The 142,991-nt window shown below is 32.2% G+C and overlaps 16 protein-coding genes, 2 long non-coding RNA genes and 2 pseudogenes across 37 annotated transcripts; 12 read left to right on the top strand and 8 right to left on the bottom strand.

The window, feature by feature from the left end:
- The first annotated feature begins 17,694 nt into the window (after positions 1–17,694).
- Positions 17,695–18,725, top strand: LOC123226428. The gene is made up of 2 exons (XR_006504324.1): positions 17,695–17,821; positions 17,996–18,725. It is a non-coding gene; the product is annotated as an uncharacterized LOC123226428 (long non-coding RNA).
- Positions 18,726–28,284: 9,559 nt separating this feature from the next.
- Positions 28,285–32,744, top strand: LOC123225722. Of its 14 annotated transcripts, none has more exons than XR_006504166.1 (5): positions 28,286–28,597; positions 28,919–29,047; positions 29,514–30,881; positions 31,765–32,010; positions 32,105–32,744. It is a non-coding gene; the product is annotated as an uncharacterized LOC123225722 (long non-coding RNA). The 14 variants fall into 14 exon arrangements; XR_006504170.1 differs by having other exon boundaries at positions 32,097–32,744; XR_006504171.1 differs by having other exon boundaries at positions 32,092–32,744.
- Positions 32,745–37,198: 4,454 nt separating this feature from the next.
- Positions 37,199–40,665, top strand: LOC123225721 (mitogen-activated protein kinase homolog NTF6-like). The gene is made up of 6 exons (XM_044649837.1): positions 37,199–37,500; positions 37,846–37,975; positions 38,131–38,268; positions 39,494–39,826; positions 40,003–40,186; positions 40,281–40,665. Exons 1-6 carry the CDS (start codon positions 37,346–37,348, stop codon positions 40,454–40,456), a joined length of 1,116 nt encoding a protein of 371 aa, XP_044505772.1. The 5' UTR covers positions 37,199–37,345; the 3' UTR covers positions 40,457–40,665.
- A 6,762-nt stretch (positions 40,666–47,427) lies between these two features.
- On the bottom strand, positions 47,428–50,409 carry LOC123225720 (enoyl-[acyl-carrier-protein] reductase, mitochondrial-like). The gene is made up of 10 exons (XM_044649836.1): positions 50,188–50,409; positions 49,990–50,087; positions 49,498–49,629; positions 49,264–49,407; positions 49,092–49,194; positions 48,530–48,629; positions 48,316–48,392; positions 48,152–48,230; positions 47,863–47,981; positions 47,428–47,777 (listed from the first exon to the last, which is right to left on the bottom strand). The coding sequence occupies exons 1-10, from the start codon at positions 50,367–50,369 to the stop codon at positions 47,684–47,686; spliced, it is 1,128 nt and encodes a 375-aa protein (XP_044505771.1). The 5' UTR covers positions 50,370–50,409; the 3' UTR covers positions 47,428–47,683.
- Positions 50,410–53,212: 2,803 nt separating this feature from the next.
- On the top strand, positions 53,213–60,191 carry LOC123225527 (two-component response regulator-like APRR3). The gene is made up of 11 exons (XM_044649523.1): positions 53,213–53,369; positions 54,201–54,527; positions 55,399–55,560; positions 55,682–55,815; positions 56,115–56,276; positions 57,015–57,198; positions 57,325–57,742; positions 57,865–57,892; positions 58,207–58,965; positions 59,691–59,764; positions 59,836–60,191. Exons 2-11 carry the CDS (start codon positions 54,230–54,232, stop codon positions 59,912–59,914), a joined length of 2,298 nt encoding a protein of 765 aa, XP_044505458.1. The 5' UTR covers positions 53,213–53,369; positions 54,201–54,229; the 3' UTR covers positions 59,915–60,191.
- A 4,460-nt stretch (positions 60,192–64,651) lies between these two features.
- On the top strand, positions 64,652–68,241 carry LOC123226055 (probable serine/threonine-protein kinase PBL5). The gene is made up of 5 exons (XM_044650519.1): positions 64,652–65,003; positions 65,594–65,832; positions 65,983–66,172; positions 66,308–66,699; positions 67,675–68,241. Exons 1-5 carry the CDS (start codon positions 64,892–64,894, stop codon positions 67,981–67,983), a joined length of 1,242 nt encoding a protein of 413 aa, XP_044506454.1. The 5' UTR covers positions 64,652–64,891; the 3' UTR covers positions 67,984–68,241.
- A 212-nt stretch (positions 68,242–68,453) lies between these two features.
- On the top strand, positions 68,454–71,291 carry LOC123226056. 2 transcript variants are annotated; one of them, XM_044650521.1, is made up of 3 exons: positions 68,454–68,892; positions 69,128–69,291; positions 71,209–71,291. In XM_044650521.1, exons 1-3 carry the CDS (start codon positions 68,715–68,717, stop codon positions 71,215–71,217), a joined length of 351 nt encoding a protein of 116 aa, XP_044506456.1. In that variant the 5' UTR covers positions 68,454–68,714; the 3' UTR covers positions 71,218–71,291. The 2 variants fall into 2 exon arrangements, with proteins under 2 accessions (XP_044506456.1, XP_044506455.1); XM_044650520.1 differs by lacking the exon at positions 71,209–71,291 and having other exon boundaries at positions 68,456–68,892; positions 69,128–69,517.
- Positions 69,628–71,459, bottom strand: LOC123226054. The gene is made up of 3 exons (XM_044650518.1): positions 70,477–71,459; positions 69,857–70,399; positions 69,628–69,761 (listed from the first exon to the last, which is right to left on the bottom strand). The coding sequence occupies exons 1-3, from the start codon at positions 71,311–71,313 to the stop codon at positions 69,642–69,644; spliced, it is 1,500 nt and encodes a 499-aa protein (XP_044506453.1). The 5' UTR covers positions 71,314–71,459; the 3' UTR covers positions 69,628–69,641.
- A 6,426-nt stretch (positions 71,460–77,885) lies between these two features.
- LOC123224998 (phototropin-1) lies at positions 77,886–88,059 on the top strand. Of its 4 annotated transcripts, none has more exons than XM_044648815.1 (24): positions 77,886–78,515; positions 78,657–78,832; positions 79,249–79,976; positions 80,072–80,254; positions 80,677–80,768; positions 82,098–82,380; positions 82,494–82,710; positions 82,795–82,865; positions 83,576–83,682; positions 83,820–83,869; positions 84,005–84,109; positions 84,326–84,385; positions 84,476–84,565; positions 84,654–84,730; positions 84,841–84,925; positions 85,405–85,485; positions 85,831–85,934; positions 86,098–86,147; positions 86,345–86,451; positions 86,557–86,679; positions 86,943–86,994; positions 87,084–87,196; positions 87,410–87,550; positions 87,672–88,059. In XM_044648815.1, the coding sequence occupies exons 3-24, from the start codon at positions 79,252–79,254 to the stop codon at positions 87,771–87,773; spliced, it is 3,018 nt and encodes a 1,005-aa protein (XP_044504750.1). In that variant the 5' UTR covers positions 77,886–78,515; positions 78,657–78,832; positions 79,249–79,251; the 3' UTR covers positions 87,774–88,059. The 4 variants fall into 4 exon arrangements, with proteins under 4 accessions (XP_044504750.1, XP_044504748.1, XP_044504749.1 ...); XM_044648813.1 differs by having other exon boundaries at positions 78,612–78,832; XM_044648814.1 differs by having other exon boundaries at positions 78,612–78,841.
- A 4,167-nt stretch (positions 88,060–92,226) lies between these two features.
- LOC123224997 lies at positions 92,227–94,615 on the top strand (annotated as a pseudogene).
- A 982-nt stretch (positions 94,616–95,597) lies between these two features.
- On the top strand, positions 95,598–96,400 carry LOC123224996 (protein PXR1-like). The gene has a single exon (XM_044648811.1). The coding sequence runs from the start codon at positions 95,713–95,715 to the stop codon at positions 96,223–96,225; it is 513 nt and encodes a 170-aa protein (XP_044504746.1). The 5' UTR covers positions 95,598–95,712; the 3' UTR covers positions 96,226–96,400.
- Positions 96,401–97,657: 1,257 nt separating this feature from the next.
- Positions 97,658–98,604, bottom strand: LOC123224995 (chitinase 2-like). The gene has a single exon (XM_044648809.1). The coding sequence runs from the start codon at positions 98,602–98,604 to the stop codon at positions 97,729–97,731; it is 876 nt and encodes a 291-aa protein (XP_044504744.1). The 3' UTR covers positions 97,658–97,728.
- A 3,760-nt stretch (positions 98,605–102,364) lies between these two features.
- Positions 102,365–104,874, bottom strand: LOC123224994 (laccase-17-like). The gene is made up of 6 exons (XM_044648808.1): positions 104,772–104,874; positions 104,525–104,676; positions 104,165–104,409; positions 103,937–104,065; positions 102,875–103,843; positions 102,365–102,760 (listed from the first exon to the last, which is right to left on the bottom strand). Exons 1-6 carry the CDS (start codon positions 104,862–104,864, stop codon positions 102,630–102,632), a joined length of 1,719 nt encoding a protein of 572 aa, XP_044504743.1. The 5' UTR covers positions 104,865–104,874; the 3' UTR covers positions 102,365–102,629.
- Positions 104,875–107,935: 3,061 nt separating this feature from the next.
- On the bottom strand, positions 107,936–109,236 carry LOC123226289 (WUSCHEL-related homeobox 3-like). The gene is given in 3 exon segments (XM_044650808.1): positions 107,936–108,193; positions 108,899–109,080; positions 109,083–109,236. Coding segments are annotated over 3 exon segments (594 nt in total).
- A 1,521-nt stretch (positions 109,237–110,757) lies between these two features.
- LOC123224993 (embryo-specific protein ATS3A-like) lies at positions 110,758–111,874 on the bottom strand. The gene is made up of 2 exons (XM_044648807.1): positions 111,689–111,874; positions 110,758–111,456 (listed from the first exon to the last, which is right to left on the bottom strand). Exons 1-2 carry the CDS (start codon positions 111,785–111,787, stop codon positions 110,998–111,000), a joined length of 558 nt encoding a protein of 185 aa, XP_044504742.1. The 5' UTR covers positions 111,788–111,874; the 3' UTR covers positions 110,758–110,997.
- A 2,115-nt stretch (positions 111,875–113,989) lies between these two features.
- Positions 113,990–118,413, bottom strand: LOC123226288 (putative respiratory burst oxidase homolog protein H). The gene is made up of 14 exons (XM_044650807.1): positions 118,041–118,413; positions 117,782–117,944; positions 117,651–117,699; positions 117,428–117,541; positions 116,058–116,864; positions 115,769–115,864; positions 115,567–115,682; positions 115,376–115,478; positions 115,171–115,292; positions 114,926–115,082; positions 114,716–114,817; positions 114,370–114,498; positions 114,214–114,292; positions 113,990–114,099 (listed from the first exon to the last, which is right to left on the bottom strand). The coding sequence occupies exons 1-14, from the start codon at positions 118,411–118,413 to the stop codon at positions 113,990–113,992; spliced, it is 2,520 nt and encodes an 839-aa protein (XP_044506742.1).
- A 3,503-nt stretch (positions 118,414–121,916) lies between these two features.
- Positions 121,917–127,584, top strand: LOC123225566. Of its 3 annotated transcripts, none has more exons than XM_044649617.1 (3): positions 121,917–122,299; positions 122,542–126,562; positions 127,358–127,584. In XM_044649617.1, the coding sequence occupies exons 1-2, from the start codon at positions 122,295–122,297 to the stop codon at positions 126,548–126,550; spliced, it is 4,014 nt and encodes a 1,337-aa protein (XP_044505552.1). In that variant the 5' UTR covers positions 121,917–122,294; the 3' UTR covers positions 126,551–126,562; positions 127,358–127,584. The 3 variants fall into 3 exon arrangements, with proteins under 3 accessions (XP_044505552.1, XP_044505551.1, XP_044505553.1); XM_044649616.1 differs by having other exon boundaries at positions 122,407–126,562; XM_044649618.1 differs by having other exon boundaries at positions 121,918–122,299; positions 122,490–126,562.
- A 1,649-nt stretch (positions 127,585–129,233) lies between these two features.
- Positions 129,234–136,436, bottom strand: LOC123225065 (annotated as a pseudogene).
- A 1,747-nt stretch (positions 136,437–138,183) lies between these two features.
- LOC123225252 (chitinase 2-like) lies at positions 138,184–139,382 on the top strand. Its single transcript, XM_044649171.1, has one exon. The coding sequence runs from the start codon at positions 138,242–138,244 to the stop codon at positions 139,268–139,270; it is 1,029 nt and encodes a 342-aa protein (XP_044505106.1). The 5' UTR covers positions 138,184–138,241; the 3' UTR covers positions 139,271–139,382.
- An 826-nt stretch (positions 139,383–140,208) lies between these two features.
- Positions 140,209–141,649, top strand: LOC123226530 (chitinase 2-like). The gene has a single exon (XM_044651056.1). It carries the CDS (start codon positions 140,723–140,725, stop codon positions 141,632–141,634), a length of 912 nt encoding a protein of 303 aa, XP_044506991.1. The 5' UTR covers positions 140,209–140,722; the 3' UTR covers positions 141,635–141,649.
- The last annotated feature ends 1,342 nt before the right edge of the window (positions 141,650–142,991 follow it).

Here is a 142,991-nt window from a genome sequence, read left to right as displayed (position 1 = left end):
GGTCCACCACCATCATCATTTCCTTATTTATTTTTCACTTTGTTCACCGGCTATAACCGGTTTCCCCCGATCGCCAGACCTATCCTTAAAATCTCTCATCTTTCCAATCACCACGCGCCACCTCATCACCCTGGCCCACCGCTACCGAATTTTCCACTTCAATCTCAATCCGACGGCTCAAGTTTCTTGACGTTTCCTTTGAGGATGGAAATTGTGGGATATTTTTAAGACCCACAACCAAATGATAATATATTTTATTGTATTCTTTTATCTTCTCTAATAATTGAATGGAAAAAGGTATACTCCACCAAATAATAATTTAAAATACAATTTTCCTACTTTCATAAATTTTCTTCCATCAACTTATAAATAAATAAAATAAAATAAAATAAAATAATTATAATTCAATAAAAACTTTAAAAAATAATTGTCATTTGGGTGGGCATGCCAAAAAACTCATTTTGTATGTGCATGGTTAATGATAGCCAATAGAAAAACTTAGGAGGAGTGCTGTTGAAATTTAACCACAAAATTTGAATGTAAAATGGAATTAATATTTTAAATCTTTTTTTTCTTATTTTGTGTGTGTGTAAAGAAGAGAACTGACTACACTCATTTTATACATGAATCAAAATTCTTTTTACAAATTTGCCCTAAAAAATTTTAAAAAAAAGAACTAAGCGTTTTAATCTGGCCACAAACTAGCATAGTTGAGAAAATGTTTGTCTCGATCTCGATTCGATTATACAAACACGTATACACACATATATATATATATGGGGAGAGAGAGAGAGAGAGAGAATTTAAGCTTAAACTTATTAAAGTAGTCAAATCTTAGGTTAAGACTAACTCGAGATAGAAATCGATGAGTCAAACTTAACTCAAATTTAATTCAAAAAATTATATTTTAACTTTTTAATTTTAAAAATTATATTTAAACCTTATAATCTATATATTTACAAATTATCTCTATATTCAAATATAATAATTAATAAATAAAATTTTAAGAAGGCAAATGCAAGATTTGAAAATTTTAGGATTTTACTGATATATTACTTGAATCAAATTGTGAGCTTATGAGTTTGCAAAGCTAGCCAGCATTAAGGGTAAGCTCGATTGAAAAACTAAACTTGAGCGGCATCCAAAATATAATGTAAAATATCCAAAAGTTCGAATTTTAATTTAAAATAACCACACACCTAAAGTTTTATGTAAGTAATCAGACCGTTGGATTTTGAATCAATACAATTAGCTAATCAATAAAACAGTATATATAAATAATGATATGTCATTATGTGATTAACTGATACTTTATTTCCAAGTTAAAACTAACCAATCATATAAGAGCATATTATTATATGTATATAAAATTAAATACATAGCACTACTCTCAACTAATTCAATCAGATACAATTTTGCCCTCGTACCTAATCACTTGGCTTTATTACCAACCTTATTAATTTCTAAATCATATTAGCAAAATTTTAGACCTAAAACACGAAATCAAGTTAGATTAATGAATGGGAAATTATAATAAATACCCAAAATTAAGGGGGTTTAAGCGAAATTGCCCAAAAAATTCATGTTAAAGCAAAAATGTCCAACTTTTGTGAAATGATGAAACTGCCCCTATATATAGGCACAGTAAAATTTCCTCACTTCCCACGGTAATCTTTGGGCAATTCATTGTGCAAAGACAGTGGAAAATTCAAAATTTTCCACTGTCCCACAATCTACCAGATTTCTGGCGATTTTCGTATTTTCTAGCAACCGAAAATGGCCAAGAAGGTTAATATATCTTTCGTAATCTTGTTTGAATCAAGTTATTATTCATATTATTGAGATTTGAGTGAGATTTTGCGGTTTGAAACTTTAGGGTTTCGATTTTGAACAATGTTTGAAATGTTTTGATTCTTGGTTGTTTTCGTTGAATTGGTTGAGGGGTTTTGTATTATAGCCTATGTAGATTTGTTTTGTGTTGAGGGGTCAAGGGATAAATATTGGACATGTTTGTAATAGGAATTTCTTTAGGGAGTAAATTGAAAATTTTCTTATCTAAGGTTTCTCAACGTGTAGTTTTCGAATTTTATATCCATTTTTTCTGTTTTAGGATTTTTCCATATGTAGTTTTCTAATTTGAGATTCAGTTTTTTGAATTTTGTGCTTTTTTGACATATTTTATGATGTAATAACGTAATTTCAGCTCAATATTTTGATTTTTTCATTTATAGGATATATTGATTCATATTTTTTAATTTCAGTTTCGTTTTTTCGAATTTTGCCTTTTTATGATATATCGATTCGTATTTTTTAGATTTTCGAACGATTTTTCGATTAGTGACATTTGTACGTATTTCAACTGATAAACTTCAAATTTCAATTCCGTTTTTTCGATTTTTCTTGTTTTAGGATAAATCGAGTCTTATTTTCAGATTATTTAACATTTTTCAATTATTCACATTCTGTGGTATTTCAACGTATAGAATTTGAATTTCATTTTCGTTTTTTCAAATTTCACTGTTTTATGACATATCGACTCGTGTTTTTCAGATTTTCGAACAATTTTTCGATTGTTGACATTTCAAGGTATTTCAATGTTTAGAATTCGAATTTCAGTTCCATTTTTTTGAATTTCACCGTTTTAGGATATATCGATTCTTATTTTAAAGATTTTCAAACGATTTTTTGATTATTGACATTATAAGATATTTCAAAGTATAGAATTTGAATTTGAATTCCATTTTTTCGATTTTCATCTTTTCAGGATATATCGATTCATATTTTCATATTTTCGACTGATTTTTTTATTGTTAATATTATATGGTATTTCAACGTGTAGAATTCGAATTTCATTTTCGTTTTTTTCGAATTTCACCGTTTTAGAATATATCAACTCGTATTTTCTAGATTTTTGAACGATTATTTGAATATTGATAATCTAAGGTATTTCAACATATAAAATTCGAATTTCAACTCTGTTTTTTCGATTTTCACCGTTTTAAGATACGCCGACTCGTATTTTTCAGATTTTTCATCGATTTTTTGATTATTGATATTCTAAGGTATTTCAACGTATAGAATTCGAATTTTATTTTTGTTTTTTCGATTTTCAGTTTCGTTTTTTATTATTTTCACCGTTTCATCATAACGAAATCCTATTTTTAAATTTTATCTTTTTTTTTTACATTACTATATTTGTTTACATGTTTGTTTTTTATGAATTTCTTACAAATTTTTAAAATTTTTGCAGGATATTTCTCGTAAAAGAAAACGCGTTGAAGGTGAGTTGCGCATTGCCAATGAGTCCAGACACTTCCGTGCAGATGTGATATGTCGTGCACAACGCACCACATTATCTATGATGGCTCTAGTGACTGTGACATTTTTATGTTACGTTTTTTTGAGTGTTTGGCGTTGTGTACGATGTACTTTATCTGTCATTATGTATGAATATATATTTGATTTCATTTTATATGTGATTTGAGTGATGTTATTATCAAACATGAGTCGATATATCCTAAAACAGTGAAATTCAAAAAAATGAAAATAAAATTCGAATCTATACGTTGAAATATCCTAGAATGTTAACAATAGAAAAATCAGTCGAAAATCTGAAAATACGAATCGATGTATCCTGAAAGGAAGAAAATCAAAAAAATAGAACTGAAATTCGAATTTTATACTTTCAAATACCAGAAAATGTTAATAATCAAAAAATCTTTCGAAAATCTTCAAAATACGAGTCGATATATCCTAAAACAGAGAAATTTGAAAAAATAGAATTGAAATTCGAATTCTAAATGTTGAAGTACCCTAGAATGTCAACAATCGAAAAATCATTCAAAACTCCGAAAAATACGAGTCAATATATCTTAAAAAAGTGAAATTCGAAAAAACGGAAATGAAATTCAAATTCTATACGTTGAAATACCCTAGAATATTAATAACGAAAAAATCAGCCAAAAATATGAAAATACGAATCGATATATCCTGAAATGATGAAAATCGAAAAAACAAAAATGAAATTCGAATTATATACTTTAAAATAGCATAAAATGTCAATAATCGAAAAATCTTCAAAATACGAGTCGATATATCCTAAAACGGTAAAATTCAGAAAAACGAAATTCAAATTCAAATTCTAAACGTTGAAATACCCTAGAATATCAACAATTAAAAAATCATTCGAAATTTGAAAAAACGAAAATGAAATTCAAATTTTATACGTTGAAATGTTTTAGAATGTGAATAATCGAAAAATCGTTAGAAAATCTGAAAAAAAAAACTCAATTTATCCTAAAACGACGAAAATCAAAAAAACAGAATTGAAATTCGAACTCTATCAGTTGAAATACGTAAGAATGTCACTAATCGAAAAATCATTCAGAAATCTGAAAAATACGAATCAATATATCCTATAAACGAAAAAACTGAAATATTGAGCTGAAATTACATCATTACATTGTAAAATATGTCAAAAAGCACAAAAATCGAAAAAACAAATCTTAATTTCGAAAACTACATATTGAAAAACCCTAAAACAGAAAAAATAGATATAAAATTCGAAAACGACACGTCGAGAAACCCTAGGTATGAAAAATATCAATTTACTCCTTGAAAAAATTTCTACTACAAACAGGTTTAATATTTTTCCCTTGCCCCTTCAGTAATTTTCTAATCTATTAGCGCCCCTGCAATTTTAAAAAGGTAACTTTTCCCCCGAACTCAATATTTATTTTTCATGAATAGTCTTTTTCGAGTCGAATTTAGTGAGTGAAGGGGTTTATATATATGAGGGAAGAGTAATTTTGATATTTTAGAAAAAGCTATGGGCATTTTACTTAGGAATAGGAAATTTGGGTATTTTTACTTAAAATTAGTAAATTTAGATATTTTTGCTTAATAAAGGGGTATTTTGGCCATTTTTTATAATTTCCCTTAATGAATATATCCAAGTATATAGCTCGTTTTAGACTTTATATTCGTAAATCATTTTTTTAAAGATTTAATGTAACACATTTCTTGAGAAGTACTACCCACAAAGAGAGATGCTACCAAAGTTTACTATTAATGCATGATTGATTACTTAAACATAAAATTGTGGGAATAATTATTCAAACACCAAAACAACCTCAAATTATTAAAAGTCCATAATGTTAAAAGCCTACAAAAAAAAATGTCTTTATATAAAAACAACTTAATGTGTGTAGTACATAAATATAAGGGTGTAATTTTCTAAAAGTGAAATAAATAGAGATATAATGTTAGTCTATTTTCTGAGTCGTGTCCTTTGTTAATAAAATTTGGTTTGAATAAAAAATATATTATTTATGCATTTAACGAGTGAAAAAGTGTTTTTAAGCTAGATCTTGGGTTATTTTTTTATCGTAAATTAATTCCCGTTAGAGAGAAAATATAATACGTTAAACATTATCACCAACAAATGGTTGTACTGTGATTACAGGAACTCTAGCAGTGATTATAGCCTTGCCTTTGTCGTTGGGGGGGAACTTGTGGCCTTTGTGGTTGAACAGGAGGCTTCACATGCGGTGGAGTGGAAGCTTTTGTCCTACAATGGTGTTTGAGGGAACAACATTACACATTTTAAATTAATATTTTAATGTTTCCTTCTATACTAGCATGCTTTCGAAAGTCAAATATGTATTAAGAGGATCATTGAATTTAAATTCACTAGAGTGTTACTTGGAAAGAACTTCTAATGGCCTAATTTCATTATTCACATGTTAAATGTGAAGATTGAACCTAACTCTAGAATTCGTGAAGATTTGAAAATCAAAGTAATTTTTTCAAAATAAAATAAAAAAATTACGGCAATTGAGATATTGTCTTTTGGTAAGCTTGTTGTGGGGAAAATATACACGATTTTCAGTTTTAGGAAAATATAGATGTTTAAATGTGTTCAATTCAATCTGAGTTGAGTTCGAATAAAATTTAATTTATGATTGATTTAAATTTAAATGAATTAATTAAAAATGAATTAGAAAATGATAAAATGAATTCAAATTTAGTTTAAAAATAATTTAATTTGAATTAGTTTAATATGAAAGTTTGGATTAATACGAGTTATTTATGAAAACAAGAATCATCCTTAGATTAAAACTTGATTGTTTCTTCTAAACTCGAATTTAAACCTGAAAATTCAAATTGATTTTTAGTCTAATTGTTAATTTCCATCAAGAAAAACAATATTTACTATTCGACCAATTCAACCGAATAATTAATATGTTTAATCTATTATTAAATTATTATATATTTCTTAAATAGTATAAATATTTATCATTTTTTTAAATATAAAACAAATAAAATATATATAATTTAAATTTAAATACATTAATTAAATAATTCACCCTCTATTACATAAATAAAAAAAACCAATTATAAATTTTTGATTTTAAATAGTTTTTTCGGTTTAATAAATTTATCAAATTTAACTAAATTTTAAATAAATTAATATTATATATAAATTAAATCAAATTATAAAATCAAATCAAAGTTTAAATTGATTTATTGTTCAATTAATCAAATCAAATTATCCAATCCAATTTAAAAAAAAGTGAATAAAATTCTTTTGCCAGATAAACGAATCCAAAGCGTTGGTCAAACAATATATTTTTTCGAAATAAAATCATTATTAATTGAATTTTATGTTTAATTTAATATTTATAACTCCTCTCCAACTGGCAATTATTATTGCTTGTTTGAAAGGAACGATGGCAAACTAAATTCTTCCATGTTAAAATCTCAAAAACACCCCTAGGCCCCTCCACTGTCGTGGACCACGTGGGCAGTGCAGGGGACCACTTCCCGTTTAGAGGCCGGCTAAGGTGCCAACTTTTCCTATGAACTTCTACATTCCAGTTCGTTCCAAATTGTAATTTTATGTTCATAGTCTCAAGAAAATAGAATTATGTTTATTTATATATATTAAAATAATAATTTATGATTAAATAATATAATTTTTTTATTTTAAAATTATTATTATATTAAATTATATGAATAAATTTGTATAACTTAATATTAGAAATTAACAAAATTGATAAATTATTTAAATTTTCAGAGGGAAAACTTGGGCTCACAAATGGCACAATTTTGCGTTAGGAGGAAATTAGCATTAATCATTTGAAAGAAAACATTTTGAGACAAGTCATAAATCACACCAAACTTGCAACAACATTATCACTATTAATGATAGAGATCTTCTACCTAAAACTAAAATTAATCAACATAAGTTTAAGGAAACAAAAGGAAAATTTTATTTCTTTGTTTTTAATTTCTTGAAAAATGATGTTTCAGGTCACTTGAAAACTATGTTTTACCGTTCAAATAGCTAAATTAAACCTGATAAAAAGCTTGGTTTGACTTATTTATTGGTAAAAAAAATTATTATTAATAGAACTCATTACCTCATTTATCAATTTTAAACATGAGTAATATCAGAATAAATTTATTTTAATAATAAATTATATAAAATTATTTTAAGTATAAATTTTAAATTGTTAGTTAGTCTAATCATTAATCAATTGTTTTGATTACTGATTAGATCAAACTATCCTTTGTATTAGATCAATATTCAATTTGATTATAAAAACATTAGATAAAATATACGAAAATGGGCAAATATTGTCTTTTAAATATACAAAATAAGAATAAAATTTTCGAGGAGATTAAGGTGTCAAAATGATCTATTAAAAAAAGGGCATGCCAATTCACTTGCAGCTGAATCAGAACATAATCTAGATTAGTGTATTTTATTAATGGTTAATTAAAATAATCAGGGTGCTGATGCAATGGATGATTCACATTTCAAACAACCATGTATTTCTATAATTTATATATACAGCATAATCACAGACAAACTTATTATATGTGTCTAAAGAAATCATATCATATGTAAAACAAAGTAACCTTAAAATCCTGTCCAAACTTTGGCCTTTTCTCCCACCATTTTCTCTTGTTTGTGAAATCAGCGCCAAAAACATAGTAGGCTACTTCATATCGTCTTTAGCTAAAGACAAGCAATATGATTTAGAAAATTCTGTCTCCTCGGTCGCTGCGAAAACAATAGACAAAGAACAAGTTTTCAATCTCGGTGTGAAGTACATGCTAAAGGTATTCTTGTTGGGCATCATACTCTTGTTGGGAAATTTCTTTGTGTGAACATTAATATTAATTTAATTTAATAAAATTTGAATAAATATATAGTCTAATGAAATAAGTTTTTATGAATGTATTATGATCAATTTTGTTGAATGTCTTATGCATTTTATAAAAAAATTTGGGTTATGATGATACAAGTGTGGGTTATTAAGTTTATTGAGTTTCTAATTGACGAATTTAATAAACTGATATAAAAGAGATTAGGTCTCTTTTCCTAATATACGTATGATAAATCATCTATCAAAATATCGTCATTTGGGAAGCACATGAGAAAAAAAGACTAGTTTCACCATTTTCATAATCGATTAGACTAATTTCAATATTCTATAACATATATGTATAAGGATTTATTGTGATTCAATTAATTAATTGCACGAATATAGTGTATGAATTTGTATAATTAATCCTACAACTCAATCTAGAAAATGTAAACAAATATTCATGTAAAAGCAAGGGCATTGCTGTTATAAATGTGCAAAGATACCTTGAGACTTTGATTTGGCTGCCAGCCACATGCATTCTACCGACTATTTTCTCACAAACTTAAAAGGGTTAATGCATTGCAAGTCTTTCGGGTAAAGAGTAAACAAGTGCTTTATGCTCTATGGTTTTGGGCTTCATAATAATGACATGAGCACCATGTTAAGCATAATTCATCTATGATATCTAGAACAAATAATAGCACTCTTTGGTTTATTTCAAAACCATTAGCTACGACTCTAAGAGCTAATAAAACTGATGAGATATTAAAATTTTTAAGATAAAGGTTTGAGTTAGAGTCTTTATTACGTTTATAAAATCTTAATTTACTTGATGTAATGGTTATAATTTCAGTCACTATATCTCAGGTTTATCTATCTAATAAATACGAACAGCTCTCTAGTTATTAAAAAAAAAACCCATTAGCTACAACTTTGTGGCTCTTTGTGTTTGGAACAATTAATAATGCCTAAGCTTTCCACTATCCTATAATTTGTTTATACATATATCTTTTCTACTTTGTTTCTTCCTTGGAACATAATCAACAATGCACTCTACTTTTCATCCCTTTGTCTTATGTTTCGGAAAGTTGCCACCATCTCTTTTTCTTTTTGTAAATTAACAAGGATGGGCTGATTGTGATCTCACCAGCTAAGCCTATTACCCAATGTATTGGGCTCAACTGCTAAGCACCAAAACAATAAAAATATTTTGACATTTACGGCCCAAGTGGCTGCGTGCCCAAACCACTGAGAAAGTCTTCAAGTCTGATAATGAAGTACTTATTCCGCCTGTTAATTGTAAAAATTTAAAACGAATCAGTCTGTCCAAAAAAATTACCTTTGTATTTGCATTATCCTTTCACTGAAAATCTTCTTCTACATAAGTTTTTAGGGAGGAATTTAAGATTCTTAAAACTATGTCGTATTTTGAGAGCTACAGTTAGAAATTCCATCTTTATATAATAAAAATAATATTATATGTATTTATTTTGACTATATAAACGAGTATATACTTATATATATTATCATGTGATTAGATATTATTTTATTTTTAAATTAACATCATTTAATCATAAAATGACATATATCAAATATATGTTTATTTATGTTATTAAAATAAGGTATACAACAAAGATTATATTAAATAACTAATTAATATATATGTAGGTCCCATTTTGAAAATTATTAAAAAAATATCCTAAGACGGTGGGTGAATGTTCCGAAGAATCATTCAATTTAGATTTAGAATCTAGAAACTGTATTGAATTCACAGACACTGACTCAATTTAAACCTGTTAATTTATTAAGGAGAAATTGAAATTTTTATCATTTTTTTAACCGTGTGTATATATATATAGTATCAATCTCAAAGCCTAAATAAAAATATTACAATAATATTTTATTTTTCTAAAATACTCCCGTTGATGTAACTCCTACATGTAGAATGAGAGAATTTTTTTCTTTAGCGTTTCCCATGTGCTACAGCATGAGAAAAACACTTATTCAACAGATAATACATATGATTGAACAATAAAACTCGTGAGAAAGTCATTATAAATTATTCAAATTAGACATAAGGGAAGAGAGACGAAAATTGATAGATTCATATGAAATTTAATTTTATTATGAGTTCATATTATTATATTGTTTAATGTTGTTATTTCATGTTGTTTTTATTGTTTAAAGTTATTGTAATATTGTATTGATGGTCAAAAAATACAAAAATTATGATCTGAAAAATTTTTAGACAAAGAACGGATTGGCGACACCAACCTAAGGCTTGGGTTCATCAACACTCAAATTGATATTTTTCGTACATTCTTCTATTCTATTCAATCAAATAATATTTACTCTAATTAAATAAAAATATATATATTTATTTATATATCATAATTTATATGTCAAATATTTATTTTAACAAAAATATATATATTTATTTATATAAAAACTAAATAAAGTCAAAAGAAAAAACTTATTTAAATAAAAAATAAAGGGGTTGGCGCCAACCCCTTAATCTTAATTTTTTTTAATACAGGGGTTGGCGTATTTAAGGGGTTGGGGCCCTTCAATTTACATTAAGGGGTTGGCGCCAACCCTTTTAATTCATCAACCCCTTTGAGCAAATTTCAGGTCAACTTTTAAATTTATGCCACCAATCCCCCTCCCAAAATAACATTTTCAATCAAAATCAGTTTTTTGATATTTTTTTTTATTTTTAAAATTACAATAATTAGGATATATATATTGATGTATTATTTGTATATTCAATATTAAGTATTTCAATGTATGCTTTTTATGGGTGATTTCTTGGATAATCTTTTCATATGCTGCTTTAATATGAGATTAATATCAACCAAAATTTTGACAGATAAGATCAACTGAGTTTACAATTTTTATACATTTAATCTAAAAAATTTAAACCCAACAATTTTAAATTCACTTGATCTTATCTAACACATATATATAAATCTTGTTTCAAATACTGATACTAAATATTTATACATATTTTCTCTCTATAGTGCATTAAAAGTAAATAATATTGTAAACTTTGTTTTGATTTTTCAAGATTGAAGATAAAGATAATTTAGTAATCCTATCATATAAAATGATAAAAATATTTATAATGTAAAAAATATAATATAAATATATACATAGAGGGTAAAATTTTTAATTTCCCTTTATTCTGTGTCATGGATAGGGCTGGATAGCCGAGCCAGCTCGGCTCGACTCGGTTCGAGCCCGAAACAAGCCGGGCTCAGCTCGGCTCGATCGAGCTCGAGCCGAGCCCCAGCTGGCTCGGGTTGGCTCGGTATATTTGTTTAAAAAAAATTTTATACAAAACGATGTCGTTTTGATCTATATATATATACAAAACGGTGTCATTTTGATATAAAAACGAGCCGAGCCGAGCCGTTACCGAGCCGAGCTGAAAATGAGTCGAACTCGAATCGAGCCGAATTCAGCTTGAGTCGAGCTCGAGCCGGCCATTAAAAAGCCGAGCCGAGCCCGAGCTGGCTGCGAGCCGAGCTCAGCTCAGTTCGAATCCAGCCCTAGTCATGGACTTCTACATGTTAAAAAAACGAAGTCTGGTCTGAAGGAGCAGTCAAAAGGGAAAAGGTGGTGGGATTAAAATTAATTTATAATTTAATTTGAACTCTATTTTATTCCCTGTCCCTAATTTTGATAGCTTTTTTAAGATAATATTTATTTTGAATATATAAATAAATAATATTTATATTTATTATTATATAATTAAGTGTTGTTTTATCACTAATTCAAAATTATTCAATTACATGATGATATATATTATTGTTTACTCATTTGTATACTTAAAGTGGGTATATATAATTTTATTAATTAAGATAAGTGAGAAATACTTAAATTTAAAAAAAAAAAAAACACTTTACTTCCTCAAAACATTATTTCTGTATTCATTATATAAACTTTATGGTAACATTTTTTTCATAGCCAAATAATATAATCGTAGGTGTATATTCCTGAGTAATAGATCAAACTATATTAAAAGTCTGTCTTATCTTTATGACTCTCTTTTATTCTCATATAATGGACGTAAGATTACTTAACTAATATTTTAATCTTATGCGAGATGTTAAATTACTCATAAGATATATACACAACCAACCTACATTACTTCAATTTAAATAAACCATTTTATAAACTATGTCTAAACACTTTTCTTTGAGTTAAATAATAAAGGTATGGATGTAGATTTACAAACAACATGATGGATGACGTAAAAAATCTAGTTGATTTTTATGAATCTTGTCCTTATTATAATAATAAACACTAGAATATTTACTTAATTCTAACCCTTTACTGTTGTAGGGTATATTTTATAAGCTTGAACTTTCTTTTGTTAATACGGGAAACTTAACATGGGTTGTCGGAGTGATAAACTTTAGTGTATAATAATCGAACCTAAAATTTCTATATCAAATCTGTTAGGGATTGGCCTTGCATCATACATCATATACAGTTATTCGATCCTAAATTAATTGCTCTAAATTTTCTGGGTAAGGATGTTTTCTTTCATTTATACTATTTCAACCCTAATCTTTGACATCTTTTACAATGGGTCTTTCGCTTTCACGAAGCTTCAACCTTGCCTTGCCCAGGAAAAGTTAATCAAGCGAAAAAAACAAAACCCCATCAAAGTAGCATGACATAAGCTCTGGTGTCACATACAGGAGCTGGTGAATCTGATGGTTTGGATGGTGAGGAGCTTTTCTTATCTGTATTGTAATCCTAACCATGGTTCGTGAACCGACGGTTTCAGTTTGAAACCACCGGTTCACGAATTAAAAAAATAAAGATCCTGAATCGAAACCATAATAGGACGGTTTAGAACTGACGGTTTCGGTTCATGAACCCGATTCTAAACCGATATTTTCGATTTGAAACTAACATTAAACTGTTAATTCTAATACATGACATTGATTTAATTTTTAAATTATTAATTATAATAATTGAAATTGTAAATTTGCCTACAATAATTGCAAGCAACATCAAAATTACCATCTTCCTTTTGTATTTTTTTAAAATGAATCTTGAAAATATCAGATGTAGGAATTTTTTGAGAGTGTTGTTCGTGTTGTTCCATCTCTATCTGTTGTTGATGTTGTTGTTTTTGCTCCACCTCTTCATATTGGTTTTCACTTTCTTGTGTTAAAAAATTATCGATAAGTTGATTTTCATTCACATTTGATATATGTGAATATTGACCAAATCTTTTATTACCGGAAGAATTTTCACTACTTGCAATTTTTTGATAATAAATAAAATTAATTATATAAATAAATTATATGATTAATTATAAAAGATAATAAATAAAATTAATTATATAAATAAATTATGTGAGTAATGATGAGAGATAATAAAATAATAATAAATAAATTTAATTATAGAAATAAATTCTATAATTAATTATGAATTGTATAATAAAAATAGAAATTGGAATTAATAAAAAATTAAGAAAGAATTTAATTAAATTTAAGAGAATTTGATTGAATTGAAAGATTGAGAGAATATTAAGAGTTGAAAGAATGAGAATGAGAGTTTAAAGGATTGAGTGAGTTATATATATATATAGGAAAAAATTTAAAAAAAAAATTAAAAAATTGGGGGGTGAATTGAGATTTAAAAAATTGCAGGGGCAATTTCTTCCTCTGCAAACTAACGGTTCCCTGTGCAGGGAACCGTTGGTTGTTTAAATAAATTTAAAAAAATTCAAAAAAAATTCAAAATTTTTTAGTTCAATACAGTAAACCGTCAGTTTACATATCGATTCATAAACCGGATATAAACCGATGATTTTATCATTCAAATTTAGATAAACCAGAATCGAACCTCTAAAATCTGATTTTGATTCTAGTTCAGTCCAATTCTAATTTCATTTAGACTAATTTCAATCTAATTCATGTATCAAACCGACCCATAACCAGGTCTACTGTATTGTATTGTAATGTCATTTTTTAATACTTACCATATCCTACGACACCCGAACACTTTTTCCTTTCCCCAACACAAAAAAAATATATATATATATATATATTTCACATCGCCACCACATTCAGAGACTACAAAAATGAGCTGTTGTGCTTCACTGCAAAGTCTCTGTAGCTTCTGTGTTGTTTGCTGTTGTTAAAGGGGACATCAAGACGTGTGGTTTTGGAAAAACCAAAAGACTGAAACTCTACAAGTTTTGGCATGGCAAAGATGGCGGCCAACAGGCAGCCCCACAGCCGGCCACGCTTAGTGAATTATGTGGAAAATGACTAATTTCTCAGTTTAATTAATTAATTAATTAGATGAAATGATTAAATTAAAGTGTTATTTATTTGATTTTTCATTGGTTTCGAAAGCAGACTCTGAAATCTCAACCTTTCCAGCTGTTATCCTCTTCCAAATGCGTTCGTTATTTTGGGATAAGACCAATGGAAAATTACATAAACTCCCATATATCATTTACCAGAGTAATATGGTATATATAAATAAGTTTGAATACATAAATTGATATTATTATTATTATAATAATTAAAATTTATATTATATTATATATTAAAATTTTAATTTTTTATATTATATATAAAATATTATATGATATAATCTTTAAAATATAAAAAAAAATTAATTATACATTATTATTTTAGAAAATATAACAAAAATCTTTGAAAATTTAAAATTTTTTCATATATACTTATATTATATAATTTTTTTTTTAAAAGTGTATTAATTCATATAGATAATATATATCATATCGTATGATACATTCATTATATCATATTAATTTGATACACCTCATAATACGTATCATTTTTTATGTGTACATGTGTATTATGTATTGTAGGATGCTAACAACTATGATCATTATATAATTTAGTATTATTTTATTTTTAATTTAAAATTATCAAATCACATATATTTATTTATATAATTAAATTTTTATATACATAATTTTATTATATTTTTCTCATACAAAAAATAAACAATAAAACAATATGTATCTACTTTCGATACACAAATATGTATGTACTTATATATATCATCATATGAGTGAATGATTTTAAATTAAAGATAAAACAATACTTAAACATATATTAATATGTATATATTGATATTTTTAAAATAGATATTTATAATATTATTTAAAAATAAATAAATAAATAAAAATGTGCTTCCACCATAATTCGGTTGTGGCCTAACATATGAACAAGGTAAAAATCATCTCGTTACAAATTCAACTTTGAGTTTTCCTCTTTAATATTATGTTAATATCTTAATTATATAATGGGATAATAATCAGAAAACATAACTTGATGGTATTGATCTACAACTTAGACATCATTAGAGACGACTTGAAAATTCTTATCCTCTATTGGGCGCCTATTGGTTATTGACTCTATATTATATGTTGACATTTGAAAATAATCTTCCTGCTGAGCTGGATTTTTAGGTCCAGTGTAAAAGTATTCACTTGAACAAAGCGACCTTCCAACAAACTTCAGATAATGCTAGCTTGGAGATAAAGAAAAGGCCAAAGGACTATTTCCCACTTAAAAGAATCATTTTCATCTCAAATTTTTACACTTTAATTCTAAAAATATTATTTAATAAAATTGTAACTCTTTAAAAATCTCTCTCCCCCCCCCCCCCCCCCCCCCCCCCCCCTCATCTCATAAATCTTAAAAATTAATAATTTCTCTTATATATCAAGTTTTATAAAAATGATTTTTTCCCCCTTAGAGTTTATTTTCAAACTTCAACGCATCTCTAGCAGTGACATCTCTTTTCTTCTTTTCTGATGGTTGCTCCCTCATCATTTGTCTCTCTTGCCAGTTGTCCTAAACCTACCATCTTCGTCTCTCCAACAAAGAGATCCAACAAAGATGAAAGATCTTATCTTTGTCTTCTCCAACAAAGATGAGACTCATCTTTTCAACGAAATTAAAATTTATATTTGATGTTAATCATTGCTGTCCAAGCTTCCAAACGAGAGAATCTTAGTTGTTGGAGGAAGAGGAGACATTAAAAGATATTCATCATTGGTGATGATATTCGATTTGATGCCAAAAATCTGAAAACTAAACCCTAAGAGAGAATAATCATTTTTTAAAATTTAGTTTACGGGAAAATTTTTAACTTTTAAGATTTAAGAGAGGAAAAAGAGATTAAATTTTAGTTTATTTTTAATATTACAGATAAAATAACGATTTTATTTTTAAAACAGTTAACTTTAATCATTCATGAGTGGGTGTTTAAAAATTTTCAAATTTAAAGAGTAAAAACTTGAAATAAGAAAATATTTTGAATGAAAATAAATCCTTTACCTATAAAGAAAATATAAGATTACATGCATAAATAATATAAATAATTTTATATATAAATAATAACATTTTACTATAACATTAAACTAATTTATTTAAATATAAAACAATACCCCTACAATTTAAAAAGATGGTCTCGTTATTTAATTAAAAATATATGTAAAATCATTATTTTATCCATAAACTCTAAAACCTAAAAAATTTATATTATTTTCTTTCTTTAGTTTAGAAAACTCATATTTATCCTCCATAATTAAACTTTAAAAAATTCACTTTCCTCTCTTTTTCAAGTTTTATCTCCGATGACTTGGAAACTGACTGGTGATAAAAAAAAAGTAAAAGTCAAGGATGACGAAAAATGATTTTTCATCATCCAAATCTAGACGACAAAGTATCATCCAAATCGACAAAAAGAAACTAATAATGATACTTCATTGTCCTTTGTCATGTCATCCATATGTGAATGAAACAAGCCTTAATTGAAAGCAAATTTTAAGGGTAAAATCTAAACTTTTTAAACTTTGAGAATGAGTTGAAGTATTATTTTTTAAAATTTAAAAGGGGAAATATCATAAATTTCAAAGTTTTATGTTTTTGGATAAAATTATTATTTTATCCTTACTTCAAATTAAAAATTTAGATAATAGTTAGTTTATGAATAAATATTTAAATCTTTTATCTATCGTAAATATGATTTTAAGATTAGGGTAAAATTTAAGTGGGACATAGTCCATTCCCCTAAATTCTTTTATGTATTTGTTCTTATTCCATTAACGGTATGTCTTCATCTAAGCCAATTTGTTTATCCTGGGTTATAAAATTGTTTGTTCCAAAAACGAAGACGTTTAGACTAGTGTTTGGGTTATACTTGTTTGGCCATATCACATTACAAGCCATCAAGATTAACGTAACTCTGTTTGTTTTTTCTTTTCCCTCTAATTGAGACTTTGGAAACTTGGAATACTTCTCCCCCAGTAAAAATTTATTTTTCTTCCCAAAAAAAAAAAAACCAACGCAACCCATCCGACTCTTTTATAAATAGAATTATTTAAATTATAATAATAATTTATGATTGAATACTATAATTGTTTTTTTTTTTAATTTTAAAATTTTTTAAATAAATATTATCATCTCATTTTATATAAATAAATTTATATAATTACTTATCTCCGTTTTGTCTCTATATAAAGCCCTCTTTTCCTCAATTCATCCCAAAAAGTTCTTATAAAGTTCTCTCTTTCCCCTTCCCCTCTATACCCCCTGTGTGCATCGTTTTGGTTCTTGTGTTGCTGATTCTCTTCTCTCCTTCAATACAGCGTAACCATCTCAACTCCTTGCTCATGCTTTCTTTTGTTTACCTTCATTAAGTTATTCTATATTTATAATCCTTCGTCTCAACTCCTTGATCATCTTCATAACTTTCATTTTTTGTTTTTTTTTTTTTGTCTGTTTTGCTTTGCTTTTAACTCTGTTTTCTTGTGTATATTTAAGCTTCACAACGATGTCAGCCGCTCCTTCAACTTCCATGAACACTCGAAGGGAAACATGTATTCCACCAAGGAGAGGAAAAATAAAAGCTCGGATTTTTAAGAGGTTCTGCAAGGCTATTGCTTCCGCGGCGTCAAAAGCATTTGGCGGAAGCAGAGAAGATGGCAATGACTCAACCATTCCACCTTCGAGTGCCTATAACTCTGATGCAAATTTCGACCTTTCCTGAAGAATTCCAAATGGGTTGATAACAAATTTCACCTATTATTTCCTTAATCACTCAATTCTTGAAATTGAGCTCGTTTCATTGCCATGAAAACGCTCTTCTCCATGGTACTTATTATAACCAGAGAAGGTAATATCTATACAATAAGAAAAGATCTGTGGATTCTGATGTTTTTGATTCAGATCACAGCTTCTTTTATATTAAGATGGGTTGTGATAGAAATTGGGGTTATCTGCTGCATAACTCAGGTTTTTAGTGAGTTACAGCAGGAGTTTTATGCTTTGTTTTTCAAGTCAGTTTGTTGTTTAAATTTTAATTTCTGCTGTAGAAAAAAGACCTGCTTCACTGTTGTTTCTGTAAGTTTTTGCGTGCAGATGATAGTGTAGAGGAAGGTCCATGGCTGTATTATGTGAAGGTGTCTTGGTTTTGCATTTCAGTTATGTCTTGTAAAATAGTAGTTTGAAATTAATGAAATGGCAATGAATATGATGTTTTTCTTTTTGGTTCTCTGTGTTTTGAGGTTGATGCAAGATCGTGAATTTCTTTTTCTTTTATTTATGAGCAAATTGTTGTTTTTTTGGGATAGTTGTTTGAAATTTATAGGGAATGAATGGAGATACAAGGAATATATGTTCATACTTTGAGGTCCGTGATTTTTTTTCTTTAAATTGATTTTTTTTTAATGAAAACAAACCTAATAAAAGCTTGAATTCGAATTTTCTTTTTGAAAATTTTGAAATTCTTATCAATTTAGCTAATCTCTAGGATCTAATGGTATACCCATTTTGAAGTCTATAATAATCGATTTGGGTTAAATCAATCCAAGTATTAAGTGTTAATCCCTATTTAACATCCATTTTACTTCAGTTAATTTAATATCTTTAACTCAATTTCAGCTGGTTATTACCATTACAAGCCACCAATTTATTCATCGGCTTCATAAATGATTGAAAAGGCAAGATTGGCAGGACTTATTAAGCTAATTTAATTAATGTAGATGGAGACAGGTACTTCAATCTGGTCCGGTAGACTTTACAATGTATTGGATTTGTGTTCCGACTGCGAAAACGGTCGGAAACAGATAGAATTGGAAACATGCGTTGCATTAAAATGACATTTCATTTAGTTGAGTTGGAGCCCCACTCTCAACCACATAGAAAGATACAGCAATACTTGTATTAGCTGTTTACAGTAGATTAAATGACAAAAAAAATAAGATTTTATATATAAAAATAATCATTTGAATTTTTTTTTTGAGTAATATTTCAAAATTAAATTTTTAACTGAAGTCAATTACTAAACCTAAATTTCATCAATTTGGTGTATTTAGTTTAGTCTTAAAAAGACAATATGACTCAAATAAGATTTTCATGTCACCGTAAAAATAAATAATTGCATTGCTTTTGCATTTTGTTGGATATGATATTAGTGTATGTGATGTTACTCAAGTTGAGGCGCGTGAAGATTTTGTTTTCTGTGTTATATCAAGTTTTTCCTTGTCAATTTGGTGATTCATGTGGCAATTGGGGAATATCATATTGCATCTTTTTTAGTTTAGTATGTTTTAATTTTAAGAGAAGATGATAATGTTAAATTTGTTGATTAAAAGCTAGGATGATCCTAGAATTAATAATTTTCAATACGACTCGTTAATTTGATATAACACGATACAAAAAATATCACGTTAGAATTGAGTTTTATTATACAAAATTTATTTTGAATCACTCTGATATTATTAAAAATTAAATTAAGTAGTATTAGAGTTTATATGAAAATAACCCGACACAACTCAAATCGATTCAAATATTTTAAAGAAGTGTTACTTTAATAGAATTTATTAGAAATAAATCATCAAATGTTGAAAAAACAATATCAATAATAATTGAAATCTTTATAAATTGTATATAGTTATATTTTTATATAATTATAATTAATCATATTATTGTTTATTTTTATTTAAATATTTTATTTTATTATTAAATAATAAAAATTTGATTTGATTCGTTAGAGTATATACATGTTTTAAAAATCTTAGTACATAAATTTTTAAATCATTTGTCAATATAATAAAATGTTATATTATATATTTTATTAATAGTATGTTAGGGTAATTTAATAAATAAACTAAAATGATAAAAAAACTTTGTAGAGAATAAAAAAGATAAATAATTTTAAATTAATTTAGATTAAATTAAATTAATTCAGATATTAAAATATTAAATTAAAATTAAAAATTTCTAACATAAAATTTAAACTAATATAATATAAATGCAATTCGGTAAGATAATCTATCAAGTCAAGAATATTCCTATCAAGTCTAGAATATCCCTATTGAATACAATCATATTAGACATTAAAGATCATTCTCTCTCTTTAACCCAAAAGGGGTCAGTGGTCAGTCTCTCTCTTTAACCCAAAAGGGGTCAGTGGTCATTTCAAAAGACTTTTTCCTTTTTAAATTTGAAGACAAGAGAAATGAGCACCACTCATGAGTCACAAGAATTCACACCCTAGCGGTCTAGCCGCTAATCAAATTGTAATTTTATAATGAAACAATCGAAAGGGTTTGCAAGGTGGTGATGTAGTGGTCAGAAACCGTTAATATTAAATACACGTAGCTGTGAAGTTTAAAATTCTATCAAACTTCACTCTTTGGCCAACGCCATCAAATATAATTGAAGAAGAAATTCTTTTAGAGACACAAAATTTAATACCTGGAAGGAGAAGAAGCCTAATTTCGTGAGTTATGATTCATGAATACAACGCCAGGAGTCCCATCAGCTTGTTCATACTATTCCAAAATCAGCTTAAATGGTCGGTGTATTCAGAGAATTCTCTGTACTCCGTTTCCCATTAAGTCAAGAGTCAACCTGAATTAAAAGACTTTATACTTTTATCCTCCCAATTTTTCTTCCCAACCAACGTCACCTCTAATTGATATAACGAATATTTTTCATCTAAAATCCATCAAAAAATTAGTAATATAAGAGTAAATTAATAATTTTATTATAAATTAATTTAAAAAATATAAAAAAAATCATTTATATTATATCTAATTATTTTAAATATGATATTTTAATTTTTAAAAATGTTGAAAAGCTTAAATATTAATCTCAAAAAATTTTTAATTCTTTTGTATATTTTAAATTATTATGTAACCTTAATAGGTGTAATATGATATTTATATTCATAATTTATTGTATTATATTAAATTCTTTGAGGGTATAAATGTTATTTATACCTATTTTATATATGTTAATGATCTACGTGTCGTAACTTATTCTCTCTCAAGCACTTTTTGGTATTTAAATATATCACAAACATCGCTAATTATCATTCGGGATAATTTTACAAATAGTTAGGAATAAACTTTGATCATTCATTTAAGTTCAATTTGAGTATACAGTTGTACATCATAGTTTAACAAATGTGCATCTTTTATTACTTAATGAACAAAACAAGACACTCACGTAAATAAAATATGTTTTATCAAAATAATTTTTTATTTCCTTAAACCAAATACCCTCAATATTATGGGAAATGATCACACAATGAGATAAATCCAACTCTGCATAAAAAATGTTAATATTTAATTGGAAAAAGGGTATAGATATAAATAAAACTTAATTAAGAAGTTAAAAAATATAGAAAAATTCTAATTAAGTGTAAAAATTAAGAAAAAATAGTAAAAATAGAAACTTTAATTATAGTTAATCAGTGATATTTCTATATTAAATGAATATAAAAATTATTTTAAAATATAAAAAAATTATATTTAGTAACAAATAATAGGAATCAATTGATCAATCTAAAAATCACAAATGTGATTTGAAGTGTGAACGGGTGCTTTTACACAGGAGATAGTCTAGCTGTAGTCTAGTAATCCACTGAGACAGGTGGACTCGCCGTCCAGGCGACCTTTTTGGTGGTCCCGTAAAGCCAGGTGTCATCGTCAATTTCCCTTTTTAGATTCACTACATTAGAGACCACGCCAAGAGTCTGATCTACCAAGCCACATTTAATGATCAGCATCAATTTTACTCAGACTCATCAGTCCCTCCCTGCCTCTAGATGAAGTGCTTGCTCACTAAGTTACTTGCTCTATAAATACACGCTCTTACTTCCCTTTCTTTTTGAGTGTTTTCCTTTCTAAGCTCAGAAGTTCAGTTTTCAAACAAACTCCTTCGAAAAAAAATGGATCACGAAGGCATTAAAAGGAAGTCACAGAGCCGGTTTCCCCCAAAAAGAGGTCGAATTCTCATCGGCATATTGAAGGATTTGGCCGGACTAAAAGGTGAAAGGAAAGGTGCTAGTGGTGAGCTTAGCTCGAGCTCATCGACTCCAGCTTCAATTCCTAGTAGTGGCTACAACTCCGATGCTCCGTCTGAGTCTTGATCACTAATCACGCTTTTAAGGTCTAATCATGGGTGATTTAGATTTTATTTTTTTATATACACAAACTTTAGTACATTTTTCTTCGTTTTTTGAACTTGTTGATTAAATTAAAGAGAAGGAAGGGGAAGAGGATGGGAATTTGTGGAATTGGAACCCATGTTTAGATCTGTGTATTATTAATTTTGTCTTATGCATTAGAAGTTGATGAGATTATTAAATTCCTCATCGTGATGTTTAAATTTTATATTTGACAGAAAATGTGTGCATTTTTTTATGTTTAGTGGTGACATTTGTTGGACATGGCTGTGAAATTCTTTGATCACCGGTCATGCTTTTTAGTTTAGGGTCTAATCATGGCTGATAATTGTAAATTCTGTTGATTTTCTGGTTTTTAGATTATAGAACAATTGCAAACCTAGGCCCAAGTGAAGACGATGATGGAAGATTCTTCATTGAATGATCAACACAAAAAACTATGGATTTCGCTTTTTAAATCAATAATCTATCGCATTAAATCACCATATGTGATCGACTAAAATGAAGAAAAACAATTGGACATCAATGAATTTTAAAAAATTTTGTTACGATCTCGGTATCCCCACAAGTTTTGATGTAGACGAACCGGTCGATATGACCATAAAACTAAGCTTGTTGATTTAAAAAGAGTTTTGGTAGATGCGCATCTTCTGGGCATGTATACCAAGCCAATGCTCTGGCACCCACCGAAGAAACTCCCTTCTTGTTAGAATAAGGTTGAGAAACAATGCTTCCCATCGCCTTTAACAAGAAACAATAAACTAAAATACTTATTTATTTAAATTAGGACAAATTTATTATTAAAATTTGTTTGTTTTTAACTATATTTTTAATGAAATTATGAATTACCTTAACAGTTTACTCAATGAAGTTTAATTTGAGGAATGTTTTATTATTAAAATTAGATGATTATTTTAAAGATAAATTATTTTAAGGATTATTAGTATAAATTATTATCATATTTAATAAAATTTGATAGATATAAATAATTACTGTATTTAATTAAAAATAATAAAAATATTAATATATTATTTTATTTAAATTTTTTGGATATAATTATTCTAAAATATTTTTATGCTATTTGTTGTATTAATTGAAAATGAAATTATTTTTTCTCTAAAAAAATTAAAACATAAACATATAATTATAATAAAATTAAAATTACTTTGTTAATTTTTTGATACTTAAAATAATTGTAATAATTAAATTATCATTTATATTATTATTGATAATAAAAATTTATCGAGATAAAATAATATAAATAATAAATAATAAATTATTAAAATAATTTTTAATTTCTTTTATTCAAACTACATTAAAGTTAAAATAGAGTAAAACAAGTATTATTTTTGTTTTTTCCTTATAATTTTATAATCCTCCAAATATTTACTAACATGATATAAACTTTTTTTTATAGACTATTTTAATTAATTTTTTATTATTATATACTTCAGTTAGACGAAAATAAAAAAGCGTTAGACACCTGGCAAGGAACGGCGGCTATTGGCTGCCTCAAGAATGACCAAACAAGGGCCTGGACAAAACTTGTATTGCCCTTCATTAAAAAATGTTTTTTTTGCTTTTTTTTGTTAGACCATTAGGCACTTTTTGATGAGGACTCAAATATACTTTTCTTGTCTTTTAAATTATTATTTCTTTTTGTTGTTATTGGCACAAACAGGTGAATCTTACTTCCCAGTTGTTGCCGAGCATTAGAAAATTGAATGGGCAAGTGATCTCGGTAAAAACAATTGATGATTTAATGGCGAAATAGTCATATTACCCTTTATGGTGAAAAAAAAAACAACTATGATACAAACCATATTCATATGTTTTAAATATAATAATCAAATTATATATTAAACATTATATTATATTATATAATTTTAAAATAATAAAAATATATAATTAATACATCATCATTTTAAAAAATATCATAAATACTTTTAAAATTTTAAAAATTTTCATATACATAGTTATTATTCATCATTTAAAAAAATATATATATATTGATCTTTATCAATAAAATATATCGTATAATACAATACGTTCAGTGTATTATATTAATTTAATACACCTTATGATACGTATCATTTTTCTCTTATATTATATCACAATTTTACCATTTTTATAAGTATGAAAGTGTGAATTTACACCCTAGAAACCCTAATCATCAGTCAATTGTAATCTTACCATAATTGGTGATAAAGTCAATGTTGAATGGAGTGGGAAAGATTGATATCGATGAGATAAGTTACTAAAAGTTGTAATGGGCATTAGAGAGAGCTGAAAATGAGGAGATTAACATATGAGATACGTTGTCAGATTAACACATTGTTGGTGGCTGGAGAGGGTAAGAAAATAAGTCTTAGGTTTTGGGAGAAAATGGAGGTGGGAAATATTACTTTTCAAAGTTATAAAACTTTAGATATGGATAAAATTATTAGTTTTTAAAACATATAAGACAAAATTTAATTAAATTTATATTTTTTTAATATTATCGATAAAATGATGATTTTATCTTTAGTTCTGATAGAAAATTTTAAAATAAATTAGTTTATAAATGAGACTTTAGAATTTTCAAACCTCGTAGGTATGTATTTGTATTGACATCAAAACTTGGGTGGGAAATAGTCCTTTAGCCTTATCAATGCATGCAATTCGTGATATCCTTTTCCACATGTAGGCTTTGGAACTTCAAGATTGTGAGGAGGACAATTTTGAATCCTGTGTTGGACTAAGAGACTATAAACGATTCCCTTTGATAATGAAATAAAGTGTTTTTGTCAACCATTTACAAGAGTATGGCCGTTTTGTTCTTCATTTCTTTTGTGCGTGGTGATACCTAATTGCCGGTTCATTTGTCAAACTCAGAAAATTATAAACGAAAGCTGTTCCGGTATTAAAATGATTGCTAGGTTCAACGCATTATTTTTTGTGTGTTATAATGGGAGATATTTCTAAGTCTTTACCATCAGATGAAATTAATGGGTTAAAATTGAACTTTAAATGGTTGATTGACAAATGTTTTGGTTTCGGGGGAAAGTTGAAGTGTGGGATTGGACTGGAGTTTCAATTAAGGTGGGGAATTATGATATCTCAAGCCTATCTTCTGGTTGTCATATTTCTACTCAAGGCCGAAGCCCACGAAACGTAGGTTTTATGGGTTTCCATTTTGAGAAATTCAAGTGGCCTTTTGGTTTCATTTAGAAATTAAAAGTTGGCCTACAGACTTGTTCCCAACCTAGGTTTGGTGTACACTCAAACTCTTATTATTTAATTTTTAAAAATTTAAAGTCTCATTTATAAGTAATATTTTGTTAAAATTATCTATTAAAGTTAAAGATAAAATTATCATTTAATAGAATAATTTTAAAAATTAAAATTTTATCATATTTTTCTCTTTCAGTTTGAAAATCAAACTATTTTTTTTAATCTAAAATTTGAAAAATAGTAATTTTACCTCTAGGGATTTAAAACCATCGTCAGAGATAGTACAATTCACCGTCTTCACCACGTTCATCCTCCCACCCAGGTTTTTTCTCTTTGTCGAGTTGTTCTCACTCACCGATTAAAGTGATTAACTTCGACGAAAACAAAATTCTTTTCATCAGAGGAGATTTCTATCATTGTTGAGTGGGAACAAATCGGTAGGAGGAGATAAGTTGAGAGGGATGGTTTCAAAACCTTAGGGGTGAAATTACTACTTCTTAGACTTTGAATAAAGAAAATTATTATATTTTCAAATTAAGGGAAAGAAATAAAATAAAATTTTAGTTTTTAAATTTTTTTTGTTAAATAACTATTTTACCCTTAATATTAACTGAGTTTTTTAATAAAATTTTATTTTTGAGTAGGAGTTTAAGTTTTTGAAAATTAGGGCACATGAATGGGATTATACTTAACTTTGGATGTGAGCAAGTCTTTTGGCCTTAAAAGTTTTTAGATGTATAAATAATTTCTAATAGTTTCGAATAGTTCAGAATGACCTAACCAATTACCACCCCAAGTTTAATGAATTAATAATTTCTAAATTTTTAAGTTTGAAAGTTTATTTGCTCACATGTTATGTGGAAGGATACAAAGATCATTTTTCTTAAAAGACCCTTTAATTTCTTCCATATTTGTCCAATAATTCCTCGCTTGTCGAGTTCAACAGGCTGTTAAGTTTAGGGGTCGTTTGGTGTGAAAAATATTTTATTATCAAAATTAAAAAATTATATTAAAAATTATTGAGTATAAATTATTATTAGTTTGATGAAATTTAATAAAAATAGGTAAATATAAATAATTATTATGTTTGATTAGAACTAATAAAATAAACATATTATTTTATTTAAATATTTTTTAAGTATAATTACTTTAAAATATATTTTTTATGTTATTTATCATATTAATTAAAAATAAGATTATTTTTGTTTTAAAAAATTAATAAATAAAAGTATAATTACAATAAAAATTAAGATTATCTTGATAATTATTTAATACGATGATAATTTATCACATCACTATTAATTAATAATAAAATATTATTGAAATCTTTTATTATTTATAAATTAAATAAAATAATATAAATAATAAAAAATAAATTATTAAAATAATCTTTTAATCTCTTCAATCAAACTTTGGATATGGTTATTTTGCTTGTGATCCAACTTCACTCTAGTAAAAGACTTAATATTAGATTTTATCGATCCCATTACAATCAAGGAATGCCGAGCCTATTGAGAAAGGCATAACATGTTCGTTGGGCATATTGACACACCATTTTAGAAGTTATTGTCATGAAGGTAACGACAACAAATTCAACACATTTGTTGCTGCTTCATTCTTTCGGCTTTTCTTAAATCCTCTTGACTAGCCGGATCTCAGCTTCCAGCCTCTCTTGGTCGATGGGATGCTTCCCTTCGTATCTCCAACTTCGACTACTTACTTGACACGTAATTCATGATTTCCAACTTTGAAGAAGGCCAATCCAGAATCAGTTTATTGATTGGAAGATTAGTGCATAACATAAGTTAATTGATTTTTTATAATATAAATTTTAATATTTATATTTATAGGTATAATATATTTGGATATAATATTAAAATCAAGTGACAATCTAACAGTTTAATATGATTCTGAATATCAAGTGATAATACATTGAATATCCTATAGTAATTGTATTTAAAAAAAAGTGATAATATAAGTGAGTAATATATAAATATAATATATTAAACTTTAATATAAACTAATTAATTTTATATAATATGAGTTTTGATTACTATATTTATAAATCCAATATATTTTAATATAGAATCAAAGTTTAAAAATCAAATGAATAAATGTAATAATCTAAAGTGATTATAAATATATCGATAGTTATATTTAAGGGAGGGTGACAATATAAATATGAATGATATAAAAATATAATAAATTGAATTTTAATATAAATTAATTAATTTTATATAATATGAATTTTGATGTTTATATTTATAGACGGAATACATTTAAACGTATTTCATTGTGTTGAAGGTAAAAGTTTTTATAGTCCTGGTCCTTGTCAATTGTTTCACAAGCTTTAAAAATAAAAATAAAAACACTTTCATTGGTCAGCTTAAAATAAAAAAAGGCCTTTTGATTTCAAATTATTCAAATTTCAAAACCAAAAACATAAGCGGCCCCCTTCTCTTTTCCCTTTTTGTTTTATCACCTCTGTTTCAAAGCAAAGACTTCACTTACAACGGCCTATCTTTCATTTTGACCCTTGTTTTCACTCTTATCTACTTCTCAAAAAAAAAAAAAAAAAAAATGGAGAACGTTTTTGCTGCAAAAGGAGAGAGAGAAATCTCAATGTGTGGAAGCAGATACGTACAGTACAGCATCCTTGGAAACCTTTTCCAAGTCTCTTCTAAGTACGTTCCTCCAATTCAGCCCGTCGGTCGCTGCGCATACGGCATCATTTGGTATTTTTCCTTTTTCCTTTCTTTCAACTTTTGGAAGTAAAAAATCTGTTTTAGTTTTAAGCTGTGGAGCTTGTAAAAGGTAAATCAATGTATAGAGATTCAAATTTTATATCCTAGTAAATTTTGTACTGTTTGGATATGATAAGGTTATGATTTTTTAGTTATTTTAGTTATTAATTTTATATTGTTTTGATTGCGTTTTTAATGATGATATTCTGTCGGTTCTTTCTATTTTAATCATCCATTCAATGTATGTTTAAAATTGAGTCTAATTTTGAGATAGTAACATATTCATGTGTTAAACATTGTTCTGTGATGCAGTAGTGCAACAAATTCTGAGACAAAAGAACCGGTTGTTGTAAAAAGATTACGAATGCATTTGATAACATAATTGATGCTAAGAGAACTCTCCGCCAGATCAAACTCCTAGGCCACATGGATCATGACAATGTACTTTGCTAAACTTTCACTCTTTCGATGTGTTTTATTGTGTGTATGATTGTTGTTTTGAATTAATTGTGCATGATTTGCAGAACAGATTATTTGTTTTTGATTTTCTTGTGCTGTGAAGTAGAGATATTAAGGCAGTTGTATGTTGTAGATTATCAAGATCAAGGACATAATTCCGCCGATGGATAAGGAAAAGTTCAATGATGTTTATATTGTTTGTGAACTGATGGATACTGATCTGTTGGACATAAATGAATGTTTCTATCTATGCACAGTCACAAATATACAAGATAAAAACCAAAATATTTATGATTGCAGAATATAAACACTAACCTCCTGTCATTGTTAGATGATTTGTTGCAGAATATACCATTGGAACGTGCTTGTATGCTATGTAGTCTAGGTGATTTGATTTTTACAAAATATGATGTATGTATGCTTTTCTTTTTAAAATCATTCACCCAAGGACCTTGAAGATGACTTAATATACATCCTAACACAAAGGATGTAAACTGAAGAATGTGAAGGGGAAGGAGTTACGAATCACTCAGCCATTAATTGCTTTAGGCAGTTACCAAGAAGAAGAAACTGACATGATCTACATCCGATAATTCGCTCTAGCCAAGTTTTAACTGATGATCCCTGTCAGGTAAATTGCTTTGTTATCTTTCCTACTCATAAACTAGTGGTTTATCTAATTGAATGAGCTCTTTACATCACATTTTTGCTCCATGGAGAAAAAAATTATCCACATGGTGGGTCTGTAAGATTGTTTCAAACATCAACTTGTGAGATGGCTTGCAATATTTTTGTGAGTAGTTTCATATCAAATGACAAAGCTTAGTAATGTTTTCATATACCGAATGTATATTTGATTTACGGGTTTATCACATCATTTAAAGGAGACATAGTTTCATCCTTCATTAACATGACAAATAATTATTTTTCATGATTGATCCATTTAGGCTGAGAAGAAGTAAAATTTGTTGTAGAAAAGATTAAAAAACTTGATGCTCTTTCCTTACTCATTCCAAGTGGAAGTTCTAAACAAACCTTAAGAGATAACTCAAGCGACAGTGTTGCCTTCTATGAGTTATGTTTATTTTAGTTTAATGCACTATTTCACCATGCAATTTCACTTATGATATACACATTCTGCTATCAAAACCATGTACATATGAAGCTTTTACTTCCGGCATGTCAACAAGATGTTTTGCATCAAATATAGAATTTTGGTCTAGTTAAATTTAGCATCTTCATTTTGTTATAAAAAATGTCTAACTAGATATTATGTTCTAAAGCAAATCATTTACACAAGTATGCAGTTTTAATGATTTCCCTATGCCAGTAGATAAAACTGATGGTAATCTATTTTCTAAGTGGGGAGGTTAAGTTCTTCTGAACAGATATATGTTATGTGTGTATTATAGTGTTTCAACACCACTTAGAGTTGGAAACAGATTTTCACATGCTGAATTGCTCAACCAACTATATTAAGGTGGTTAATACTGTTATGTTGGAAAGAGAAGCCAGGTTTCGCACTAGAGGCTAATAGTTCATCCTTTCTTATCCTTAAATATGATCAAGGAGCGAAAATTATGTCTCGTTTTTCATTCTTATTGTCAATTGTCATTGCATGAATATTGCATTGCCAAAATTATGTCCATTTGATTCATTGTTTATTATCTAGTTCAAAATTCATTGGAATGGCTAATTTCGTGAGTTATGATTCATGAATACAAAGCCAGGAGTCCATCAGCTTAATGGTCGGTGTATGCGGATAATGCTCTGAAGACTCCCTGTTACATTAGTCAACAGTCAACCCAGATGAAAGGTTTGGTCTAAGAGTATTTTTTTCATCTCTATTTGGTATAAATAATATTTTTTAATCTAAAATTAAATTCTATTAAAAAACTAATGATATAAAGACAAAATAATAATTTTATTATAAATTATTTTTAAAAAAAACATAAAAAATAGTTTTTATCATATCCAAACATTTTGAATATGTTAATTTAACTCTTAAAAAAAAAATTAAAGCTCAAATATTAATCTCTTAAGATTTTTTTAAATCCTTTATATTTTTTGAAAGTACTATATGACCTTAATAGATGTAATATAACATCTACATCCATAATTTATTGTATTATATTAAATTCTTTTGGGGGTACAAATGTTGTTTACACTCAATTTATACATGCTCATGTTCCCTGTGCCATAACTTATTCTCTCTCTCTCTCTCTCGGGCATTTCTTGGTAATTAAAATCTACTGCATATGTTCCTAAATATCTCTCAAGATAGTTTTACAAACAATTAGGAATAACAATTGATCATTCATTCATCTTCTGTTTGGATGTACAGTTGTAAAAACATTAACAGTAATAAAATATGTTTTATTAAAATAATTTTTTATTACCTTAAACTAAACAAACCCTGATATTATGGGAAATGATAAATCCAACCCTGGATAAAAATGTTAATATTTAATTGGAAAAAAGGTATAGATATAAATAAAAGTTAATTAAGAGGTTAAAAAATTTATAAAAATTCTAATTAAATTTAAAAATTAACAAAATTAGTAAAAATAAAAACTTTAATTATAGTTAATCAGTGATATTTGTATATTAAATGAATATACAAATTATTATAAAATATAAAAAAGTTATATTTAGTAACAAAGATTAGGTTTTAATTGATAAATCTAAAAATGACAAAGGTGGGTTGAAGTGTGAACGGGGGTTTTACACCGGAGTTAGTCCATCAGTAGTTTGAGTAATCCACTGAGACTCGTGGACTATCCGACCACGCTACCTCTTTCCTGGCCCAGTTAAGCCAGCTGTTTTCCTCTTCTTAGATTCAGTAGACTGGAGACCGCCCTGAGGAGTAAGATCTATCAACATAGATGACATCATCAACCTTACGTAGTCGACCCGATTGTCTCGCTCAATACTTCGTCGCTAAGGTACTGCTCCTATGAATACGAACTCTTTCTATTGCACACCACCGTTGCTTCTCTCACTTGTCTAGTGTTTCCCTCACAAAGCTCAGAACTGCAGTTTTCAAAACAGACTCTTTTGAGAAAAAATGGAACACGACGGCTGTAAAAAGAGGTCACAGAGCCGGTTTCCACCAAAAAGAGGTGGAATTCTCATCGGCATATTGAAGTATTTGGCCGGACTAAAAGGTGAAAGGAAAAAGGAAAGGTGTTGGTGAGCTTAGCTCAAGCTCATCGACTCCAGCTTCAATTCCTAGTTGTGGCTGGCTACAACTCCGAATCTGATGCTCCGTCTGAGTCTTGATCACTAATCACGCTTTTAAGGTAAAATCATAGCTGATTTTGATTTGGTTTTTATATATACATTTTAATAATTTTTTCTTCATTTTTTGAACTTGTTGATTAAATTCAAGAGAAGGAAGGGGAAGAGGATGGGATTTTCTGGGATTGGAACCCATGTTTAGACCTGTAATTAAAAAGTTGATGAGATGATTAGATTCCTCATTGTGATGTCTAAATCTTATAGCTGACAGAAAATCTGTGCGTTTCTTTTTTAGGGTCTAATCATGGCTGAGCTGAATGATTTTGTTTTGATTTATATTCATAGTTGAATAATTTTTCTTCGTCTTCTTTATATGTTGATTAATGAAAGAGAAGGGAACTTGTTTATTAATGGCAATGGATTGTTTTTCTTTTTTAGATCTATGGAGGTAACATTGTTGCAGATATTTGTAAGTTTTGTTGATTTTCTGGTTTTTAGATTCTCTTGTTTAGTTTTTGGATTAGAATAAATTTGTTATTAATTTTTTTTTATTTTTAATTAAATTTTAGATAAAATAATGAATAAAAAATACTGTAAAATTTTACTTAAAATTTAAAATAAAGTAAAACAAGTATTATTTTCATCTTTCCGTTATATTTTTATAAACCACGAAATATTAATTAATATACCTCGGATGAAAATTAAAAAGTGTTAGACACGTGGCACAGAGCGGCGGATACTGATTGCCTGGAGAACGTCCCTCTGTGTCGCTCTTCATTAAAAAATGTTCTTTTATTATTATTATTATTTTTTGACTTTTATGCCTTTAATGATAAGTCATCTTCTAGAACTAAATATTCTTTTCTTGTCTTTTAGCTGATGTATGTCTTTTTGTGTTTTTTCGGTAACAAGGAATCTTACTTCCAAGTCATTATGAAGCATTAGAAAATTAAAGGTACACGTGATATGGATTTTGGAGTGAATTTATTGACAAAAAAAAATTGATAATTACTTCATATATTCATTAACACGTGTGCAAATATAACACGTATTAATAAAACCTAGTTAATAAGAAAAATTAATGATCTAAAGGCAAAATAATAATATTATCATCCATTGATTAGAAAATATATACATAAAAAACAATTATGATACATATCATACCCATGTGTTTTAAATATTATAGTTTAACCCTTTGATAAGTATAAAAATGTGTTTTTACACTTATGTAACCTTAGTCATTATTTGATTATAATCTCATTATAATCGGTAATAAAGTTAATATCGGATGGAGTGGAAAAAGTTGATATTGATGGAATAGACTAATAAAAGTTACAATAGGTGTTAGAGGAAATTGAAATGGAGGAGATTGACACGTGAAATTTGTTGTCAGATTTTGTTTATGTGAAATGAGATTAAAATGATGAGATTGTCATGAAAATTAGCCAAAGATGGTTAGATAGGTGTCGAAAGTATCTTTGAAAATCAAATTAGTGCCAAAGATGAATTGTTGGAAGTGAGATTATCGATTGGGTTTCAAGGAAGAAAAGGACGTGGGTGAAAGAAATTGAAAGGAATAGGATTTCACTATACATTTAATATTAAAATGACTTTTCTTTTGGTTAATTTGGGTTAAATGTAAATTTTTAAAAGTTAAATTGTTATAAATGATATGGTTATTTCATATAGGATTGGACCTAATTTAAATTGGCTCAAGCTTGAAAGTTGGTTTAGTTTAGTTCAAATTTGTTTAATTCAAACTTAAACTAAATTCAAGTTAAGAGGTTTGAGTGGTTTTAAAAATAACTCAATTCGCGTTAGAGTAAGTTCGATTTGTGAGTTGGGTAAATGATTAGTTTGAAAAAATTGTTTTTCCTCTCCCACATTTAAGAGTTTTTCATGTTAAAAATTGTTTGTGTCTTGTATTGCTTGTGTTTGTTTACTTTTATATTATTTTTGTATTATTCTAAGCAAGATCTATTTGTTTAGTTTTTATAGATTAATACAAATTGGGGGAAAAATTTATGTTATTACGTATCGATTAATTCGGTGAATTTTGAGTTGTATTGTCCTTTTTGTCTGGTTTCTCCCAACAACAACCACTAAGCATAACAGTCAAATAAATTAAATTGTGATACTCAAAGCCTAAGAAAAAGCCAAAAATCATATTAAAGAACCATTTCAACCACTGCAATTACCCCTAATTCAAAGTTTGAATATTGGGTACCGAGGAGAAGACCGAGTATTACTGCTGATGAAATGTATATCGGTAATTTCCATAAAAAACAAAAGAAGAAAAGAAAACAAATTAGTAATTTATTATGAAATTAATGATATTTTTATGGTGGATAAATAGATTTTTTAAATTCAAAGGGCGGAAAATTGGCTCCGAGTTAGACTCATTTGGCCCAAAATATATATATATATATTGAATAAACTTAATGTTTGACATGAATAAATCATCTATATATCATGTGATTAGAAATTAATCTAAGCACGAGTTTAATTGTTATAATTAAAATTTGTTGATGTAAATTTTGTACTTATTTAAGAGACTAATTTTTAACTGATGTAAAGATAATAATGTAAAAAATAAAATAATTATCCTAAATTCAACTGAAACAATTCGATTATCTATAAATAATCTCATCAATCGTCACTCATAATATTATTGGTTAAAACACATCAATTCAATTCGATTGAACTACTTCCCTCCAACCCATTGCACACCAACATAGCTTATCACTCAATACTCATCTCTCAATTCTCTGGTCAAGTCATTTACCAATTCAACACACTCAATTGACATGGTTAATCAATTTTCCATCAATCCAATTTTCAATATGTGGAAAATTAAGAAGTTATTGACCCCAAATTGGCATGGTGGAAGGTTTTCTCTGGTCAAGTCATTTATCAATTCAACATACTCAATTCACATGGTTAATCAATTTTCCATCAATCCAATTTTCAACATGTAGAAAATTAAGAAGTCATTTACCCCAAATTGGCATGGTGGAGGGTTGTCATATCGTCATCCCCAAGTTGACAAATATGTGGAATATTGTGAAATAAAAAGAAAAATGGTGGTTACGTGGGATAGTGACGGTTTGTCAGCGTGAGAAGGTTAATGGTGTTAGTGATTTGATAGTGTGGGGAGGTTAAAGGTGATGGTAGTGGGACGACATCATGGTGATAAGATGAGGAAACGATGGTGATGATCGTGGTGAAAAATAAAGATTATGGAATTGAGTTGGAGAAGATGAAGTATAAAGACTAAAAAAAAGAAAATAATATATTCATAATTAATACTTAAAATTGGTTTATATTTTTTCATTTAAAAAATAAAATTATATTGATAATTGAGAATGAAACCAAATGATTTATACTAATAAAATTGACGAACGAATAAAAAATATACTTTTCGAGGGTGTTTGATTGAAAGTAATAAAAAATTATTCTTATAATCTATCTTTTATTATTGATATTATATTGTCTGATTTATAGGTAACAAAACACTGTAACAATATTTTATTACAAATATTAAATTATGGTATAATAAATAATATAAAAAATAATTATATCAACATTTTTATATTAAAAATAATTAAAATAATTTTGATTTTATTATAATTATAATTTTATTTATTATTTTTTTAAAAAATAAAAAATATTTTTTTAATTAATATAATAAATTATATAAATAATATTTTAAAATAATTATACTAGATAATAATTTGATAGAATTGTTACAGGGTTAAACTGGCAGAACAAAATCTTTGGGAAGCGCGTGGACTATTGTGCCTATCTTCTCTTACTTGACACGTAATTAATTATTGGCCAATGGACTTTGTCCCATCTAAGGTTTTATTTTAATCCCGAAAGAATAATATGTTAATTAAAAAATCTAAATATTTATTTATAAACTAATTTTTATTAAAATTGTTATTTTTAACATTTATAACATTTTTTTTTAAGATAAAGTTTTAAAAATTGATATTTTTCCTTATTTTCAAATTTTTTGATAAATAATAATTGTTCTCTCCCTCTCAACAATAGCTCACCTTTTGATGCCTTTTCTCCATCTAAAATCCTCTCCTTTCAACTGGATTTCATCGGATTTAAAGAATTCAAACAAAACCCTTTGTTTAGATGATGAAAGTGTCATCCAAACAAATGTTTCTCGTCTAGAAGATGACGATGTGCTCAGACCAAGGGTTTGTCATCTTCGATGTCTACTCTTGGTTTAGACGTATCATTGTTGTCTAAATAACGTCTTTATTATCTAAACGAAATTTAACTGAAGAAAGAGAGTTTTAGACAAAGAGAAGACACTAAGAGGGAGAGAGAGGTCATTATTCGTTGGGAAATTTGAAAAGAAAGAAGATGTTATTTTTCAAAACTTAATTATAAGTGAAAAAATGTTAATTTTTTAAACTAAAAGAAAAAATAATGTAAATTTTTTGGGTATTAAAGTTTAGATAAAGAATAATAATTTTATCCTTTTTTAATAAAATTTTTTAATAAAAATTAATTCATAAATAAATATTTAAAATTTTTAATTATTATAAATATATTTTTAAGATTAGATAAAAATTTACATGAATAATAGCGGATGAGCCTTAATTATTTTCAACTTTGAAAAAGGCCAATCCACTTCATCGTGTGGATAGTGAAAGTCTTTATAGTCTTGGTCCAAGCCCAATTGTTTCATGGGAAAAAAATAAAAATAATAAATTATTTGTGTAATTTTATATATAAATAATAATATATTATTATATAATTAAATATTATTTTATTTTTAATTTTTAATTATTTGTAATATAACACTGTTATAACAAAAATATACACACGTTCATTGGTCAGCTTAAAAAAAAACACCTTTGATTTCATATCATTCTCAAATTTCAAAACCCAAAAATAAACGGCCCCTTCGCTTTCCCGTCTCTCTTTTCTCATCCGTCTCTCCAAAGCAAAGACTTGACTTAAAACACTCCAGCTTCCATTTTGTTTTGTTGTTTTTTTTTCTCCACTTCTTAAAAAATGGAGAACGAATTTGCTGTAAAAGGAGAGAGAGAAATGTCAATGTGTGGAAGCAGATATGTGCAGTACAACATCCTCGGAAACCTTTTCCAAGTCTCTTCTAAGTATGTTCCTCCAATTCAGCCCGTCGGTCGCGGCGCATACGGCATCATTTGGTATATTTTTTCTTTTTCCTTTCGAACTTTCTGTTTCTGTCTTTCAACTTTTGGAAGTAAAAAATCTGTTTTAGTTTTAAGCTGTGGAGCTTGTAAAAAGTAAATCGATTTTATAGAGATTCAAAATTTATATCCTAGTAAATTTTGTACTGTTTGGATATGATAAGGTTATGATTCTTTTTTTAATTATTTTAGTTTTTAATTTTACATTGTTTTGATTGCGTTTTTAATGATGATATTCTGTCGGTTCTTTCTATTTTAATCATCCATTAAGGTATGTTTAAAATTGAATTTAATTTTGAGATAGTAACATATTCATGTGTTAAACATTGTTCTGTGATGCAGTAGTGCAACAAATTCTGAGACAAAAGAACCGGTTGCTATAAAAAAGATTACGAATGCATTTGATAACATAATTGATGCTAAGAGAACTCTGCGCGAGATCAAACTCCTAGGCCACATGGATCATGACAATGTATATACTTTACTAAACTTTCACGTTTTCGATGTGTTTTATTGTGTGTATGATTGTTGTTTTGAATTAATTGTGCATGATTTGCAGAACAGATTATTTGTTTTTGATTTTCTTGTGCTGTGAAGTAGAGATATTAAGGCGGTTGTATGTTGTAGATTATCAAGATCAAGGACATAATTCCGCCGATGGATAAGGAAAAGTTCAATGATGTTTATATTGTTTGTGAACTGATGGATACTGACCTACATCAGATAATTCGCTCTAGCCAAGTTTTAACTGATGATCACTGTCAGGTAAATTGCTTGTTATCTTTCCTACTCATAAACTAGTGGTTTATCTAATTGAATGAACTCTTTGCATCACATATTTGCTCCATGGAGAAAAAAATTATCCACATGGTGGGTCTGTAAGATTGTTTCAAACATCAACTTGTGAGATGGTTTGCAATATTTTTGTGATCAGGCAGTTTTTTTTTTGATTAGTTTCATATCAAATGACAAAGCTTACTAATGTTTTCATATACCGAATGTATATTTGATTTACAAGTTTATAACATCATTTAAAGGAGACATAGTTTCATCCTTCTTTAACATGCCAAATAATTATTTTTCATGATTGATCCATTTAGGCTGAGAAGTAAAATTTGTTGTAGAGAAGATTAAAAAACTTGATGCTCTTTCCTTACTCATTCCACGTGGAAGTTCTAAACAAACCTTAAGAGATAACTCAACCTACAGTGTTGCCTTCTATACTATGTAACTTCTTACTTGATGATGCAATTATTCTATGAGTTATGTTTATTTTAGTTTAATGCAATATTTCATCATGCAATTTCACTTATTATATATACATTCTGCTATCAAAACCATGTAAATATGAAGCTTTTACTTCTGGCATGTCAACAAGATGTTTTGCATCAAATATAGAATTTTGGTCTAGTTAAATTTAGCATCTTCATTTTGTTATAAAGAATGTGTAACTAGATATTATCGCTGTTCTAAAGCAAATAATTTTCACAAATATGCAGTTTTAATGATTTCCCTATGCCAGTAGATAAACTGATGGTAGTCTATTTTCTAAGTGGGGAGGTTAAGTTCTTCTGAACATAATAAGTGTGTACTATAGTGTTTCAACAATACTTACTTAGAGTTGGAAACAGATTTTCAGATGCTGAATTGCTCAACCAGCTATACTAAGGTGGTTAATACTGTTATGTTGGAAAGAGAAGCCGCATTTCGCACTAGAGGCTAATAGTTCACTCTTTCTTATCCTTATATATGATCAAGGAGCGAAAATTATGTCTCATCTTTCATTCTTATTGTCAATTGTCATTACATGAGTATTACATTGCCAAAATTATGTCTGTTTGATTCAATGTTTATTATCTAGTTCAAAATTCAATGGAATGGCTATATATGAGCTTAAAGGCTTCTGAAATCAGTTATATGTTTAACAAATGAGCTTGTGTCAAGCAATAAATGGAAATAACTAATATAGCTTGTTTAATGTCTTTGGCAGTATTTCCTGTACCAACTATTGCGGGGACTGAAATACATACACTCTGCAAATGTATTGCATCGGGATTTAAAGCCAAGCAACCTGCTTCTTGATGCAGACTGTGATCTCAAAATTTGTGACTTTGGGCTTGCAAGGACCACTTCAGAGACAGATTTCATGACTGAGTATGTAGTCACCAGATGGTATCGAGCCCCTGAATTGCTGCTGAACTGTCCCGCGTATACTGCAGCAATTGATATTTGGTCTGTTGGTTGCATTCTCATGGAGATTATAAGGAGGGAGCCTCTTTTTCCTGGTAAAGATTATGTTCAGCAGTTGAAACTTATAACTGAGGTACTCATCCTTGTTATGTAGTTACCAACTTTTAAAACTGTCAAAGTAGCATAATCATGGTAAAGATGTAGTATAGGTGTTTCGAGAATTAAGTTATGAACTAGTTGCATATCTTGGTCAGTAAGGTATTATTTCTGATGTTAATTGCAATAAATTTCTTTATTTTTCCAAAACAGCTGCTAGGTTCACCAGATGATTCAGATCTTGGATTCGTAAGAAGTGATAATGCTCGGAAGTATGTCAAGCAGCTTCCACATGTACCCAAGCAACCCTTTTCTCAGAAGTTCCCAAGCGTGTCTCCACTGGCAATTGATCTTGCTGAGAAAATGCTAGTTTTTGATCCAGCCAAACGGATAACTGGTATGCCCCTTGGCACAATATATCTGCAACAAACCTATTAAGTTTTCTCATTCTCATATTGATACGAACATCTCTTCTTTTGATGCATGTAAAGTTGAGGAAGCATTGAATCATGCGTATCTATCAAGTCTTCATGAGATCAACGAAGAGCCCACTTGCCCGTATCCTTTCATGTTTGACTTTGAACAGACAACCTTGAATGAAAGAGATATAAAAGAACTCGTATTTAGAGAGTGTATGAAGTTCAACCCTGATATGATGCTTGAGTGATCTGACTGACACCTGTCCTTTGTTTACGTTGTTTGCTACGATAGAGTGATCGAAAGAGTTGATTATGGTTTGTAATGCTTGCATGTATATCGTATGTGTAGAAATTCTGTACTACCAGAAAAATTTGGTAGATGGGTTCTCCCTCCTTGTATTGATAGGGTGGAGTTGCAGTATGGAATTTATATAAATAACTGGATATTTTTAAGATACAACTAGTATTAGAGCTTAATCTTAGTTGATTGCGTACAAACAGAACTAGGTTTGTTGGTATTTTTTTTAGATCCCTCCAAATGTAACAATTTTATTAACAGTAACTGTCATTTGATCAAAGATCGATTGCCAGAAAAACAAGATGAGATTTGCAAACTTAAGAAAAAGCTCTACAGAGCCGAAACTGACCTAATATATCATCACTATTCAACTCCTCTCGTCCATGCTCATAACTCTGCTCACAATCCCAACGTTTTGCCTTCTAAGCTTATATTTGATTCTTTTCTCAAACACATTTATTGACTTATCGCTCAATTCCTTCATTTGGTATCGCCTTTGATATCGACGGTGTCGTTCTGTTAGGAAATACACCTATTGGTGGTTCTCAAAATGCTCTACGTGTTGACCCACCTCAACTATTTTTTTTTTTAAATATTCTCGGCAGGTGATCTGAAGGTTCCTTATATTTTCTTGACTAAAGGTAAGTCGTTAGTTTCTCTGTGGGTTATTCTATGTTGGGGTTCTGCCGATGATTAATGTTGTATTAATTATGTAAAAATATTTGGCATTGAATTTACACATTGGATATTGGAGTAGTAAAGAATGCATTTTAGTAAGTTCATTAGCCACGATTCTTAATCTACAGGAGGTGGTTTTCGTGAATCTGAAAGAGCCTCTGAGTTGAGTGAACTTCTGGGTGTAATTGTTCTACCTTCACAGTTTCTGCTACTTTCTGATTTTGGAAACTGATGGAGGCCTAATTATCAAGGTTTACTTTCGCAGGCCCAAGGGAACAAAAAAGGAAAGAAGCTCAGAGAATCCAGCAGCTGTTTCAAACCAGAGCCATATAGTTGGGGACAGTTTGGGAAATTCATCAGCTGAATTGGTGTTGAGTGAAATACTGCATCCAGAATAGACGAGCAGCAACTTTTGAAGGAGTGGGACCACCATTCTCTTAGGATATTTCACCAGTGTACATTTTGTAATGAGAGGAGAGGGAAGGTAGAGAGGAATGGTAATATTTTGTTGAGAAAGCTTTTGTGTGCTTTTGTTGGAGAGGGCTGGCTCTCAAAACCCTGTTGCTACTGTTCTTTTTTTCATTATTCTCGTTTCTATTTGCTTGCAATACGGACTTGATGCTATGGTAATGCTTTCTTTTCTTAAGCAGTAATGAATACAACGTGGAAGTTGTTTGCTCTTTCTTCATCTCTGTTTCTTGAATGCTATTGTGAAATTGCTGAGGATTGAAGTGAACACAATTGCATCTGCTCATTTATTTCTCTTTCTTTTTGCTGTGAGAATTGCTGCGGCATTATTGGGAAGTTGCTGAGTGTGATTTTAACCTGGAATTGGAGAATAGCAGAGTCTGGAACCAACTGAGGGAGCTGTGTTGCTGCTGGAACCTGACAGATTTTGAGACTGCTAGACACCATAAACAGGTTCCCATCAGAAACTAATATCTTACTCCAAACTCTGCTTTCTTTTATTGATAAATATGGTGCATAGTTCTTTTGCATTGATCAACTCTTTATATTGCGATTTCAATGCAGGTTGTACAATGCCATTCACCTTTTAAACAGCAGGCCAATAGGTATGTTTTACACCGAGTATGATTTATGGCTAATTACCAAATTTCAAGGAATTTATATTGATGCTGACATTGAGGATCCCTTGTAATATTAATTAGATTTAAATGTATATCACGTGTTACAGCATTGTATGGGAGACTGGTTATATATATGGTAGCATCTGAAAAAGGAATTGATTTGTTTTCTAAGTAGAGGGTTGGAGGATTGGTATCCGTTAGGATCAAATAAATAATAATTATAATTAATTAATTAATTAATGATATATATTTAAATTAGAATAATATATTAGGTTTAATTATAGAATATTTATGATAGGATATTTGATTTGATTTAGATAATATTTGGATTTGAACTTTAAAAAATTGGAATTATAAATATGAGTGATTGGCATTGAGGAGGGGGAGGAAAAATATTTGTTATTTGGGTATTTGGATAGCCATTGGCTGATAAGGAGGCTACGGTTTTAGAGAAAAGTTAACATCTCTTATTTGTTGTTAACATTATTTATTTACTATAATATTTTTTATTGGGTTTCTATCAAAGTGGTATCAGAGCAATATGATTTTGAGAATAAGGATAGTTAATATGATATAAGATGAAAATGGAAGATAGAGATTTGTCGGATGATTGACGCAATTGGAGATTTGAATTATGTGGGTTAACAAAATTTGTCTTCGTTATGAAAGACTAGAAAAGCTCAATCAAAATTGTGAATGTAATTATACAAGTCATGGGTGGTTCTTATGGTGGAAGAGGACAAATTAGATGAAGATGACATTGTAATCGCATTTGACGAGAAACAAGAAGAAAGAGAAACTCATTTGGTTGAAATGGAAGGTTCCGACAATAAAATTGAGGAAGACAATAAAATTGAAGTACAACCACCATCGCCATTGTCTGAGGAGGAAGGTGAGAAAGTTATGAAAAAAATCTTTTCAACCACCATTGCCCATATCTGAAGAGAGAATCATAAGAAAACTTGTGATTAACTACAAAGACCATGGTCATTGCCCTTATCTGAAGAGGAAATCATAAAAAACTTGTGATTGACAATGGAGATAACGAGATCAAGGCTGGACTAAGAATTCTTACGGTGGATGATATTGGATTTGGCAAAAAAAAAGTTCTAAGGTTGGGATTTGAAATTTACGTGACCATACTTAAGATGAAAAATATTTGTTATTTGTGTATTTGGACAACCATTGGTTGATAGGGAGATTACAACTTGATGAGAAGAGCTAATACCTTTTATTTGTTGTTAATATTATTTATTTAATATAATATTTTTTATTGGGTTTCTATAAGTACCACATGTTTGGCCACCAGGCATGGCGACCTCTTGATATGCCCTTTGATTTTGTTAACACTGTGAACTGTTTAATGAGACAAACTTAAGTTGTATCCCTTGGCTCACCATGTGATGGTAAATATCAAATATCAAATATCAAATCCTAATTGTTTGTGAGTGGTTAAGAATTTTGGTTCAAGAGCTCTGGGTTCAATTCCCCAGGGGCATCTGACTTGGTATATATTTATATCCCGCTAGTTCTTGTGAGTGGTCGTAAGGCCTACTGTGGCTGTAAGGCTGCAAGTAGCTCTTGCTTCTCAGTTTAAAACTCAGATATATGGCAACAGTCTAGGGACTTTTGGGGGCAAGGATAAAAAAAGATTTAAAGTATTGATTTTGTCCACATGTAGCAGGTCCAATTATTGCAGTTTACATCTCCAATGAATTATGATAATTGATAGGTAAAATATAACTGAATAGCTAAATGCCTGATAATTAATATTAGTAGCCAGCCAGTGAATAAACATGCAAGCATGCTTGCCAGAGTTGAAGAAAGAAATCTAAAATGAGTCACATATTCGTCTGTGTTTGGTGATTTTTATATCTCGGTATGTTTGTCTCTATGTTGATTACATGTTATCATGGTACAGATTCGAGAATGGTTGATTGTTGCTGTTGGTAAAGGTGAACCGCTGCAGTGATGACCAGATATGGGTTTAAGTAAGCTTTTGTGACTAGTCTGATTGCTTGGATTATCTTCTTCTTTCACCATAAGCTTTGGAAATGTTCTAGCCTGAGTTTTTACTCCTAACTCATGATGTGTTTATTGATTTTATCTGCAGAAATGTGCTTTCAATGGATGACAATGCACCCTACTTTGACAACTTGACCCACTAGCACACCATAAGAAATGGACAATTGGACATGATGCTAATGAAACTAAAACGGTTACAGAGATAGCTTCAAGAATCTACTCTCAGAGAGTTCAGACAGCATTTATTGTTAGTGATTCTGTTGACTGAAGCAGAGACATTCTGGTTGCCTTATGTTTTTCCAATTTTATGTGATTATGTTACATATCTTATTTGAATGATGTTATATACATTTATAATAAGTACCAATTTGGGTACTGATGATGATGTATCATCGTGTGATTAAATAATTTTGAATTAAGATTAAAACAATATTCAATTATATAGTGATACAATATTATTAGTATCTAAATTAGTACTAATTATAAATACCCATGGTTTTTTTGATCTTATTTGCATCAATGAGAAGGCTTCTGATTAAATTGCAAACTATAGCTGTTATGAGATGCAAAGCTCTATGGCTCGATACACCTAGAAGAACAGTTAAGAATTTACCATAGGTCTTTTCTTTGGTAATGCTTTTATATCACTGTCCAAAAGTGACTATGCTCTATTCCAATGGACAATAAATACTGAGACAAGTTTTCTTAAGAATGACATAGTTAGTGCAAAGAGGCCTGAACAATCCAATCTCTAAGTCTTTCCTACTTGCGGATCTTACTGTTCCTGACAAGAGATATAATTGTAGCTGAACTGGATCATTGAATTAAAATGTCCAGGAAATGCCTTGACTGATCCCCTATATTACAGGCTTGATGAGGCCTTTAATATGGTCATTTTCTAGTGGTTTTAAACTCGTTCTTTCCCCAGTTTATGAATCTTTTAGATCTTCTATATACTGCCTTCTTGTTTTGTTTCAATTATAAAATCTAATGTTGTTGAAATTTGATGCTTTGGCTCTGAATTAACTGGTGATAGATGTTGCTGTTAGGTTCATTGTGGCATTTTAGGAACTGGAAACCCATTAGTATATTCCAGAATGCTGATACCGTGGTAAGCAACTAGTGTTATCTCTTCATCCTAATGCTTATTGTCACAGGCCGAATTTTCTCGACTTGCCTGTGCGACATCCTCAATGGGCCGTCTCGAGGATCAGTCTTGCATGCGCTCACATTTTGACTTTGATCACTGGTTTTGTCCTACCTTGAACTCATCAGGAGAGTGGCTCCAGCTCCCGACCAGTTTGTACAGGGTTGGCCTAGTCCCCTCTTCAATGCGCTACCATAGCAACATTGTGCACGTCTCGTGGCTAGAGCACTCCCAACTACAGTTATTGCATCACGAACCTAATGACCAAGCACACTTGCTCTTAAACTCCCCATCACTCGTAGCTGCCCAAAGCTCTGTTAGGGCTCCCAACCTGAGCCCGTGACATACTCCTCCACTCAAAATGGAGCACGCCCTCGTGCTCCACTCAACTCGCAATATACCCCTAATCCTCCACTGGCCGCATCAAATGACCACACGATGAGTGTCCCCCATATTGGCTAAAGGGACGCCCGACCACTTGTCAAGCGCGACATACCCCGTCATGTCACTCTCCACATGACACCCCGAAAGACCCCCGTCCTCCACCTGGTGCACCTCCTCGTTATGACATGATGTATTCTTGGCATTTGCTTTTTAACTTCAGGATTCTCACATGTCCTGCATATAATGGTCAATCTGTTGCCCCTTGCAATTTGCTTGGAGGGTCTCTTTTTACTACCGCAGTATTGGTGATGGTTTGACTCTGATACCAAGTGTCACAGGCCGAATTTTCTTGACTTGCCTTGCGGCATCCTCGATGGGCTGTCTCGAGGATCAATCTTGCATGCGCCCACATTTTGGCTTAAGATCACTAGTTTCGTCTTGTCTTGGACTCATCAGGAGAGCGGCTCTAACTCCCAACCAGTTTGTGCAGGGTTGGCTTAGTCCTCTCTTCAATGCGCTACCATAGCAACATTGTGCAGACCCTGTGGCTGGAACACTCCCAATTACAGTTTTGCATCACAAACCCAATGACCACGCACACTCGCTCTTAAACTCCCCATCACTCATAGTTGTCCAAAACCCAACCTGAGCCTGTGACATTATGATGTGAACCATGCAACTGCTGTAAGTCATCATTTAAAAACCATACGTATGGTAGGAGATAAAGCCTCGGTTGACATCAAAGGTGCAAACGAGGTCTTTTTCACTAATATTGCAAATGTAGATTCATATTTTTGTATGTCAGTAATATGAACAACACATTTTATTTCAGATATTTAGAGTAGAACCTGGATTTTGTCTTACATTTCAGGCTGGACCGCCCTGGTTTTCAATTTTGAATAGGTTGGGGGTTTTCAAGTGAAAGGAAAACTATGCCAAGTTTCCGGCAGATCTGGTAAGCAGTAGATGAGTTCCTCTAAAGTGTCTGTACAAATGTTCATTCTTTGTTATATGTATTAAGAGACAGAATCGAAACAAGGCAAAAAGCATACATTCATTGTCACAGCACACCTTTTCTTTTATTTTTTACGCCTACTCTTAGTTTCCTTCCCTTGTCAAATTCCTGGGCCATCATTCAGTTACCAAAAGATGCCATCCGCTCTACCCTTACGTGTTACCCTGGCCTCTAGATGACTAGATATATACCTGAGTTAGTGGAAAGCGTCGTTTCATTAATTTGGTGTTGAATTGCTATTCAACCATATTTTTGTTCGATGTAGAACAAATCAAATCATCATCTATGCCGTAACTTGCGGGTTGTTGACACTGTGGAAGAGGCTGTGGACCAGGGAGAGTTCACCAAGTAAAGTCAATGTGTTGTATCATGTACAAGTCAATTCAGTTTAATAACATCATTTTCGTCAAGAATTAAGATGACCTAGAGGTTCTTTGTATGGTTGTACTGTATAATAAGAGATTGCGTTCTCTTGCCGCACCAACTCTTTTTCTTGTATCATATTTTCACTCCCATCTTGAATTCTATAATCAAAGTACTGTCCCCATCACAATTGTTCAACCAACGAAATGACTCTTGTTGAGTTGCATAAATGGCGCTCAATTTATAATTGACGTTATTCAATGATATCTTACAATCAGCTAATAGCACAATTGCAAAGGAATAAAATAAAACACAAATTTTTTTTTATTCAATTTGACTGTGAAACTAAGATCTTTTTCAACATAACTACGCTAGAGTGGATGGTTCAGAAACACACCAGAGGGGAACAACTTTGTCCAGTTGTAATGTTTGGGTAGATTTCTAGAGTGCTATTAAATCCCGATCCGATTGTAAGCTCTAAAACTTGAGTACTTGTTTAGGTTGGCTACCCTGTGATCCGAGTGATTTGTCCAAAGCAATCTGAAACTTTTCAAAAGGAACCAATTCCATCCTGCAAAGTGGAGCACCTCAACTGATAAAACAGTTCATGCTACTGAGATATTAACTGGTGAGTTTGTCTATGATGGAGAACATACTCATATTTTAACTTCCCTTCCCGTACGAGGCACAGTAAATAATCTATCATATTTCTGCACTCTGTCGCTTTATCTGAACTCAGCCATTTCTGCAACCAGAAGCCCTTCAAGGAAATATCCTGCATAACAGACATGTTAGGACAATGAACTCAAGGATGATATCATGAACAAAGACCTTATTGTGATTTTAGAAACAAATAATTGTTCTGCCCAGGCTTGTACAAACAGAAGCCGAAAAGAAATCAACACAATGCAACAGTCCAACAAGAATTGGAAAATCATGGCTTACCTTAAAAATGAAGGATGATGTTGATACGGTGACAGGTTTCTTTGACATTCCACCATAAGTTACCATACTTCCTCCCTGTCTGCAAACAAGAAGTTATTGCTTTCCTAAGACAAATCAAATTTAAACCCAACAAATACTCAACAATTCAGTACTGAGGGTTACACCTCAAGAATTTGAGAACCAAAGAAGCAGAATTGCCCCCAACACAGTTGAATCCCAATGCAGGTTCAGGTAAATTAGCCTGGCATGCAGAAATGGAAAATGGTAAGCTTAAGTTATCTAAGAACAAATACACACTAAAAAACGGAATCCTTTAATAAACCAGGCACACCAAAAGATCAAAACCTTCCATTAAGGTGAGTAAATAGATTATTATACCAGGAGACTCTTGACATTCTTCACTTCCAGTTGGCTCTCGGTAAAAACTTCATCTGCCCCAAGTTTTTTAAGCTTTTCCTTCGCTTCATCTGATCCTGGCCTAAAGCAAGCTGAAGATAGTAAGTGAAGTTATGCAGGCATCATTCATCAGATTACAAAACTTCAGAAAGTAGAAAGATGAATAAAAAACACAGTTCCTGTCACATTGTAAACTTCTATAAATTTTGCATGTGCCTAGCCATAGGACCTTTTCTACCTTAGAAGAATGTTATCTGCATCCATTGTTTAACCGTAAATATATCAGCTTCTTTTTCCTTGAAACAACAGAATTTTTAAGTCTTTTCTTCAAGCATATATGAGCATTTCTAAGGTGATGTCTACAGGATCATAAAGAGGTAATGAATACCATAATTTTCTTGTTGAAAGCGATTACCATTAACAAGTTTAAAAACATAAATAACCTAAATAGAACCTTCTGAGAAATATATTGCGCCGAATTAAGAATTTTCAAAGATGCACCAAATTCAAAAAATAAATACATTAATACTTCACTTCAAGGTACCTGTCCCTAATGATATTAATGCTATGGATGCCACGAAATTTTGCAATCTGAATTATGCACTGCCCCACAACGCTTGTAGCACCATTTTGCACAATAGAATCTCCTGCTTATTGCCAGAATAATCAGCAAAAACAGTCAAGAATAGATTATCAAAATGAACTTATGGAAGTACCAGAATTTAGAGTTGTGAAGTCTTCAAGCATCCTTAATGCAGTCAAGGGATTAACAGTAATTGTCGCAGCATATTCCGTAGGTGAATCCTTATTAATTTTGTGCCAGATACTCTGGTCTTTGACAACGTAAGTCTGCCATGTCCCTTCATTGAACAAATATCATCATCACCAAACATGCTCAAGCAACCCATTATATCTTTCACCTTCAAAGTTAAGCCAAAAATAAAATGTACCAGAAGACGGTGGTGATGGAATGACCCAATCACCAGTAGATAAACCTGCAACTGCAGAGCCTACTGCATACACTTCTCCAACACCCTCATATCCTCCCACAGCTGGTACTTGTGGTCTCAGTGGGTACACTCCTAAATAACACCACCATTTCTACTCAATCAAGGTGTCTTAAAACATACACTTAAGAGGCACACAATAAGATACAACAAACACAAATTTTGATTATATCAATTAACTTAATCTAGAAGAATAAAAAGAAAAGACAGTTCGTGAATTGATAACATTAAAATATTGTATTAGTGTAGTCTTAATCTGTGCAATTACAACTCGATAAATAAGAATGATCGTGAAAATCTGATTATAACAATTCACTTACGGATGTTTTTATATGAATCATTCACAATTTAACAAAAGATAAGCACTCCCCTAATTTTCAATTGCAACAACAAATCATAGAAAGTAAACAAAAAAAAAAAAAAAAACCTTTTGACCTTGTATGCGGTTGATATCAGAAGGATTTATTGGAGCAGCCAACATTTTAACGCACACGTCATTCTGTTTCAGTTCAACCGGCGGTAACTCTACAACTCTGCAATATTCCAATTATAGTCATTCACTCACTGCTAAACTTAAAAAATATATATGCGTATCGTAGTATACATAAACAGAAAATCTGTGAATAGGTGTACTTTGTGACGGTGTCGGGTGGGCCCTCGCGCTCGTACACAACGGCCTTGGACGGCGGCGACATAAGAGCCGAGAAGGCTCGAATACGATGGGCTTGGGCACCGCGACAAAACGCCCATTTGAGACCGAAACTTTCTGCCGATTTGCTGAAAGCTTTCATAGCAATTGATTTTGCCAACGCCATCTCTCCCCGACTATGCAATAGTCACAGTGTGCTGTCCTGCTCAAGCTTTAATAAGTTATCTCTACACGATGCCGTTTTATCTTGACATACGTTCGTGAATGATGTTGTTACGAAGTGTCCCGACATACAATAATACAAATACGAAAAATGGTAACAAAATTGTTCTATATTGTATTTGCATGAAAAAAAAAAAATCCTCCAATCATACATTATATTTATATTTACTTTTATGTATAATTGTAGTTATTTATATTATATTTAATAAATAATAATAAGTTATATATAATAATATTGTTAATTAAAAAATAATTTGATGCACTAGTATTAGAGGCGTCTAAAGTTTAAGAATGCCTCATAGCATTTCTCGTCAAACATTATCTTTTACTTGTTATTTAATTTCTTTCAAATATTCTATCACATCTTTATATTATATGAAGAGTTAATTGTGCTTTAAATAGGTGTTTGGGTAGAGGTTTATAAATATTATTTTAATAATTTATTTTTTATTATTTATATTACTTTATTTAGTTTATAAATAATAAAAATTTTTAATAATCATCGATTATCAATAGTGATATGATATGTAATATAAGAGATAATTTAAAAAGTTATCAGATCATTACCTCCATTTTACATATTAAAATATTATTAAAATAATATTGATTTTATTATAATTATATCCTTATTTATTAATTTTTTTAAGTAAAAATAATATCATTTTTAATTAATATAACAAATAATATAAAAAATATTTTAGAATAATTAAACCCAGAAGTATTTAAATAAAATAATATGTTAATATTTTGTTTACCTCTAACTAAATACAATAATTATTTATATATATATATATATATATTAATTTTTATCAAATTTTATTAAATATAATAATAATTTATATAAATAATTCTCAAAATAATATATTTTTAAGATAATCTTTTTATTTTGATAATAAAATACTCTTCAAACTAAATACCTCATAAATAGTTGAAAGTCGAGCACATTTCAAACATTTTACTATGTTATATCGTTGACCTCTCCACTTCCCTAATTTTTTTTCTCTAACGATATGATGTACAATCAGAAGTTACAAATGTATACAAACATATATCCAAAATGAATATTTAAAATATAATATAAAAATATTAAATAAAATGTTGAAATAAAAGAGTTAGTGTGAAAAAATATACGCTAATAGCTTGGAATTTCACTATTAGCATAATTTCTTAGGGAAGACACAAAGAGATAGTTTTGTTTGTGATAGACAAAGGCGACATGGTTCTCTGAGACTTCCAACGATCATCTTCATTTCAAACAAAAATAAAATCGTCTTTGTTTAAGACGAAGATACTTTGATAAAGATGATTTAATCTTCATTAGAGAAAATCAAATTTTTCGATACTTGAGATTTGATCGATAAGTAGAGATAAATCGAGAGGAAGGGTCAATACGATCATAGATGACAAATTTCACAGTCTCTAATAACAATTTAGGGTGAAGAAAAAATATTTTTTTTAATATTAAGTCGGGAGAGAGAGATTTACTTTAGATCACTTCTTCTGTGTTGGCCACTGGTTTAGGGTGGAGAGAAGAGGTCGTCGACGTTAGAGGGATGAAAAAAATTAAGAGAGAAATGTGACTTTTTAAAGTTAGAAAACTTTATACATGAGTAAAGTTGTTAGTTTTAAAATTTACGAGAAAAATATAATGAATTTTATTTTTTTTATATTATTAGTAAAATATTAGGTTCAGGTCTACTCATGACAGGTTAACCGAATTTGGTTTAATTTAATTGGCAAAGACAATTATAAAAGGGAGTTGGAGGACAATTAGATATATATATAAATTGCCCAAATTGCCTCTTTATGAGATGAGACTATTTTTTTTATTAGAAGAGAAGAATACTCATTCTTCTCCTGTAAAAACCAAAGCATAGTAACTTGGTCTCCCAAATGAAAGCAATACATGGTGCAAATTGGGTCATAAAAATCTTACTAACGTCAGTACCTTGTATCGTATTTAAATGGAGTTCATCAAAATACGAATCTGGATACGTAAATTTAATATTTACAGAAATTCACAAAACTTAATTTTTGGCATAATTGTTCATAATACAAAATAATAATTTTACCTATACTTCTAACAATAAATTTTAACAGTAGTTGGATTATGAGTAAGATTTTAAATTTTTTAAATTATATAAGTGTGACTTTGAGAACATATTAAAATTTGGGTAAAAAATAGTCATTTGGTCGAAAGAAAACTATATATATAAGAATGTATAAGGTTAAGTTTCTTTTATCGATATTTTTAATTTATCTGATTTAATAATTATAAGATTAATAATTAGTCCTAATATGATTGATTCTCTCCCAACAAAAGAGGACCCCATTCGAGTGGGGGCTTCCGTTGCCCAAAAAAAAAAAAAAAAAAAACTTCTTTGTGGATAAGCTCTGTCGGTTCCGAGAAAAAGAAAATGTTGAGATAAAGGGTAATGTGGGCATTATATTTTCTGTGTCTCACTCGCATCTCCATACTACGTCGTTTTTATGAAATTAGGGGTTTTCCATGCGTCCCCGGGACTGTTTACAGAAGACTTTTACCCGCATGAGAGGCGAGCCACATGTCCATTTTCAGATCTTGAAGATCACTTAAGATTCGCGGTTGAATCTCCACTCCTAGCTTTTGATTTTGTCCATGTCACCTTTACATCAATGGTTGAGTAATCGTCCACGTCTATGAATATGTGGGCACCATATCTCACGCGGCCTCCTGAGCCTCTCCACACCTCCATTTGTTACACGTCAGCAAAATAATATCTTCGCTCCCTTGAAACTTTTGCTCCATTTCTTTAACAGTCAAGCTTTCTCTGCAAGGAGCTCCATTAAAAAAAAAAAAAAAAAAAAAAAAAAACACAAAAAATCATCGATTTAAACTTAACGATTCTGTATTTGAAGCTAGTGGCTGTTTGGTTTTATACTGTACTATATATAAGCTCTGCAGGTTCGTTTTCTAATTTCTGTCTTTCTCTCCTCTTTCTTTTTTGAATAAAATCAGGTTCGTTTTCTTTTTCTTTTTCTTTTTTTAATATTAACTATTATGGCTGTCGTTTCTCGATCTACTGTCGTTTCATATTTAATGCTCTGTTTGGAAGCTGAGAAAAAGGTAAGGAAAGAACAAATTTTGAGGTGGTGGATCTTAGTTCAAATTTTTTTGACTAGTTTTATTTTCGTTTCCTCTGTATTCTGATTAGAAAAAATGGTGCTTTATTAACATTTAACTTGTAGATAATTATGCTTTACATAGAATACAACATATTAGATTGTTTTTCGCTGGTTGATTGGCTTATTATAATTTGTATCTTAGTTTCCCTTGTTTTGTTCCTCCTGACACAGGAGTATTGTAAATTCAGAATCAAAGCTATTTTTGAGTTAATAGTGATATATTGGTTTTGATTTTCACGCAGGCTTTTTTACTTGAGAATTTGTAGATGAAAGTTTTTTGCTTTTGGTTATGTATCTGATTTTCTAATGCATTTGTCATAAGTTGATAATCATGGAGCATGATAAATATTTATAATTTTTGGTCTGGATATATTCGGTGTGACTGTATGAGTGGATATATGATTATATTGCTATTTTATGGTAGATTTAAGATGAGTTTTGCAATTTTTTTTATGGTGTCTGCTTACTAGAAATTTTCTGGGAGAAAGATTGTTCTGATTGTTTGTATTTGTAGAGCTCAATTTTGAGGAGAGATAAGTCTGCAAGTTTTATAATATATAACACAGGGTATCTCATGCATGCATTTTTTTGTGCTAATGAATGTTGTTAGGATAAAAGGTTAGTGACCTAAACAGCCATATGTGTTACGAGCAAAAAGATGTCAGGAATGGTGTGGCCGGTGAAGGCCAAGGTTTGGGCTCATCTGAAGAAGATGAGTCGAGGGTTGATGATGCAGCTACAAACACAAATAATGGACCTGTAGGGACAATTCAGGTCCATGATGGGTTCCAGATATCACAACAACAACCTCCTCAAGTTTCTGTGATTTGTTGGGAGAGGTTCTTGCCTATTAGGTCCTTGAAGGTTCTTCTAGTGGAAAGTGATGATTCAACTCGTCATGTTGTCAGTGCTTTGTTGCGGAATTGTAGTTATGAAGGTTAGTACTTGGCATTCTGTTCGACACATGTTTTTGTATCTCATGTATCATTTTGGCTTTTAGTTTAAAACTTGAATTCCCTATGGATCTTATCTTCATATAATTTTTAGTTCAAGGTAGTTTTATCATAATCTTGTAGACCCAAAAGAATCTAATTGGCTAATTGTTATATATTATGTACAGACTGGCATTACATTGAAAACGGCATCCTTCAATGCTTGCTTAGATTCCTAGGGAAGCAAATGTGTTATCAGTTGGTTTTTTTTTTTTTTTTGGAGTGTTTGAGATGTAGTCATCCTATTTTATTTTTCACTTCAATTGAGTTAGACTTTTGCATATATATGGAGAATCAATTGTGAAGAAATTTTTTATGGTCTTGATATCTGTATTAGGATTGAATTTCATGGATTCATTTCTTCTAATTTATATTTTCTAAGCTCTAACACATCTTAGACTCTATCTAAATAACTTTAAGCATGATGAATCATTGCCCATCGGTGCTGAATATGTTCTTCCATAGATGATTATGGAACTCTTGAGCTTGTTTGGTATGGTATGGTATAGTTATCATGATGAATAATGTGGGTTGAGTTATGCTTGGACTTAGATAGCATCTTATGTCTTTTTCACAGAAACAAAAATAAATATATTTTCTTCTAATTATAATCTTGAATCTCCTAATATTTTAGTAAATGAACAAATTTAAAATTGTAGACTCTTGAATTGCTAGCTTAGGTCTATGAGATTTATCATCTGTGGCTTATTCTGTGGATGTGTGTGTCTGGGTGGATGAAGCTGTGTCAAATTTAACTTTTATGTTATTAGTTATATTTCTCTATGGAAGCTTATATCCTTGATCTGGTATTGGCAGTTACTCCTGTTGCAAACGGCCTTCAAGCATGGAAGATTCTTGAAGATCTTTCTAATCAGATTGACATTGTTCTAACAGAGGTCGTCATGCCCATTTTATCAGGAATTGGTCTTCTTTCCAAAATTATGATGCACAAAACAAGAAAGAACATTCCAGTAATAAGTAAGAATCATGTCAATGCTCTTTTCCATATAGATTATCATGAAATGTAAGCTTCATTCTCTCTTGAATATTTCTGATTACTGCATTGATTACAATGACATTTGATGAGCTTTTTTTGCAGTGATGTCATCTCAAGATTCTATGGGCATAGTATTTAAGTGTTTGTCAAAAGGTGCAGTTGACTTTCTTGTGAAACCGATTAGGAAGAATGAACTTAAGAACCTCTGGCAACATGTTTGGAGGAGATGCCATAGTGTGAGTGTTATTCTTTTTTTGCTTTATACATGCAATTATCTGGTGGACTTGTGTGGACTTTTGCCTCAGGTTAAGGTTAGAGTTAAGTGGGAAATAAAACTATTCCCTAGCTGATGCACTGGATTTTGCTTGTAAGGTTGATATCTTGTTGTATATATAGATTAAAGTTAGAAATTTATTTGGTTTTTAAGGGTGTTTGGTTTGGTAGTGAATTTATTTATATTACCTTTGCCTTAGTTTTATCACCATTAATCTTGATGTTCGACTCATGTTTGGACTAATTTCTCATCCTCTATCAGTCTAGTGATAGCGGGAGTGAAAGTGGGACGCAGACCAGAAAATCAGAAAAATCGAAAAGTAATGAGGAGTCTGAAAACAATAACAGCAGTGGTGATGAGCAAGATAATGGGTATAATGGTCTGAATATTCGGGATGGAAGTGATAATGGGAGTGGCACTCAGGTTATTGTTTATGGTTCTTTAAAACTATGTGGCTTCATGTTTCTTTGTGTGCTGTTAGGCAATATACATATTTTTTTTATTTTGGAAGTTTGATTTGATGGAGTGGCGCATCAGATTAATCTAAGCTTACAGACAGATAGACAGGCACACGAACAGGGTGGTGCATCAATCAGTATTAATATTTTTCTCATTGCAATAAATTTTTATTTAGATGTTCATATGCATATGGTTTAATCAGAGCATTCCATTAAATTGGCAAGAAATGTTTCATCTTGAATCAGTTCTTCCCTTTCCTTTGCTATCTCTGCATGTATTCTTTTTAAGCCTAAACGTCATCAATCAAAAGCATATAGTGATGTTAATAAAAGATTAATCTACTCTATGCCCCCTTGAATTAAGGGTTTTTATTATTGGTTAATTGGTATTATATTCAAGTTTAATTAAGAAAAACTGTTGAATTTAGATGTTTTCAAGCATAATAGTGGACCATCTATTTAAACTGCATAAGAAAAATGTTGAGCCATTTGTAACAGATAGAGCATATAATAATGCTTTAAGACTTTGGGACTTGTTTGGGTGCCTACCCCTTAGATGAAGACTTAATAGATATGTATCTTTTTTATCCACATCTCCTTCTGTTTGGTTATGTACTTAATGAATTTTACATTTATAATTTATGTCATCTAATAGATTACCAAAGGTCAAAAAACAGACATGATAGTTCTTTTACTTTAACAGAGTTCTTGGACGAAAAAGGCAGCTGAAGTTAATAGCCCTCAATCACTATCACCTTCATATCAGTTGGCTGATGCTCCTGATAGCATTTGTGCCCAGGTGATCCATACTAAGCCTGAATCATTTAGCAACGGATGGGTGCATGTTAGTGAAACAAAAGATGGCCATGAACAGGATGAACAACTTGGTATGTATCTATTTTTGCATATCTGTGGTCCTCTTTGCTGAACCTTTTTTCTTGTTTCCTTTTTCTCTTTTGCATCCCCTAATATCACTTTCTAGTGATGTAATGTGCATTTTTGTTTTCTGTAAGATGATGTTGCAATTGGCAAAGACTTTGAAATAGGAGAATCTAAAATCCCAGAGAAGTTATTCACCAATGAAACTAGCAAAAGACACAGTAAATTTTCTGAAGTAGATAATAGACTATTTGACAACGGACAACTGGAGCATGACAATGAAAGTATATATGGAAAATGGAAGGACCAAGCTGCTGCTGTCATTAGTACAAATGCCAATCATACGAATCCACAGGCCGAAGGAAGCGGCTTTGATGCTGTAAACGGCACTTCTGACATCTCATGTGTCAAAGACAAAGTAACTGGTGATTGTGGAGAACTGCCATCTCTTGAACTAACTCTGAAAAGGGTGCGAGGAGTGGAAGACGGTCGAAGTGCTGCAAATGATGACTGCAATGTTCTGAGACATTCAGATTTTTCAGCTTTCTCAAAGTATGATGTAAACTTGAATGCTCTAATATATTCATGTTTAGTGCTTTTATCAAGTAACAATGGATCTAAACTTCTTTTCCATATTTATTTTTTGCCTGGGCTTGTTGAACTTGAATATGCAGATACAATACCGCATCTTCTGCAAATCAGGTAATTATTTAGCACTCTAGACTGTATAAACCAATGAACTTTTTCTGTCATAGCTATTCTTTGATTTACTCAAAATCATTACTTATTCCATTAGCCATGTAAATAATCATATGTGGATGGTGCTGCTGTCAAATTTTGAGAAGGAAACCATGGAAATAGTAAAGCACGCTTATATATTCTTCAGTTGTATAATTACAGCACCTCCTATCTCATAATGTGGCTTGCAGCTTGTAGCAAGCTTCTGATGGTAACAGTCACTTTAGGATGGCAAAATGTTCTTTTACCAGTCTAATGTTAATTCTGCTGCTATTCAGGCCCCCACAGGGAATGCAGGAAGCTGTTCTCCACTAGATAATGTTTCTGTTGCAATGAAGTTGGAAACAATGCAAAATTTTCCACCCCATTCAACTGGCACTCCTCTAAATCAACAGTCCAACGGAAGTAATAACAAGAATGACATGGCCTCTACTGCTAAATATGATACCTCCAAACCAGAAGCTTTGAACGATAATTCAGAGTCTATTTCAGCATTCAAACCTTTTCACTCCTCTGCCTTCCCATCTTTGCAGAATGGTGGGATTTATTCCTCTCAACAAGTGTTATCTGAGAAAGCAGATGATATGGGAGTTAGTATGATTCGAGCTCAACTGAGAGGGACTCACCATTTGGTCCACGTTCAGAATCACCAGCACCACCACCGTCATTATCATCCGCGTGATCATAAAGTGCAGCACCATCAATCACAGCAAGATCAGGACGATCTATCAATCAAGAATATGGCAGCTGCAGCTCTGCAGTGTGGTTCATCAAATGTATTCGGAGGTACCACCGAAACTAATGTAGGAAACTATAGTGTGAATGGCAGTGCCTCAGGAAGTAACCATGGCAGCAATGTTCAAAATGGAAGCAGCACTGCATTGATTGCTGGAACAACAAACTTGGAGAGTGACAATGGGGCAGCTGGAAAAAGTGGAGTCAGTGGGAATGTTGTCGATGAGGAACGAGTTGCTCAGAGAGAGGCTGCCTTGACTAAATTTCGTCTGAAAAGAAAAGAAAGATGTTTCGGGAAGAGGGTAATTCAATTTCTTGTCCTTTTGCATTGTAGCTATAGATGTTCTGCCTAGGAACTTATTTTGCTAGATTTTTTATTGGCCTAGGTTTTTCATTATATCTCATTATACCCAAAAATTCCTTAGACTCTATGTAAATTTTTGCCCAAGTTCTATATTTAGTGGTACTTTTAGATCCTCAAACCTTGACCTCTTAGTTGAAACCAAGGGGTTTTACCACTAAGCCTGCCTCTGCGTTTTTCAGTTGTGTTAATCAACCAAAGAGCTTGGTGTTGATTACTTTTACTCATTTGTTATTCAAATGAAAATACTATATAATTCTGTGGGTTAGAATCAAGTGAAAAAATAAAAAGATGAAGCATATTGAATTGTCATTGTGGTGAAGTAACTTTCCTTCAGTGTCCAGCTACTGAGGAGTATAGGATAAACTAATATGTGATTACTTTTAACCTCTAACGGGCTGTTTTCTTTGGCATTTGATTGTCATGTCTCTAAGATTCACTTTTAAGACCCATGTCTGCACTTGGAATTAACTCAAATTGTTTTCTCTTTTTCTTTGTTTCATTTCAATTTGATGATATTGACAAAACCAACAGTATGATACGTTGAACTACAGAGGTTTTCTCCGCCGGTGATTTCAAACTTAGTGCTTTCTGGTAGACCCATTATATTGCCTTATTTTAAAAGAAAGAAAAAAAACTTAATCTTCCTTTGGTATTGTTTTTCAGGTCCGATATCATAGTAGGAAAAAATTAGCAGAACAACGGCCTCGTGTCAGGGGACAATTTGTTCGGCAAACAGCGTATGATACCAAGTTACACATGGTTAATAATAGCTTATGCGAAGTAGGTACTGACTGTTTTATTGTTTCAGGTCTGATACCAAAGGAGGAAAAGATTGTTCGAGCAATGACGTCACCTCAGAAGACTATTCTGGAGATAACCTTAGATGACACAAGCATTGATGCAGACTCGTAAATGAACTCATATCCCTTATGGTGCTGGTGAAATAGTGTACCTCAGACAAGCATTGAATATTCATGTCTAGGGAAGGGGTTTGTCTCAGTATTATTTGCTAGAGAGAATGTAGGTAGGGGCTAAAAGAGACATTCGATTCGAAACCTCTGTGAAGATACTTGACATTTAATGTTTTTTTAATAAATGTTTCATGAACTTGTAGTGAATGATGTTACCTCTGTCACTATGGAATAAATCTGTTTCTTGAACGTACAATATAGTCACTCAGTTTAATGAACACCATCTTTGGGCTCATGTTTCAACTGAGAAAATTTTGTTTAATGAATTTCAAATCTCAAATGGGGAAATTGCTACCTCATTTCAACTTTAGTCAAATTAAGCTAATTGGCTTTTTGTTTTTGCTTGTTGCAATTTCAAGATTACCCTTTTGTTATGATTGTCGTGGGCTAACTTTTGTACTGACAATAAATGAAATGAATGGCTAGATTAAAACAAATGAAGAATAATCTAAAGGGCATTTGGCTTTATTACTCTTTTTCTAAAAGTTGGGAGACACCGTCCAACTCCATTTTTATGCTCCTGTTTTTAGTCCTCCTTTCTTGTGCATTTTTGCCTGATTTTAGACTTTTTGTGTTGTATTGTGTTGTGTGTTATTGACTGTTGTGGTCTGTGGAGGAGCAAGAAAATATGCACTTGAGTCAAATTACTAATAAACACACAACCACTCAGTAATTGTCGCTGTCGGTGGCAAAAATGAAGTTTTAGTGGATTCTTCAGTATACCCGGTCGGTTCATTTTTCTCTGAAAATTCAACACTGTTCTAGAATTACATAGGTCATGTTCATATAACATTAATTATTGGATAAGATTTTTTTTTTGGGGATAATAACCATTTAATCCCTGGGTTTGGTCTTAGTTACACTTTAGTTATAGAATATTTTAGTGATGTTTTGATTCCTGTTCCACATTTTGGTCCTTGAAATTTGCTCATGAGTCAAAGACACTAAAATATGCTGCAAGACAAATTTAGGCCAAAATTCAAGGACCAAATTGACAGTTTCCTTTTTTTTTTTTTTCTAATTTCAATGAATTATTTTATCCATTTTATTAAGGATGTGTGTTAATTGTTTTTAGGGTTCCGCATTGAAAATATCTACGTGTTAACACACAAGTCAATCCCATGAGTGTGCAACCATTTTGAACAGAAATGTCATCAATCAAATTAAATTAATAAGAGGGAAATTAATTAAATTAGTTTTTTAAATCATGATTTACATTTTTAATTTTTTTTTTCATCTTACAATCCTTGTCAACAAATAACATTTTACCAAAATTGCCCTTATGTATAAAAAGAGAGTACCTCATTTTCATCCCCTCGCCAGCCGATTCCCCTTACCTCTCACAATCTTCTCTGGTTTTTAGATGATTTCGACTCTAAATCTCCGTTTTCGTTCACTTTTTAAGTCATTCATCTTCAAAATGACTTCACAGATTAGCCATTTGTTTCTTTTGTATTTGTTTTTTTTTTTTTTGGTTTATACTCGATTAAGTTTTGTAATTTTCATATTGAAATTTTTGGACTTTGAGTTTGGAAATGGTTATTAGTTGATGTAAAATGCTTATATGTTAGCTATTGAAGTGATTTAAGTATTGAAACTGACATTGTTCCCAAAAAATATCATTTTTTAATTTAAATTTTTATTTTTGATTGGTAAATCTTTAGGTTTTTAGTTTAAATTAATGGTTAGATTTTAAATAATTGTTTCAAGTCAATGTTTTGATTGGTTAATGGATTGAAATGACAAAAATTACTGAAAAGTGGATGAATTATCTTGTTCCCAACATCAAAATCGGGATAAATATGACACGCTTATCTTATACTTACCATCGTTTAAGGTCAAAATTGATACACCAAATGCTTATGAAGGGCTTATTGATATTTGGTCGAAAGACTTATTTTCACCCAAAGTTTAGTGCAAACTCAAACTCATATTTATTAATTTTTAAAAATCTAAAAATCGATTTGTTTAATAAATTTTGTTTTACTGTTAAGGATAAAATTGTTATTTAATAAAAATATTTAAAAAACTAAAATTTATCATATTTTTTCTCCAATAGAGAAGTCGAGAAGGAGAGAGAATGCTTCTATGACTGAAAAAATCTCAAAGAAAAATATTTATTTTTTAAACTTTAAAAGAAAAATTTATTAAATTTTTAAATATGAGAAAAAAAGATGATAAATTTTTAATTTTTTAAATATTTTTATTAAATAAAATTTTTATTTTTAATAATTATAATAAAATTAAAAAATATTTAAATAGATAAATTTTTAAAAATTAGTAAAGATAAATGGGTTTACACTCAATCTTGGGTGAGAATAAGTCTTTTGGCCTTGATAATTGCTGCAACTTGTATTCCATTGTTGACGGTACTGCAACTGCTCACGTTAATTTTGACTAGAAAAGTAATAGAAGTTATCGTCCATGCCATTGTCAATGGCATTTATTACCGTATATTTGACAAAAAAACTTAATGGCATTTATTGTTCATGGTACCACTTTTTTATAATATTTTTTATATTTTATTTAATTTAATTTCTTGGTTTATATTTTATTTAGTTTAATTTTTAATTTTCTTTTTTGTATTGATATTAAACAATGGTGGACATCATAGTCCAACTAGATCTTTCTTCATATTATCACAACCAAACTTATAAAAAACTCTAAATTTCTTATGTTCGGTATTGATAAAAATTTTAAAATTATAAATTTTTTTTTATATATTTATATATATATATATATCATTATGTAATTAGATGATTTTAAATTGATTATAAAAATAATAATTAATTATATTATAATATATTATCTATAAATCTAAATTATATATAAAAAACAAATACATATATTATTGCTCTAAAAAATTACATCATCACAGCTCATAGTTATGATCTTCATTCATCATTTCTGAAAATTTTTGGAATTGCAGCAAGGAAACTAATTAGTAAGATTTTATGAGTGACATCAAACCGAGATGGCAAAATCTTTTGGCGCAGAGATCAAACTGGCTTTCTGAAAATTAGAATCAGCTTATTCGCCCAGGCCGACAACGTGTACAGATTTCTTTAGGCAACATCATTTTCATACCATAGAAAAAAACTACTACGGACATGATTCAACCTTCATTTTTCTTTCTTTCTGAGTCAAATAAAACTGTATGAGGGAGACCATGCATCAAGTTATGAAATTCTTCCAAGTTCTAGTCAAGAACTTCCACTCGCCTTCGTTACCGGGTCAATTTCACCCCTTCAATAGTGTCGTTATTGGAGTGGTGATTAAACTGGTGTTGTTCCAGCCAATAGGTTGTCACCGTTGTTGGGTTAATGTTATCATCTGAGTTAGGATTTACAAAAGAGAGAAGAAGATGAAAAGTATTTTAAGAGAAAGATGAAGGTATGTTAGAGTGATTTAACATATTTATTGAATTATCTTGCTGTAAAATTATTTTTTATAATAGTTTTTATTAATATAAATGAATTATTGATTTAAAAAGTTAGTAAAATTAGTAATATATTAAAAATTTTTAAGTAAAAAAATATATATATGTAAAAACTTTTTTAAGCTTTATCAGCAGGAAAAATCAACAGAGTTCTGGTGAGTCCCACTGAAATAAAACTTTCACCGCATTGTCCTTTTTACGAGAAAAAACGTCGGTAAATGGAGTTTGGCAGCTCCTACGTCACCGGTGGACGATTAAACGATAAGCAGAAGAAATAAATGGAAATGTCACATCAATAGCTCACTCAACCAATCCCTGCTCGCCACTTGTTTAGACAGTTGTGGTTCATCAGGCGAACACAGAACCTGATCTCACTAAATTACCCTTAAAATCTTGGTTGGTAGGACTTAATTGGTTAAAACATCCGCCGCGTGGCTAAGTGACATGAAAACATATTGTTAAAGCCTAAAACACTTATTCCCACCCAAGATATAGTGAAACGCCAACTCTCAACTGCAAGTTCTGAAAACTCAAATTTTTATTTATTATCTAACTTTTATTAGAAGTAGGAGTGAAATTATCATTCTATTAATAATATAAAAAGGAATATAATTTTATTTTATTTTTCTTTAAATTTTAAAAATTAATAATTTTATCTAAATATCAAAATTTCTAATTTTAAAAAGTAACTTTTTCCACTTCTATTCTTAAGATTTTTTTTCTCTTTAACCATCATTTTCGATGACAATAACTATCTAACAGAAATGAATATGCGTTTCTATCAACAAAGAGACAAAAATATTTCTTTGTCTTTTAGTCAATGAAGACGAAGATTCGTCTACTAGAGATTGTGGTCGTCTCTTCATCTTCTATTAGATGGTTGTCGTTGTTAAAAATGATAGTAAGAGAGAGAAGAAAAAAAATTTAAAAATGTAAAGAGAAAAATATCATTTTTCAAAACTAAAAAATTGAAATTGAGATGAAATATCAGTTTTTAAAATATAAAGAGAATGAGATAAAATTATAACTTTTTTAATAATACTTATAAAATGACAATTTTACCCTTATCTTGTTAGATAATTTTAATAAAAGTTGGATGATGGGTGGATATTTGAGTTTTGAAACCTTGTAGGAAATTTCACTAAACCTTGGGTGGGATATTTTAGTTGGTGTAATTTAATCAGTTTCATTCAGCGAAATAGGGGAACAATACCCACAAATATAGAAAGGAAAGATGGTCCAAAATAGTGTGTATGTTGAGATTGCAATCTTTGTTTCTCTCTTTCTCTTCCTTCTTTCTGATCATATATAGTGCTTAATGCTTGTTGACTTGGTTTATGAAGCGGGTTGTATTTTTTTTTTCCTTCTTTAGGCTGCTAAAAAGCAGAAAAAGCGAGAATTTTTTGTTGTTGTTTCCGTGAAGAAAAACAGAAGAGAGAAAATTTTGTAGTATTATGGGTTGTTTTCGTTGCACTGCGAAATCAATCAAGGATGATAGTATCACCATCAACTATAATAAGAAGGATCGTAACAGCAAAATAGGTGATCGAAGGCAAACCACTTCAGGTATGAAGCTGCTTCATTTTTTTACTTTCTTTTGATTAAAAGTTTTGTTTTTGAAATAAATGAAACGCATTGTCTTTCTTTGATCATGACTGTTTTTGTCCTTTCTCTACTTTTTTTCAAAAATAAATTTCTAGTGGGCTTGTTTTATGAGCATTGTGTTTGCTATTGAATTTGGTTTTGGCTGAGGTAAGGTTGGTTCTTGAATTTAGTTTTCGTTTTCAATTTTATGTCTGCATGCTTAATTTTTATGTGATCATGAAATGGTTTTCTTTGTCTTTTCAAATCTTGATAAAATAGGTTTTAAAAATATCTGCCTTTGCATCCTAGGCATTGGTCAGGCAAAAAATGTTTAATTTTGTTATCAAATGTGTGAGTATTTACCTATGTTATTATTATCGTTATTATTTGTTGTTTTGCTAGTTTGCATGAGATGGGGAAAATCCAATACATAATCCAAAATCTTTGCTTGTTCTTTATCTGCTTTCAATTTTATTTCTATTTTGTTTGAACTCAACACATCCCTTATCTGGCGTCTTTTTCTTTGTTGTCTCTCATGACTTTTGTTGTGTTTTTCTGTGTATGTATTTTAGATACATCAAGAGTTGCTTCACACGATATTGAAAAGAAAGGGGAGGTTTCGGAGGATGACCAATTATCTAGGGATGTAAAGAACTTAAATTTCAAGGATGGTACAAACGGTGGCAAGAGGGCAGAGACATTTACATTTGATGAACTGGCGGCTGCAACTGATAATTTTAGGTCAGGCTGTTTTTTGGGTGAAGGAGGTTTTGGCAAAGTCTATAAGGGCCACTTGGATAAAATTAACCAGGTTGGTTAAATACACTTGACTTTTAACATTGTGTGAAGATGAACTATATGTGTTCTATGTAGTTTAACTTAGGAAATTTGCAGCAGGTGTAGAAGAGTATTGTGCTTTCAAATGTTGGATTTTTGTTTAGGTGTTTTTATTTTGTTGTAGGTTGTTGCTATCAAGCAGCTTGATCGAAATGGAACACAAGGAATTAGAGAATTTGTTGTTGAGGTGTTGACACTAAGCTTAGCAGACCACCCAAATCTTGTAAAATTGATTGGCTTTTGTGCTGAAGGTCATCAGAGACTATTGGTTTATGAGTTCATGCCCTTAGGATCTTTGGAAAGCCATTTATTTGGTATGTAATTTCTTCAACCAGTACTTATGCTGTTCCATTAATCAGCTCATAGTACAGTATCTGTTTACTTTTTATATCAGCTCTATTAATTATTTCATCAGCTTCTTTAACAACAATTTTTTTTTTTTAAATCAGATATTAAATTTGATAGAAAACCACTTGATTGGAATACAAGGATGAAAATAGCAGCTGGTGCAGCTAGGGGCCTGGAATATTTGCATGAGAAGATGATGCCCCCTATTATATACCGTGATCTGAAATGTTCTAACATATTGCTTGGTGAGGGGTATCACCCCAAGTTATCTGATTTTGGCTTAGCTAAAGTTGGTCCTAGTGGGGACAAGACACATGTATCCACAAGGGTTATGGGCACGTATGGGTACTGTGCACCGGATTATGCAATGACTGGTCAGCTGACATTTAAATCAGATATTTACAGCTTTGGTGTTCTCCTTTTGGAGCTCATCACTGGTCGGAGAGCAGTTGATCAAACAAGTGATAGAAAGGAGCTATATCTGGTTACATGGGTAAGATGACTATTATTACACTCTTTTTAGTTTATTCTGCATACTTGTTCAAATTAATTCTGAGGTTCTAGTTGTCCTTAATAAACTCCACGTGTTATGAATCAAAACTTATGGAAATTTGTTTGAACTATGCTCAGTAGGCATTGCTTATTTTCAAATAATTTCCTTGTATGTGAGTTTCTCAATAAACAATGGCAATTGGTTTGAAACAGAGACGAGATTCAGAACTTTGATCATAATTTTGTAGAGATCATTATCTGTTGATACCAACACAAAAAGGATCAACAAGTAATAAGGATGGTGGAAGTGTCGGTTCAAGTTCTTTCTTCATATTAAATGAATATTTATTTGTAAATCTAGTATGTAATATTCTTCCATCGTTGAAAAATAGTTTTAGAGGGGTTTTATAGCTGACAAGTGAACTTTTGCCTATATTTTCCAAGTTGGCTTTTACTGGGGGTTTTCCCCAAATTTTTAATGAGGAAGTTAGCTTCCTTTTGCAGCTGATCACTACTGGTTTTGTTCCAGTTTTTAGAAACACCGAATTCTTCTTCTACCATGCTCCCATGTTCACTCCAGCCTGTCTATTCTCCTGCCATAGTAGGCAACCCTCTCAGTTGTACTTTCTGTCAGCAGTTTTTGCATTGCCTTTGGTTGTTTCTTTTACCCCATCACTTTATGTTAAATCAGTATACTACATTGAATTGTAGTTGTTATGGAAGTGGATCTTTTAATCTTGTTGGAAGCATAGTCCAGTTTTTTGCTAGTTTTTTGGCAGGTTGTTGTATTCAAGTTATGAGCACCATGCTTATGCCAGCTTACTCTAAATTACTTTTCCAATAATTGAAATCATTGGCAACTGAAGAATGCATCGAATCGACTTCTGACCATGAAGAATTTATTAGTAAAAGTAGCATGTGCAGTTTGTTTGTTAATGTTTTTTTTCTTTTTCAATAATCTGTGATTTATGTGCAGGCTCGACCCATGTTCAAAGACCGGAGGAACTTTTCCAAAATGGTTGATCCATTGCTTAGAGGCCATTATCCTGCAAGAGGTTTGTACCAAGCTCTTGCTATTGCTGCTATGTGCATTCAGGAGCAGCCTAACATGCGGCCTGCCATATCTGATGTTGTAATGGCTCTGAGTTATCTTTCGTCCCAGATATGTGATCCCCAAAACCGTCCAGCTAGAAGCACACAAAGGAACCCACCTCTTCTTGTTCAAGAAATCGGTGAAAATGCTGATCAAAGAAATGATGGCAATGCATCTCCTAGCTGCAACTAGGCCCCAAAAAAGATGAAATCGGGAATAAAATGGTCCATACTTTTCTCCATTGTTTATATGTACACAGTAGGGCCTTGTAATCAAGTTTTGTTGCGTCAGAAGATAAGAGGTGTTACTGGCATACAGGAAATTTACCCTCCTCACTACCATCTCTGTTGTACATGTCAGCTAGCTGAGATTCTTCATCTACAGATGCCTATTTGCTGAACCTTTTTTTTTTCCCCATAAATAATAGTTTAACTCCACTTTTTACTGTAATGGGTTCTCTTCTCTGATCTTTCAAATCTTACTTCAGTCATATTCACCTCTTCTTAAACTCTACTGGCACAAAATTATTATAGCCATGAAGAATTGAAGGTTGTTGCAGGAACCTAAATTATTATAATATGAATGCTTGATAAAAGAATAATTTTTAACCATCATTGACTTATATTGGAAATGTTTTTCATGTATAACAGAGAATTTCTCAAATATGTCTGTTTTCTTTCCTATAAATCATTGGATCGAACATCGGAAACACAGAAACCCAAGGGGGTAAAAATGACCTAAATGACTCAAATTAGTTCTTGTTAACAGCCAAAGTCATGTGCGTATTAACCTTCAATGTATTTCCCGCCTGAAGTCGTTAGGAGGCCTAACTGAATGAAACCCAGATGTCAAACCTCACAGAATCTTGATACGCTCTCTGCAAAGCTCATCTTGAGCGCTTGAAATTCTCTTCAAGAAGAGTCATGGAAAACTCGAGCTCCCTTCCCCTCTACTTTCGCCGTTCCGGCGCCCGTCAATCACGCTTGGAAACTCCCGTTTCGCAGCTCCGATCATCTTCTTTATCACCGCACAAGTTTGTCCATACCATTCCTTTGATTGTTTTGATGAGTTTTTTCATCCTATGGTGGTTCTCTCATCCTGGTAATTCTCTAAGAAAGCAACTAATAATGCATCAACTCTTTTCAAGTTTAGGTTTTTAAATATGCTGCTGGGTTTTCATTACTTTGGCTTGAAGTTTGGTTTCTATTATCACGGTTCAGAATGTTGATAACTAATTCATTTCATTTTCCGATTAAGAAAAACAAGTCTTTTTATTCTTTTCATTATTCAATTGTTCCCTTTTTAGAATTTTTGTGTTTACTTTATGGAAAAGCAGTGAATTTGGTGTTCAAGGATGGCAGAATTAAAGAAATTCATCAAACTGCGACACTGTCTCTGAATGGTACATATGTTGAACTGGCCATCCTGGCATCTGCAGAATCTCCTGTTAACTCAACTCCTTTGAATCTTACAAGGAACAATGAAACTCTAGCCCATTCGGTGAGTGAAAATTATTAAAGAATCATATTTCCTGATCATCTCTATGATTAGTCAATTCTATGAAATCATGTTCTTGTTAATATTGAGTAGAAAAGCCATTGAAAGATGGGCGGTGTTCGTTTTTGTAGAGCAACTATAGTCTTTGATATACTTGTATCAGATTTACATAGCCAATGAAGCAAGAAATGAAAGTTGTGGCTGATCAATCAGAGATGTGGGTTGAAAATTTGGCCTTTTTCTTGTGACGAAGCTGATAAAAATTACTCATCTGAAATCTGTTTCCTTAACTTTCTTGACAACAAATGATAAGTGATATAAGATTCTGAGAAACAAAACAAAAAGAGACCTATCTATATGATCCGTGGCTTCTGCACTTCAATAATCTCATCTTCAAGGCAACTGTCTACCCATATGTACATTGTTGAGCTATTCTTCCATGGCAGAACTCTACAACAATCCCGTCTAGGTGACTGCCAAAAAAGACATTAAGCATGTATAAATAATATGTATACTCATTAACCATGTATCAAGTTGATTTCTGCAATATCATGTTTTTTCTCCTTACCTTCTGCCAACGTTGAGGATCTGGCTTTTTGAAGACAACAATGGTGTTGACTGTCTCCGGTGACTCCATTTTCCACCTGCAATACTGGCGGCGAGATTCACGGCGATTGTAAAAGCCAACTGTTTGGTTCCTAGCCTTATGATACCTAACCTTGTGCATATAAAAACTAAAGGGGTGTTGACAGGGGCTCTTGGGAATAGGCCTAGTATTGAATGCATAGGCTGTGTAATCAGCTCTCTTGTACCAATTCAAAAATGTTCTCGATGGCCTTTCGAGCTGTCTTGGAGAAATAATTCCCCTGAAGATTTGAACCACAAAACCCCACGATACAGAGATCGACCAGGATCGTGATTGATCATAGCAGATAGATTGTTGTATTATACTAGCAGAATCAATGTTGACAGATTGAAATAAGTGTTGCATTGCTTTGGTTCGGCTCATGCCTGGAAATATTGGCTCCACTACATCTAGATGATGCATTGACACCAATGGAGTCACTGGATGAGCCGCTAGAAGGCCTAAAAGGTTTCCATATAGATCATACTGCAAATTCAATTTAAATTTATATATGAAAATCATTTCCCACATAAATGAAAAACAAATTCAATGGCCTATTTTACCTGATGAAAGCCAATTTCCTTAGTGAGTGGCACACCAAGTTCAGCCATACAAGCTTGAATCCTGTCGTCACTGCCATACAATCCGGGGTATCTCTGTATGCATCTATCCTGCATTTTCTGCAATTCCTTTGCCAAGGGATAGCTTATTGCAAATCCACCGCCACCATATGCCATAGAATATGAAAAAATTATATTCTGAATATGGCTCTCTGATGAACTCCCAACGTAATAAAATTGTGTGTGGTCATATTTGGAAAGTATTCTCACCACATTATCCACCACAAAAACTGTGTCATCATCTCCCATCACGAACCACCTCACATCCTCCATTCCAAGCCTGGACATCTCTGATACAACTCTTGATATTCTTAATGCTGATCTATGTCCCTGAATGTTTGTATAGCTAAAATGTGATGTTTCTCCTGAAACTCTTGTCTCAGGCAACCCTTCGCTTGCACTACTTCTCACTTGTCTATCCACCCAAACTACCCCTCTTGTCTCCTTAGGCCTCCACCATACTTTTATGTACTCTTTTCTTCTCTCCCACAAATTTGCCGAAGCTGCTATCCCAAACACAATGTGCTTAAGCTCTGTATCGTATGTTTCCGGTTTGTTGGGGTTGATTGTGTCTTCTCCTTGTTCTTCCTTGTTGAGTTTGAAAGAAGTAGGTAAGGATGAGTTTTTACTAAAAAGATGGGCATCTTTACAGACTTGGACATATTTGTTTAACAGGAAGTTTGAAGAGTAGAGAATGTAAAGAGTGGAGATGAGGATGAACAACCAAACAATTGTGCCTCTAATTCCTGTAGGTGGAATGCAGAATCGGGTGGAATTCATTTGTTCATGAGGGTTGTCTTGTTTGTTTTTCTTGTTTTAGGTGTAATAATTCCCATGTTTTAAGTTCTAAATCCTTGGGAAATGGGGCAAAAAAGATGTGGAAAAAGAACTTGGACTGAGCATTCTTCGGATCAAGAAGAAACAAGTTCATTCATTTGTTGTTACTATATTTATATATATATATATATATATATGTTTCCTACTCTTTCAATATTTTGTTTTGGGATTTCTAAGGTTTTAAGTTAGACAAATCCTATGACGGCCAGTAATAACGATTGAATCTTTCTTATATTTATGGTCATTTCTTCGAGCGTGGATTAAATATGGGCATTTGAAAGTAGTTTGTCTGAAAAAGTGGAAATATGGTAGGGGCTTTTCTTTTTATATGTCTATTTTATATCCCAATCCTCTTTCCACTTTCGTATTATAAAAAATGGGCTTAAACTCATAAAAGGGGCACTAAGGCTCTTGGGCTTTTCAACTAAGGACTAGGTCATTGTACATTTGTGTAGTGGGTTCTTATTAAATTCCGTAGTATAATACTGAAAACAACCAATCATAAATATTACAAATTGATGAGTGTGTTGAATGGAATGAGAAACACGCAATAGATTTGTGGTATTTTTGGACTTGTAATGGCTTTTGAAAGACGAATAGGAAGGACTAGTGTGGATAAACAGATGCCACTGTATAAGAAAGAGCTGCATCAAATGGTCCAAAAATAGAGAAAGCAGAAAGCAACTTAACGAGAAGCTTGGTGTAGATTCTTGTTCTTATTTCCTTGATGAATTGACGATAGACCTGGAATACTCTTTAAAACTTCCACCATAATTGGACCACCAAGCCCATTGATTCTTACTTGTCAGCTTGATGCAAAAAGTTGAATGTGGTGGTGGTAAAGCCTTTTGCTTACATAAGATATCAACTGATGTATAAGTTATAGAAATCTTTCTGGTAAATGGTCAATTACATGGATGATCCAAAATTTAAAGAAGACTGTAAAAAAGAAAGGCAGTATGAGCGTGAGTGAGAAAAAGCAAATAAAGAAAACAGGGAATCGCATGGAAGAAGAAGGGTGAGGTGAGGTAGTTGATTCGATCTGAAAGTGGGTGGGGACTGATAAGAGAAGGAAAAGGGCAGAACCTGGGCTACTCGGTGTGTGTGATGAGCGTGAGTGAGAAAAAGCAAATAAAGAAAACAGGGAATCGCATGGAAGAAGAAGGGTGAGGTGAGGTAGTTGATTCGATCTGAAAGTGGGTGGGGACTGATAAGAGAAGGAAAAGGGCAGAACCTGGGCTACTCGGTGTGTGTGATGTGACCGGGTTGCCACAAAAGAAGAAGAAACAACAACAGTGAACGTGAATAGATAAGATCGGACAAAAAATTAGACTGATTTAAAGTTTGTTCACGTGCCTTTTGGACCTACCATTCATTCATTTCCTTCCATACTTCAAATCATTCTATAAAGGATATTAATTAAAATAGATACTCACTTTCTCGTTTAAATTTTTTTCAGTAATAAATTTGGCGTTTTACTTTTTTAAGTAAATTATAATTTTCAATCCAAAAATATTTCTCGTTTAATTTCTCAATTTTATTATAGCATTTCGTCGATTAATTATCTACTTTCTGTGAAAAATATTAAAATTAAATTATCTGTCATGAATAAAATTTATAAATTAAAAAACAAATTAATTTTTTATAAAATAATTGATTGTTATATATCCAAAATAATGCATATATCGAGAACGGTAGATTTTTCTTGAAACGATGCGTTTTCTTCTCAAACAGGTTGTTTGAATTTGGAAAAGGGATATGGAAAGGGAATGAGTGCATTAAGAGCTACGAAAATTTGAAAAAGGGTGCGAAAATCTTGTAAAGGGGTGCAGATGCGGGTGCGGGAATTTGGAAAAGGGTGCGGGAAGAGGTGCTGGTGCGTGGAAGTGTGCGGCAAGCATTCTGGGTGCGTGGAAGGGTGCGACAAGCATTACGGGTGCGTGAAAGGGTGCAACAATTACCGAAAGGGTGCGTGGAAGGGGTGCACAGGCAACAGCGAGCAGCGCCCGCACATAGGCGCCAACACTAGCGCGACAAGCATTGCGGGTATGTGGAAGGGTGTGACAGGAATTGCGGGTGTGTGGAAGGATAAGACAATTGCTGAAAGGGTGCGGGAATATATTATATATTAATACATATTATATTATAATATTATAATATATAATATTATATATTAATATAATATAATATATTAATATATAATATTTATATAATATATAATATATTTATATAATATAACAAAAGGGGTGCGGGAGATTCCCCGCCTCTCGAACTCTTTTATAATCCCTCGCCCCTCGCACCTCTTTTGTTTCTCTCGCACTCATTTATATTTTTACGCATCCCTTCATAATTTCGCACACTCGTTTGTATTTTTACGCATCCATTTTGTATTTTCACGTACCCCTTCACATTTTCACGTATCCGTTTCTATAATATAATAAAAGGGGTGTGTAAAAATACAAATGAGTACGTAAAATATAAAAAAGAGTACGGGAATTATAAAAGAGGTGCGTGAAAATAATGAATAAAAAACAGGTGCGTGAAAATAATGAATAAAAAACAGGTGCGTGAAAATACAAACGGGTGCGTGAAAATGTGAATGGATGCGTGAAAATACAAAATGGGTACGTGAAAATGTGAAGGGGTGTGTGAAAATACAAAATGGGTGCGTAAAAATACAAACGGGTGCGTGAAAATGTGAAAGAGTGCGTGAAAATGTGAAAGGGATACGTAAAAATACAAACAGGTGTGTGAAAATGTGAAAGGGTGTGTGAAAATGTGAAAGAGTACGTGAAAATATAAAACGGATACGTAAAAATACAAACAGGTGTATGAAAATGTGAAAGGGTGTGTGAAAATACAAAACAGATGCGTAAAAATATAAACAAATGCGTGAAATTATGAATAGATACATGAAAATATAAATGAGTGCGAGAAAAACAAAAGAGGTGCGCAGGGGGGGGGGGTGCGGGGAATCTCCTACACCCCTTTATAATTATAAAAGGGGTGTGAGGGATTATAAAAAGTGGGGTGGGCAAAGGGAATCTCCCGCACCCCTTTATAATTATAAAAGGAGTTAAGGAGAATGTTATATGATATAAATATAGATTATATTATATTAATATATAATATAATATTAATACATTATATATTATATAATATATTATATTATATATTAATACATATTATAATTCTCCTACACCATTTTTATAATTTCCCCGTACCCCTTCTGTTTTTCCCACACCCTTTTGTAAATTGTCGCACTCTTTCAGTAATTGTCGTATCTTTTCACGTACTCGCAATTCCTGTCGCACCCTTCCGCGCACCCGCAATGCTTGTTGCGTGCGTGCTAGTGCCTGCGTGTGGGCGTTGCTTGCTGTTGCCTACGCACCCCTTCCACGCATCATTTCGGCAATTGCTACACCCTTTCAGAAATTCTCGCACCCGGAATGCTTGTCGAACACTTTCACGCACCAGCACCTCTTCCCGCACCCCTTTCCAATTTCCTGCACCCCTTACCAAATTCCTGCACCCGTATCCGCACCTCTTTACAAGATTTCCGCACCCTTTTTCAAATTTCCGCAGCTCTTAACGCACCCATTCCCTTCCCGCATCCCTTTCCAAATTTAGACAACCTGTTTGAGAAGAAAACGCGCCGTTTCAAGAAAAACCTACCGTTCTTGATATATCGATTATTTTGGATATATAATAATCAATTATTTTATAAAAAAATTAATTTTTTTTTTCAATTTATAAATTTTATTCATGACAGATAATTTAATCTTAATGTTTTTCGCGGAAGGTAGATAATTAATCGGCGAAATGCTACGGTAAAATTGAGAAATTAAACGAAGGGTATTTTTGGATTGAAAAATATAATTTGCTTAAAAAGATAAAACATCAAATTTGTTGTCGAAAAAGGTTTAAACGGGAAAACAATTGTCTATTTTAATTAATATCCCTTCTATAAACGTCTTTTCATTATTAAAAAGTTTCCTGAAGTTGGTAGATATTAATTATAATTTGGCTTAATAAAATAGAATAATTGGATAATTTAATATCAGTTTTTAAATAAATTTAAAAAATTAAATAATCATTTTATTTGATTTCGAAAATTAATAAAATTAGTAAAAATTAAAAATTTTAAAATAAAAATCTGGGCTCAAATATCAATCATATTTGTAAAATTTTATTTTAACTTATTTGGTATAATGATATAGATCTAATTATTATATTTTGGGTTTATTTGTCTATAAATATGAGTAAGATCTCTAATTAGAAAAAAAAACTTAATATACTTTACAGATTTAAGTAATTGATTTAGTATGAATTTTTGAGTTATAGGATTTTTTATGGAAGAGTCCAGTAATCTCACAACATTTTCTATAGAAAGTCGATATAATGGAGGTTTTTAGAATAGAAAACTAACCATAATATATCTTCAATTTTAAATGATTCTCAAAGGTTTTACGAATTTAAATTATATGATATTTTAAGTATTTTTATAACCTTCAAAAATTTAATTAAGTATTTTATAATCTGTATATAAATCCTGTAAAATTAGAATTACATAATTTTATATTTGCTCATATAAAATAAATCTTTCATTTACCAGACTCAGTTGAGGAATGATTTTGAATTACTTGTTTTACAACTGCTTTTCGGCAAACAAAAAAAAAAAAAAAAAAAAAAAAAAAAAAAAAATATATATATATATATATATATATATATATATATATATATATATATATATATATATATATATATAAAGAAACGTTATAATTATAAGAAGAAAAAAAAAAACCATATTAGATTAGATATGGCGGATGAAGGGGAGAGAGGAGAAAATAATAGACAGAGCAAGAAGGAAAAATTAAATGTAATTTTCATTAAAATTAATTGGATAAATATTATTGTAAATACATTTTTTTTATTTATACTGATAAAATAAATACAGGTGATGTTAAACAAGATAGAGGACTAACTAAACAGGTGATTAAAATTTGTGTCCAATTTAACCAAACCTGTTGCCACCCAAGGTTTGATACAATGACAATTCCTATATTTAAGTTTGAAAAAGTTGATTTTTTACACATTTATTAAATTTGTTACAAAACTTGATTAACTTTTTTATAAAATTATTGAAAAAACAAAAAATTCCTCAAACTAAGTAACATTTTGCCCTTAAAATTTTATTAAACAATTATATATCTTAAATTTGTATTAATTTGAATTGAAAATAAAAAAAAAAAATTATAAATACAAATATCAATAAAGGTGTTAATGATATATAGCCATATGTTTGAGGTTGAATTATAACTTTTAAAAATTTTAGGGTGTTAATAAAGTTTAAAGGGTTATTGTAAACTCAAAAAAGTTAGAGATTGTTGAAATTTTAAAATGTCTTTTAAATAGTTTAAAAAATAATAATTACATTCCCAAAAATCTAAATAATATAATAAATTATTAGCGTAAATATTATATTACAAAATATTGACACTATAATATATTATCAAAATATGCGGGGGTTAAAAAAAAAGTATATATCCATTTGCTTCTAGTATTTTAAAAAAAAATATATTTATACCTTTATAATATTATTCACAGTTCAGTTTGATAAATGTGTTATTATAATATTTTAAACTTAAAAGATAAAATGATAGTTAATTATATTTATATTATAATATTTGAACAAAATAATATAAATATAATTTAATTAGATGATTTTTAAGTATAAATTATTTTTATATTTGATAAAAATTAATTGGTATAACAATTATTGTGTTTGATTGGATATAATAAAAAAAATAATAATATATTGTTTTACTAAAATATCCTCAGATAAAATTGTTTTAAAATATTTTTTATGTTATTTGTTATATTAATTAAAAATGATAATATTTTTGTCTTAAAAAATGAATAAGGATAAAATTGTAATAAAATAAAAATTACTTTAATAATATTTTAATATCTTCTGTAGCGATGATAATCAAATTACTCTATGTATATATTTTTTGGTAACGAGAAACTCCACTCGAACATCACATTGGATTGAAACCAACTAACTATATCGAGTATGATAAACTAACAAACTCTATATTTAGTGCCCAATCCTACAATTATTATATTTTGATAATGAGGAACTCCATTCAAATGTCACATTAAACTGAAACTAACTATATCAAGAAAGACAAACTGACAAACTCCAGATTTAGTGACCGATTTCATAATCATCGTATTAGATAGGAATTAACTACACTAGGTAAGACAAATTGACAAACTCCAGATTTAGTGACCGATCTCATAATCATTAAAAAAATGTGTTAAAAGTTTAATCTTGATATATCGTAAATGAAAATTTGAGTTTATATTTTCTTATATATAAAAACTCTTTTTTACTGTTTAAATAATGAAATTATTTATTACATCATTATAAAAAATAAAAAATTACATGGAATAAATTTATCCGTTAAGTACTAGGACCAATCGCCTCTTAAAGATCAGGACATGTCGCATCAAACCGCGGGTGGGATATGTCATTTGGCCGTCTGATTATTATCTCAAGATTTCGTTCTTGCCCCTGGTGAGACATGGAGACACAATAAGTATCGTCCAGCAAGGGCTTGGTCGGTAGAAGCTGCAACTCTCAACGTGCCGCTCAAAACACTCTTATTTCTTTCTCGTTTTGCTTCTGCATCTGTTTTTGTTGCTTTTCTAGTTGCCAACGCATTTTCAGTCTTTAAAACTGTCTCCTTACCAAATCACATACATATTTTCGGTATGGCGAGTGATTATTTGCAAAACAGATAACACTAGTTTTTGTTTTCTTTGAAAATATTTTTAATGTTGATGAGGCGTATAGGGATCCGAGCATAAGCCATGTGGAATTTCGGTTTACAGGGATGGGAAGCCAAACCTTTTCGACAATCATTCTTTCATCTTTTCTCAGTCTTTTCGCCATTAAAAAGTCCTTTCTGTTCAATTTTCTACTCGTCTTTTCTCCTTCTCTGAGTAATCTCTCCCTCTTTCTCTTCAACTGATATACTTTTCCTCATAATCATCTTTTCAATAAAGTTTAGCAGTTTACTTACTTGCTCAATTCGGAAGAGCCAAAGCCGATCCAACCCAGTCTGCTTTTCGCTCAGGTATATTTTCTTTCTCTTTGTTCCTCAACTGTTTGATTTTAGTTTTGCTAAATACAAGGTTACTCAATGTAACCAAATCGATCATTTTGGTTTCAGTGTGATGATCATATTCATGTTCATGTTCACACTGAGTTTTTGCAGTTGTCTTTCATTCTCAAGCACAGATAGGAAAAAGCTGTCTCGGTACCTTTCTTCAATTAATGAGCGAAAGGCCCTTATCTTAATTACTGTTTTGAATAGATTGCCACGTTCTCAGTCTCAGCAGTCAAAACTACAAGGCTGTCGCTCATGACCGAATTACCCAGAAAATATCTGAGGTTCTCAAAGTCTGTTCTTCAACCCACCTAATCGTTACTATCAGAAATTTGTGGTGTAAATCCATTCAAAGCGATCCATTCTAACATAAATAAAATTATACATAAAAATAAATTATATAAATTTATTTATATAAATTGATATAGTAATTTATGATTAATTGATGTTATTATTTATTTTTTCTTTTATTTTCAAATCATTCAATCATTTATATGAATAAGTTTGTGTGGTTTGATTATTAGTGTCAATTCTATCATGTTTTTCTCCCACCTCGGGTCAAAAACATCAGGTCATTTATGTAGTGAAGGAGAAAATTACATTTCAACTCAAAAGTTCCTAGAAATGGCAAATTTTGTGAATTACAGTGACCAATAGGCCTCATATTTAACTTTATGTTGGTCCATTATTTTTTTGGCAGCAAATGGACCCATCCGGAAAATCATCCAATCAATCGTCTAAGGGGCCACCTCTAGGTAGAGATTCACGTGGCTCACTAGAGGTTTTTAATCCTTCCTCAACTTACTCTACCCGGCCCACCAATCCAGCATTTCGCCCAAATCAGAATCCGCTCACATGGCAGAGTTGGATAGAGCAACGGAGCAGCCCGGAGATAGACCCGAATATGCTCAACTCCAAATCGGGTCGAACCGAAGAGATTACCACTACTTGGATGGCCCTCAAGGATTCTGCCACAGGGCAGTCATCTCCACTATCCTCACCGTTGACACCAAAGATCACCAATGATGATGAAAAATCAACGGTTATCAAGCAACTCTCTGGGGAAGTCGACATGGCAGCTCAGAGGGCCGCGGAATGGGGCCTAGTATTGAAAACAGACAATGAAACGGGAAAACTACAAGGGGTGGGGGTTCGAACTTCGGGCGGGGAGGAACCGAGTAACAAACCGGGTACTTCGCAACGAACTTCTCATAATTCGGTTCGAAGCTCTGACGAAATGTCGAATGAGGGAGGCAAAGAAAGAGGGTTTCCAAGAGTGTCGGAGGACTTGAAAGATGCCTTATCAACATTTCAACAAACGTTCGTTGTGTCGGATGCTACCAAACCAGACTACCCGATTATGTACGCAAGCGCCGGATTCTTTAAAATGACCGGATATACCTCTAAAGAGGTCATCGGAAGGAATTGGTAGATATAATTATTAAACTGTTATTATTATTTTTTAATCAGTAACTGTAATAACGGTTGTGAAGGGTAATATTGTCATTTTGTGTTGGGTGAAGTCGGTTTTTACAGGGTGCGGGTACGGACCCGGAAGATGTGGCGAAGATGAGAGAGACATTAGAGGCGGGTCAGTCCTACTGTGGGAGGCTACTGAATTATAAGAAAGATGGTACACCATTTTGGAACCTTCTAACTATTGCCCCAATTAAAGATGAAGATGGAAAAGTCCTCAAATTTATTGGGTTAGTTTCGCAGTCACTTTTTGTTGAATGTATTTCAGAATTCGATGTGCGATAAAAAATACAACTTGTTTAGGCAGAGTTGGAGAATGATGATGTTCCCGACTTATTAGATGGTTGATGAGTCTAAAAGAAGAAACAAAATGGTTTTATTTTTTTCCATTATTCCCCCCAATCATTGAAGCTTTTCTGCTAGCCAAGGACGCCCACTCATGATCTTTTGTCTCAGAACGTGACTTGTGAGGGCTGGCATGTTTTGGGATAGTTACGTGTATACATAATCGAATATTATTTTATTTTTAATTTAAAATTATATAAATAGATAATAATATAATATTTATATATCTAATTATATATTTAAAAATATGTACATATAATTTTATTGTTTCAAATATATGTTATGATTTATTGTTGTAAAATGGCAGTATGCAAGTGGAGGTGAGTAAGCACACAGAAGGCGCCAAGGATAAGTCGCTGCGTCCAAATGGGTTGCCTGAGTCTTTAATTCGATATGATGGTACGTTATGTTTTCATTTTTCTAAATTAAAAATAAAAAACAAAAAGGGGTGAATTTGATGCAAGAAGCATTTGGTTCAACAAAATCAGAACCGTAGACCCAGAATACGCCTCAAAGATAATGAGGTTTTAGCCTCATTCATGGCATTAAAGAAAAGTTGTTGCGTTTAGTCGTCGGCCCTGAAATCTTTGATTGTCAAAGCCAAAACTCACTTGGGAGTTGGGACTGTCGGCAAACACTTTAGTGCAGCCACTCCTCCTTCACCTAACCCCATGGCTACACTTGACAACGCGACAAACAACAATTTTGACAGCCACCCATTGTGGAACATTCTCCTAGAGTTGCGGTTGCGGGAGTTTGCAAAAAAACTCTTTAACTTTTCATTTCCCAAGTCTTGAGGTCTTTTTCTCCTTTCAGATAAATCTTACAGGTTGGTTAAGGTCAGACCCAAGCTTAAGTCAACTAAACTTGAACTTTATGGTTAAATATTTTTTAATTTAAATTTAAATTTTAAAAATACCGATTTATTAAATTCATAATCATACAATTTTTTATATAAATTGAATAAAATAATATAATTTTAATAATTTTTATTTAAATATAATATCGATATAAACTCAAACTCAATTTGAGTTCAAACTCAAGTTTGATTCCTTTTAAACAAATCAAATTTAAATATATTTAAGATAAACTTGGCGAGCCAAACATAGACTTGAGTCCGATTTTATTTAAATCAAACCGAATTTAAACTCAGTTCATTTTAATCTAACCTTATGTGTAAGGGTTTGTTTGGTACCTTCAAATAAAAAAATTGATGGGGTTGTTCTTAGTAAGAGTGGTAGCAATTAAGGATTGTTTGAGCCGCCTCAATTTATATAAAAATATATAAAAAGTTTGTACAATTTATTTATACTTATAATATTACTTATAAAAAATTGTCAACTTTATCTCCTATACAGAGAGAATGCATATTTTAAAATTAACAGTAAAAGTATGTATTTTTTTCACTTTGAAAAAGACATATTTTCATTTAAAGCATATACTGCATAAAATATGCTTTAATATAAGTATTTGTCTATTAATATAAAATGTTGAAAAGATTATTTACAGACAAGAGTCCGTTTAATTATAAAGTATATATTTATTGATAAAAATAAAGTTCGTGTAATTTATCTTCAAAAAACATTAATATAAAACATAAAAATTATGACATACCGTGGGATGAATTTATTATATCCGTGGGTTGGCGCCAAAATGTATAGTTATATAACTGAAATAACAGAAAGTACTAGTGATTATTGAGGAAGACTAAGAAGAAAAATTTTTCAGCCCGGCAAAAGGAAGTCGCAACAAGTTCAGTGACTGAACTTGTACAAGCCGTGAGGAAACCTCGGTCACTAAGCGAATCAACAAATCGTCCATTGTTTGTAAAATCAGATGGTGAAGCAGAAGAGGAAAGATCAGGAGCCCTGGGATCAGGTGGAAGAAGAAACTCAGAAAATATTCCTCCTTACAGAAGGAATTCACTTGGTGGTCATAGAGTCTCCATGCAACGTATTGTTGAGCTCCCTGAAATGAAACCCAGAAAATCTGGTCGTCTGTCTTTAATGGGGTAATTAATTATAATTGCTGTAATCCTTAACTAGTTTCTAATTATGAGTAATTAGTATCATGCGTTTGATATCTGCATTTCTTGTTTTTGTGGGTATATGTACGAACTTTCAGGATTATCAATCGGAAAAGTACTCAATCATCTTGCGATGATAGCTTTGACAATGGAGTTCTTATGGATGTTGATGAGAGCGATGATGAGAGACCTGATGCAGTTGATAACAAAGTAAGAAAGAAGGAAATGAGAAAGGGTATTGATCTGGCTACCACACTTGAACGTATAGAGAAGAACTTTGTCATCACTGATCCAAGGCTGCCTGATAATCCCATCGTAAGAATATTTCTTCTACTATTGCTGGTCTTTCTTTACTTATGACTTTATCATCCTATGAATCTTTTTCTCTTGAAATGTCAGATTTTTGCCTCTGATAGCTTCCTGGAGCTGACAGAGTACAGCCGTGAAGAAATCCTGGGGAGAAATTGCAGGTATTTATATATACATGCTTCGAATTCCGGTACTTGTGTATACAACTTTTTTAGGAGTGATTTTTATGGTGTTTAATTAAAAAATAGTTGCATATTCAATGTTTTCTGTGAGTATTGGGAGACTGAGAATTGGACATAGAACTGGCTCTAGAGTCACCATAATTTAATTGCACCAAATCAAAGCAGGCATGTGTATGGCATTATGTGTGTCTGCAATCTGATGTGTCTTTGTACGCGTGTAAATCCTCACTTGGACGGAGGAAACAGGATGAGCGGGCTCGTCTCCCGCAGCCATACATGCAGCTCAAAGGGCGGTTGCATGAACCAACAGGAGAGCACTCGGCCCTATGTACCCTTTACAAGGCCATCTGGAAGAGAAATATATATATAACTTTCGGGATTTGTGAATTTGTTACTTTTCATCGAAACAAAGGCAAACGGCACCCAAAAAAACCCTTTAAAAATTTTGTATATAGTACACATTTTTTCTGATCACTTTTCATGAAAATCTGTTTAGTTGGTGAAAAGTTGTATATAAAATTGCATATTGATGCATGATTTAAAATGGGAAATTAGTTAAATTTTCAGGAACATGCTGAATTAATTCTGACTGGAATGCATGTGAAAACAGGCAGGTCTCTTGATTTGAATAACATGATCCACACAGATACAATTTATTATAAGATTTCTGTAATTTACAATTATCACAGGTTTCTCCAAGGCCCTGAAACTGATCCAGCCACTGTGAGGAAGATAAGAAACGCAATTGATAACCAGACTGAAGTTACTGTGCAGCTCATTAACTACACCAAGAGTGGTATGTTCGTAATTGCTGCTCTTTTCAGTTACTACATTGTGCTTCAGAATGAGCGTCGATTTGTTATATTTATAGAACACAATGTTTTACTTTTCATTTACATTGAGTTAATTATTTTCCTTTCGTATCGAATACAGGCAAGAAGTTCTGGAACTTGTTCCATCTGCAGCCTATGCGTGACCAAAAGGTGCAGTCTAAAATTTAGATGAGAAATTTATGTTTTACCATGCAAACCAAAGCAGTCAGATTCCAGTTACCTGTAACATTTTTCCCATCAATAGAAGGAAAATTTGGTTAACTTTCTACTTGTGTGTATGAACAGGGGGAAGTGCAGTACTTTATTGGAGTACAACTAGACGGAAGCCAGCATGTTGAGCCACTTCGCAACAGTATTCCAGAGGACACTGCAAAAGAGAGTGAAAAAATGGTATCAACTCTCTGCAAGTATTTTTGCTTAAATTTTCTTTTTTCCCTCTCTTCAAATTCTTTTGGATTGTTATCCTCATAAATGTATATAGTGTTCTTTTTCTTCTTCTCTGAGTCAATACATTTCAAATAGCTACTGAATAGAAATATGTATTTCACTTTTGGCTTACCTGTGAGTACCTAGAATAAGTCTGTTGTGGTTGATGCAAATTTATAGGTGAGACAAACGGCGGAGAATGTTGATGATGCAGTGAAAGAACTTCCAGATGCCAATTTGGTAATGACCAGTTTCAACTTTACTAATTAACAAAAAAGTTTTTTGGGTTCAATCGTGAGTTTGTGACAAGAAGTTTTACTATCTACTCAGAAACCAGAAGATTTATGGATAAATCACTCAAAATTGGTTCACCCAAAGCCTCATAGGAAGGGTAGTCCCTCTTGGAAAGCTATTCAAAAGGTAAAACCATTCATTATCCTTTTATGTTGTATGGATTCTTTAATGTTCATTTGTTTGTCTCTAATTGTTCAATTACATAATATGGCAGATTCAAGATAGTGGAGAACGGATAGGCCTAAAACATTTCAGGCCAATAAAGCCATTAGGGTCTGGTGATACTGGCAGGTTCTATGTTTCTCTAGTTTTCTTGCGTTTCACCTCAACTTTGTAGTAGGTCGGATTTTGATACCCTTGTGGTTCTAATTAACTAATCGGGCTATTGAATGGCATGACAGCGTGCATCTGGTTGAATTGTGTGGAACTGGTCAGTTATTTGCTATGAAAGCTATGGATAAGGGTGTTATGCTCAATCGCAACAAGGTATTTAAACTGACTTCTATGCTCTTCTTTTTCACTTGCAGCTAGAAAAGCACCAACTGGTAGTTTCATTTTTAAATCGGGCGTAGCTTTAATGCTATAATCATTATCGTCTTTGGCTATCAAAATTATTGCTAATAGTTGGTTGAATAAACTCAATTATGGCTTCTCTATTTCTACGTGGTGCTGAACCATTTTTTATTTCCTTTCAAATGAAATTAGGTGTCCATTGGTATTCTTGTTCTGCAATACCATAGTGGGAATATTTTTAGGATAATATTATTACACCACCAGGGGCAAAAATATTATTCTTTTATCAATCAATACCTTTGGAATATAAGGAGGAGATAACTTTGATTATGGTGAATAACCTAAATGTTTGGAACTTTATCAACAACTAATTATTTTCACTATTGTCCCTTATAGATTGTCTACAGAATTGTCCCTTGTTCATGTCTGTTTATAAGACTTCTTTGTTACAGGTGCATAGGGCTTGTGCGGAGAGAGAAATTCTCGACATGTTGGACCACCCATTCCTTCCTGCATTATATGCCTCGTTTCAGGTTGGTCAATTTATAAGACTGTCATGAATTTATGATAACTCAGGGGCTTGTTATGACTTTAGCAGGTTCATTTGTGAACCGATAGTTGAAAATATTAACTAAGGAAGCTGATGAGTTTTAGGTGAATATGGGGCACATTTCTCACAGTATTCAGTTTTAAAATATTTTTGTCTCTGTAATCCATGACATTCCCTAACTGTTCTTTTGATATATCCAACTTGTTACTCATTGCAATTATATCACATCTAGTTCTGAAGTTAGAATGGAGCACACGAAGACAAACTTATGTAGACTTACATCAATATGTTGATGTTGGATTAATTATAATATTTGTCAACTTTGCAGACCAAAACACATATTTGTCTGATAACTGATTACTGCCCGGGTGGGGAGCTTTTCTTGCTTTTGGATAGACAACCCACTAAGGTCCTGAAGGAGGATGCAGTGAGGTAATTCAGACCAGGTCATCACAAGTAAAAGCAAACAACACATTTTGAGGCTCGATTTCTGAATGTGGACGTCTTGATTGCCACATTAATTGACCATACTCTACTTTCGAATATTTCCCAAGTCTTTATTTCTTAACTTATATAATATTTTTGGCAACTGTAGATTCTATGCTGCAGAGGTTGTCGTGGCATTGGAATATCTACACTGTCAAGGTAGAGTTTGGTTGATCAATTAAAAAAAATATGTTCGCATACTCAGGCTCTTGGTAACATTATGCAGGTCCCATAAAATCTGCAGCTGCCAAATTATATCTCCAAAATGAATCAAAGAACTTATAGTTCTGCTATAATGTGTGTTATTAGCTCCTGGCACAGTTCCATCTCTTTACTGAGTCATTTTGTTAATGCAGGGATTATATACAGAGACTTAAAGCCTGAAAATGTTTTACTCCAGAGCAATGGGCATGTGTCATTGACAGATTTTGATTTATCATGTTTAACAACCTGTAAACCACAGGTTTTTTGGCTATCTTATTTATATTTACCTTTTAACAATCTTATTTCGTCTGTGGACAAAGATTTTTGATGCAGAAACCTGATATGCTTGTTCTGATATTTGAAGCTTTTAATTCCAACTGCAAATGAAAAGAAGAAACACCACAGAAATCAGCAGCATCCAATCTTTATGGCTGAACCTATGCGAGCATCCAATTCTTTTGTTGGCACAGAAGAGTATATAGCTCCGGTACGTTCTTGTTTTTAGTAAATCGGCACAAATTTGGGGACCTTTAGATACGCCTGTTGTATCTATTTTGTTAAATTAACAACAGATGATGTTGAGGATCATACGCATATGAAGATATGCTTGTAGTTGCACATATATAGTTCTTCATTGTAGATTTGTTTAATTTTTTCCTCGCCACAGCCTCCAAATCATAATTTCATTCCCTATATACATTTTTCTAGACATCCTAATAACAGTGCATTTGTTTCTGCAACTCTTTGCAGGAAATTATAACTGGGGCAGGCCATACCAGTTCAGTGGACTGGTGGGCTCTTGGTAATTCCATGTCAAGAAGCTGCAATATTTTTAGTGCATATCCTTTCTTGGGAACAATGCTTCATTCTACTGCTTTTATTATTTTTCAGGAATTCTTCTCTATGAGATGCTTTATGGATATACACCATTTAGGGGAAAGACAAGACAAAAAACATTTGCAAATATTCTTCACAAAGATCTTAAATTTCCAGGAAGTACACCAGTGAGATATTCTATATTCATGTTTCTTTCCTCATCTAATACTCCATATGAAAATTGGCATGAAATATTTTCCTATTAAGAAGTAGAACATTTCCTTTCATACTGAATTCAGAGAAAAACCAATACAAACTGTCTGTGTAAGCCACTTAAAAACACATTTAGCATCATATAGAAGTGCCTGGTGTACACTGATTCACATTTTGTCTTGGTGCAGGTAAGTCTCCATGCAAAGCAACTGATGTACAGGTTGTTGCACAGAGATCCCAAAAACAGATTATGTTCACGCGAAGGAGCAAATGGAGTTAAGAAGCATCCATTTTTCAAGGGTGTGAACTGGGCTCTTGTTCGCTGCATGGTAAGATCAATAAGTCGTCCTTCTAAATCTATAAGTAGAAATATATATAAGAACTTTGCATTATGAACAAGCTTTAGCAGTCATTCAATTTGAAACTCATAATTACTTCACTCATTTCCAGAACCCCCCTAAACTTGATGCTCCTCTCTTCGCAACTGATGCTGAGAAAGAAGATAAAGTTGTGGATCCAGAGCTAGAAGATCTTCAAGTAAACGTTTTCTGAGAGGTCCCTGTCCATGTTATTTCCGCAATAAATGTGTTTCTGATTTCTGTTATGAATTACTACCACAAATTCTCTACTGCGAAAGTTGAGCATATGTGCATGACATCGAGTAGAACACCGACGGAGGCTATGAAGAGCTCCTCAACTTGCTAGCAAGAGCAGTTCCACTGATTATGCATATATTTGTCTCTGAGCAATGTTGTCTATATTAAGCCTGGATGCAAATTGTAGAAGGAACTTGAGAATTTTGCTTCTGCCTTACGTAATGTGTGAGTTGTTTGTAATCCGTCTTGCTGGTGCTTACTTATCTCATCCTCAATAATGAATCATGTTAAGGAAAGATTTAATACATATAAACAAACATAAAATCATGCGATTCTAATTCTACAGTATTTACGTATGGATTAAAAATTCTGATTTAAAAGTTTAAGATTCTAGAAATACCAAGTGCACTGGCCTAGTTCAACAACACCCTTATTGACCAATTTTAATCTTCTTATAGTAACCAAATATTTTTTTGGACAAAATCATGAATTTTTGGTTAAAATTGTGGGCTTCAACCAACAAATGTAGTTTTGAAGAACCCTAATTTTGTTTGCCACAACCATGATCCAGCACAATTCCATCTTTATACAATGTGAATGAAGAGATTTGAAAAAGAATTTGAGCTTTAACGAAGAACTTGAGATTGGGCGAAGTGTTGAGTGAAAATGGAGAGGTGTGAAGATGAAACGAATATATGAAAAGAGTATTTACTATAATTGTTGTAGTAACATAATTTAATAATGATGTTTCAAATTATATCAACTGAAAATACTGAAATTTGGGGGGATATTAATTAAAATAGGCAGTCGCATTTCCGCCTAAACCTTTTTCGGTAACAATTTTTACATTTTACCTTTTTAAGCAAACCGTTGTTTTCATTCCAAAAATACCCTTCTTCTAATTTCTCACTTTACCGTAGCATTTCCCCGATTATCTGCTTACCTTTCACGAAAAGCATTAAAATTAAACTACCGTAATATTTATAAATTAAAAAACAAATTAATATTTTATAAAATAATTTATTCTTATATATAAAAAATATTATGTTTTTCTCTAAATTATCTGTAATGAATAAAATTTATAAATTAAAAAATACATTAATATTTTATAAAATAATTGATTGTTATATATCGAAAATGTTAAGTTTTTTTTTAAATTATCTGTAGTGAATAAAATTTATAAATTGAAAAACATATTAATTTTTATAAAATAATTGATTCTTTTAGATAGAAAATAATGCATATATCGAAAACAGTATGTTTTCCTTGAAACGGTGCATTTTCTTGTGGAAAGGGGTGTGGGTGCGGGAATTTCGGAAAGGGTGCGTGGACGGTGCGGTAGCTTCTAAAAGGGTGCGACAATTGCGGAAGGGTGCAACAGCTTTTGAAAGGGTGCGAGAATTGCTGAAAAGGTGCGACAGTTTCTGAAAGGGTGCGACAATTGCAGAAAGAGTGCGACAATTTCTGAAAGGGTACGGGAATTGCTGAAAGGGTGCACCAACCGTGAAGGGTGTGTGAAAATTGCAGAAAGGGTGCGACAGCTTCTGAAAGGGTACGAAAAGGGTGCGACAGTTTCTGAAAGGGTGCAGCAGTTTCTGAAAGAGTGCGGCAATTGCGAAAAAGGTACGACAACTTCTGAAAGGGTGCGACAGCTTCTAAAAGGGTGTGAAAGCTTTTGAAAGGGTGCGGCAAGCGTGGCGGGTGCGTGAAAGGGTGCGGCATTTGTTGAAAGGGTGCGTGGAACTGTGTGGCAACTAACTGCGTGGAATATATATTAATATAATATATTATATATTAATACATATTATATTATATTAATATATAATATTATATTATTATATAATATTATATAATAATATAATATAATATGTATTAATATATAATATATTATATATTATATTAATATATAATATAATATTAATATTAATATTAATATTAAAAGGGTGCGGGTGCGTGCGTGCGAGCGGGTGTGCGCGCGCTGGTGCGTGCGCGTGTGGGTGGCGCTGCGTGCGTGCGCGCGCACTGGCGTTGCGTGCGTGCATGCGCGCTAGCGCTGCGTGCGGGTGCGGGAACGGGGTGCGGGATTTTAGTAAGGGGTGCGGGGGCGCTAGCGCGCGCGCGCCCGCATGCACGCACGCACCAGCGTGCCACCGCGCCCGCAAGCACGCACGCACCAGCGTGCCGCCTCGCCCGCACCCCCATTCCCGCACCCGCATGCAGCTCCAGCATGCGCATGCCCGCTCGAACTCACACGCACCCCTTACCAAAGTCCCGCACCCTTTTAATATTAATATTAATATTAATATTATAATATTATATTATATATTAATACATATTATATTATATTAATATATAATATAATATTATTATATAATATTATATATTAATATAATATATTATAATATGTATTAATATATAATATATTAATATATATTTCATGTAGTGAGTTGCCGCACAGTTCCACGCACCCTTTCAGCAAATGCCGCACCCTTTCAGTAAATGCCGCACCCTTTCAGAAAATGCCCCACTCTTTCAGAAATACTCGCACCCTTTCATAAATACTCGCACCCTTTCAGCAAATCCCGCACCCTTTTAGAAGCTTCCGCACCCTTTTAGAAGTTGCCGCACCCTTTTCGCAATTGCAACACTTTTTCAAAAACAGCCGCACCCACACCCCTTTCCATATTCCCGCACCCACACCCCTTTCCACAAGAAAACGCACCATTTCAAGGAAAACATACCGTTTTTGATATATGCATTGTTTTCTATATAAAAGAATCAATTATTTTATAAAAATTAATATGTTTTTCAATTTATAAATTTTATTCATTACAGATAATTTAGAAAAAAAACTTAACATTTTCGATATATAACAATCAATTATTTTATAAAATATTAATCTATTTTTTAATTTATAAATTTTATTCATTACAGATAATTTAGAGAAAAACGTAATATTTTTTATATATAAGAATAAATTATTTTATAAAATATTAATCTGTTTTTTAATTTATAAATATTACGATAGTTTAATTTTAATGTTTTTCATGAAAGGTAAGCAGATAATTGGGAAAATGCTACGGTAAAGTGAGAAATTAGACGAAGGGTATTTTTGGAATAAAAACAATGGTTTGCTTAAAAAAGTAAAATATAAAAATTATTACCGAAAAAGATTTTGACGGGAATGCGACTGCCTATTTTAATTAATATCCCAAATTTGGGTGAGTGAAAATTTCGAGTATATTGTGAAACCGTGAGTGAAGCTGAAAGAAGGGAGCACGTGCGAGCAATTATCATTGCCTATCTTCTTTAATACAGAAAAGGCTAGGGCTTATTCCTGCCATGGTTGGTTGTACTGTTAAATTAGTATTCAAAACATATATTTATAGGTAGTAAAAATTAATATAATTAATTAATATTATTTATTTTTCTTATAAATTTAAAAAATTAATAATTTTTTTTATAATTAAACTTTAAAATGTTATATTTTCTTTTATAATATTTTTTTTTGATAATATCATTAGTCGATTTCTCTCTCATATTTTTTGATGTCATCTCTATCAAAAAAGAAGAAAGAGATAAGTCAATCGATAATAATATTAAACTAAGAGAGAAAAAAAAATTTTTAAAAATAATATTTTAAAATTTAATTTTACATAAACTATTAGTTTGTAAATCTATAAAAAAAATTAATAATATTTTACTGCTTTTAATATATTATTAATTAAATAATAATTTAAGTTTTAAAATTTATCAAATTTCACTAATTTAAATGAAAAATTAATTAAGTGCCTAAAATTAAAAGGGTTAATGAAATTGTCCAAAACTACCGAGAAAAAGTAGAAATGCCCTAATTTTATAAAATAACAAAATTACCCCTATATATAAGTTAAGAATTTTTATTGATTTTTTCCAAAATTTTCCACACGTTCCACTATTGAAATAAAAAAAAATTTCTCTCCCACACGTTTTCCATAGGGCTTTAATAGGTGAAAAACTTCTATCAACATTTCATGTTTTTCGACAATCAAAAATAATAAAAAAGATTAGTATATCTTTCTTTTTTTTGTTTGAATCAATTTATTATTAATTTTTTAATTTTAGTTGATTTATATGCGGGTTTTTAAATTTTTAATAATTAACCGAATTAATATTCGGGGAAGCAAGAAATCTCGGTGGGAGTGAGCCATTTCGCCTAAATAAAATAGCAGCAGTTTTTGTCAGGCTATTGCAGCCTTTTCCTTTCTCCTAGTGTTGAACTAGTTACCACTTCAGCCTACTACTTTACATTTCCGTTTAAACTACATTCTTAGATCCACTCTTAGATACTCCCTCTCTCAGTCTCTCCGATGCTTCACAAGTTGGATTCCTTTTACTTTCCTGGAAAGTCTTCTCGATAATATACCACAGGGTTTCATTTTTTCTTTTTATTGCTTTTTGTTAAATGTTCAACTTACCCAGAAAATTTTAGTTCTTGTTAGATAACAAGAAATATCCACTTCTTTCCAGTCTGTTTCTGCATTAAAAATTTCTACTCTCCCGGAAGTCTTTTTCATTTTCCTGCTGGTTTACTATAATATCAAAAGACTGAATGTCGACAAGAGAGGTCTCAGCTATGATCAAACAAGGCTTTATTTCAGACCAAACAGTTTCATTTTCACCATCAAGAACTACCGCAACACTATCAACACTCTACTTTCCTTCCTCTTCGCCCCCGCCATCATCAACGCAACAATCCCATCCCCAGCTCACTGAGCCAATGCGATAGAGTCATGCTCAGCCAACCAACCACCCAACTCTCTTCGAAATGATGTCCCAGGATCAGCTACAGTACAGGAGGCCAACAGATCCACTCCCAATTAAGTATTGTTAAACTTTTACGGACCTTAAAAACCCTAAAGGCCCTGGTAATGGTTTGACGTATGTTGAACTGGGACCAGGTGATGTGAGGCTTACAGTGGTTGGTAAAGATGGGTTTAGAGTGTGTGTGGATGTGCACAAGAGGGTTTTGGCCCAGAAGAGTAATTTTTTTGCTGAGAAATTGGCGAGAAAAAATAAAGAAAACAGAGAGCTTTTGCACACTGTGGAGATAAGTGAGTCTGATGACGTTGCGGTGTATGTGGAAACTGTGGTGTTGATGTGCTCTTAAGACTTGAAGAAGAGATTGCCTGGTGAGGATCTTGGCTTTGCTCAAGGTAAAGGCATATGTTTCTATTATTGCTGCATGGTTTTTCAGAGTCATTTATTCTTTTTATCCTTTAAATTTATTATTATTATTATTTTTTTATATTGAAATGGCTGTTTAGGAAATTGGTTTTAGGATTGGCTTATGGTTTGAGTGTATGTTTTGGATGTTTTATGTTGATTTTCCATAGAATTTTGCTGTTGTTGTTTTTCTTGTAGTTTCTATGCAATTACATAATTTGTCTATTATTTTGGTTTATTCAATCTTTTCTTCCTTTGATTCTGTTACTCTGGTGGTGGTAGATGATTTGATATTTTATTTATAAGGAACTGCATATAGGTTTAGTCATGTTCGGCACTGGAAATTTCTGCTGTTAGTTTTCTACAAATCGGCTGTAGCTTTGTGGTTCTGGGGAACAGACCTCATCGGATCAAATTATCTACTAGCAGAAATGTTATCGATCAGCTGCTGCATACCTGAACTGAAACTTTAACTTTTCATTTATTTGTGACAGTTAACTGATTGGAATTCAATTTTTACTTTTTGTATTTGTTGGATTGAGCCCCTATGTTTTCGACCAACCAATCAGTGTTAAATTTAAATTCATGTTGGCAAGTAGACAACAACTAGTGAAAACATGAATGCTCAATTTCCGGTATGGTGAATTTTTTCTATTAATAGTGTTCCATTGTAGGTCGCTGCTGCTGTCATTTTTGATACGGGAATTTTTTCTTGTTTGGAGCATTTGGAAACTGTTCATGGTCTGAGGATGATGAAAAGAAAGTCATATCTGTTATCAGTGAGCTTGAGCTTCAAGACTCAGCAGCTGAAGTTCTGCAGCGAGTAACACCTGGGGCATCAACATCTTCTCAAGCTGATGACAACTTCTTGAAACTGCTGAGTGGTGTTCTACAAGCGAAAGATGATAAAGCCTCTTCGATAGATGAAAACTGTGATTTCTCTGTTACTTAAAGAAGAGGCATTTGATTATGACAATAGGCTTGATGTTTCTAAGGACACCCTTTATAGTCTCTGCCATAGATGTCTTAGTTCTCTGATCCTCTGCTTATCAGAAGCTACAGGTATGGATGATTGTTGACAGGATCGAGGGGTGTTAATGGTGGAAATAGCTCAAGTAGCTGATAATCTGCAGTGAATTGTTGATATCCTATTTGACAAGAAAGTACGTGATGAATTTGTAGAAGGATGGGCAGATCAAAAGGAGCTTGGCATTCTCCATTCTAAGATTCCTACCATGTATCGACATGAAATTAGCAGAATCGCTGCCCAACTATGTATTTCAATTGGCAGAGGACTTGTCTTGGTGCCAAAAGAGTCCCGGTTTTCTTTGCTATCCACATGGTTGGAAGCTCTATATGAAGATTTTGGATGGATGAAAAGGGCTTGTGATTATCCAAAATAAACGGCATGTCAATCTATCTCAGAAGGTTAAAAGCATATTTGTACATATTTAGTGACATTCTTTTTATCATAGATCTCTCTTTTTATTAAATTCTCCATTTTGTTCAATAAATCCTTGTGTTCTGTAGACAGAGAACAATCCCGTCAAAGAATTAGCCATGCGGTTGATAATTTTTTGTTTGCTTGTTCGATATTATATGAATGGAATTGTTTAGCATTGAATGTGTGCCATCCTCATTGAATAGCTCACTAGCCCAGCCCCTCTTGCAGCATCAGACTCGACCACATTCCCAGACACCACCGAAGTTGTCGCATTGGCCTTAAACCCTTCATTCTTCACCAGCCCTGTAAAGTTCACCAAAGTCTAAAGGCACAACGCCACAATGGCATACGTGTTCACTATCACATAATGTTAATCAATTTTGATTTATTAATAAAACTGTCTTCAAGAACTCTAAAAATCTCTTTGGAAAAGATTCTAGCCTCCTTTTAAAAATGACTTTTTAACTATTTTGAAAAAACGATAAGAACTCTTTTATAACATTTACAATTTCAACATTTCTTTTAAAGATTTAATCTTTTTTATGCAACAAAAATTCAAAATGGATTTAGAAAACGACACTGATTACTTAATAAAAAAGTCTAACTCATTTGTTAAAACAAAATAATATGTGACACCAAAATCATATCAATTGAAGGTCACAATTTTATTGTAAAATGGTGGCCTTTAATAATCCTTCTTAGAATTATCTTGAGGGTCAATGAAGAAGAAAGAAAATAATGAAAAAGGAAGAAGAAAAGGAATGAAAAAAGAAAAAGAATTTCTTCCTTTTAAATTTTAATAAATTAAAATAACTATTATATATATTTTTTTATAATTCATTATTTATTCACAAAATCAGACGAAAAAAATGTTATTGACACATTTATACGATAAAAAAGTATTTTAAAATTAAATATTGGGTAGAAAAATATTAATCACTCTAATTTATATTATTATGAATTCATAAATATTATTAAAATTATTTTTTCATATTTATTTTAACAGTTTTATTTTATCCTATTTTAAGAAGATTAATATATTCACTTTAAAATTAATGTGTATTTAAAAAAAAAAAAATCTATGTTTTCATTTGAACTATTGGATTTTTTGGAAGTGAATCCGAAGGCTGCAGTTTGCCTAGGTAAGTTAAGCCACGCGTAAACTGTGTACCTTCCAACAAAAGGCCCGTTGTTTCTCTGTTACGGAGGAAAATGAAAAAACCCTAAATAACCCTAACCACGAAGGATGAAGACAATCACTGGACAGGTCCTCTCGACGAGCCAGATATCCCTCTCCAAAGCCGCCTCCACTCTCTCGAAATTCGTCAATGCCGACACCAATGCCTCACCGGCGCTTTGCGCTTACCTTCGACGTGCTTCTGTTTCTTTTATCGAGCTGTCTCAGCTTCACAAGGAGCTCAAATCCGGTCGCAAACACAAAACTTCCAAGTCAGATATTATTGCCGAAGAGGAAAAGCCGACCCGAAGCGTTCTATCTAATCAACTACCTAGTCATCCCGAGTTGAGAGAATCGAGTCACGGCGTCAGTAATGGAATAGAGAGCAAGATAAAGAAGGAGAAGAAGGAGAAGAGGGAGAGGAGTGAGTTTGTTAACGTGAATGGAGTTTTGGAAGTCGAGGAGAAGACGGCAAAGAAGAAAAAGAGAAAGATTGGGGAGATTGAAGAGGGACAGGCAATACATTCAGAAGAATCACCAATAAAGAAGAAAAAGAAAAGAAAAACTGAAGAGCACAGTTAAATTTGGTAAATTTTGTTTTGGGGGAAAATGTAGGTGTGACAGCTAAATGAGAAATTTTATGGGATTGCAGTATCGCTTAAAGATTAGGAAGTTGCATTTCCTGGGTAGTTTTCAACATGATTTTCATATCGCAATGTGATCTATTGATATTTAATTCGATGTTAATTTGATTTAATTGCTTGTTTTGTTTTTGTTCATATGTTCAAGGTGTTCAATTTATTCAACAAAGAATTTTTAGAATATATTGCTATTGAAGTGAGGGTGGTGATTTCCATTGTTGAGGAAAAATGCTAAAAACTGAATGAAACTAACACTGTATGAGAGAGGAAAAACTTCTTAAACACTTCTTTGTTGTCTCTTGAAACTTAATGTTGGATGCCTGAGGCAGTACAACAGTTGATAGTCGCTGGAAGTTTGTAACTTCAATCCGGCTGTTGGGAAGTGAAACCTGTCTTAAAATAGTTGTTTAATCATTCGCTTATGACTGAAAGAACGCTTGACATGTGTGGTTATCATGAAATCACATCTGACCTTTACAGTAAAATGTGTCTGATTTATCTATATAGCAAATGTTTCAGCACTTATTGTTCTCAGCTTTTACATTATTGGAGGTTTTATGTTACAATTTCTGTGATGGCTGATTAAAACAGCATAATAATTTTGCAATACAATTTTAGAGGAGGTCAGACTTCTATACGTCTTTTCTATTATTCTACTTTTTTCTTTTCATCAAATGAAAAATTTCCCTCAAAAGTTGACTTGCCCTTCCTTAAGTTGTGTTACTGCAAATTCTGTTTATTGGTGGTTGTCTGTAAACTAAAATTATTTGCTCATTAAATTCAAAATGGTCACCTCCCTTCCAGATTTTTTAATCCTTGATCTCTCAGATCGCTGTTTGCTCCTGTAACACATCCCAACATTTCTTGAATGTTTCAATTATTATAAGAGTTATATCAAAGCAATTAGTAGAGAATTCTGGAGACCTACAGACTCTTTGATGCTGGCCTCTTTCTTGAATTTGAAAGTCCTGTGCCTGTTGAAAAGTTAATATAACTTATATTGTACATTATGCATAACTATTACTCATGAGCAATGACATTTGTGTTCCTTCTGCTTTACTGAATTGCTGTAAATTGTAACAAGCAGTTTTATTGAAATATGGTTTTTTTCTTCAACGAAAATTATCTTTTGTTCTAGACTATTAGACTTCAGATCCCTTGGAATAGTATTGCAAGCAATTTTGATGCAAGACAGTATTGAACAGATGTGTTAAAATGTTGAGCTCATACACTTTGAGAGACTAAAATAATCCGGAATTTGTGATGTTATCATATGCCCAGTCCGTTTCCATTAATTAGTTTTCGGTAAATAACTTTGTAACAATTCTATTCAGCTGTGTATGCATCTGGTTTTATTTAATCGATAGCTGAGAAGGGCCTTAATACGTTGCATCAGAGAGACACATCATTTCTTGGAGGCCAAGAATTTTTGTGTTTGTTTCTCCTAGCGGAAACCATCCTTCTTTGAGTCATCTGCTGACCAAATAAATATGCCATGAAGTTTGCCCCGACTTTTCAGCTTACTACAGGCATGAAAGAAGCCATTTTCAGGAGACAAACCGCCACTTCCGTCGGTACCAAAGCTCAATAAGACCTTACCTCCATGGTAATTAGAGCTCTGGGCATTAAAGTGCTGCAGAAACTCAGAAATAGTTGTCCCCTTATCATAGGCATAAAACTGAAAGTTAACGTAGTCTATGAGGTGCCCGTATTTCCTCCAAAGAGCCATGTAATGTGACTGCACGGAATCATCATCATATGGTGCTATTGATGTGAATGAGACAACTTGTTGTTGTTTGAGGTAGAACAGAAGCCGGCCAATGCACTCAGCAAATGTTTCAGGATCTGTTTTAAAGTGCTCATAGTCAATATCTATTCCATCAAAATTATAAAGTTTTACTATCTCTGTTATTGAATGAATAGCATTTCTGACCCAAGAGTTGATTGATGCAGGGCTGAAGAATACAGGTTTGTCATTAATGGTAGCACCACCAAGACTCATAGCCACCTTGACATTTGGATGCTTAGCTTTGAGGGAGGAAACATGAGAAGGGCTAAGGTTTTCTGTGTCCCAGTATTCTCTAAAGTGGCCATTGGTAGGGGATGGATGAGATGCTGAGGTGTAGTCTATAGCAAAGGAGAGAATAAAGTGAAATTCAACTTTAGAGCTAACTGGTACATCTGAAAACTGAACGCCCTTGCCCTCAGCTCCTATGTATTCTCTAAAGAGTTTTGAGTTTCCGGGGGCTGCCTGGATTGATGTAACTATGGTTAGGAGAATATTTAGAAGAAGAGGGACAAAGAGCTTGTACAACTTCATGGCTATTCTTAGTTGAGTCGATGTTAGGTTTCCAGAAAGCTATTTATTTACGTGAAGGATAGCTAGACTGTTATCTACTTATAAGCTTTTTGTTTTTTATTCAGTCCCAAGTTTCATGATGCATTTAGATTCCTAGATCCCTTTATAGTATCAAGGGATTTGTCTGCGTCCAAATGTTTCCGGGCATTCACAACACCCCCTCCATGATTGTTTGTATAGGATCCTTTTTTGAATCAAAGTTCATGGTATCTTAGTGCATATAATGAGTCAGTGAGTTCCTATGGATGAAGCCATGACCAATAACAAAAATTCTTTCTGTGGCCAGTCTAATTTTGAACTCTTCTATTCAGGTGCAGGCCTGTATTTATTCTTCTTTATTATGGACTGTCATTTACTGCATCGGCGACTCTACAGAGGACAATTTATAACTTTATAGGAGTTACTACCCAAGCTCTTTGTCTGCAGCAGTAAGCATAGATAGTGATCTTCCGGCAATCTGACAATAAATTCAGGATTATTTGGTCTCTATAAATTCACATTCATTACCTGTTCCGATTAATTCCAGGAAATTTACAAACACAATTTCGAGGTTAATTATGCAGTATGTTTAGGTGCGGAAATTACGAAGGATTATTGTTTGGTCGGAGAAGGCAAAGGTATTCTTAGATTTATTAATCTAAGTCATTTGTCTTTACCACAAAATGGAGGCAAGGCATCAGTCGATAAGGCACAAGAAATTAACATTATGATATTCAGATTATATAGGATTTTCAGCAACAAAAATCAGAGAGTTGGAGAATATTAGAGAATTGTACATGTTACGAAAAATTCCATTCTTTGTTTTCCTTGACTCCACATGGATCAACAAACATATATTCTGCTGAAGAATTAAAATGAATTGAAAAGAAAAAGAAAATCTCCCATGGAGTTTCTGATCTGAGCAAGCCAAAAACTGGGTAAAAATAACCTCAGCTTTTGGGAAGATCTGAAAGGGGAGGAAGAAGAGCCTTCCTCTTAGAAAGCTTTCCATCTAGTACAGTCCAACTAGACCTGGCCACGGGCCGGTTTGACTTGTGAACCGGACCGAAACTAACCTAGATAAAACTGAAATTGGATTGAACCGGAATTGAAACCGGATTTTGACGGTTCGATTCTAGTTTATATAATTTCAAACCATAAAATTACCGATTCACATCCGATTTATGAACTGACGATTTACATTCTTTTGAATTGGTATTTATTTTTATTTATTTTTGATTTTTTTAAATTAAAAAAAAAAGGAACCAACGGTTCCTGCATTCTTCTGAACCAAATATGCAGGGGACCCGGTCCCCTGCATATTTCAAAATCTTTTGCAGGGAGGTCCCCTGTATATTTTTTAAATTTTGTTTCACCCCCATTTTAAATTTTTTATTTTTATTTTTCCTATATATATCTATTCAATCTTTTAACTCTCTCACACTAAATCCTTCAAACTCTTTCATTTACTCTCATTCTCACCCTTTCAATTCTTAATACTCTCTCAATCTTTCAATCAAATTCTCTCAAATTTAATTAAAATTTTTCTTTATTTTTTATTAATTTTAATTTTAATTTTAATTTTTATTATACAATTCATAATTAATTATAAAATTTATTCATATAATTAATTTGATTTATTATTTTTTATTATCTTTCATAATTAATCATATAATTTATTTATATAATTAAATTTATTTATTATATAAAAGTAGATAGTTTAAGAGCCAAATTACGCTAACAATATATAAAAGTGGACTTCAATGAAGAATCATTTGATTTAATTATGGATAGTTTGATGACGAGAAATAACAGTCAAGATAGTAGAGGTGAATGATAAGGTAAGGGTACTGTCGGCTATTGGATATGTAAAGGTAAGAGAACTACATAGGCTTTGATTTTTCTAAACCCTAAGAAGATACGTAGGAAGTTTAATTGAAAAATTAAGTCTAAGCTTTTCTTTTAATTTTCAATTATTATAATTAATAATTTAAAAATAAAATCAAGATCATATATTAGAATTGACAGTTCAATATCGGTTTTGAACCGGGGTCATGAACCAGAATCGTCAGCTTTGAACCGGTTACAAACCGTCCTATTACGATTTTGGTTCCAGGTCCTTATTTTTTTAAATCGTTTGAAACTGTCGGTTCATGAACCGTGGCCAGGACTAAGTCCAGCTCAGTTAAGACCCTGGTTGGTGTGGGGAAATGACAATTCTCCCCTCCCAATTAGATCCCTTTCTCGTTCTGCCTTGTAAGAAGCGAGATGGGCGAGAATTCCAAGATTTAATTTACACGAATAAACACATGGTATGCCCCTTACTTGTACTATCCACGTAGAGGTGATAAAATATTAAATTAATAAACTGAAAATTGTAAGAATTCTTGATAAACCGTGCAATTTGAATAAATAAAACTTTTTAAATTTTTTTTTTCATAAAACTATTATATTAAAATTTAAGAATAAAGACTTAATCAATATATAAAAGATTGTCTTAAGAATTATATTAATATTATTTTTTCATATCATAATTTTAAATACATTAGACTTTTTAAAATTAATTATTTAAGTTTATATGTAAATTTTTATTGGATTATTTGAATATTTAGTTTTATTAAACTAAAATTATAATTAAAGTTAACACACATTAAAGCATTTTCTAACTTTTTTTCACTTTGGAAACATTAATAATATTTTATTCTATTTTTAAAAAAAAAATAAAATTTGACTCCTAATAATCAATATTTTAACTTTAAAAGCCACTAGTTTAAGAAAATAAAAATAGTTCAAAAGTAAATAATACTACACTCATCAACTGACAACTGTATCTAGAAACAACGATTTACCATAACCATTTGTGTTGAAATTTCAATAAAGACAACATAGACGAAGGGGACAAAACCAATTTAAAAATGAAGGAAATCCCAAAACTTTTTGTGGTTTTTTCAGGTGGAGGAAATTAGAAATGGATTTGGGTAGAATTGGGGTTTGGAGGTGGGGTTTTTTGGAGTTGGGGAGATAAGAGAAGATATTTGAAAATTTAGGTTTTAAAACAAAAAAAAAAACTAGAAAAGAAATTGCATTGAAGAAATTTCCTCAACCAATACAATCTAACCTATCCACGTGTCGACACTACATTAGTTAATTTTTAAATATCTTTTAAATATTTTTTTAATTTGTTTAAAATATTAATCTTATCCTTTTTATTAATAGGTTATCAGACAGGTAGAAAAAGTGAATTTTTAAACCTAAAAGGTGAAAAAGTCATTCCATCAAAGATAGGGGTAACAAGTAATTTGCTTTTCTATTAAAATAACAATTTTTGAGATGCAACTTGAGGAGTTGGTGGGCTGCACCGGACCGGCTTTTGTACGGTCTGTTAGACCTATAGATCAAATCGATTGATAAAATTTGTTAAGACTTATATCCGATTCAATATATTAAGGATTAGATTGAATCTTTAATCGGCTGGCCAGAGTCTTACCCATTAATTTTTATAAAAATATAAATTTTAATATTATAATTATTAATTAATTAATATTTTTTATTGATTATATAAACAATAATAGATTAAACCAACTGATGAACATTGTGTTTAGACTCAATCTGAAAGGCTCATAAGCCAGATTTGACATGTTACAATAATGGACTGGGCGATTTTCTCGCGCTATGGGTAGACAGCTTAATTGACGCGTCTAAATGTGAGGATCAAAATGAGCAGAGAAAGGAAAATTCTTGCTACAATATGAATTTTATCCACTGAAAGGTAGATATTTGCTTAAAATTATCATGAGCATGATCATTACAACAAAGAAATTAATGAAACCAAAAAATAAAAATTGTCAACTCTCTCTTCCTTATTAAACTCTTCATCCATGAACAATCGATCTTTTGACTTAAATCAGCCGAGGCCAAACAAGAAAAATAGAATAAAAGAATTAATTGGTTAAAAGAAAAAAAAAAACTTCTTGGAATGAACGTCCATGAAGTGAGCAATATTGTTGTTAACACTTGGGAAGATCAGCTGGTGGAGGAAGTAGCTTCTGATTGGGAAGCTTTCCATCTAAGACAATCCAGGCCATCTTCAAACCCCAGCTAGTGTGAACTTCCAGATGGCAGTGCATAAACCATACCCCTGTATTTATATAATTGGATCATTCAACTAAGAGAAAAAAATGCATAATACAGAAAGATTTTCATAAGTTTCTTCAAATTAGAACAAAAAATGTATGCATGATTTGTTACCCACCAGGATTGTCTGCAAGGAATCGGATTGCCACCCACCCGCCTGAGGGGACGCCGACTGTGTTTCTTTCAATAGGGTCAATAAGATTGAAGTTCGCAGGGTCCTTATTTGGGTCAAAATTTCCGAAACCTTGACCAACTACGAAGAAATTGAAGCCATGCAAGTGAAGAGGGTGACTTTCGGCACCAAGTATGCTAGTGTCCTGCATAATTAGCTCCACACTTGTATTAAATGGAAGCACCAATAGCTTTGTTCCATTGCTTACCATAGTGTTATTTGGTGGGGTGCCTGTATAATTGAATGGAACCAAGGGATATGCAGGAAAATCAGGAGTGTAAACGCCATTTGATTGGCCAGAAAAATGAGACTGCAGTAGAGCTGTGGTTGGCATTGCAAAGGAGATGTTATTAACAGAAGCCTGAAACATGGTTCCATTAGGGCCTTGGCAGGTTTGGTTGCCTTGGCATGGAGTTGTTCCCAAGCCCACAGTGAAGAAGAATTGTTTGTCAACCTTTTGGGGCACATTGGCAGGGAATTGTGCACTAGCCAAGCTACGCAGTTTAAGGGTGAAAGTTGTAGCAAAGGAAGTGTCGTTCAGAGGAGGCAGAATTGGTCTGAAGAGATGAAGTTTTTTGATGGAGTTGCTTGAGTGAAAATTGTATGGCAGTTCATATTCTAAAATACCAGCAACAGTCGAATTGTCGAAAGTACCTAGACCAGTTACATAAGGTCTAGCAGTCATGAAAAATGTGGCATTTGGGTAGTGGGATTTGGTTTTCAGAAGAACGTTTGTTGTTTGACCTGGAGCAATCAGCAATGTTCCAGTCTCAAAAGGTTTAACATAAAGGGCATCCACATCCACAACTACAACAGTGTGATTTGCTATGCTAAAGAAGAGCTCGTCGTTGAGTGCAGCGTTGATTAAACGCAGAAGGTAGGTCTTTCCAGGTTTCACCTTTAGCTTGAATGTATCTACATTAGCAGATTTATACAAAATTTTGTTAATAACGTTTCTTCATTAAACTTGTTTTAGCGGAATATGCAGTGACCTGTAGATTTTGATACCTTTAGCAGAGCAGTTATACAATGGCCCTGGAAGTCCATTTATGGTATATGCATCAGACACATTTGGGCCTCCACCTGTTTGAAGAGCCTGGGAAATGATAGCCTCAGTATCTGCCTTGAACCACTCTCCTGCAATTCAATTTTAAACATCATTAACTTCGTAAACAAATTTGGACTACTTCAGAAGAAGGTAAATTGCAATTTGGAAATGTTTATGGTTATAATTACCAAAGATAATGGGGACTTCCTTGTAAGGCTTGGCGAAGGGATAAGGAACCCCGAGCTTGGGAAGGATAATTATGGGACCATAGAGTGTTGATCTTTGCCATGATATATGAGCATGCCACCACAAGGTGCCTCTCTGCCCAACAATGGTGAAGTTATACACATAGCTCTGCCCTGTTTGAATCGGGCATTGTGTTATATATGCTGGTCCATCAGCCCATCCACTTTGAAGCTGTCGAATGCCATGCCTGTTTCAAACAAACCATAACTTGCATTTCCTATGATAGCTCAAACGAATTTTCTCCTTTAATGTGTAGAGATTAGGTAAAAAAATGAATATGCTGTGTGATGTATTTATTATACCAATGGATTGAGATATTGTTCTGGACATGGTTAACCACTTTGATTAGCAGCCGGTCACCCTCCCTGGCAACAATGCGAGGCCCTGGAAACCGCCCATTTACTGATACAATGCTCTTGGTATGGCACAAACGCGTCACATTTTGCAATTTGATCTGCACAATATTTTGACGAAATGTTCAAGACATAAACAACTACTTATAAAATTATTTGTAGAATTAGATGCATATTTAAAAAATGCTACACATACATCAAACTTGTAGTGCCTAGTGATGCTAAGTGCAGGGTGAGCAAGCAGAGACAATGTGAAAAAAAAGAAAAACAATCCTAGAAGAGCACCCATTTCTCTCTTTCCTTTTTTCTTTGGGAATATTGTAGATTATACGGTGGCATATATATATAGAGTACAGGGAGCTTTACTTTTATGAGGATTATTACGTGATAAAAAAAAAATATTGTAGATTGAAGTTGAGAGAAAACAGGGACAGCTCTATATCAGTAGCTACATTGAGATTGACACAAGTTGTTAGAACAACTTCAGAGTGGTGTCAAAGGCAATCAATTTCTCTGACCTCCTTCCTTTTCAAGTCAAACCTTGATTATCTCCTAATTCATAAACTTAGCTATGCTCATATATTTTTTATTAAATTATATCCAATTATATCCACATTAATGTATTTGTTATCATATCGTATATCAATATCATATCATATATCAAAAATCAAATTTTTTATATTATATTATGTATCGTATCCTATCATAAAATATATATTTTAAATAATAATATGATAAAATAATAAAAAATTCTAATTAACATGTCATATTTTAGAAATATCATAAATACCTTTAAAATTTTAAAATTTTTTATACATACTTTTATTACATTATTATTTTTACTAAGAATATATATCAATATATATTATATCGTAAGATTATGTATTGTATTATAAAATATATCTATTGTATCATATTAATACGATACATTTTATGATATATATCGTTTTTCAAATATGTCGTATAATACTAATAACTTGTATATCTTCACCTACTTCCCGGCTTACTGAATTAGCAACCAGCTAAAAACCCCACTTCCTCATCATTGCTGAAAGTGCAAACAAATCAAAAGCAAGCATTCACATCAAAATCAGTTGGTAGTATTCTGGAATTCTTCAAAGAAGATCAGCTTGCAGGATGGAATATTTTTTATGTCTCTCTCCACTTTATTTACAGAGACAAAAGCATGAAAACGTAGTTGTAGCCATAAATCATTCTCAGTTTTTATATACTGTAGGAAAACTCAATTGGTATACACAGTTTTCTCTTCGATGGGCATGGCAAACCATCTGCGAAGCATTTCTAAAAAGCAATATCATTTAAATAAATATCAATACGCTTCATTCAGAATGCAGGGTATCTGGTGTCATTTTTAATACTTATATATAATAAGTATTAATTTAAATAACAATAATTATGTGTCATCATATAATTAAGTGAATCATATAATATTGGTTTCATTATACTATGTTATTAAATTAAGTATAAAATAACACTCAATCATATAGTAATACATTATCATTGATATTTAGGTTGTTACTTGTTATATAATTAAAAAATTATCTCTAAAGTCAACCTTTAAAGTGGGATAAGATTTGATAACCAACAAATAGCGATAAATAGTATTCCAACCTAAAACTTGTAGCTCAATGAAATTTTATTCGAATTATAGATATGTTCGAATTACGCTCTTATCAAAAAGGGTGCCCACCTATAGACTCTTTGGCACAACCTTTTCATAATGCTTATTCAATATGATTTTAACATTCTCTGTAAATAAGATGTCATTAATGTAGACATGATTCTCTCTTATTCAAATTCCTTTTATGGGTTAAGATCATAATTTTGGAGAGTTTTAAATATACTTTTATCTCCAAGAAACCTATATATAAACCAACATAAAAGAGAATTATATTAAAGGGAGATGTTGGACAGAGTTAATGGTTAGTAACAAAGAAATTTGGTGAGATGATGGAAAACACACATGTGCACATGCACACACATGCATGCACATACACATATATGTACATATATGTATGTATGTATGTATGTATGTATGTACACACATACACACACACACATATATATATATATATGTGTGTGTGTGTGTGTGTGTATACGTACATACATATCTATGTAATAAATAATGAAATACCATACAATTAATTAACCATGTTTGTACGCGGCTGTTATAAAAAACTTGGAGGGGCAAATAGATAGAAGTGTATTGGTAGAGCAGGATTTAATAATGTTAGCGGTATGAGAAAATTTTTATCGTCTTTTTAAGTACCGAGCGTGACGTAGTGGCGAAATCTAAATGCATGCACGTACCAGTGGGGGTGGGCTATTTAATTTTTACTCACACGAGTGGAGGCCTCTGTCGTGTGCCTTTGATTTCATAGTCTTCCATTTAATTCAAAATCACTGCATGTTTTTTTACATTATTGCTATGTCAAATTCCCAGGGACAAACTATAATGTTTGCCATCTTTCTGATTATTACCAACTACTTATATTATCATTGTTGGGATTATTGTTTCCCCTTGAATTTTTTTTTTTCAATTTTCCAAAACTGTAATTATTTTTCTGCGGCTACATGAAGTAAGAAATTAATTTTCCAAAACTGTAATTATTTTTCTTACAGTGTTTTCATTTATATTGTCGAGGCTACGTTGGTGAACGTGATAGGAGCTTGGATAATGAGTGTGTGTGGTTATTGGTTTCACATGTATTATTGCTTATTGAGGGCGTTCAAGTCACAGGATATGTGTAATATAATTGAGGGTTCATTGAAAGAAGACTAGATTATCCCTACACAAATTAGTCGGTAGTTAGAGTTATTCTTTTGATAAATTCAAAAAAAAACGAAACTAGTGACCTTACGTCATAACATGGCATATGCAAAACCTATTCTTGAGAAAATGGTACAAGAGATTTCATGTCAACAGACGGGAAATTTTAGCCCAATATGCTGTGACTCCGTAGGTTCAATGAAAAGCTGACTTCTATGTGTCTACATATCCCTGGTATATAGGTGGAGTGCTAATGGCAATATGGCAGCTTTTATTACATAAAATTAACCAAAAAAAAAAGGAAACTCAGTGCCGACGAAGGAAAGATAAAGAGGAGTTTTCAAGCATATAAGTGTTTGATTGTAAATATCGTAAAGAGAGAATACAAATTAATAAAGGTGTAACAGTTGGAGACCAGTTTCTTTACTCAGTAGACAAATTAGATCTTTCTGAGTCTCCAGAGTAGCTAAGCATAATGGTAACCAAGGTCAACAAAGAAACAAAGTCAGAAGACAGATTTCAAGCTTAAGCTAGAGAGAGAAAGAAGCTATAAGAGCCCGCATTTGCGTTTAGTTATTAATGGTGGTGTTGCGGGAGAGAGGCTTGTTTGATGAGTCTGAGTTACACTCTTCTTTAAGATTTGTAGCTATTGGGAAAAGCTCAAGGGTTTTGAGCGGTGGTCTAGAGCAGCATGATGTGAAATTAGGTGGTGGAGCCGCAGCTGCATCCATCATCATTATCCAATCACGACCGTGCATTTCCACCAATGACTTCCTCATCTCAACTCTACTGTCGGGTATATTCACCTTCCACGTATGCTTCATCATCTGTTAGGGTGAATTTTCAGACTTTCCTCCCTGTTCAACAGATAATATTTTAAAACCAAACATTAATGAAATCTTTCTTCCTACCTATAAGACAATATTCTCCGTAATTATAGGACTGATTTCTCACTGTTTTGTCTTCCACTAAAGAAACCAAAATATTTACTAAAACTGTGCAAGTTTCAGAATGGCCTGATACAATGTAAGCTGAGATACAAGCTCTCCAAAATAATAACACTTGGATTCCCTCTTCCTTGTGACAGGAAACCAATTGGTTGCAAGTGAGTTTTCAAGATTAAAAGGAAGCATGATGGGTCTATTGAACGCTACAAACCCTCACTTATAACAAAGGGATACACCCAATTAAAAGAAATCAGTCCTGCGATCATGGAAAATATGGTCTAATACTGCCAATTCAGTGATAAATAAAGATAATGTAGAGTAAACCCACCTATTTTCAAGAAACCCTAAACAACTAAAATGATAATTCCTATAAAATTCATATAGAAAACTTTTAAACCCATGTTATATATCATGGATGTGGAAACAACAAGAATGAAAAAGCATATAAGAGCCAAGTGAAAAGAAGGATAGCTCTAAAAAAGATAAGGTAATTCATTTTACCATCGACAAATTCCAAGATGTTGTAGACAATTAGAAATTTTATATATAAGCATACATATATGCATAACTGAGATGTGATTCTACCCGGGGAAGGAATCTAATTGGACTGAAGCAGGATAATTGTTGAAGAGGTTGAAAAAGTTGGCGACGGTGTGGCTGGTGATGATTATGATGATACAGTTGGTGTTGCTGTTGGCGTTGCTTGCCGAGCTTCCTTCTAAGCTTCTGTCTTTCTCTTGCTTTATGGTTCTGAAACCAATAAAAACATTCTTTCCTTGTATCTTTCAGAAATAGGAGAGGTGGACAGTGATATGTTGAATTTGAGACACATTTGGAGTTCGAATCACACTTCTGTATAATTCCTCTAGAATCATCAGCTGTTCCCGCGTTGGACTCCACCTAGAGGAAGTTGCTGGAGGCATTACAAAAGAGTTTAATAACTCCTCTCGGATCTGTTGCAGTATCTTCTGATATATATGAAAGCTGGATTCGAAAGGAGAAACTTATATAAAAAAGGATGAGTAGAAAAGTTTTAGAGACAGTGCGAAATCAGAAGAGAGGTATAAAGAAATATACAATAGATGAGGAGAAGAGGGAGAAAAAGGATCAAGAGAGAGCTTAATATAGAGGAAGAAGGTACAAGGGCAAGTTGTCATGCTTATGCTTCCCTGAGAGGGGCATTCAAGTGTAGGGTTCATCAGTACATGAACAGACAAAGAGAAACGGAGAGAGACAAAAGAAAAAGAATCTGCAAATAGAGAAAGGGTGAATGCGCATAAATGATTATGTCATAATCTTCTCATTATTATATAGTCTTTCGGCAGAATGAACAAGACATACGTCCATGCAAAAAATATATATTTCTTAATTGCGATATAGATGGAGATTATTGATATGCCGCTCATTTTCTTAATTATTTCTTTATAAAATAAATTCTCTTTAAAAAATTAATTTAATTTTAAAGAGGAATACAATAGCCGTAACATGGTGGATAAAAATTCAATCTCTAGTAGTAATTAGATGAGTAGGGTAATTAATTTTTTTAAATGCAAGCATGAGAATTGATTAAATAGAGATGTCTAAGGGGGAACCAAAGGCCAGTGAGGGTATGGTTAGAAAAATATGTCTTGGTCCACTAATATTATTCATTTTGGACACATAATCTATTATCGTTTTGTTTCTGAGTTTTACAACAAAAAATATGTTTTGATAACTTAAAGAATTTATAACGTATTTAACTAATTTAAACTTAACATTTTTTAATGATATGAGATACGGACACACAATACTAACATTTATTTAAAAGTGTCACAAATTTCTCATCTTACAAATTCAAAGTTGTAGGTACCAGAGAAACACTTAGAAAATATTGAAAAACTTAAAGAAGTTATTGAAGCTATATATAAGGGGATCCGGCCATGAGATATGAAATGCATGCAGACTTGCAAAGTCTTCTCTCTCCATACATACTGTTGCATGCTGATCTGTTTTTTATTTTTACAAATCTTTGTTCGAATCACAATGTGTGTGCTTAAGTATGACGGTCGTTGAATACTTGTACAGGTGACATACATAATTTGGTGTAATGAAAATGAGAGTTGATAACTGGGGCAAATAATTTTTTCATACATGTGAGAGCAAGGAAAGCCATCACGCTTGGAGAGAAATTTAATTGACTTGCCCACAGAAATTATGAATTAGTCTTTAACCACGTACCTAGCTTCAGAAAACAGTAGGCTGCTCAGAAAACGACTTGTCACATTATAAAAACTACCAAATGATTACGATAATGAAGAATTTTTTTCCGAAGGAAAAATTTGGGGCTGTAGAATTGTCTATACATTTCTTACTGTTCGGGGTTATATAACTGTTAACTACAAAATCGAGATTTTGGCAATATGGAAAGAAACTATTTGACTGATAACATACACCTGATAACCTTCTGATAATAAATTGAGCAGGTGAGTTGTCTTCTCTCTCCCCACATATTATTATATTAACTGTACAAATCATAACCGCCTTAGTTTTACATTTTCGTAAATTTAATAATATACAGATAATATATCATTACGTAATCGTATCAATTCTGAATTCAAGATAACATTACATGAAAAACATGATGACACGAAGGTGTGTGAAGATAGGGTTGCTCTATTTTTTATACCATTAAAGGTAGGATTGGGTTAACTGTAAAGATAGACCTTCCTCTTGTGCTTGATCCCAAAAGGAGTAACCTCTCTATCACACATATCTGAGCCATGCCAGACATTCCTAGGCAGATACCGTCGAAAGTAGAAATATTTTGAGCTGTGATGAGATCCCTCTATCTCTCTAATATGTGCAAAACCTGGACGCCAATCATCATTTCCAATCAATTTGAGATACAGATAACAAACAGGTGACTCCACGCATGGTCCTGTGACTTGAAACTCGTCTATATTGCAAGCTTGAAATGGCTTTCTGGGCACATCATCAAGGACATCAGGTGCTAACGGATCCACCTTTCTTACATGCTTGGAGTTTAGATGTTTCACCAAGATGTCATTGGATTTCATGTCACCAAATCTCAGGCTTACACGGTTTGAAGTTTCGGCGCCCCTTGTGCATGATGTTTCTATTGTCACCGTGTAGTTGCAATTTTGCTGCTCCAAATATGCAGAGTTAAAGGAATTATAAGTAATACTTCACTTACAAAGTCTATAAATCTATATATAACCATTAATGAAATTAATAAAATTATAATTACTTATTTTTGAGTACACAAATAGATATACTGATAATACAATATATATATATTTATTTGTATATTCAAAAGTGAGTATCGTAGCAGTACTCTAATGAAATAGGATCTAGAGAGCAAAAATAAATCATCACCTTCTCTTTTAAGTTGTGGAGGCTTTCACCTCCTGCAAGTAAAGCAAGCAAAAGCACGCAGCATATCAAGATGAATCCTCTGTAGCTATTGATTCTCATTGCTATCTCTCGATCGACCTCAAATTAACAGGTGCTTGCAGTATCCCGTGGTGCAGCATTAATGTAGCTAGAACTGCATGGATAATTTGTTCTTTTCTTCACATAGCAAAAAGTTGAATTCTTGTTAGCTTTAGCCCAAGTGATATATGAATATATCACAGAAGGGTTCCTTAAAGTTTACTTATGCTTTCTGCTTTATCATGGCTAAATCTTCTCTTTGAAAGGGTAAAGCATCTTTACAAATCTTATCGTTTTCTTTATCTCTATAGTTAACGCTAGATTCTGTGAAGTATTTCACACGATATGTTGGTTTAACTCACACGTATTTCATCAGGTCCCTTTTAAAATTTGCACCAAAAAGTCACGGAAGAATTAGGAAAGTCTATAGTGATTTTTCTTCCTGATCTATCGTTGATTGGTGGCGATGGCCGATGAAAGAATTTGTTGTGAGTCCACCGCATATGTTGACATTGGCACAGTTGATGTCACCGCTACATTCACACCGCAATTGTGCGGCAAAAAAGAAAAAAGAAGTCATCGATGGTGGCTGTTAAAGCCACAATTAAGCCGAAAAACGATGCCATATGCTGAAAATTTCACCGTCAGAGTGAAATTCTACCTTCAATCACCAAGATTATGAATTTTTGAGCACTAACTTCAAGCTTTCATGCATCAATTTTAAGCCCTCATTTTAAAGCTGAACCAAACTCTTAACATCAATATGGACCCTAAATTTTATTTTTAATCTATATTTTGAAATTTTTGAAACATAATTGAAAACTAATAAATTCTTATTTCAGTTAAAAAAAAAAACAGATTCTATAACATAATTGGTTTAACTCTGATATCATATATAAGATATTAAATTTAAACGGACAAATATAATTAATTAAAATCTATAAAATCTCATATAAGTTATAAAATATTGAATTAAATTAATTTAAAGTGTTAGAAATATTTGATCAAGTCATATTTTTTAATAGATGCAGCTCTCAAAATTTAATCACATTATAATAACTGGTTTTATTTTCTTGAAACCTCTCTCTAAATGATGAATTTTAATAGATATTTAGCAAATACTTATTAGGTTATTGCCTTATTAAAACTCTAATTAACCTTTAAATACATATTGATGTCGTCTATTTATGTTATTATTAGTGTCACATTAAACTTATTTTTATTATTAAACTATTTAATTATTTGATTTTATTAAATTATAATTATAATTAATGTTTACCCACCTCATGCAAATTTTCTAATAATTATTTCTTATATATTTCATTTTCTTTTATATTAATAATTATGATACGTATATTTTATAATATTTTCAAACACTTACCAACAGACGTCTGGTTACCATCACATCAGTTAGAGTTTGAAGATAATGTGAACCGTCTTAGATGGAAATTTTCCTAATCAAAAGCTATTGATGTAAATTATTCTTTCTTCATTTTGAAATCAATCGACTGATTTATTCTTAGTAATTTTTTCCTATGTTGAGTTTAGTAAAGAAAAGGTGACATTTTTAATTTTTTATGTGAGATAATCTTGTAAATCATGTAATTTTGAGCTTACAACCAATAAACATCAAGTTGTTCAAGTAATTGAGTCCATAGTTTAAGTTTTTAACTATAGTGACTGTAATCACAACCACTGTATCAGATGAATCAAAGTTTTATAAGTATGATAGAGGATCGAATCCAGATCTTTTTCTTAGAAAATCTAATGTTTCATGAGTTTTGCTAACCTTTGTAGTCTAGTGTGCAAATACTTTCGCACATAACAACAAAGAAAATTCAGTTTTATTATTATTTTTATATTCTGAAGTAACTTTTAGCTAACTATTGATAATTAGAATACTATTTCTGAACACTGAAACTTCTTAATAATCTTAATATTCATCTTCATACTTCAAATGTTTATCTACTCAATAAATACTTTAATTAATTGCTAATTTGTGGATGGTTAGATTGATTTTCATTAAAGAAAAAAAGAAGAAGACTAAGATACAAACACAAATAAATAATATAGCAAGTGTGGTATATATGTTGATAAATGAAACATATGCATATAAAATAAACAAGAAGAATTTGAGAGCCATCTGGGGTCATGCATGGACACATTTACAAATAACTATACTTTGGGTAAGAGTATCTAACTACAGAAAAATTTGACTTGCCTTGCGGCTAGTTCACATATGATTTAGAAATTCTCCTTGTGAAATTCAAATCTGGTAGGGGTCTCTAGGGTAAATTCAATGCAAAGGCTCCTCAGGGTTTTTGTAAGTGTAGCACTTCCGCAATAGAACACACCTGCAACCACCAAATATTAAAATCTTTTTATGACAAGAAACCTTATTTGAATTAGATCATTCTATAATATTGACCTAATATTAATAATTTTATCTCAAAGTGAGACAATTATACCTATTCGAGAAGATTTATGGTCATTTGCCAATTGATTGAACACCTTTCTCCAATTAGGTCTTGAGAAATGTGTTTTTATCTATCATTATTAATCAAAGTTAGAAAGAAATGCTAGAAAAATTATGCCTGATTCAGGTTTAACGAGGGCGTTAATACCCGGCTTTGGGAAACAATATCAACTCCATTCTTAGCATGTTGAAGTTTCTGCACCATGCCAATAAGCGCAGACCTTGCATCTCCTTCTTCATACACACTCGTCAAGTAATTGTGCATATCTATTACATTCTGTATCATTATTCAAACAGATTGATGTTACAAGGGAAAACGCAGTAATGACAATATAACTCTCTAACATCAAAATAACAATATTATGCATATATATTTTAGATACATAAATGAATATATATTTGATATGTGTCATTATGTGATTAGATGTTATTCTATCCTCAACTCAAAATCACTAATTACTTTGTGACACACACCAAATATATTAAAAACTTACATTAACATCATGATCTGCAATGTCGTCCATGACTCCTTTGAACCATTCAAAGGAGCCTTGTTCTCTTGTCACCCAATAGAAGTAGGCTCTTTCAGGTCCCTTCTTAAAACCAATCTCTGCAAATGCCTGTATGATCATCCCAATTCTCGGTTAAATATTATTTAAATCGTTTATGTCAAATTGCATAAAGAATTAATCAAATTGGCTCACAGGGTCTCCATTTAACTTGATGTGGTTGAGGAGATCCTTTATAATACTGATAAATGGAGTTGCTCCAATTCCCAATCCTATAAGTAGAAGGATGTCATATCTCTTGTAATCCTGAGCGGGTGCTCCGAATGGCCCCTTGATAAGGATTCTCGGAAAGCTGCCAGGATGGATCGCACAAAAATAATGTAGTAATTAAAAGCTGTATAGCAAATAATGTTCGATTAACTGGCTTAGTTTTTTCTTGCCTGGCTTGTATCTGATCATAACTTAAATTATCGGCCGCTAAATGACCTGAATTTGCCGCTGATCTAGTTTCCATTCTCACTAGGCCAACGTTGTTTGGTTTCTCTTGCGGAGGCTCACAGCACTGCATATAATACATATACAAACATACAGTCAAAAATATATATTCTTTTAGTGTAATAGGGTTTTGTTTAATAAGATGATAACCTGTTCAAATCTCTCTTTAAGTTCAGTAGTCCAGTCTCCCAGGGTTCGTATGTGGACACTCAAATAGTGATCTCCTGGTGCAGAAGTGATGGAAAAGGGATGCCTGCAGAAGAAAAAGGCTGAGCATTTTCATCTGGGTATCAAAATATAATCTTTAACTATCAGAGTATTCATCTGAAATATATATTTACCATTCAAAAGGTGAGATATCAGGACACTTGACAAAAAGGTACATTCCACTTTTATACTTAAAGTTTGGAGGTTTTGTCATGTACAAGGCTAGAACATTTCCTGTATAAATCACAGCCTGCGATAATATATTACAAAATCTCATTCATTATTCAACAGTGCTTTGAGAGTGAAGGGAAACTATAAAAATTAAAAGAAGCAAACCTTAATGATGTCCACCCGATTACTGCTATCTGAATACGAGGAAAGGATTCTTTCTCGAGAATAACTTATGACCGGTAAAATAAGATACATCCAAGTCTACAAGGAAAAAGAAAAAATTTAAGCCAGCAATTAGTTGTAATAGAGAGCTTAAGTTGTAACTGAAAATTGAGCAACACTATCTATACTCATTTTAAAGATATAAAAAGGTATATATTTATGTATATGTATATACTTATTTGTATAGTTAAAATAAATATGTATAGTTTTATTATTGAAAATTTGTGTATACCGTTTTTTGGTACCAAGGCTTGTCAAAAATGAGGAACCATCCGTGCATGAATACGAGCACATATGCCAATGCCAGCAAATGATGGGCATACCAGAAGGAATTGAATCCTGCCAAGTTGTGAAAAATCCAGGGTAATTTGACGACGTTTCTTCTGAAATAGCTTGTTGCAAGGGTGAATGAAAAGGCCATAATAAGTAAGCTGAATATGCCTGTGAGGCCTACAGTAGACAACACTAAATCCATATAGCTTGGTTGCTGGAAATGTACTGCAGGACCGGCAATAGCCATAAACTTATCTCTTGGAAAAGAACTAATTCTTGGATAATTACAAAGGAGATGAAACAATGTATGAACAACACTTCCAATAGCTATGCCCGCCGCAATCATCTTGTGAAAGTTTAAATTGTCGTCAAAAGGGATTATTTTATGAAGAAATGTTGATCTAAGCTTGGTGAGACTTCTTCTACAAACTGTAAGAAGCACAAGAGCCATATTGAATTTGATAGTCTCGCCACAACCCTTGGCAAAACAGACGCAATAACCTGTGATTTGGAATGTGGGTGCCGACTGTAATTCGATGAATTTCCACATGAAGAGTGCTATATTTGCAGCTATAAATAAAAAAACGATCCATATTCTTTTAAAATTGTCAAATAAAAATTCGGTCGCATTAAAAAAGATTCTGCCATGAGCAGTTCTATAGTGTCGGGGAATCATGGCTTTTGTTAGGTCTTGAGTCCCGCTGGCGAGCTCATTGTTGCCATCATCCGAGCACATTCCTCTTAGTAGAATTTCTAGTTGCCACATCTGTTCAATTAAAAGTAAAACCAACTGAGAAAATAAGAAAACACGGTAAAAAAAAAAAACACACTGGTATTAGTGAGAATAAATAAGGAGTAAAAAAAATCATATAGTCATAAATACTATTTTTATAATTTTAGTTATCAATTATATATGCTCTCATTAAAAATAAATAAATGTATGATTTTAATAAAAAAGTAATTGTTAAAATTTTATTTTTTATTATTAAAAAGTTTTAACACCGAGACAAATCTCATCATCGTCTATCATTATAGTTTTTCCTATTATAAATATACTTATTATTGACACTTTTAACAGAAAAATTATAACGATGAGATTTTTTTATTGTTAAAATTTTTTAGCAGTAAAAAATAAATTTTTAACAATTATTTTTTATTAAAATTATAAATTTATTTAATTTTAATAATAATATAAATAATTGATTATTAAAATCATAAAAATAATATTTATAATAGCCGAATATTTATCTTTTCATTATTTTTCTTATATTAATGCCAATTTTTTTAAGTAAAAGTTGGAAAAGCATATATGCATGTATATATTCTAACCTCTATGTATCCCTTATGGTCAGGATCGAGCTTTTCCATAATTAAAGCTGCGTACGATTTTGCATTGCCTTTAAGATTTGAGAGCTTATTTGCAGAGGCACTCAAGACTATGACCTTTATCCATGAAAGTTGCAAGAAATTTTAATTTAAGTTACCATGGAAGAATTGAAGAGATAAATTAAGATTAATTCATTTGTTACGTATATATATATTTTGTTCTCACCTCCTGCACCTCGTCCTCTGATAGCAACCCATCGCCGTTTTTATCACACCTTGAATATAAAATCTTAGATTATATCATGAAAGAAGAAAACAAAATAAAGAAAATTTGATCTGGGAAAAAAAAAAGATTACATATCAAAGAATATTTGAAGTCGAAGATCAAGATCTTTCTTGGTCATGTCTTCCCAAAACAATCTCAGTTGTTCCTTTGTTATTCCTTTTTCAGCATCAATTTGCCTGCGCTTTGCTAAGGTATCAAATAGTTCATAAGTAAACTCCTTTGATTCTCCCATTCCTGTTATACATTTATGTTTGGTCAATCTCCAGGCAAAATGTAATTAATATTAAATAAAGAATGGAAAGAACTAACGTTATATATGTAAAATATTACCAACGCAAATGCCAAATTTATCTTTAGGCAGCTTCCCTTGGACTGCAAATTGATTAAAACGCTTTTCAATGGATCTCCACGCATCATTTTCCTTCCCTGTAGTAGTTCTATCAAGGAAACGTAAACTCTGCAGGCCTCTGGCGGCGGCGGAGGCCGACCTATCAATTTTTTGAGGACAATTACCCCCACCACCACCACTAGAAAGCAACCCACTCTTCCTGTGAGCAGTGCTTGTATTCCTCTTAATAGATGTCGAACTGGGAGGTTTTGATCTTGTAGAAGTTGACCTAGTCGGACCTGAACCAGGACCCGGACCTGAGTTATCGTTGAGGGGCACATCCACCATTCGATCAACCTCCACGCTCTCTAACATGCTAGGCGAGCCTTTTTTGTTCATGATAATAATAATAATAATAAAATATATTGTTTTTCTCTTAGTCTTTGTTTCTTCTTAGGACACAAAAATGGTAAAAAAAATTTAAACTTTCAAGAGATATAATTGGCCATGGGGAAAGGAGGGGAGAATTAAGAGGGAAGAGAAATGGTCAATTGAAGGAATAAGGAGGAAGAAGAATTGAACGTATAGATTTCTCAGGTTGTTTAAATATAGTAAACATTTTATGGCTCCAATCACGAATTAATTCATAATTAAACCAAAAATATGCTTTAATTAGCTTCTTCTCTTATGATAACATGAGCGACATCGCGTGCATTTGTTTGATGTATATAATTATATATATACTTATATATGTTATCACTTTATAAAATTTTATTTTATTTTTAATTTAAAATCACTCAATTATATAATAACACGTATAAATATTTTATTTTATTTTTAATTTAAAATCACTCAATCATATAATAACACATATAAATATACGTAACAATTGTGTGGCGAAAAAGAAAAAAAGAAGTCATTGATGGGGGCTGTTAAAGCCACAATTAAGCCGAAAAACGATGCCATATGCTGAAAATTTCACCGTCAGAGTGAAATTCGACCTTCAATCACCAAGATTATGAATTTTTGAGCACTAACTTCAAGCTTTCATGCATCAATTTTAAAGCTGAACCAAACTCTTAACATCAATATGGACCCCAAATTTTATTTTTAATCCATATTTTGAAATTTTTGAAACATAAATTAAGAATTAATAAATTCTTATTTCAGTTTTAAAAAAATCAGATTCTATATCATAATTAGTTTAACTCTGATATCATATATAAGATATTAAATTTAGACGGACAAACATAATTAATTAAAATCTATAAAATCTCATGTAAATTATAAAATATTGAATTAAATTAGTTTAAAGTTTTAGAAATATTCTATCAAGTCATATTTTTTAATATATGCAGCTCTCAAAATTTAATCACATTATAATAACTGGTTTTATTTTCTTGAAACCTCTCTCTAAATGATGAATTTTAATAGATATTTAGCAAATACTTATTAGGTTATTGCCTTATTAAAACTCTAATTAACCTTTAAATACATATTGATGTCGTCTATTTATGTTATTATTAGTGTCACATTAAACTTATTTTTATTATTAAATCATTTAATTATCTGATTTTATTAAATTATAATTATAATTAAGGTTTACCCACCTCATGCAAATTTTCTAATAATTATTTCTTATATATTTCATTTTCTTTTACATTAATAATTATGATACGTATATTTTATAATATTTTCAAGTACTTACCAACAGACGTCTAGTTACCTTCACATCAATTAGGGTTTGAAGATAATGTGAACCGTCTTAGATGGAAATTTTCCTAATCAAAAGCTATTGAGGTAAATTATTTTTTCTTCATTTTGAAACCAATCGACTAATTTATTCTTAGTAATTTTTTCCTATCTTGAGTCTAGTAAAGAAAAGGTAACAATTTTTAATTTTTTACTAAGATAATCTTGTAAATCATGATGTAATTTTGAGCTTACAACCAATAAACATCAAGCTATTCAAGTAATTAAGTCCATAGTTTAAGTTTTTAACTATAGTGACTGCAATCACAACCACTATATCAGATGAATCAAGGTTTCATAAGCATGATAGAGGATCGAATTCAGGTTTTTTTCTTAGAAAATCTAATACTCTATGAATTTTACTAACCTTTGTGGTCTAGTGTGCAAATACTTCCGCACATAACAACAAAGAAAATTCAGTTTTATTATTATTTTTATATTCTGAAGTAACTTTTAGCTAACTATTGATAATTAGAATACTATTTCTGAACACTGAAACTTCTTAATAATCTTAATATTCATCTTCATACTTCAAATTTTTATCTAATCAATAAATACTTTAATTAATTGCTAATTTGTGGATGGTTAGATTGATTTTGATTAAGTAAAAAAAAAGAAGACTAAGATACAAACACAAATAAATAATATAGCAAGTGTGGTATATATGTTGATAAATGAAATATATGCATATAAAATAAACAAGAAGAATTTGAGAGCCATCTGGGGTCATGCATGGACACATTTACAAAATAACTATACTTTGGGTAAGACAAATAATATATGTATATATATTTTTAGTACATAATTTAAAAACACAAATAATATATCAATATATTATTATATTATATTATATTTTTAATTTAAAATTATTTAATTATATAATAATATATTATCCATATATTTAAATTATATGTTAAATATATGAGTATAATTTTATTATTTTTTAATTATAATATTACTGTTACTGCTGGAGGAAGCGGGTCCTATTCTAGCCTAGATGGATATTTTATTTTATGTAAGAATTTGTAAAGGCAGGCAGGGGGCTAGCAACCAACGTCAACCGTCAAAACCGTTTTTCTCCTATTTCCAATAATAAAGTGCCAAGTCAGCACGAAAGATTACTAGTCAGACATAAATTAATCACATGTCCCAGGTTTGTATGACCAATTTGGTAGCTGTATTTATGCCATAAATAGACAGAAAATTTTTCTTTCTACATAAGGTCATTTTTAAAACACGTTAAAATTATTTTCAACTTTTTTGGAACATATAATATATGCGCCAAAAGACTTATTCCCAAACTCTAACTTTCATGTGTATGGTGTTAAAATTAATAAAATTAGTTAATTTTAAAGATAAAATTTTTATTTAATTAATAATATATTAAAAATAATCAAATGTTATCTTATTTTTCTTATTAGTTTAAAAAATTAATAATTTTTTTATAGATTAAATTTTTAAATATTATATTTTTCTCTATTAGGTTTTTATTTATCTAGTTTTCTCTCTCTTTAATGATCGAACTCCCCCTTCTCTTTCTTTGGCGTCTTTGTCTCTAACAAAGATGAATGTAACATTTCAAAATTTAATTATATAAAAAAATTATTAATTTTTTAAAATAAGAGAGAAAATAAGATAAAATTTTATTTTTTTAATACATTATTGTTTAAATAGCGATTTTATCTTTAGAACTAACTGATTTTATTAATTTTAATAATTTACGAATAAGAGTTTAAATTTTTAATACTTAACAAATATCAGTTCGAGAATTTAACAAACCTTGGATGGGAATAAATCCTTTAGCCTAATATATAATATTCTTTATATGTATATATCACATGTTTATTTGTTTATAAGTTTCAAAGAAAAAAAAAAGTTTTTTCATGTAAGTTTTAGGATTTAATTTGGAAATATATTTACATGGTGTAATAATGCATATCCTATCTTTGATCATTAAATAATCATAAAATAAAATTCTAAGAGACAATTATTAAATCTCATCTTATGCCACTTTACAACGAACAAAACCAATTTTCAAATTGTTGTGTTGCGTTGTGCTGTGTTATGTTACTTTCTACATCACACAACCCAGACAAAATTGACTCGACAACGGTCACTTACTCGACTCGGCGACGAACTCATTGAGTCGCTCACCGTCTTTCTCAAACGCCAAACCCTTCTTTTGCACTCTCTTCCTCTGCACTCACGCCTTCTCTTTGAGCCCTTTTCGGTCTTTTTACCACAATCTCCTTCTCTCCTAATCAGACGGCCCACACCTCTCCAAATCACCATCGTCTTCTTCTTCATCATCACCTCACTCTTTCTTCTCGCTATCTCCTTATATTATTAAACCGCCTCTTTCTTAGGGTTTCTCTATGGACAAATATATCCAAAATTATGGTAATACCTGCTCCCGAAAATATTCGCAACTTTTCGCAGCGTAGATGCCGTTTCGAATTTCGTTGTTAATCTTCTATTTCTAACTCAATCTCAATATCTCGCGAATGAGGTACTTTTTTGGTCAATATCTGAAATTTTTTGTTTGGTTTCAAGCTTCTATTGTTTTTCGCTTTGTCAATTTCGAAATTTTGAGTTTTTTTTTTCTGTTTGATTCAGTTTCGGTGAAAATTTTGAAATTCTGTGATTGAAGAATTTTAAGTTAGGATTTTTTTATTGTGATTTGTGATTAATGGCGATAGAGAAGAATAATTTCAAGGTCTCTCGTTTTGATTCGGAGTTTTCCCCAAATAGTAGGGGGACTATGTCGAGTGATGAGGACGAGCTTCAAAGACGAAGTTCAGCCATTCATGATTCGTCTGATGATGATGAATATGATGATGCCGATTCAGGTGCTGGTTCAGATGACTTTGACTTGCTTGAATTAGGTGAAACTGGAGCGGAGTTCTGCCAAATTGGGAACTCAACTTGTACTGTTCCTTTTGAATTGTATGATCTTTCGGGTTTAGAAGATATATTGTCTGTTGATGTGTGGAATGAATTGTTAACAGATGAGGAGAAGTTTGGTTTAGCTAAGTATTTACCTGATATGGATCAAGATACTTTTATGAGGACATTGAAGGATCTTTTTGAGGGTGAGAATTTCCACTTTGGGAGCCCCATTAAGAAGTTGTTTGATATGTTGAAAGGAGGCTTGTGTGAGCCTAGGGTGGCGCTTTATTGGGAGGGAATGAATTTCTTTCAGAAGCGGCAACATTATCATCATTTGAGGAAACATCAGAATACTATGGTTAGCAATTATTGTCAGATGAGGAATGCTTGGAGTAATTGTAGGGGGTATAGTATTGAGGAGAAGCTTAGGGTTTTGAATATTATGGAGAGTCAAAAGAGCTTGATGTATGAGAAGATGGAGGATTTGGATAGTGATTCATCAGGACAAGAGGAATTAGGGGATGGGTTCTGGAGCAAAAGACTTAAGGACAGAAAATCTGCTCACAAAATGCGACATCTATATCCATATGTGATGGGTTCAAATTTGGATTTTCCTCAAGGACAGCTTATGAGTTTGGAACCAGTAAAATATGAGAAGCAGAATGCAAAAGGTACTTTGAAGATGGCTGGGTCAAAACTGCATTCTGGGGGCCGCTTTATGGATTTGAATTCTGGGCCTTATGGTTCAGGAGTAGCGCCTCCTCGACCTAATAAAGGAGCAGGGTATGAGTCAGGAGTTTCTCTACGGAGAAGGGATCAGTTCAGTGTTGATGATGATGATGATGATGATGATGTTGAAGATCCATTGTTTGGAATGGGTATTCAAAGAGATCGAAATGCTGCACGGGGTAGCATAATGGAACAATCGGGTGCTTTAAAAATGGGAAAGAAGCCCGACTTTTGGAGAGGTGAAGAATCAGGCAGTGATGGTTTCATGGGTTTGTCTATGTCATCGAGGCATGATTTACTGGCCCATGGTAAAAACAAGAATGTAATTCAGTTGTCAGAGGCGAAAGTGTATGCATCAAAGCCTTTCAATATGAAAACATCTCGTGATTTTTCCAAGAAGGCTAAGTATCCTGAAAATTCTAAGCAAACAGTTGGAGACTTCATGAAGTCTCTGAAAAACCGACCACAGCTACCACTCAAAGGAAGTCGAGCTGAATTATTAGATTGTTCAGAACCATGGTATAACAGAACTCAAGGAGAGGCATTCTCCAATGATTTGCCTTTTAAATCTGATGATTGGCGTAGTAGAAACAAAAAATGGAAGAGTGGGAAAGAGTCTCCTGATATCAATTTTAGAGCATACAAAGCTTCTTCACCACAGATGAGTGACAGATTCTTATATTCTGAGTTCAGAGTGAAGCCATCACAGGAGAAAATAAGTGGGAATTATGTACAGAACAAAGGGCGGGATATGGCAACATTGAGAGGTAACAGAAAGCATGTAAAAAATAAAGAAACAGAATCAGACTCATCTGAGCAATTTGATGATGATGATGAGGATGATGACAGCGATCCTTTAATACGGAGCAAGTTAGCCTACCCTGGTGGTGTTGCTGAAGGCTTTCGATTTTCTTCACTGAAGCCTGGTCTAGATGCTAAGAAGTCCAAATTTATAAAGAAAGATAAACTAGAGAATACACGGGTGATTGATGGAATCACTTCCTTCAAGATGATGGGTGGCTTTAGTGAGCATGCACAAATACGAGGAATGGAGAACTACTCTTTGAAAACGAAACAGAAGGGTAAGATACGTGATAACAGTCCCTTCCGTAATTCTACTGCAAGAGTTTTGGAAGATAGCTCTCTGTCAGGCCTGGGCAAATTTAAAGATGATAATGACAGGAAGCCTATCTACAAATCTGGAAAAAATGGCCAATTACTTGAGGAATCACTGAAGGCCTTTCCTGCTGAGAGAAAGCAGAAAGAAGAACTTGCCCATGAATATTTTGTTGATGATGATGATGATTCATTTGAAACACGAGTATTAGTTAATGGTGGCAAACAAGGCAGAATGGGGAAGAAAGGTAGGGAAAAATCTGAGGCTTCATTAGTAGAGTGCAACTTGCTGACGAAGAAAAGAAAACTGAGAGGGGATGTGGTGGCTGTGGATGGAAGAGATCAGCAGCAAATTGCTGATTCCACTTTCTTGAAGAAGAAGAAGGGAAAAAGGAAACTGGAAGCTGATTCTGGCACTCCAGATATGGAAACTTTGGAGCCGCCTGTTACAGAAGCAGGAGTTGTGGATGATGAACTGGAAACAAAACCACAAAAAAAGCCTTTTACTTTGATTACACCTACAGTTCATACTGGCTTCTCTTTCTCCATTATGCATCTTCTTTCAGCAGTTCGCGTGGCAATGGTTACTCCACTTACAGAAGATTCATTAGAAGTTGGCAAACCTAGAGAGGAGCTGAATCAAAAGCATGAAGGTGAAGTTAATGGTGTTGTTTCTAACGAGAATGCTGATGTCAATAACTTAGACTGTCTCGGGCAAGGAAAGGTGCCTTCTCTTACTGTTCAGGACATTGTTAACCGTGTGAGATCAAATCCTGGAGATCCTTGTATTCTTGAGACACAAGAGCCACTTCAGGATTTGATCAGAGGAGTTCTTAAGATATTTTCGTCGAAAACAGCCCCTTTGGGGGCAAAAGGTTGGAAGATGCTTGTGACCTATGAAAAATCTATGAAAAGTTGGTCCTGGGTGGGCCCAGTGTCTCATATCTCAACTGATGAAGAGACGAATGAGGTTGTGACTTCACCTGAAGCTTGGGGACTTCCTCACAAGATGCTTGTCAAGTTGGTTGATTCATTTGCAAATTGGCTGAAGAGTGGTCAGGAAACACTTCAGCAGATAGGAAGTCTTCCTGCTCCTCCTGCGTCACTGATGCAGTTCAACCAGGATGAGAAAGATCGGTTCAGAGACCTAAGAGCTCAGAAGAGCCTTAACACTATTAGCCCAAGTACTGAAGAAGTGAGAGCTTATTTTCGTCGGGAGGAAGTACTTAGATATTCCATTCCTGATAGGGCTTTCTCTTATACAGCTGCTGATGGAAAAAAATCCATTGTTGCTCCTTTGAGAAGGTGTGGTGGTAAGCCAACTTCGAAAGCCCGAGACCATTTTATGTTGAAGCGTGATCGACCGCCTCATGTTACAATTCTGTGTCTTGTGAGAGATGCAGCTGCCAGACTGCCTAGTAGTATTGGCACCAGGGCAGATGTTTGTACTTTAATAAGAGATTCTCAATATATTGTTGAAGATGTGTCTGATGCACAAGTTAACCAAATTGTTAGTGGAGCACTGGACCGTTTGCATTACGAACGTGATCCTTGTGTGCAGTTCGATTCTGAGCGGAAATTGTGGGTTTATTTACATAGAGACAGAGAAGAAGAAGATTTTGAGGATGATGGAACTTCATCTACAAAGAAATGGAAAAGGCAGAAAAAAGATCCTGCTGAGCAATCTGAACAAGCAGCAGTAACTGTGGCTTTTCATGGAACTGATGATCAGGCTGGATATGATTTGGGCTCTGATCTCAATGTTGAGCCACAATCTATCAATGATGATAAGAAACCAGTGAGTGGTGATGGCAGACCAAATGCAGGGGACAATGTTGATAACAATCATGGGTCAGAGCAAGGTAATGCGCACCACAGGCATCCAATGGATTGGGAGGCTCTTAACTGCAATCCCGTGCAAGAGAACAAGTTGCTATGTCAAGAAAATTCAACAAATGAAGATTTTGATGATGAAACATTTGGAAGAGAAAGGCCAGTAGGACTCTTAAGTGCAAGCTTATTGTGATGGAATTTTCAGGTAGTTTCCATTTTCATCATCCCTTTCGTTTTGTTGCTTGTGTATCTATTTATAACTTAAATGAGTTGTAGATGGTCTGTACATTTTGTTTAATTAATTTTCATAATCGATCTTATTATTTGGTTGTGGTTTTGGTGCATATAGTATGAAATAAACGTATAATCTGGACATTTGAGTGAACTCATTCTGTCCCAAGTTTTTTCTTGGCTCTAATAAGTTATGTTGAAACTATGTTAGCTACTTGTTGATTATGCCAAGGTAACAACCACTGGATGTTCGGAGAGGTCTTCCATAGCAAATTACTAGAAGCATTTGTAGGTTCATGTTGTCATGTAAATGTTCCAGCAAGATAAAGCACCTGATGAGGCTTGTATCGTTGCCCAAGATAATGATTCTTTCTAGAAAAGAAATATGTATTTTTCAAAGATTGTGGAAGTCATTAATGGCACTACGGAGGAGTATTTAGTTGCTCAAGGACATTTTAGGGAAAAGATAGCCCAGTTTGAAGATTGGCATCAATCCTTTTTGTTGCCTCTTTGGTCAATTATAGATAAATTATTTGGAGCATGTTGTTCATGGATTACGTGTTTTAAATGGTGAAACTAGAATTGGATAATTTAGAATCTAAAGTTTGTAGCCTTTCATGTGATTAGAAGGATTATGTTTTGTTTTGTTTTATTTATTTATATTTGTTTATTCATTTAGTTGTGAGGGAATGCTATGGGCTTAATATTTATTGTTGTTTCCATACTTCTTGGGGGTTTTCTAACAAAGCAAAAAAATGATTATTTGCAGGCTTAATGGCTCACCAATATGAAGGCAACATCCAGTTGATGCTGTGTTTTATGGATTGAAGGTCACATGTATATTTGATTCCAATGCGAATGTAGAATAGCTAGTCAATTTGTTGAGGCCAAGAATATGTTCAGTGCAGGTGGATAATATAATTCTGCATCCCATAAAATAATATTTTTTGTTACTAAATATTCTAAAAATTTGATAAAAATAGTTCAATTTTTCCATTGAGCAGCCAAAGTTTGGTGAATTCATGCCTTCCTTTGATATGGCCTAGATGAGAACCCATATTGTGTTTTTGTTGTCAAAACATGTTGGTGTGAGGGAGTACTTATGTATATATTCTGTTAGGCTTCTTAGATCATTTTACCCTTTTAACTAGTTATAAACTTTATAATATGTTAATGCTGGGTCCTAATTTTTGTCTAAGAGAGAAAAGAGAAGGCTATTAAGTTGTATTTTGTTTCAATAATATTTATTTTGTTCCAAAGCTATGGACTAGACTAGACAATCTGCCAACATTTTCTTTTGTAGCTTTTGGCCTCATCCTTTTTGCAGTCTTTGGGATATCCTGCTTGGATATGCTAGTCTGCTACAGGTTGAGATAATTCAAGGCATTCATCTCTGTCTGTGTGTCAAGTCCTGAATGATAGAATTTTAATTTGTTAGAGTCACTTGCTGTTGTGCATGCCATTACAATACTTTGTTGATTGAGAATTCCTGGCTTTAAACGGAAGTTATGATGATTGCGACTTCGGAAGTGTGATGTTTATATTATACATTGCACTTGGAAGCCCAATAGGTGGTGGCATTGGCTTGCGGATGGTAGGTTGGACTCACATTCGTAATCCTAATTTGCAATCTGCAGTGTATGTCTATCTGCCTACTTATAGGGATGAAAGTTGAAGGTATGTTCTTCTTCTCTGTATTATGGCTTTTTGATGTCTTTACGTGCTTCACATGCTAGATTAATGATGTTAATTTGTATTGTTTAAAGTAACGCAGGTTGTCTATCCAACCTGCTGGGGTTTGGTGCTCTTATTTTTTCCTTCATTACTTTTGGTTATCCAACCTGCAGGTTGTATTCTGGCTTTTTTTTATTGTTATTATTATTATTATAACTTTGGGTTTGGTAGTTAATTTTATAGCTACTTCACCTAAAATGTTCCTGTAATATATGGGCAATAAAATATACGGGGTTTAACCCCCTTAAAGCATGTCAAGGGTATATTAAAATAGAAATAATATTAAATGTATAAATAAATTATATAAACTTATTCATACAATTTGAGGTGACAGATTATGATTTTATAATATAAATATTTATTTTTATCTATCTTAAAAATTATTCAAGTAGGTGTTATCACATCAAGTAGTATTAATAAATTCGTATAATTTGTTATATATGTAATATTATGCTCAAAATAGAAACTTGACTGCGACAATGAATGTGTGCCAAACTTTCAGACATCAACCAGGTCAATATGATTTCCTTTCTGTCTTTGATTGTATCAATTCAGTAAATTTGTCAAGCTCGGGCTCAGTAATGGAGTGGATGTCATGTAAAAATGCATCACAAAGATCTTTGCAACTGGACATTTCCCCTATTTGAATGCAGTACTTCATGTGTCGCAGTTGATCTCCGCCCATTGCCACACATCAATGACAAGCCACCCAAGGATTCTCTTGTCCAAAGAAATTTATTTCTTCAAATTTGTTAATATTGACGAATTCAGAATTTTGGCTATAGGCGGCAACTTAAAAGAGAAAAAAAAAACACTTAAACAATAAAATTATGTATACACAAATAGATATACAGATGCGTTATTATATGATTAGATAATTTTAAATTAAATATAAAAAAATATTCAATCACATGATGACATATTATTTGAGTACTAAAAAATGTATATATATAGTACTAATCATTTTCTAAACCCCTAATTAAATTCTTTAAACAAATAATTAATGAATAAGCTTGGCCAGAGAGTTGATATATTCTGTACAGAATCTTACCACTATATTCAGCTGTCTTTCTCTGTGTTCCCCATTCACTTCAGTTAATAGCAGTGAGAGGAACTCTGGAGTCCCCTAACGACTGTAATGCCTCATATGCTAGCCCTGCGCGTTTTACATCCCCATTCGCTTGCTTTGTAGATTTTGCATCCCAGAATGACTTTAACAATTCCTCAAATGCAGGAGTTCCGAGTTCCTCGATTGATTCTGTGCTTGAAAGATTGAATGACCTCTTCTTAGGTGTTGAACAAGATGATTCATCCACCTGTAAAAGAAGAATTGTTAGATGTAAGAGGTTAACCAGCACACAAGTAATCTGGTTTTAGAGTGTATGCGTGTTGGTGTCTCTCCGGCAATATAATTGCTAGTTCGCTATGCAATCTTTCTTTCCTTTCTACCACATAAAGTTGCTCTATTCTAGCTCTCTCTTGCACAAATATTTTTGGAGACATGAAAATCATTTAAGGAAACTAAATTTAGTTATGATACTGAGTTAAGCTATTCAACTGCAATTTTCATAAATTAAAAAATGTAAAAGCACAATTCGCAATCTTACCGTGTACTCATCCAAAAGACATTTTCCTGCATTTTCTGTAATTTTTACAATCTTGTGGTAGTGACCACCCTTCAGTTCTCTCAAATCCTCGCAACATGGTAATATCATGGAATTGAGATTTGTACTTGTGTCTTGGTCAAGTTGTAATGAATCTGTAAGAATTTTATTAGTTTATAAAAAGCTTATGATATAACCAACCAACACCCTTGAAATCCAAGAATATGCAAATAAATACTGACAGTCAATGGATGTAAGGAGATTGTTGTTTGCGAGATTCACATCGTCAAGCGCAGTTGACACAGCAGAAGAGAACTGACCACGTAGATTCTGATTGGCTTCCATTGCTCCTCTGGTTGTGAAAAGAACAAAGTAAAAGACAAACAAACAAAAAATGTCTCAAAGATTGTGAATTGAAAATTGTTTTTCTTCGATAAGAAACCAGATTTCATGGAAGTACCATACCTAACAATGGAATCCACAGAAGCAACATTGCCCTTTTCCAGATTGTGCAAGGATTCTTGATCATTTGCCACTGTTGTGCACCCATTGAAACCTTCTTCAAACTGAAAAAGTTTGTTTAAAGTTCAGTAAACAAAAACCAAAAATTATTTAAGCAGTAGATCTGTTGTTAATATTGCACAATATTATAATTTTACCAGTCCATACCAGTTTTGAAGAACCCCTTCCAGATCTCTCTTTCCACTTTCTACAGCAGACATATCCTCAAGATAGTGGGATTCTGTTTTTTCCATATGCAGTTTCCACTCTGCTTTAACGGAGCAAGTGGAATCTTGCATGGTTGACATTTCTTTCTGTAGTCGGTTGGTTCTGCTAGATGTGCTCTCCTGGAGATCATGCACTGCCATTTGAACCTAGGAACAAATAGGAAAAGTTCTTTAATCGACATACAACCTGAAAGGCAACATACAGATCAAGAACGAGGTTAGAGCTGATACAGCTGTTGAGCACAAAAAAGTAACAGATACCAGCTGTTTCTTCCTAGCATTTGAACTTGCAAGCAGCTGTGCAACTTTTTCCAATAATTGTCTTTCTTCATCGGCCGCACATTCCTACAAGTGTTAATAAGAAAGCATTTTAATTTAATAATTTAAGACCCTGATGAAGATCCATGCAGTTCAAATCAAGCATCATAACCACCTCAAACTTCTCTTCAAATTCAGATAGCTTCTGATCATTGACTGTTTGTGCTTCTTCCACAATTTGAGTTAGACTGGAGGCATGCATGTCTAGGGTCTTGAAAAGTTTACTGTTATTTTAGAAACTGATCTTGCATTTTCCACGGCTCTAGAATGAGCCTGTATTAAGAATCAAATGCAAATACATTCAGATAAAAGGAGATAATTATTAAAACACCCATCGAGGAATAGTCAGTTGAAACATAAAAGAACTACTGACCTCACATTGTTGCTGCGCAACTGCAGTTAGCTTCTCCTTTTGATTGTGAAGACCACTTTGAAGATCATTCAGTAAAGCATCAGCTTCTGAAGCGATTCCCCTGAATAGCTGATCCATCGAATTTAACGTTAGATGCAACCACATACAGAAAAAGGGAACGTGTGTGATACCCCTAGGCAAATCCCACATCGACAAAGCACGGGAGAGATGTTAGGTCTGTGTGTGCTCTGTCTATGGATCCCACATTGGTCAGTGGTGGGAGAATTGGATTGGTTAAATAGTCTGTGAGCTCCTTATCTGTTAAGACGCGTTTTGGGTTGCAAAGCCCAGAAGCAAACCCATGATGGACTGTGTGTCCAAAGTAAACAATATCTTAACAGTGGACCGGGCTATTGGACCTGGGGTGTTACAAATGGTATCAGAGCAACTCTGCGCGTCCTCTTGAACGATAGTGGGGCAAACCTCAGCGATGACGCTGAGTCCCGTAAGAGGGGGTGTATGTAATACCCCTAGGCGAATCCCACATCGACAAAGCACGGGAGAGATGCTAGGTCTGTGTGTACTCTGTCTATGGATCCCACATTGGTTAGTGGTGGGAGAATTGGATTGGTTAAATAGCCTGTGAGCTCCTTAACTGTTAAGACGCGTTTTGGGTTGCAAAGCCCAGAAGCAAACCCATGATGGACTGTGTGTCCAAAGTGGACAATATCTTAACAGTGGACCGGGTTATTGGACCTGGGGTGTTACAACGTGTCTCTTAAAACTATTAGTTTAAGTGTTACTAACATCGTCTAATGCACGTGCATGATTAGAAACTTCAGAATTTAAATCACTGAAAGTCGACTGAGAATTCTCATCAAGTTCTCCAGCCATATCATCCAAAGCTTTGATACCAGAACCACAGATAGCCTTTAATTTTCCTAACCTTCCTTGAAGTTCTTGAATAGCCTTGAACACATCAAAAAATAATCTTGCTTAGACTGAATATTATGTCTGAAAATGTAAATAGAGGTATATTTTAGATCTTACCTCAGCCTTGGTTGATACAAATAACTGCATGTCTTCTTCGATGTCTTTCAGTTGCCGCTCTTGTTGAGTCAGAGATGTAGCCACAGTCTTGTGCAGGATTTCAAGCTGCTTCGTCAATTGGTACTGGAATTTTTGAATAAGTACTCTGTTTTGTTCCTCGATTTTATCCTTTTGCTCTGAAGAGCAACCATGATCAAGGACAGTCTAGCATTAGCTTTGTAGATGATCACTTAAGATCAGAACTATACTTGATTTCCAAACATACGGACATATTATGGAAAATAATTTGGACACGTCTGATGCAGCATTTTCTAGTTCTGTATGAAGCTCAAATGCACGCTCAACTAGTGCTTTTTCTGAAAAATTAAAAATATATGCTAGTCAGAAAGTGGCAATAATATTGTTAAAAATGCAATACTTAGTATCAAAAGTGTCAAACTACACAAACCAAAAGATTGACATAAATGATTCTGCAATGTCTTGATAAAAGTTCATTAGATCTATCAAAAGCAATCCTATAAAGTTGACTTGTATACAAATGAATGTCTCCACAAAATCCAACTCTAAAAATATTGAACATATGATGGGTGCTACCCCAAGATATTTTCTTCAGTCTCATTACCAACAATACAATTTATGAAGCGAGACAGAAAGTGCAATGTGAAAATGTCCTGCACAGTATGATGGTTGGCTCACCACACTTGAGAAGATTGGATATCAGAAATTCTTTTTCTTTAATTGTTGCATTTGCCTGCCTGTGCTTTTCTTCAAGATCAGACAATGCATGTTCAGTTTCCTCAAGTTTTTGCTGAAGTTTTAAGGAAAAGAGAGGTTAGTCATTGGACCTTAAAAAAGTAGAAAAGTTAAGTGGCATAGACCAAAAAAAAAGAAAAAGGTCTGCAGGTTGACCACACAAATGTGAAAATACCTCAGTTATATCAAGCTTCTCACTTAGTTCTGCAGTCAATAGTAGCTGAGAATTGTAGAGTTCCTGGAGTTCCATCACTTGCTGATCACAAATGATGAAATAATGAGCCGACTCAAAGATAGAAACTTGAAAGAACTGCAAGGAAATATGACATTGAAAGAAATGTACCTTGTCCTTGGATTCTAATACAATTTCCATGCGCTCTATTTTTTCAGCCATTGCCTGCATTGAAAGCCTGATGCAAAAGAATTAATTAAAAAAATCTCCAACACAACATTTGAACTCAGGCAATAAATGCATCACACAAATTATTAAGGAACAGAACCTTCTTCTCAGCTTCCTCTTGAAGATAACAATCCCTTGGTATGAAAATCCCATTTTTCTCCCTAGCAGCATAGACCTCTGATAGAGCATAAAAGAAACATCAAATATCATACAAATTAATTTCAGAACCCTATAATTTGAGAATAATTAATCGATATTCTTAGGGTCAAATCTGCAAGAAGCAACCAACTACCTTGTTTGAGCCAGTCAATTTCAGAATACAGATCCTTCATCATTGCAGATTTCATCATCTTCTGATTAATCTGATTTGAAAAACAAATTAAAACCATAAGCAGAATGTAAGAAAATTTATCTTAAGAACATAAAAACCAAGTTGCTAAAACCAGTGTGTATGTAATAATAATGAAAGGGCCACAGACCACCAGTTTATTCTTGATGTTTTTGGCGCGGTGTGCATAATCTAGAGTGCTGAGAGTTTCCTCCATGCAATGGATGGAAGGTGATATTGTAGCAATAATACATGTTTTTGTTTTCCCTCCCAATGAATCTCTCAATAATCTTGTTAGTTTGCCATCCCTGAAATTAAGAGCAAATAGCTTGCATCAAACTAACTCACAGGATCTGCAAACCCAGCCCAACTGCCACTAAGAATGCATTGTATAAACTATAATCTGTACCTGTAAGGGACATGGCCAGAGTGCTCAACAAGAGTATTTATTACACGACCAAGAGTGAGCAAGCTTTTATTGATCTCTCCTGCTTCCCTTGCCCTGCCCTGAAAGAGGTGAGTTCTTCTATCAGAGGTAAAAAATAAACCAGAAGCACAATCTAACAGTAGTAAGATTACTGAAGAAGGCACACTTTTCTGAGCTCCCACCATAATTGCATTAGTGGTCGTATACAGTCAACATTGATGAAACCATGACATACCTCTCTTGCACCAGAACGTGATATATTCTCAGAACCAGCAAGGTCAACAAGATTAAGCTTTCCGCACTTGATCATCTCTTCACCTTCTGGACTAAACTCCTTTATGTGAATTGTAATTGAAAATATCGAATGAGAACGACTACTTTGTTTGTTAAGAAGAGTCTCTGCAGTTTGCCTTTTTGCAGAACCTTTTTTCCAGGATTTTGTAAATTTCATTGGCGGTAGTCACAATCTCTTCTTCCAAGCCTCTAACAAAAACACCTCCTTTTCCATCTTCCATAAGAGCTATAGGCTTTTTAGATTTATCATCTGTAAATTTTGAAGTTTCCTCTAGGGCCAAAAGATCAGATATCTCCCCATTACACAGCTCTAGAAATGTAACTTTCATGCTGTACTCAGCATTCTGAGCTTCCAGTATGTCAAAGATTTGTTTAACAGCTCTTGGGATAACACCTGCATCACTTGGAAATTCTCCATCCTACAGAAACCAAATAGGTTCAGTCACAAATGTATACAATATAACTCAAAATATTATATTGTTAATAATCAAATTTATCAAACCTTCTTCCTTGCCGCTCCTTCCATTGTGTATGTTTTCCCAGTTCCAGTCTGACCGTAAGCAAATATAGTGTCAGTTATACCCCTCAAGAACTTCATATACAATAGGTGATACTGCCACATCATACAAGTCCTTTTGCTGGGACATTGGGCCAAAGATCTAAACAAAATACATAAGATTCATACTCGCAACAGAGCAAACAACCACTGATCAAATGAATTGAAGAAGCAAAAGCAAACCTTGTCAAACAGAAAGGTTCTATCAATCTGCTTGTTAGCAATATTCTGGATAGCAGAAACTTCTCGTCTAGTCTCATGACAAGAAATTATCATGGGTGTGTGTACTCTTATTTCATCCACATTCAACGGCCTTAAAAATTCATAAAACAAACAATATGAAAACTCAAATGTAGGTTTAACAACACATCGATCAAAACAATTTGAAATTATCTTACGTTTACACCTTTATCTTTATCATGTTTACTTGAACTGGAATCGTTAGATCGGAGATCTCGTGCGGATTTATCACTTGAATGTGGTGTCTGTGATGGTGATAATGACACCAAACCTCCTCTCCTCTGCTGTATCTGAGAAGAATCCATTCCTTTTCCTACACACTTGTATCTCATAATCAGGTAAATCTCACTGACTCAATTCAACTCTAATCAAAACAAAAGAAACTTACATGTAAAAACACAAATTCACCATATATTAGCTCAACAACAAAAAATAAACATCAAAATATTTCACATGCAACGACGTTGTTGAGTGAATCTCAAAAAAATAAATTCACTCCAAGTAACTACTCACTCAGTCAACTCAGAAACAAAAAATGTAGAGAAAAGTACAATGTGAGAAAATTATTTTGCTTAAAACAGATACAAGAACATATCGATCAAAACTTAACGGATCGATTCATAATAAAATCAGAAGCTTTCGATAAAACTTACAGCAATGAAGCAAGAAATGCCGGCCTTTGGATAAGTTGACGATATTCTTTAAATCAATGGCGACAATTTTTCTGAGAGAGCTATAAGATTCTATTGAGAAAGAGTAAGCTTGTGAGAGTGAGTGAATCAATGGCGATCAATTTATTTGTATCTATTTATAAGTACAAAAAACAAAAAGTTCAAAAACAGAACTAAAAGTTTTAAGGGCGTTAAACGGCGTGGTTGGCTTTCGAGCCGGCAGTGACGGCGTTACGAGCTACGTTTATTGTAACATTCGACCGTTATAAGTGGACTAAAAGATTTAAAACTCTTCTAGGCTGGATCTTGAGAGGGTCAGCATCGCAAAATTATCGAGCTCTGTGGTGCTTCTACTAGGTAGAAACCTCATCTTAGAAAATGATTAAAGTTGACCCAGGCATAAGGTTGACAGACTAAATAATAATGAATATAAATTTATATATTATATAATAATATATTATTTATATATAAAATTATATTTATTATTTATACATATATAATTTTATTGATATTAAATTTATAGCATTTAGAGATAGACTGGCAATTATTATCCGTTTCTCCTTTTTCTACTGCTATAACCGGCCTTCACATGAAAATACAGCCATGAAAGTGACTGTAATGCATATTATTTCTTATCTTTAAACGAAATTGGCCACTCACTTTTTGTCAACTCCCCACCGAGTTTAGATAAAAACCTGAAGGAGGTGTTTGATTTGGGTAATATTTGATTACTAAAATAGAAAGATTATCTTGAAAATAGATTACTTATAAGATTACTGGGTATAAATGATTATTATGTTTGATAAAATTTAATAATAAAAAATTACTAGTAAATTATTTTACTTAAATGTTATTAAATATAATTATTTTTAAATATTTTTTATATTATTTGTCATATTAATTAAAAATAAATTTATTTTTATCTTAAAAAATTAATAAATAATAATTTTTCTATAATAAACTTAAGATTACCTCAATAATCTTTAAATACCTAAGGTAAAAGTGGTAATCAGATTATCACTTATATTATCTGTCACATCAGTATTGATAATAAAAATTACTGTAATCTTTTATTATTGATAAATTAAATAAAAAATAAAAAATAAATTATTAAAATAATAATAAATTCTCTCAACCAAACGCACTTTAAGGCTAACATCATTAGTTGAGAACAGGCGAAACATTGATTCCCACGCTATAAGGGTATTGTGTGTGGACCATTCTTGAGAACGCATTTTGACTTTTTTAATAATTCGAAAATATCGTAATTCACTTTTCCTCTGCCGTCATCCTTCGGCTATTAATAATAAAATAATATTTTTCTTGTATCACGTGTCTTTTTTGTAGGTTTTTCTTTGGGAACCCTTGATTCAACCGCACTGCTGGTACTCCCTTATCCTTGATGTGCAGGATTCTCATGCAGAGGAAAGCATAAAATATACATCGATTGCTCAAATTTAATAGTGTGTTTAAACTTAATTGTTAATCCTAATAAAGTTATTTATGATTATTAACATCATATGATATATAACATATATTTTAATAAAAAATAATATATATTATAAAATATATCAAATTAATATAATATAATAACGTATATATCTTATAATATGATATATATATATTATTAATATATATTGATATATTTATTTAAAAAGATAAAGATAAAATAAATATATATATATATATGTGGAATTTTAAATTTAAAAAAGTTTTAATATTTTTTAAAATAATTATTTGCAAATTAAAATTTTTTATTGTGAAGTTATCGATCTTTGCATGGATACCTTAACAATTTCCTGGAAATACCTTGGCATGTAGGTTAGGCCCCTCATTCTGTTGGCCTTGGTCCTTATCTTTTGGCATATATTTTTCTCTGTTTTTCCCAAAAGACGAATATTCTTTAAAGCAACTTTGACTAACCGACAATATTCATGTCGCTATTGTTTCAGTTAGGTAAAAATCTTTATCTAATGGTTGTCACAATCCTCTGCCACAAGAATTAGAATATCTTATCTGATGAAGAAATTGGAGCAAAACGATTGGCCACTTGGGCGCTGACAAAGGTCCAGTTAGCTCCGTCGAATAATATTTATCGGTCCATATAGGCGGCTTAGTTTTATTGGACTAATATCATACAAAATTTCGTCAAATAAAAGTCTTTGACTCTTCTCCTTTATTTTATTTCTTCATACTTCATGTCTGTATTGCTCTGTTCTTTTCCGTTTCAATATTTGCAGTGCTTCGTCTTTCCTTTTCATTCTGCGACAACAAACCCATATATAATATCCCATATTTCACTCATAGCAATGGAGATCTCCAAGCTTTTCACTACCCTTGTCATTGTACAAGCTTCTCTCCCCAACACTAGATTAATGCAAGCAGCTCCTACAAACTCAAAGCTTTTCAGAGAGTATATAGGAGCAATGTTTAAGAGTGTCAGATTCACTGATGTTCCTATTAACCCAAATGTTGAGTTCCACTTCATTCTCTCTTTTGCCATAGACTATGACACCTCAAGTTCTCCCTCTCCTACCAATGGAAAATTCAACATCTTCTGGGACTCTGGCAATCTTAGTCCCACTGAAGTTTCTTCCATCAAGAGACTCCATTCGAATGTTAAAGTGGCCTTGAGCCTCGGAGGTGATACAGTGGGAAGTCGTTTTGCTTACTTTAGTCCTTCTTCAGTAGACTCATGGGTATCAAATGCTGTTTCTTCTCTAACACATATCATCAAGGAGTATAATCTGGATGGAATCGATATTGATTATGAGCACTTCAAAGGTGATTCTCATACCTTTTCTGAGTGCATTGGACTGCTTATATCAACCCTCAAAAGAAATAAAGTTATCTCATTTGCCTCAATTGCTCCATATGATGATGAACAAGTTCAAAATCGTTACCTGGCCTTGTGGAAGAATTATGGTCACCTAATCGATTATGTCAACTTCCAATTCTACGCTTATGATAAAGGAACCACTGTATCTCAGTTTATGAATTACTTCATGACACAGAGCTCTAATTATAATGGCGGCAAGGTGTTGGTGAGCTTTCTGAGTGATGGGAGCCGCGGTTTAACACCAGATGATGGCTTCTTTACTGCCTGCAGTAGACTCAAGAATCAGAACAAACTTCATGGTATCTTTGTTTGGTGTGCAGATGACTCCAAGGCAAATGGTTTCCGCTATGAGAAGGAATCACAAGCATTACTTGCAAATCCGCACTAGTTTCAAGCAGAGTAACAACTTCTCAATTACACCTTAAATATTACTTTGCTCAAAATAATTGAAAGTCCGTGGAGGACTTTTGTATCAATAAGCAGTATATGCCTTCTCAGTATTATGGTCGCCTTTCTATCTCAAATTCATTCTTGAATTTTCTCCTGATTACTCATGCCACTTAAAGAATCTGAAATTTTTCACATAGCCGATTGGTCTGCACCCTGTTCTTCTCACTATGAATCAAAAAGTTTGTGCATTTTGCTGGTTGCCTTTCTGCACAATTGAAGAACTTATATTTATGGTATATTTATTAAGAACACTATTATGGCATTATTATGTCTTTTGGACTGACAGACATGTCAGCCATGTAGTAATCAACCATAGATTACTGCTAGGAAGCACGGAAACTCATCACCGTGGGCTGCTTGTCTAAGTTTCGAAAATATTTCTATTTTCGAAACGCCTCAAAACTGATACGAAACGTTTTGAAGGCATTTTGAAAATTTTTAAATGCATTCCAATTAAAAGAAAATTTTTGAAATTGATTAAACATACGTTTTTACATTCTCAAACCTTAAGTGTCCCCATATCTCATTCTAAATTCATTTCTCTCCACTTTCCATCGTGTTTCTTATCTTCTCTCCTTTTTTTTGTGTGTTACTCATCTTCTCCCTGATATGTTATATAGATTAATGTGAATTGTTATTTTTTTCTTTAATATCTATATATGTTTATGTAAGAACAATTTACAAAGTGTTTTATGATTTCATTTTATCGTATCATTCTTTTTCTTATTTTTTTAATTATTTATTTTTATATTATATAATTTTTTATATTTTTATTATAAAAATTTTATATTTATAAAAAAATTTATATTTTTTATATTTATAAGTTTCTTTTATATTTCTGTTTTTTATATTTTTTAAAAAATGTGTTTTCACATTTTCGTTTCTCTGTTATATAAGATTACTCATAAAGACAAGTATTTGGTGAGTTGCCCTTACTTCAAATTGTGGTAGTGAGGATTGAAAGTTTTCAGAGCTGTTATGCTAGGTGAAGTTGCTGAGAGGAAAGGGAAAAGAAAAAAGGTGCACTGAAGAATCAATTTTCATCTTTCCGGAAATTTCCTATACAATTTACAAACTTGATGGGCAACCTTCTTATCATAATATTGTTGAGCTGTGCTTCCACTTGGATGAATGCTGTAGATTCTGTTGCAGGATCACCTGCCGCTTTAACTGTTTCTCTGCTGCAATGCCACTTGGCTGCCCATTTTGCCCTCTCACAGCGGTCCTCAGGATTGCCGTCCTTGACTGGAAGATACAATGCTTTCTATGACGGCCAATAAACAACAATATTAGAGTATGAATTCAAAAGTTAAAAAATGTATATAATAACATCTAATCAGACAATTCATTTCAGCTAAAGGCTACACCTCAAATCTAATCTTCAATTGCAATGGAACTCATCAAAGTTCTCTGCATTGCCCTTCTCACTTTTCAATTTCTTTTCCCCTGCAATGCATCGACCCCAAAGAACTCAAACCTCTTTAGAGAATACATAGGAGCTGAATTTAACAATGTCAAATTCAGCGATGTTCCTATTAACTCAAACGTTGAATTCCACTTTATTCTCTCTTTTGCCATCGACTACAACACCTCAAACTCTCCGTCACCCACCAATGGAAAATTCAACGTCTTCTGGGACTCCGATAATCTTAGCCCTTCACAAGTTTCTTCCATCAAAAGCCGGTATTCAAATGTCAAAGTTGCAGTGAGCCTTGGAGGAAACACCGTGGGTAATCAAAACGCTTACTTCAACCCTTCCTCAGTGGACTCCTGGGTCTCCAATGCTGTTTCTTCACTCACAAGCGTCATCCAACAATACAATTTGGACGGCATCGACATTGACTATGAACACTTCAATGCTGATCCTAATACGTTTTCTGAATGCATTGGGTCCCTTATAAAAACGCTCAAGAATAATGGGATAATCTCTTTTGCTTCAATAGCTCCATTCGACAACGACCAAATTCAGAGCCATTACATGACCTTGTGGAAAAATCATGGTCACCTGATAGATTATGTCAACTTCCAGTTTTATGCTTATGATGAGGGAACCAATGTTACTCAGTTTATGAATTACTTCAAGACGCAAAGCGCAAATTATGATGGTGGTAAGGTCCTGGTAAGCTTTATTAGTGATGGAAGCAGGGGTCTATCACCAAATGAAGGGTTCTTTGAAGCCTGCATTATGCTAAGGAGTCAAAACGAACTCAATGGTATATTTGTTTGGTCCGCAGATGACTCTAAAGCAAATGGTTTCCTCTATGAGAAGCTATCACAAGCACTTTTGGCAATCTCTTATTAGTATTAGTGTTTATATTAAGCGTGAAATGCTTTTTATAAACAAAACATTGAAGATGTATTAGACAGAGTAAGACGTGTCTTAATATACTCTGTTAAATTCTAATATATAAAAAGTATGTGCATATGCTAAAATTATCAAATTAATTTAATAGTATACCAACTTAATGATAAAATCTCAAGTTTAAAGTATGAAACTTAGATCTTATATTGAAAAGTATAAGTTTTTAGTATATAATTTATATTTGACTTATGACTCTTAAGATTTCTATTATTTGATATTAAAACCACACCGCAATTTTACAGCACAAGTGGTGATGTATATTGCAATATTAGTCCAATTGTAACAGAACTCCAGCATATAACCAAATCGCATCAGTATTGAGTTTGGTTCTCCCAAGTTTCAAATTACATCACTTATCATAAGTCATAAGTCGAAACTCTTCCAAGGAGCTAGCACATAGCCAACCTGTGCTAACGACAAGCTTAGTTGTTCCAAGTTTCATATCACTTATCATAAGCCTGAGTCCAAACTCTTCCAGGCTGGATTGTGAGAGGCTCATCATCGAAAAATAATTGAGCTCTGGTGCTTTTTCTCAATGGGCTACTTTAAACAAGTGTATTGGGGTCGAGGGTGAAGTCTCATCTCAGAAGGACCTTACTTTCTTGCTGAGATTGAAATACTGGGCCTATTCTCCATTTCCATTGGTGGAAACATAGATATGGCAGGTCTTTTGGATCATTTCAATTAGTAAGAAAAAGAAGAGCTTGTTATTTGCTAGTAGCCTCCTCAGAAGCATCAAATATTGATATTTCAAGTAAATGTTCTTAGTTCCAACCAACTCTCATGGCTATGAAAGCAAACTTATGCGGCGAAAAGTCGTGAAGTCCACAGTGAACCGTAAATTGCCACTTTGAAATTTTATGATTGGAATTTGGGATGTTCTGAGATATAATGAAGTTGATAGCTGTCAAGATCATGGAAGTGCAGCGAACCGAAGCTGCAAGTCTTCTCTGTGGCCCCTGCAACTCCAAGTGCAAGCAAGTGCTAGGGTTTTCATTGTGAAAATCTTGAGCAAATGTGCATAATTCCAATAAAGAAGTTGACCCGTCGAGGAACTAAATGTTGAATTTGTAGTGTTAGAGACAGGTTGATGATCATTATCAGTTGCTCCTTTTTCTACCGCTATAACTAGCTTTTGCATGAAAATACAGCCACGAAAGTGACAGTAATGCTTGATTGTTCTTTATCTTTACAGGAAATTGACCACTCTTAGGTCCTCCTCCCTTTTTCGCTTTATCAACTCCCCACCAAAGTTTAGATAAAAACTTGAAGGCTCTTATTAGTTGAGAAACCGACC

The sequence above is a fragment of the Mangifera indica genome, chromosome 9 (genome assembly GCF_011075055.1).
Source record: "Mangifera indica cultivar Alphonso chromosome 9, CATAS_Mindica_2.1, whole genome shotgun sequence".
NCBI lineage: Eukaryota > Viridiplantae > Streptophyta > Magnoliopsida > Sapindales > Anacardiaceae > Mangifera > Mangifera indica.
The sequence above is the reverse complement of the archived record's forward strand: the minus strand, read 5'-3'. Positions and strand labels throughout refer to the sequence as shown.

Bases quoted from the DNA above. Each gene is read 5' to 3' on its own strand.
- LOC123225721 (XM_044649837.1), top strand. From the start codon at position 37,346: ATGGAGAACGAATTTGCTGTAAAAGGAGAGAGAGAAATGTCAATGTGT. The intron at 37,501-37,845 runs GTATATTTTTTC...TCTGTGATGCAG, and splicing joins GGCGCATACGGCATCATTTG to TAGTGCAACAAATTCTGAGA. The intron at 38,269-39,493 runs GTAAATTGCTTG...TGTCTTTGGCAG, and splicing joins TAACTGATGATCACTGTCAG to TATTTCCTGTACCAACTATT.
- LOC123225720 (XM_044649836.1), bottom strand. From the start codon at position 50,369: ATGGCGTTGGCAAAATCAATTGCTATGAAAGCTTTCAGCAAATCGGCA. The intron at 48,630-49,091 runs GTACCTTGAAGT...AGCTTGCTTTAG, and splicing joins ATTAATATCATTAGGGACAG to GCCAGGATCAGATGAAGCGA. The intron at 47,778-47,862 runs GTATGTTCTCCA...TCCACTTTGCAG, and splicing joins GAAGGGAAGTTAAAATATGA to GATGGAATTGGTTCCTTTTG.
- LOC123225527 (XM_044649523.1), top strand. From the start codon at position 54,230: ATGTGTTACGAGCAAAAAGATGTCAGGAATGGTGTGGCCGGTGAAGGC. The intron at 57,743-57,864 runs GTATGATGTAAA...TTGAATATGCAG, and splicing joins GATTTTTCAGCTTTCTCAAA to ATACAATACCGCATCTTCTG. The intron at 59,765-59,835 runs GTATGATACCAA...TTATTGTTTCAG, and splicing joins CAATTTGTTCGGCAAACAGC to GTCTGATACCAAAGGAGGAA.
- LOC123226055 (XM_044650519.1), top strand. From the start codon at position 64,892: ATGGGTTGTTTTCGTTGCACTGCGAAATCAATCAAGGATGATAGTATC. The intron at 65,004-65,593 runs GTATGAAGCTGC...TATGTATTTTAG, and splicing joins TCGAAGGCAAACCACTTCAG to ATACATCAAGAGTTGCTTCA. The intron at 65,833-65,982 runs GTTGGTTAAATA...ATTTTGTTGTAG, and splicing joins ACTTGGATAAAATTAACCAG to GTTGTTGCTATCAAGCAGCT.
- LOC123226056 (XM_044650520.1), top strand. From the start codon at position 68,715: ATGGAAAACTCGAGCTCCCTTCCCCTCTACTTTCGCCGTTCCGGCGCC. The intron at 68,893-69,127 runs GTAATTCTCTAA...ATGGAAAAGCAG, and splicing joins ATGGTGGTTCTCTCATCCTG to TGAATTTGGTGTTCAAGGAT.
- LOC123226054 (XM_044650518.1), bottom strand. From the start codon at position 71,313: ATGAATTCCACCCGATTCTGCATTCCACCTACAGGAATTAGAGGCACA. The intron at 70,400-70,476 runs GTAAAATAGGCC...TTGAATTTGCAG, and splicing joins AGGAAATTGGCTTTCATCAG to TATGATCTATATGGAAACCT. The intron at 69,762-69,856 runs GTAAGGAGAAAA...CTTTTTTGGCAG, and splicing joins ATCCTCAACGTTGGCAGAAG to TCACCTAGACGGGATTGTTG.
- LOC123224998 (XM_044648812.1), top strand. From the start codon at position 79,252: ATGGACCCATCCGGAAAATCATCCAATCAATCGTCTAAGGGGCCACCT. The intron at 84,386-84,475 runs GTAATGACCAGT...CTATCTACTCAG, and splicing joins AACTTCCAGATGCCAATTTG to AAACCAGAAGATTTATGGAT. The intron at 86,452-86,556 runs GTTTTTTGGCTA...TGATATTTGAAG, and splicing joins TAACAACCTGTAAACCACAG to CTTTTAATTCCAACTGCAAA.
- LOC123224996 (XM_044648811.1), top strand. From the start codon at position 95,713: ATGAAGACAATCACTGGACAGGTCCTCTCGACGAGCCAGATATCCCTC.
- LOC123224995 (XM_044648809.1), bottom strand. From the start codon at position 98,604: ATGAAGTTGTACAAGCTCTTTGTCCCTCTTCTTCTAAATATTCTCCTA.
- LOC123224994 (XM_044648808.1), bottom strand. From the start codon at position 104,864: ATGGGTGCTCTTCTAGGATTGTTTTTCTTTTTTTTCACATTGTCTCTG. The intron at 104,066-104,164 runs GTAATTATAACC...ATTGAATTGCAG, and splicing joins GGAAGTCCCCATTATCTTTG to GAGAGTGGTTCAAGGCAGAT. The intron at 102,761-102,874 runs GTGGGTAACAAA...ATATAAATACAG, and splicing joins ATTCCTTGCAGACAATCCTG to GGGTATGGTTTATGCACTGC.
- LOC123224993 (XM_044648807.1), bottom strand. From the start codon at position 111,787: ATGAGAATCAATAGCTACAGAGGATTCATCTTGATATGCTGCGTGCTT. The intron at 111,457-111,688 runs GTGATGATTTAT...TATTTGGAGCAG, and splicing joins TCCACAACTTAAAAGAGAAG to CAAAATTGCAACTACACGGT.
- LOC123226288 (XM_044650807.1), bottom strand. From the start codon at position 118,413: ATGTTAGAGAGCGTGGAGGTTGATCGAATGGTGGATGTGCCCCTCAAC. The intron at 116,865-117,427 runs GTTAGAATATAT...TTAATTGAACAG, and splicing joins ACCATAAGGGATACATAGAG to ATGTGGCAACTAGAAATTCT. The intron at 114,100-114,213 runs GTATAATTGTCT...TGGTGGTTGCAG, and splicing joins CCATAAATCTTCTCGAATAG to GTGTGTTCTATTGCGGAAGT.
- LOC123225566 (XM_044649616.1), top strand. From the start codon at position 122,480: ATGGCGATAGAGAAGAATAATTTCAAGGTCTCTCGTTTTGATTCGGAG.
- LOC123225252 (XM_044649171.1), top strand. From the start codon at position 138,242: ATGTCTGTATTGCTCTGTTCTTTTCCGTTTCAATATTTGCAGTGCTTC.
- LOC123226530 (XM_044651056.1), top strand. From the start codon at position 140,723: ATGGAACTCATCAAAGTTCTCTGCATTGCCCTTCTCACTTTTCAATTT.